The sequence below is a fragment of the Budorcas taxicolor genome, chromosome 1 (assembly GCF_023091745.1).
Source record: "Budorcas taxicolor isolate Tak-1 chromosome 1, Takin1.1, whole genome shotgun sequence".
Taxonomy (NCBI): domain Eukaryota; kingdom Metazoa; phylum Chordata; class Mammalia; order Artiodactyla; family Bovidae; genus Budorcas; species Budorcas taxicolor.
The window spans coordinates 172297484-172441662 of record NC_068910.1 but is presented as its reverse complement, the minus strand read 5'-3'; the positions used below and the strand labels follow the sequence as shown (position 1 = coordinate 172441662).

The following is a 144179-nucleotide window of genomic DNA, read 5'->3' as shown; positions in this document are numbered from 1 at the left end:
TTCATTTATAAAATTTCTAATTGCTCTTTTAAAAAATACTTTCAGTTCTAGTTTTATATTCTTTTGTGTTTATATTCATAAGCTTCTGGTCTTATTTTATGATTATTATCTTCTCTTTAAAGATTTTTAACAACAAAGTAATTTTCTGATTGTTCAAATATTTATCTTTTCTTGAATACAAAGTCATATTTGATTATAGTTTTTAATTATGCTTTGTGGTTAAAGTAGCTCTAACAATTCTTTACTTAAAAAAGGAAATATTTCCAATGTACATATAAGCACAGAGATGAGAACAAACACCTATTATTTCTACTCCAGAAAAAATACAAAAAATTGTTATAAATACTTGAGATCATTTTAGAGTAATAATCATTATGTTGTTGTTTTTCAGTTGCTCAGTCGTGTCCAACTCTTTGTGACCCCATGGACTGCAGCCAACCAGGATTCCCTGTCCTTCACGATCTCCCGGAGCTTGCTCAAACTCATGACCATTAAGTCAATGATGACATCCAACCATCTCATCCTCTGGTGTCCCCTTCTCTTGCCTTCAATCTTTCCCAGCATCAGGGTCTTTTCCAGTGAGTTAGCTTTTCACATCAAGTGGCCAAAGTATTGGAGCTTCAAGTTCAGCATCAGTCCTTCCAATGAATATTCAGGACTGATTTCCTTTAGAACTGGCTGGTATGCAGTCAGTTGCTCTCTTAGGGACTCAAGAGTCTTCTCCAATATCACAGTTCAAAAGCATCAATTTTTCAGTGCTCAGCCTTCTTTATGGTCCAACTCTCACATCCATATGTGATTAATGGAAAAACATAGCTTTGCCTATATGAATTTTGTTGGCAAAGTAGTCTCTGCTGTTTAATATGCCTTCTAGGTTTGTCATTGCTTTTCTTCCAAGGAGCAAGTGTCTTTTAATTTCATGGCTGTAGTCACAATCTGAAGTGATTTTGGAGACCCCCAAAATAAAGTCTCTCACTGTTTCCATTGTTTCTCTGTCTATTTGCCAGGTAGTGATGGGAATGGATGCCACAATCTTCATTTTTTGACTGCTGAGTTTTAAGCCAATTTTTTCACTCTTTTCTTTGACCTTCATCAAGAGACTCTTTAGTTTCTCTTCAATTTTTGCCATAAGGATGGTGTCATCTGCATATCTAAGTTTGTTGATATTTCTCCTAGCAATCTTGATTCCAGCTTGAGCTTCATCCAGTCCAGCATTTCTCATGATGTACTCTATGTATAAGTTAAATAAGCAGGGTGACAATATGCAGCCTTGATATACTCCTTTCCCAATTTTGAACCAGTCCACTGTTCCATGTCTGGTTGTAACTAGTGCTTCTTGACCTGCATACAGGTTTCTCTGGAGGCAGGTAAGATGGTCTGATATTCTCTTGAAGAATTTTCCAGTTTGTTGTGATCCACACAGTCAAAGGCTTTGGCATAGTCAATGAAGCAGAAGTAGATGTTTTTCTGGAATTCTCTTGCTTTTTCTGTGATCCAGTGGATGTTGGCAATTTGATCTCTGGTTCCTCTCCCTTTTCTAAATCCAGCTTGAACATCTGAAAGTTCATGGTTCAAGTACTGTTGAAGCCTGGCTTGGAGAATTTTGAGCATTACTTTACTAGCATGTGCTGCTGCTGCTGCAAGTCACTTCAGTCGTGTCCAACTCTGTGTGACCCCATACACAGCAGCCCACCAGGCTCCCCAGTCCCTGGGATTCTCCAGGCAGGAATACTGGAGTGGGTTACCATTTCCTTCTCCCATGCATGAAAGTGAAAATTGATAGTGAAGTCACTCAGTCATGTCCGACTCTTAGCGACCCCATGGACTGCAGCCCACCAGGCTCCTCCGTCCATGGGATTTTCCAGGCAAGAGTACTGGAGTGGGTTGTCACTGCCTTCTCCACTAGCATGTGAGATGAGTGCAATTGTGTGGTAGTTTGAGCATTCTTTGGCATTGCCTTTCTTAGGGATTGGAATTACAGCTGACCTTTTCCAGTCTTGTAGCCACTGCTGGGTTTTCCAAAAGTGCTGGCATATTGAGTGCAGCACTTTAGCAGCAGCATCTATTAGGATTTGAAATAGCTCAGCTGGAATTCCATCACCTCCACCAACTTTGTTTATAGTGATGCTTCCTAAGGCCCACTTGACTTCACATTCCAGGATGTCTGGCTCTAGGTGAGTGATCACACCGTCATGGTTATCTGGGTCATGAAGATCTTTTTTGTATAGTTCTTCTGTGTATTCTTGCCACCTCTTCTTAATATCTTCTGGTTCTATTAGGTCCATACCATTTCTGTCCTTTATTGTGCCCATCTTTGCATGAAATGTTCCCTTAGTAATTTTCTGGAGAAGATATCTATTTTTTACCATTCTACTGTTTTCCTCTATTTCTTTGCATTGTTCACTTAGGAAAGCTTTTTCATCTCTGCTTGCTATTCTTTGGAACTCTGAATTCAGATGGGTATATCTTTCCTTTTCTTCTTTGCCTTTCACTTCTCTTTTCTCAGCTATTTGTAAGGCCTCCTTAGACAACAATTCTGCTTTTTTGCATTTCTTTTTCTTGGGGATCATATTGATCACTGCCTCCTGTACAATGTTATGAAACTCTTTCCATAGTTCTTCAGGCACTCTGTCTAGCAGATCTAATCCCTTGAATTGATTTGACACTTCTACTGTATAATCGTAAGGGATTTGATTTAGGTCATACCTGAATGGCCTGGTGATTTTCCCTAGTTTCTTCAATTTAAGTCTCAATTTGCAACAAGGAGTTCATGATCTGAGCCACAGTCAGCTCCCAGCCTTGTTTTTGCTGACTGTATATAGAGCTTCTCCGTCTTCTGGTGTAAACAATATAATCAATCTGATGTTGGTATTGACCATCAATCTACAATAATTATTATAGATGCTTAAAATATATATTTAATATATTATGAAAATATGTGTTTTAGTTATCCTTTCTTTCTCTTGCCTTATAAAAGCAGGACACCTCTACCCTAAAGTTGTTGGTTGTATTACTTATCCACACTAATCCGTATTTGTGCCCATATGAAAGTGAAGTTGCTCAGTCGTGTCTGACTCTTTGTGACCCCATGGACTGTAGCCCACCAGGCTCCTCAGTCCATGGAATTTTCCAGGCAAGATTACTGGAGTGGGTTGCCATTTCCATATGTGCCCATATACTATGCAATTATATATTTATGGTAATATTTATTTATGTCTCAAAATCACAGTAAAGTATATTGTGTTATTTTTAAAATGTCCATTTTTAAATATTAGCCATTAAAAAATTATGTATTTATTTATTTTGGTCACACTGAGCAGTATGTGGGATCTTTATTTCCTGACCAAAGATTGAACCTTGCCTCCTGCATTGGAAGTTCTGCATCTTAATCACTGGACCACCAGGGAATTCCCCTGCTTAGCCATGTTTTTAAAATCTGTGTTGATGCGCATAGAGCACTCATTTTTGTACATATCTCACCATGTACATGTTTGGAAATCTTTCACAAGAAGATTCTCATAGTAAAATAGCTGGATTATGGACTGGGTTCATCACCAACTTTGCTCAATAGTGCCACGTCACTATCAAGTTGTTGTACCAATTCATACTCGCATCCACTAGCCATGTATGAAAAATTCCATTTCTTCATATTGTTATTGATAATTCTATTGCTGATTTTACTTTTTAAATCAACTTTATTGAGAAACAATTTATATATAATCAGTTCAGTTCAGTCACTCAGTCATGTCCGACTCTTTGCGACCTCAGGAATCGCAGCACGCCAGGTCTCCCTGTCCATCACCAACTCCGGGAGTTCACTCAGACTCACGTCCATCACGTCAGTGATGCCATCCAGCCATCTCATCCTCTGTCATCCCCTTCTCCTCCTGCCCTCAATCCCTCCCGGCATCAGAATCTTTTCCAATGAGTCAACTCTTTGCACGTACTTTGGCTATTAGTTTCATAATGGCTTTCGTATTGAATTTTCTTGGGTAGAAAATGTAGCCCATTTCTTCCCATTCCATAGGTTACACCTTGACCTAACGTTTTTATGTGTTATGATTGAGCTTACTTTTGTTCCTTTTTAGGGTTTGCTGAAGATGGCGGTATACAGACTGTATTAGCAAGGATTGGTGAGGTTTATCGGGGTTTATCGATTATAGAACAGGCTCCTCTAGAAGGGTATAAAGCACCGCCAAGTCCTTTGAGTTTTGGGCCGTTGCCGGTAGTACTCTGGCGAATAATTTTGTTTTTGTAATTATTTGTGTTTAGGGCTAAGCATAGTGGGGTATCTAATCCCAGTTTGGGTCTTAGCTATAGTGTGTCAGCTGCTGTAGAGTTACTTTCGTCATTTATTTTTGTTATAATTATGGCTTTTTACAGTTTAATTAGAATTTAACTCTATTTGATGTAGTGCTTTAACACGTTTTACGCCGTGTTCCTGTTAGCTCGGGTTAATCGTATGACCGCGGTGGCTGGCACGAGATTTACCAACCCTAGTCAATATAGCTTAGTCAAACTTTCGTTCATGGCTTAAATTTTGTCACTGCTGTTTCCCGTGGGGGTGTGGTTGAGCAAGGCGTTATGAGCTACAGGGTGTGTGCTTGATACCTGCTCCTCTTAGTCCTGCTGATTTGGAGGGCGCTACTCACCGGGGCGTGGATACTTGCATGTGTAAGTCTATTGAAAGTTAACGGGAAGGCTAGGACCAAACCTATGTGTTCATGGAGTTGGTACACTCGTCTAGGCATTTTCAGTGCCTTGCTTTAAGTTTAAGCTACATTAACCATGTGCCATGTAAAAGACCCAAGTACCTATACATTTACCTTGCTTGGAGTGTGAATTTGAGTATTGGGGGCGGGATAAATTTATATTGGTATCTAGGGGGAAGTGTGTTAAAAATGGTGGTTAGTATTTAAGGGGGGGGGGGGAATATAGTAGTTATGTCCTGTGACCATTAACTGTGATGCTCGTGCCTACCATTATGGGGATGCTCAAGATGCAGTTAAGTCCAGCTACAATTCATGCTCCGAGTCGGGGCCTTTGACGGCCATAGCTGAGTCCAAGCATCCCCCGAAAATTAAAAAATACCAAATGTATGACAGCACAGTTATGTGTGAGCATGGGCTGATTAGTAATTAATCCATCGAGATGTCTTATTTAAGAGGAAAGAGTGGGCGATTTTAGATGAGATGGCCCTGAAGAAAGAACCAGATGTCTGATAAAGTTCATTAAATAGCTACCCCCACAATTAATGGGCCCGGAGCGAGAAGAGGGATCCTTGCCGAGCGGGTTGCTGGTTTCACGCGGCATGGTCGGTAAGCTCGTGATCTAATGGACAGGATACGCATGGTGGCAAGGACGGATTTGACTTCATGTGCTATGTACGATCCAAGCAGCAAAATGTCTTATGTACTATAAGTAGGCCTTACTGTACTTGCTTATATGCAAGGGGAAAATCATTTAATGTACTATATACATAGTATGTTTTTATTACATTAATTGTAATGTACATGCTTATATGCATGGGACAAATCATTTTATGTACTATATACATAATATGTCTTTATTACATTAATTATAATGTACATGCTTATACGCATGGGGTAAACCATGCAATGTACTATATACATATGTTTTTATTACATTAGCTCTAATGTACATACTCGTACGCATGGGACAAATCATGTAATGTACTACATACATGTTATGTTCGTGTTACATGGATGTTAATGTACATATCCGCACTGTCGGGCAAATGATATAATGTGCTTGTGTACGTGGCCAAAGTACTGGACTTTCAGCTTTAGCATCATTTCTTCCAAAGAACACCCAGGACTGGTCTCCTTCAGAATGGACTGGTTGGATCTCCTTGCAGTCCAAGGGACTCTCAAGAGTCTTCTCCAACACCACAGTTCAAAAGCATCAATTCTTTGGCGCTCAGCTTTCTTTATAGTCCAACTCTCACATCTATACATGACCACAGGAAAAACCATAGCCTTGACTAGATGGACCTTTGTTGGCAAAGTAATGTCTCTGCTTTTGAATATGCCATCTAGGTTGGTTATAACTTTCCTTCCAAGGAGTAAGCATCTTTTAATTTCATGGCTGCACTCACCATCTGCAGTGATTTTGGAGCTCAAAAAAATAAAGTCTGGTGAAGAGGAACTAAACAGTCTCTTTATGAAAGTGAAAGAGGAGAGTAAAAAAGTTAGCTTAAAGCTCAACATTCAGAAAACTAAGATCATGGCATCTGGTCCCATCACTTCATGGGAAATAGTTGGAGAACAGTGGAAACCGGGAGGCCTGGTGTGCTGCAATTCATGGGGTCACAAAGAATCAGACATGACTGAGTGACTGAACTGAACTGAAAATGAGGTAAATTCAGTTCTAATCATGTTTGGTGTTTTAAAGCAAATCCAAGGAAGCTGTTCAGAGGCAATACCAGGCAGTAGCAGCTTTTGGAAAGCATTTCCTCATTTCTATATCCTCATATTGGGGATGTCAGTATCCTGAGAGTAAATTCACAGAGAGATGATGGGTGACATGAAGCAAATGAGCATCTTCCTACTAACAGGAGTAGTCAGAAAAGGATTCATCACAGGCCAGGGCATGCTGAGGTGTATCACATAGCTCTAGGACAGATGGTTCCATCCATACGTCCACTTGACTGACAGCCACTTAATCTTGGGTGAATGACTTGTTACCTAGTAATGAAACCACTCACTCTGATGATTGAAGTCATTGCAACCCTGCAATCAGCCAGAAAAATCATTCCTTGTGGGAATACAACAGGAGTCCTGGCACAAGGAAATATTCAGAGAGAGATAAAAGTGTTATTACCACAGAGTGAAACATTGTCTATGTGGCTGATGGCTCTACCCAGAGGTGCTTTCTACCAATTCTGTTTATCTGCCCCTAGTGCTGCACCCCTGTGATATATGCTGTCTCACCTTTTCATTGTATTCTGCTCTGAAGGAAGGGAGCATGCCTGTAAGACATCCAGGTAGAGAATAATCCCTACATTTGCATAGCACTTAATAGCTACTGAACTCCTTAATCTTCCATACAGCTCTGTACAGTAGTAGAGGACATTATTATCACCTCAGTTGTAGAAGGAAACAAGAATCCAACAGAAAAGGTATGGAATCAATTCCTAAGTGTGAGTTTTGTGACCCCAGCCCAGCATACTTTTCCCTCTATCATGACACATACACATGTCTGCTCAATCATGTTTGACTCTTTGTGACCCCATGGACTGTAGCCAGTCAGGGTTCTCTTCCCATGGGATTTCCCAGGCAAGAATACTGGAGTGGGTTGCCATTTCCTACTCCAGAGGATCTTCCTGACCCAGAAGTTGAACATTGATTCTTCCTGATTTCCATGATCTTTCAAGGAATCTAATAAACTGGTAATTGGTTGGTGGGCTTGTAGCATTCCTGGTCTCACCAATGTAAGTGAGAATTACCATGATGCAGTTATTTAAGGGAAAATGGAAAAGCCCTCACACAGACTCTTACTGTAATCCATGCCTGTTCTTAAAATTATCATATTTTTCTTCTTGGGTTAAAATATCTACTATATGTGTGTGGGAGCTGGAGAGGCAGTTGTGAGATATTTGACCAGTATCAGTTACTAATGAGTTAGTATTAGTGTTAATTATGCAGGTATTTATTGAACACATCAATGAAGAGAGACTGTGATAATAGCTATAAAATAACTACCACCTATTAAGTATTTAATAGAGATCCATCTTTAACACATTGTTTCCTTTCATAACAACCTTCTGAGAAAATTTTGAATGAGGGACAGAGAATTAGAGGTTAAATAATATTTTCAACTAAAAAGTAGAAGAGCCAGGTTTGTGAGCCAGATCTACCTTAGCTGTGACTTTGTGAACAAGACAGAACTTTTGTACTCAAGTAGATTCAAGTGTACGAAGAATCCCGAGAAAGACCAAGACTTTGGAAAAATAGCAACTCCTGGAAGATGTGATGGGAGCTATAAGAGGAGGATATGCAAATGTTCTTTGGTATTTGAAAAGAAGGAAAAGTTTACCTGGCTGTCCGTTGCATTCCTATACACTAATAATGAGAAAGCAGAAAAAGAAATTAAGGAAACAATTCCATTCACCATTGCAATGAAAAGAATAAAATACTTAGGAATATATCTACCTAAAGAAACTAAAGACCTATATATAAAAAACTATAGAACACTGATGAAAGAAATCAAAGAGGACACTAATAGATGGAGAAATATACCATGTTCATAGATCAGAAGAATCAATATAGTAAAAATGAGTATACTACCCAAAGCAATCTACAGATTCAATGCAATCCCTATCAAGCTACCAGCCATATTTTTCACAGAGCTAGAACAAATAATTTCACAATTTGTATGGAAATACAAAAAACCTCGAATAGCCAAAGCAATCTTGAGAAAGAAGAATGGAACTGGAGGAATCAACCTGCCTGACTTCAGGCTCTACTACAAAGCCACAGTCATCAAGACAGTATGGTACTGGCACAAAGACAGAAATATAGATCAATGGAACAAAATAGAAAGCCCAGAGATAAATCCACACACCTATGGACACCTTATATTCAACAAAGGAGCCAAGAATATACAATGGATTAAAGACAATCTCTTTAACAAGTGGTGCTGGGAAAACTGGTCAACCATTTATAAAAGAATGAAAGTAGAACACTTTCTAACACCATTCACAAAAATAAACTCAAAATGGATTAAAGATCTAAGTGTAAGACCAGAAACTATAAAACTCCTAGAGGAGAACATAGGCAAAACACTCTCTGACATAAATCACAGCAGGATCCTCTATGATCCACCTCCCAGAACACTGGAAATAAGAGCAAAAATAAACAAATGGGATCTAATTAAAATTAAAAGCTTCTGCACAACAGAGGAAAATATAAGCAAGGTGAAAAGACAGCCTTCTGAATGGGAGAAAATAATAGCAAATGAAGCAACTGACAAATAACTAATCTCAAAAATATACAAGCAACTTATGCAGCTCAATTCCAGAAAAATAAATGACCCAATCAAAAAATGGGCCAAAGAACTAAATAGACATTTCTCCAAAGAAGACATACAGATGGCTAACAAACACATGAAAAGATGCTCAACATCACTCATTATTAGAGAAATGCAAATCAAGACCACAGTGAGGTACCATTTCACACCAGTCAGAATGGCTGCGATCCAAAAGTCCACAAGCAGTAAATGTTGGAGAGGGTGTGGAGGAAAGGGAACCCTCTTACACTGTTGGTGGGAATGCAAACTAGTACAGCCACTTTGGAGAACAGTGTGGAGATTCCTTAAAAACTACAAATAGAACTGCCTTATGACCCAGCAATCCCACTGCTGGGCATACACACTGAGGAAACCAGAATTGAAAGAGACACATGTACCTCAATGTTCATCACAGCACTGTTTATAATAGTCAGGACATGGAAGCAACCTAGATGTCCATCAGCAGATGAATGGATAAGAAAGCTGTGGTACATATACACAATGGAGTATTACTCAGCTATTAAAAAGAATACATTTGAATCAGTTCTAACGAGGTGGATGAAACTGGAGTCAATTATACAGAGTGAAGTAAGCCAGAAAGAAAAACACCAATACAGTATACTAACACATATATATGGAATTTAGAAAGATGGTAATGATGACCCTATATGCAAGACAACAAAAGAGACACAGATGTAAAGAACAGACTTTTGGACTCTGTGGGAGAGGGAGAGGGTGGGATGATTTGGGAGAATGGCGTTGAAACATGTATACTATCATGTAAGAAATGAATCGCTAGTCTGGGTTTGATACAGGATACAGGATGCTTGCTGCTGGTGCACTGGGATGACCCAGAGAGATGATATGGGGAGGGTGGTGGGAGGGGGGTTCAGGGTTGGGAACTCATGTACACCTGTGGTGGATTCGTGTCAATGTATGCCAAAACCAATACAGTATTGTAAAGTAAAAAAATTAAATTAAAAAAAAAGTTTATCTGGCTGAAGGGGCTTCCTGGAGGAAGTGGCACCCAAGGTGGGTTCAGAAGGAAAAGGAGGAGTATTGTTGTAGACAAGGAGGTTTGTCTGTAGTCTATTAATATGTTTAAATAGAAACACTGATGCTGTATTATCAGCAGGAACAACACAAGCAAATTCTGGCTTGGAGTTTTATTTGAAATTGTTCTTGACCCATGGGTCAAAACTCAGAGCTCTTCCTCTCTCCTAGAGTCAGTAACACACATTCTGTCTCTCTCTCACACACACATACAATCCTAGCAATTGTGTGAACACATACACACCTAATTAGTGTGGTTTTAATGATTATCTTTTTCAAAATGTCATTGTTCCCAGGAGAACTTAAAAGCAAAGTGACATCATGTCTGCCATTTAAAAGTAATTCAACAAAAATTCTATATATGTACATACATATATGTTCTTGTTATTTAGTCACCCAGTCATGCCCGACTCTTTGCGACCCCATGGACTGAAGTACACTAGGCCTCCCTGTACATGTGTTTATGTACATATATACATATGTAATATTATACATTACATATAGACCACTATTAAAGAAGAGTAGAGTAGATGGATGAATGGGTGGATGGAGAGAGGGAAGGAGAAAGAGAGAGACAAGAAAATGTGGAACAGGTTAACAGTTAGTAAATGTTAGGTTCTGAATGAAGACTATGTAGGTATACACTATGTTATCACTTAACTTTTCTATAAAATTTTCAATAAAAAAGAGAAAACATAAAAGATAAGGAAATGGCAAAGAAGTAAATAAAAACCGCCCATAACCTACTCCACCCCCTCCATCAGACATAGCCACATCAACACATCGTAACATTTGGGTGCATTTTTTTCCCAGTCTTTTTTTTTTTCCTATGGCTATGGTTTTCATTTACATGATTTTGTCATCAAGTTGTTTGGACTGCTCTGTGACCTGCTGCTTTTCACTTAGCACTGTGGCCCAAGCATTTTCTCACATCAGTGAAATCCCTCAATGGAAAAATCATTCTCCTGGATCAAGACTTACTAATCTATCAATATTGTCCTCTCCTCTTCCTGTCATAGCTAAGCTTCTTCAAGGGTGCTCTCTCATTCCTCAACCTCCATTCACACTTCCACCCACTTAAATCCAGCATCTTCATGGCAACTTCTTGGGGAATGTAAGACACCACTAAACCTGGCTGACACATTTCAGTTCTTGTCTTACTGTCTTCTCATCTTTCTTTCTTGAGGTTTCCTGTCTCCTTTCTTGAGGTTTCACCACTCTGCCCTGTTGCCTTTCCTGTGTTAGTTGGATCCTTCTCAGAAATGTCACATGCCTCTCCTCCTTCCCATTTCGTAAACACTGGTATTCCTCTGTGCCCTGTCCTTGATCTGAGATTCTCTTCCCTCTGACATTCTCCTTGGGCAAGAGGTCTTACTGACTCACGTGGTTTTAACTTCCACCTAGGGACCTCCCTGGTGGTCCAGTGGTTAAGAATCTGCCTTCCAATGCAAGGAACTTGGGTTTGATCCATGGTTCAGTGAAGGAAGATCCCACATGCCCCAGGGCAACTAAGCCCGCAGGGTGCAACTAGAGAAGCCAGTGCATTGCAACTACTGATCCTGCATTCTCTAGAGCCTGTGCTCCACAAGAGAAGCTCATGTGCCACAACTAGAGAAAGTCTGCACACCGCAACAAAGACCCAGCAACAACCAAAAGTACAAATTAATTAATTAATAAAAATTAAACTATTCTTGTTAAACAAAAACTTCCACCTACATTCTGACAACTTTTAAATCTTCCTCTTTATCTCTGAACTCTCACTTGTACTTCAGTCTCTGAATCTTATGGCTAACTGAGAAATCTGCAATTTCCATAGTCATCTTAAATGCAACATTCATTTGATTCTGATTGGTGGACACTAAATCTCATTTGAAACCCTAGCTGCAAGGACGTTTCAGAAGGAAGGTTTTCAACTTTACAATGTCTGCAGTAGAGGAGAGCACTCTAGAAGAAGGTTGGAAAAGATCTTAAATGCCATGCTACTATATTCATAAAACCTGTAGTTTCTGGAAAGTCATTGTATTAGTTATCTATTGCCTGCATAGCAAATAATCCCCAAACTAGCAGCTCAAAGCAACAGACATTATTTTCATAGTTTCTCAGGGTCAGGAATTCAGAAATGGCTTGGCCAAATGGTTCTGGTTAAGCATCTCTGACAAGATAGCTGTCAAGATGTTAGTTGGTGTTGCAGTCATCCAAAGTCTTTACCAGGTCTGGAAGATATACTTCCAGAATGGTTCATTCCCATGGTGGTTTGCAGTAGCCTCAGTTCCATGCTAATTTTAGCAGAAGGCCTCTATTCTTTACTATGTGGGCCTCTCCCTAGAGCTGCTTGATTGTCCTTACAACATGGTAGCTTGCTTCCCTCCCCACCCCACAGAGCAAGTGTTCCAAGAGAGAGAACCAGGAGGAGGCCACAGACATTTTATGAGCTAGTCTTGGAATCCACACTGTGAATTCTGTCAAACTCTATTTGACAGACTGGCATGCTGCAGTCCATCGGGTCACAAAGAGTCGGACACACTGACCGACTGAACAACAGCAACTATTTGTTAGAAGCAAGTCACAACAACAGATCCATTCTCAAGGTGAGGGAACTTTGTTTCCATCTTTTGAAGAGAAGAATATCACAGAATTTGTGGATGTATTTTAAAACTACCATGGTTATTATTATTATTATTATTTTTTACCATGGTTATCTTATCCATCAAGAGTTGACAGAGCAGGAGGGTAGTCAAGATGGAAATAATGCCGGAATAAAGCTGATTCAGTAAGGGCTGAACTTTTGGGGTATGAGATAAATATGACGGATCTAGGTCAGCCTCACTATTATGTATCTCCAGCACCTAGTATGACATAAATACGTCTGATCCACCAGGGAAGCTCAAACCATAATATAAAAACAGCCATTCAGTAACCAATCAACTTGCATTGGATTCTAACTTGCTTCTTTAACGAGACAACTCATTTCAAAACAGTTCACCAAACCCAAACATCATGGAAAGTCAGTTTGAAACCCTCGTGTATCTGTTGTTCAGGGTTTGTAATCAGCAAATAGAAGCTACAGTGAAGAGCAGGTCAATGGCCCCATGTGTTGTAGATATTATTAAGATAACCGTTGCTTTTAGAGCAGCAGAAAATGTGCTCACCCTCTCAGCTCAGCAAACTCAGATGGGAGAAAAGGTGACTGTTACTGTTCTTTCTTTTTTCACCAGCCTGAATCGCTAGCTATTTTTGAAAAGTTGCTTCCTGTCTAGCAAGATGCAGTTAATGACAGAGCAGCATGTTTCTCACTCATCAATCTGAACTAGCAGGTCTAAACCAGCGCAGCACTTTTGAACGTGTCGTTGGAGGAAGAAAATGGAATGTCAGATTGGCCATCTTTGAAAGGCTTTCTTGAATCACATGGCTGGTTTTCTGAAGAGTGAAAAACAAGCCTCAGGGTGACAACACCCTATTGCTCAGGCAAGGATTTCTGAGAAATCCACTGAACTCCCCTTTAAAATATTGGTTTTGGGCACCTAATCTTGCAACTTGCCTTAAGGTTTTGTTTGGAAGACACTGGATTGGACATACTGTTATAGCAAAATGTTTCTTTCAACCTAGAAAACTAGCTTATAGTTAAATAAAGGCAATTTTCAGCAATTTATTTATTTTTCAGCAGACATGTGTTGAGCTCTTATAAGAAACTTGTTGGTATGCTAAGTTGGGAATTCAGGGTGAATGAGAAAAGTAGTTCCTGCCTCCATGGTGTTGAAGTCCAGCTTTTTATTCCTGACTGAAAACTCAGTGTCAGAATCAAGTAAAGCATGACCGTTTGATCTCTACTTAGTCCTGGAAGGTGACTTGATTTGACAGGCCTTTGGAAAGAAAACAGAAGGACCTATCATCTGACACTGTCTCGGTCTTTTTGCTGCTCTGTTTTCAAAGTCATAAACAAGCTCTATAAAACTGTGACTGCATGTGCCTCTTTAAGTGAGTGGGGCTCTGCCACAAGGCCTGGTGACATCAATAAAGGCAGGAAACATCTCTCTGGGGGCACCCTTCCCTGCTCAGTCAGGTGGGCACCACGGGCAACACTGTGAACTTTCTATGTCCAAAAATTAGTTAGTTTCTCATGCTGCAAGTAAACAGAAACCCAAACACACTGCTATCCTCAAGAGCAGTACATAGTCTGTCCTGTGTGCATGTTCAGTCGTGTCTGACTCTTTGCGACCCCATGGACTGTACCCCACCAGGCTCCTCTGTCTGTGGGATTTTCCAGGCAAGAATACTGGAATGGGTTGCCATTTCCTCCCCCAGAGGATCTTCCCTATCCAGGGATCGAACTTGTGTCTCTTGCATCTCCTACATTGGCAGGCAGATTCTTTACCACTAGTGCTACCTGGGAAACTCAAATAATGGCACCCGGACCTGTTTCTCAGCTTTGCTTCCCCTGGATGTGAGCTGTCTCATAGCATCCCTCGGTCTTACTCTCTTCCTGGTAACAAGACAACTTCTACAAGCTTGGAAGCCTTAGATTTTCACACCCAGATCCAGAGGAAGAATAAAACTTTTCTTGCAACTCCTGGAATCCTACCACTCTGATTGGTTACATGCCTACTTTTGAACAATCACATGGCCCAGGTGAGTGGGATATTCTCATTGAATTAGACCATGAGAGCTCTTCTTTGGAGCTGGAATTGGGATGGATCCTACCCAAGTTGTCTACCAATGTTAAAGGAGAGGTGATTTAAAGGAAATTTGGACCTATTAGAAACGGAGGGGTTGTGGATGCCTCTGCCACTGTTTTTAGTGTTCTCATCCTTCCTTCCTTTTTTTTTACATTTTGAAATAGATTAATATTTTTTAGAGTAAGTTTTGATTTACTGAAAAATTGGCAAGATAGTATAGAGGATTACCATATATATCCCATGTCTAATTTTTCAGATTATTAACACCTTACAGTATATGGTTCATGTATGATCAGTTGTATTCAACTCTTTGAGACCCCATGGACTGTAGCCCACCAGGCTTCCCTGTCCATGGAATTCTCCAGGCCAGAATACTGGAGTGGGTAGCCATTCTCTTCTCCAGGTTATCTTCCTGCCCCAGGGATCAAACCCGTGTCTCCTGCATCTCCCACAGGCAGATTGTTTACCTCTAAGCCATCAGGGAAGCCCCAGTATATGGTACATCTGTCATATTAATGAACTAATATTGATAAATTGTTAAGTTAGATCCATATTTTACTTAGATTCTCTTATTTTACCTAATATGGTATGCCTATTCCTGGATCCCATTAATGCAGTTCCTGGATACTATATTACAATTAGTTTTTATTTCTTCTTAGGCTACTCTTGGTTATGGCAGTTCCTCAGACCTTCCTTGGTCTCCCTTTCCTTTACTAAGTGGCTTAAAATCAAGTATTGCCTTTATTGAATCAATGTGTCCAACTCATAGTAGGAGTTAAAGAAATTACTTTTTGGATGATTGAATTAATAAAAGTTGACTTTTATAGTCTCTGTTCATTTAATGGTTTTAGGAATTTTCCCTTTAGGAGGATTTATATTTTTAAACCGGAATTTGATTTAAACCAGACAGGATGATGCTCTAAGCATGAAATTACAGGTTCACTTGGGGAAGGGGGTGGTAATGAGATTGTGGTAGGAAGAATTTGGCTATTGATGACTTCAAGGCACATCTGAATTCATGTTATAGAAGCAGGCTTATGTCAAGTCCCATGTCATGAAGAGAACTTTGATATAATGGAGGATTGGATTCAGAAGATAGACACTGTGTGGGATGTTTAGGAGGGGAGCATTACTGGTCAAGGAAATAACTACTATAGCTAATCCGCTGCTTTCTGTAAAAGGAAATTTGGAAAAGGAAACTGGGGCTACAGTAGGTGATAGGAGGTGATATTTATTTTATTATTCATTTTGTATTTTAATAGCCTCTGAAGGTGGGATGATAACTCAACCTGCCCATTAATAAATAAATGAAATGTTTTTATTTATAATTTATAATTTTTATAATTTATTAATAAAATATATTAATTAATATATATAAATAAAATAATAATAAATAATAAGTAAAGATATATATATATATTTTAAGCTGAATTTAGGGCTTCCCTCATAGCTCAGTTGGTAAAGAATCCACCTGCAATGCAGGAGACCCCAGTTTGACTCCTGGGACAGGAAGATCCGCTGGAGAAGGGATAGGCTACCCACTCAGGTATTCCTGGGCTTCGCTTGTTGCTCTGCTGGTAAACAATCTGCCTGCAATGTGGGAGACCTGGGTTTGATCCCTGGGTTGGGAAGATCCCCTGAAGGAGGGAAAGGCTACCCACTCCAGTATTCTGGCCTGGAGAATTCCATGGACTATAGTCCACGGAGTACCAAAGAGTTGGACATGACTGAGCAACTTTCACTTTCACAATTAACAAATCAATGTTTAGCCCTTCATAGTTTGCTAATAGTCAGCTGTGAACTTTAGCCCTGGAACATTTAAGACCAGGGTTATTCTAGCAAATTCTGGCTCTTTCATGGTTTTATGCTGCAGATAGCCTTATCCTCTGGTACTGGATGGATATAGTGACAGGCTGTTCCTAAAACTGACAGAGTTATTGAGTGAAGCTCTGGAAACTAATTGTATGCTATTTGCTGCCCTAAGGCAGTTAGTGGTTAGTCTTGGCCAAGGGTAGGATTTTTTGAGTCCTCTTTCAAGGAGACTTAGTTTGGAAAAATAGGAGGCTGTCAATAGCTTCCTCCCTCCACCTAAAGGCATGCCATCCCTTGAGTACATCTGTGCAGCAGGCAAGCCTTATGTTCCACATCCTGGTGGTTCTTTCCCTATCTCTCCCCTTGTTGCCAGTTCTGATTCCTCTCTTTTTTAATGAAAGGGCCATCATGCTAAGATCCTTATACCCTCTTGTTTACCTCTTATAGTACACTCTCTGGAAAGGGCCTGCCAAACCTGTTTGTATCAGGATGAAAATATCTGAAAATATTCAACCTTTGTCAAGCAATGGACCTTTAATTGTAAAATTTCAGGCACTAGATGGCTGTGAGCAGGGCGTGGAGGGTGGATACAGTTTTCAGCAGGATACCTTCCATCCCAGTGCTCCTGAACTGTTGCTGGAACTACCCAGCACCTACCTGATGTATGGCCAGAGCTGGGAACTCGCGTCAGGGTCAGCACCTGCTCAGATGTACTGAATTGGAGAAAGCCTCTCCTTTCCCAAACTAGATTCTTCTAGGTTTGCTACAGAAACCTTGCAATTGTCTTGGCATATTATTGACAAAGACAGCCACTTGTTTCCTGCTCTGTATTTTATGTGCGTGTGTTCAATCCAATAAACATTTCCTGAGCACCTACTTCTTCCAGGTAATGTGTGAAGCTCTGAGCTAGGTAAGTTAGTACTGAATTCCCAGTCTGCGAAGCCTAAAAAAGGATAAGTTGTTCTTCCAGGAGGCCCTTTAGGGAGTGTATTCTTTTCTTGTGACAAAATGACCTGTAAAGGACAGAGTGAGGCTTCGGAACTGAGGGGTGAGTCCTGCTGGGAAGGACTGCTTCAGAAGCAACTGGAAGTTCCACAGTGCCTTGCAGGATTTGACAAAAAAAGATGAAGGAAAGGAAAATCATTCCCAACGGTAAGACTAGTCATGAGGTACATGATCAGGGTAGGCTGTAGCCTGAAGAGCACTGAGGACAAAGGAAGGAAGATAATGGATACAGCATCTTGGGGCCAGGGAGGATCAATACTCAACTCAGCACTGTTTACCAGCAATGTGACCTTGGATAGTTTACATATCTCTTCTGTGCCTCATTTTCTCATCTGTAAAATGGGGATAAAAGCAAGAGCTAACTTGGAGGCTTGATGTCAGAATATGGAATCTAGAAAGATGGTCCTGATGAACCTATATTCGGGGCAGCAATGGAGATGCAGACACAGAGAACAAGAGAACCGACTTGTGGATACAGCGGGGGAAGGAGAAAGTGGGATGAATTCAGAGAGTATCATGGAAACATATACATTACCATATGTAAAATAGGTAGCGAGTGAGAATTTGCTGTGTAGACCAGGGAGCTCAACCCAGTGTTCTGTGACAGCTTAGGATGGGATGGGGACAAGATGGGAGGGGGTTCAGGAGGGAGGGGATTTAAGTATACATGTGGCTGATTGGTCTTGATGGGTGGCAGAGGCCAACACAAGATTATAGAGCCATTGTTCTCCAATAATTGTATTTTGTTCTATACTTCTCCAAAAAAAGAGACATATCCAGGATGCATGCTTGGAAAAATCCATGACACACAGCAACAGCTCAAGATGTTCTTGTACAGTTAAGATAATACTAGATATTATACCAAATAAACCTCCAAATTTCAGTGCTTGACACAATAGAGGTGGATTTTTCATTCATGTAATTTCATTCATTTCATTAGTCCTATAAGGATGGTCCTCTTCTCAGAAGTTCTTCAATTCAGTGACTCACCGTTCATGAGCCCTTGGCATTTAGTCAGCAGATGGGGGTGGGAAAAACACAATTCCTCTTAACCTATGCCCAGGCCTGAAAGTGACATGTATCATGTGGTGAGAACATGTCCCATGGCCCTACCTAGCTGGCAGCTACTTCCCAGAACAGTTTTTATTCATGGGGTGGGGTGGGGGGTGTGTGTAGATTTTGGTGTTGCGTTAGATGCCTCTGCCTCTGTTAGTTAGGAGTATGAAAAGGAGGAAAAAGAAGAGGATGCTGGGGACTGATCGTAAGCATTGTGGCTCTGGACTGAGAATCTTGATTTTGCCCAAAGACGTAATAGTTGTTAGGCGGGGCAGCAGTGATACCCTCCCCACCCCCCCACCCCCCCCCCCCGCCCCATGTAGGCACCCATAGCTCAGTGTCCCTTGTTTTCCTTTCTGGGAGTCTGACACTTCAGCTGGCCCACAGAGCTAGCTAGTGGTCATCTCGTTTTCCCTGTCATCGCTGAAATGAAGTGGGCGATGGGATTTATAGCCTATATAAGGCTTTTGAGTTGGTTTATTAGAGTGAGTTCATGCAGAGGGTTAGCCAAACAGCCCTCCAAGTTGAAAAATAATAACACTATAGCTTTATCTCTGCTTTTATCTGAAGAGCCACAAAGCACTTTGCAAAGCCTGACAGCATCCCCCTGAGGTGACTAATATTATAGCTATTTTAACAGGGAGATTTTATCTCTGTTACAAGACAGTATAAAGCCATTCTGAAAACACCCTGGCCAAGGTTGAAAATTCTATTCAGGAAACAGAGGCGATTGGATACCAGCTCTGTTTTCCCTTCTCCCCATTAGGTTCTATGGAGAGGTCTATATTTCATAATTATGATGATTTTCTTGTCAGTATCTCTGGTACATTTCTCTGTACAGGAGACTACTGGGGCCTTTGAAGCCTTTCCAGACATTTTAGCAGAAAATCATTTCCCTTAGGAAGCTGACATTTCCTCCCCAGAGTAGTGATGCTGTTAAATTCAGAAGAGTGAGAAGAGACTCTTCCCTCTTAATTAGGCTCACACATGAATTTATGCTAAAGTTATTAGGGAGAGTTTGCTTTCCAAAGTATCTTGGTAGATGATCATTTGGAAAAATCAGAATTTTGGCTCCTTTAAGCGTGCTCTCCCTAGCATCTCTCTCATTTTTACTTTTATTAATAAGAGTTACATGCTCTGGAGACAAATTTCCTTTAGAATCCATGAATTGCCACTCTCATCAAGAGCAAATTTAGAGTGGAGGAAATTGTTTCTTTTATCCATTAAGTGGGTGTTCAGTCACTAAGTCATGTCTGACTCTTTGTGACCTCATGGACTGCAGCATACCAGGCTTCTCTGTCCTTCACTATCTCCAGGAGTTTGCTCAGATTCATGTCCATTGAGTTGATGGTGTTATCTAACCTCATCCTCTGCCTCCCCCTTCTTCTTTTGCCTTCAATCTTTCCCACCATCAGGGTATTTTCCAGTGAGTCGGCTCTTCACATCAGGTGGCCAAAGTGTTGGAGCTTCAGCTTCAGCATCAGTCCTTCCAAGGAATATTCAGGGTTGATTTCCTTTAGGATTGACTGAGTTGATCTCCTTGCCATTCAAGGGACTCTCAAGAGTCTTCTCAGCACCACAGTACAAAACCTTTATTCTGTTGTTATAGTTTTATTCCCTTAGACTCTGAGATGGGTATTTGTGTCAAGATATTTACAGGAGAGTACTGTCATTAATCACCTATATGAGGGGGCAAAGGAAGTAGGATTGGGAAGAGGGAGGAGTTGACCTGTGAAGCAGTTGTAACAAGGCCTCAGCTGGGAACTCTGGAACTAGAAAGATCTATCAAAGCTGTCCGGAATTGAGATAAGAGGGCCTCGCTTTCCATCTCTCTGCATTATCGGCCATTGAATATGAACCACCTGTGGGAGGTCATATAACTTTGAGGAAAGGAAGCTTCTTCAGCGAAGAGCAATTCCTGGGAGGGATGCTGCTGTGTGCCACCAGTGGCCAACACTCCTGGCACCTGAGGAAATGGGTGTCTTGGTCCTGAAAGTCATCCCAAGCCAGGCACCTCAGCCATGACTATAGTTCACCACTTGATTGCTCAGATCTACTGTTTTCAAATATTAAGTTCCCTCTGTTTGGAAACAGGTCATCTAGAATTCTGTTAGCCTCTTTCCAAGGGAAGCTTATAAAAAGAAGGTTAGAAGATGAACCTCAGCCCCTTCACAGTTGCTGGTATCAGGGTCACATTGATACTCATCATTTCTTTCCTTTACTACCCACCGTTCACCCTAAGTTAGCACTTTGCAGGTCCAAGTGGCTTATTTGATGAGGCAACCCAGATTCTCATCCCTTAGGGGCCTGAACCCCTGATTCCTATGTCCTTCATGGTCTGTGACTGCTATGTTTAATCTTAAAAACTGGGTAGGAAAGTACCAAGAGACACCCTAGTAGACACCTGGTCAGAAGGAATTACTCCCTCTCTGCTGGCCAGGACCTGTGGAGCTGATGAGTCTAGAGTTATGAAGATGGAAAACACAATTTTCCCAAGTAGGTCACTGGGAGTGATCACAGTGGGGCCACTCCTACTTCTATCTCTTGGTTCCTGATCTGGGTAGCAGATAGTATTTGAAAGGTGTCATCCTAAACTGATACCTCAATAAGCCTTCCCAAGGTCAGCTGAGTCCAGCAGCTTATGGCTTGTGCAGTAAGCGATAGGAGCACTAGCTCCCATGTTCATATACCCACTGCTGTACCTTCTTTGTTCTCAAGTGGGTTCCTTGGTTCAATGTGATACTATGTGTGATTCCATATTGGTGGGACAGACACTCTATAACCCTTGGATAGTAGGATAGGACGAGATCCTATGGGTAGAGAAAGCAAATCTAAACCTAGAATATGTGTCAGTTCCAGTCAAGATCTGTCACTATCACTTTCAAATAGAAGGGGTTCAGTGTAATCAACTTGTCTGTAAGTAGATGTTTGGTCTTCTCAGGGGATGGTGCCATACGGAGAATCACTGGTCTTTTGTGCTAACAGATGCAATGTTTGATAGCAGTGGAAGCTAGATAAGGCTTGGTGCAAGGAATCCCATGCTGTTAGGCCCCTTGGTACCCTCCCTTCCTGTCGTCATGGCTACCTTGTTCATATGGCCATTGGCCAAAACTGATAGGGTCCAATGACAGAGGCTGTCACCATGTGCTCTAGTAATTCTGTCTGCTTAGTTGTCAGAAGGTATCAGTGTCCACGGTCCTCAAAATATCTCAGCATTTCCCTTTCTTCAGTGTATTACCTAAGTAAATGGTCATAGATCCCTTTTGGGAAGACCTGAGTTAATATTAATTGCTATAAATATTTGCTATGGCATTCAGTCATTATTATTTAATGATTACTTTTCCAGGATCTATCAAACATCTGATGTATTTGCACCTGCCAGTACACTCCCCTCCTCTGGTATCTCTTTCTAGTTCACCATTGGTTAAAGGTTTAACAATTGCCCTGTTAAAATATGCCAGGGTTAGTCCATTCTTCCCCTCTGAGTAGTGATAGAATCATCTTTGCAGCTAGCTAGCAGATGGCCTTTCCCCAAAATTCCATCTTATAGTCTCCTTTGTTGGGTCACTCTGGCACCAATAAATACAAAGTAATGACAATAAGAATAATAATAGAGTAAGCACTTTCAGTTCAGTTCAGTCACTCAGTCGTGTCTGACTCTTTGCAACCCTATGAATCGCAGCACGCCAGGCCTCCCTGTCCATCACCAACTCCCGGAGTTAACTCAAGCTCACGTCCATCGAGTCGGTGATGCCATCCAGCCATCTCATCCTCTATCGTCCCCTTCTCCTCCTGCCCCCAATCCCTCCCAGCATTAGAGTCTTTTCCAATCAGTCAACTCTTCTCATGAGGTGGCCAAAGTATTGGAGTTTCAGCTTCAGCATTAGTACTTCCAATGAACACCCAGGACTGATCTCCTTTAGAATGGTCTGGTTGGATCTCCTTGCAGTCCAAGGGATTCTCAAGAGTCTTCTCCAACACTACAATTCAAAAGCATCAATTTTTCGGTGCTCAGCTTTCTTCACAGTCCAACTTTCACATCCATACACGACCACTGGAAAAATAATAGCCTTGACTAGACAGACCTTTGTTGGCAAAATAATGCCTCTGCTTTTGAATATGCTGTCTAGGTTGGTCATAACTTCCCTTCCAAGGAGTAAGCGTCTTTGAATTTCATGTTGGCAATCACCATCTGCAGTGATTTTGGAGCCCCCCAAAATAAAGCCTGCCACTGTTTCCCATCTATTGCCCATGAAGTGATGGGACCAGATGCCATGATCTTAATTTTCTGAATGTTGAGCTTTACAAAGTGCTTATTCTGTGCCAGGGACTCTTCTAATTTCTTCTCACATATTAATGCATTTACCTAACAAATAATTCTCTGCAATTATCAGTGATATAATCGTAAAGGGTAGAAAGATAAGTAACTCTCTCAAATTAGCACAGGTGAATAAGTGATTTGAACCCACGCCTAATTTCAGAGCCCATGCTCATAATCGGTACATTATTCTACTCTAATTGCTCGTAAATGGTGGCTATTATTTTTCCTATATCTTCTAACAAGTCTTTGACATACAGTAACGTTATAAGAAAGGGCTTTGTTGGAATTTACATTTAGAGCTACTTTTTGATGGATGGGGCCCATTTTAAAATGAGATGTTCTTTCCTTGGGCTTCCCTGGTGGCTCAGTGGTAAAGAATCCACCTGTAATGCAGGAAACCCACGTTCAGTCCTTGGAGAAGGAACTGACTACCCACTCCAGTTTTCTTGCCTGGGAACCTGGTAGTCTACAGTTCATGGGGTCTCAAAGAGTTGGACATGACTGAGCAACTAACACTCATATTCATCCTTTCTTTAGGAATGTGATTCTCAAAATTGTCTATGTATTGAAATCACCTGGGTAACTTTTAAAACTCATAACCCTCAGGCCACATGCCAAAACAGTTCAATCAGCATCTCTGGGGGCTAGACCAGACATGAGTATTTTTGGAAGTTCTCCAGGTGATTATAATATGCAGTTGTATTTGCAAACTGCTGCCCTAGGGCCCCATGCCTCTCTGTCTCCCAGCAGGGCTCTGCACTTGAGTTTCTTCCCTTTGCAGTGTCTTTTCCAGGGAGCACATTCATTGTCCATGCTTGTGATGGTTCATGTCTCTTTGTAGGATCCCAGAGTCACTCCTGCACTACACCTATGCAATAGGCACAGTTTTTAATTCCAATTTTTCAGAGGAAATCAAGGCTCTGTGAAACTAAGTAACTTACTTACCCAGAGTCACATAGATAGGAAGTCATGGAGCTAGGATCCAAACCCAGATCTGATTCTAGAGTCCATGTGATTGGCCATTATATTATGCCACTACTTACTGGACATATCCATCCATTTCTTGATTCTTATGTGCTAAGCTAAACCTTTTAACTTCCCCCACCTCCAGCCCCTCCCATACCCCACCTTCTGAAAAAGAAAACACATATCTGTTCTCCTGTATTCTTTGTCTTCAGTAAAGGCAGGTGTAATTTGATTTGTCTTTGATGCCCCCATTTCCTCTGTTACTTGTGTATAAGTGACCTATCAGAATGTTAGGCGGAAATTGAAAACTGAGCTGTAGAGCCTGATTGGAGTGGGGAGTGTGGGTGTGAGAAGTCTGATCAGATCGGGGGAGTTGTGAGGGGTAGGTTAGTATTAAAGACCAGTCCATTGTCAGCTCTGGTCCACTGACCTCCGTAGAATCTCCCACATCCAGCATTTCGCCATGGCTGCCACAATTGCCCTGGTTCAAACCACTGTTCCCTCTGTCTCTTCTAAATGATTTTCCTTGTTCCCTAACTGTTCTCTCTCAGGTCCAGTCCTCCTTAGATCCAGATAAAGCCCGACTGAAACACAGGTCTGATCATGGCATCTGAGTCCACCTTGGATCCGCTGGTGAGAAATACATTCTCAAATGTGAGAATTATTTTCATAGACATCATAGAAAATTTAGAAAATCATGTCACTTGATCCAACAGAGTTTCTCCTGAAGAAATAGAAACTATACCAGTAACTATCTTAATTATATGTTATAGGCTATAGGATCAAGAACACAAGGCACAAACTCAATTGCCTGCAGGGGCCAGGCAGGGAATATAGATAAATATGGAGATAGGGAGACAGGATGCCAAGGCAAACTGAAGTGTTTTCCTTGTGCAGAGAGTAGCTGCTGTCAACTGAGCACATCATTACCTTGGGTGCTCTGGGCCCAGGGAGGCCAGCTCTTCCCAGTTTTCTCCAGAAGCCAGAACTTTCAATTTAATATCACATCTCCTGACTTTTAAATGGTAAGAACTAAGTCAGAATTTTTACTAGCATAGTATATGCTCACAAACAAATCATACCCAGGACTGATATGGTCTGTGGCCTCCAGTTTGCAACCAGTGGACTAGGGAAGGTTGTTTTCTCCTCTGTGTACTCTGACTCTCTGGTTGCATTGTAAATACTCTAGGGCCTTGAATTTTAAAAGTAAGGCCTGTAAATCCTAATGGAAAGTGCTCTCCAGCAATCTCTGAAATGAGCTTTATCCTATTAAACAAAGAATCTGTGGCAGAAATGGAGACATTCCTTCAATGGTTATAGGGTAAGTAGATGGACTGTGAAATTTTAATCAAGCAGAAAAGCATGTGTACCTCACTGAACCAACAATTCCTCACAGAGGCAAGTTTCTCTAATTCTAAACAATTGGAAAAGGGAAAGGAGAAAATAATGGGATGTACCATTTCTGAGCATCTAGTATATACAAAGCATGCTGAGAGGGATAGTAAATATGGTATCAACTCTTCCTATGACCTAGAAATATGGCTGGGTGAGCACTTACTGCCCCTGAACACATTCTCCATAAAATAAGTTGATATGATGATGTTAAAGGAATGATGAGAAGCTATTAGCTTTGCCATTGAGATATTAGTGATTAGACTATGAGATGTATGGAAAAAGGTAATCATGGGTAAAGTTTTCTTTTTTTCTTGAAAAAAATGAGTTCAAAGAAATGAAGTAACACAATGGAGATGAAATAGCTAGTGAAGGAATAAACCCAGGATTCAAACATAATTCTATATTAATGATAAAATCTGTATTCTTTCCATTGTACTCCACCATTTTTCTACTTTTAATGAAAAGAGTTTGAAAGTTGGGTGATGCTGATCTGAAATCAGTGATCTGAATAATATTAAAAGTGGGAAACCATGGAATCTTAGAGGCATAATTCTCAGGTACTTCCTACTAACTTCTAAAATAGAGTAGAACAGAATTACCTACAAAACAGAAGTGGAGTTACAGGTATAGAAAATACACTTATAGTTACCATGGGGCAACAGGGGTGTGAAACATTGGAAGACTGGGATTGACACATATACACTACTATATATAAAATAGTTAACTAATAAGGACCTACTGGATATCACAGGGAACTCTACTCAGTACTCTGTGATGACCTACATGGGAGAAGAATCTTAAAAGGATCAAATATATGTATATGCATAACTGATTCACTTTTCTGTACACCTAAAACTGACACAACATTGTAAATCAACTATACTCCAATAAAAATTTAAATAATAATAAAAAATGAAACAGAGTAAAGCAAATAAGGCAGTCACCCAAGAACTCTCACTTTGGTGAGCAGATAAACCAATCAAAATGTATACTTCTGGAAACTAAAGTAGACCACTCTCTGCAGCCTCCCTTGCAGACTGGACAATGATTGTGAACAATGGAATTTGGACTGAAGAAAAGTGTACCATTTCTGGGCCCCAGAACTGAAAAATGTGTCCGTGGTCCTTGCATGCTCTTTCTCCCTTTATGTGAGCTAGATGTAGGTGATGGCAACCAGGACCTGGAACTGATGGCAGAGCCTCAGGGTACAAAGAACTGAAGGCACTGAACTACCTCATGAAAGGAAGCCACTCACGACCTGGAACACTCACACAGGCCTATATATGTTGAGTAGAGTTCCCTGTGCTATATAGTAGGTCCTTATTAGTTATCTCTTTTATGTATCGTAGTGTATATGTGTCAATCCCAATCTTCGAATTGATCCCTTTCCCTTTGCCCCCTGGTAACTATAAGTTGTGCAGGAGTTCCTTTGAGAACATTTTTTTTTTTTTTACAAGAATTGATACTACTCTAATATACAAATTAGTACTGTGAAGTGAGTATTGCCATATGCAAACCTAAAATATGTGGTTCTAAATTTGCAGTCAGCGAGTTAGGAAAATAGATATTTCAGGCTGAAAAGTTGGAAACTTCAGTGGCAGGACATTTGGTAATGGTTTTCTTGCTTCATTAGACAAGATGTTAAAGCCAAAACTGGCTAGTTTGAGATAAAAAATGGGAGATGATATAGAGAATCCAGAAATTCAGGGCTTCACTGGGCTTGAAAAGCCAGCTGCTTCTGAATTTAAACAATAAAATATAGACTCAAAAAGTGTTGAAAGATAAAAGCTCACATAACTTTTGTAACTAATCAGAGGGAGTCCCAATTTGTGATTTTCCCTTCTCCTGGATGTTTGCCTGCATTTCTCTGGCACAGAAGGAGGATTAGATCCTTTAATAAATATTCATTTAGAATAGCCCAAGAAATATGGAATTCCCATCATTGTTTCTGGATTTAGATGTCTAAACTCCCCTCCATTGTTGTGATAGATTTAACTGTTGTGCATTTAGACAGTGTAGTAGGCAGAATAATGGTCCTTAAGGTTCCCATGTCTTAATCCCTGGAACCTGTGGGTATGTTACCTTACATGCAAAAGGGACCTTACACCTATGATTATGTGAAGGGCCTTGAGATCAGGGGATTATCTAGGTTGGCCTTAACTAATAATAACAAGAGCGCTTAAGAGAGCCATAGACGATGTGATGACCAAAACACAGAGAGTCACAGGATTAGAAAAGGTACTACATTGTTGGCTTTGATGTTGGAGGGAGAGGCCATGGGCCAAGGAATGCAGGCAGCCTCTACAAACTGGAAAAGACAAGGAACCTGACTCTCTGCTAGTATCTGCAGAAGGAACCAGCTCTGCAACACCATGCCTTCAGCCTAGTGAGACCCACTTTATACTTATGATCTCCAGACCTGAAAATAGTAAAAATGTGTGTTGGTTTAAGCCAGTATATTTGTGGCAGTTTGTTATGGCAGCAATAGGGGCAGATGGTTAAGCCGAAGGTCATAGGTGTGGCAAGAAGAGAGATTTTCTCTGTCTTGATTAAACAGACTCTGAAGACATAAGCTGAACATTGATCAGGAGCTGAAGAGAGGGACCAGGGCATTTCAGAGATGGTGAAAGCTTTAAGCAGTCACGAGGGGAGCAGTCCTGGATCCTTCACACTTGGTCACAATGGTCTATAGTTAGAGTACACATCTCTTCCAGACAGAGAGTAAGATCCTCAAAGTAGTTCAGTTACAACTGAGAGAAAAGTTCACAAAGACTCAGAAGGGCAACTGCAGGGGCCAAGAGTACATAGCCTTCAGATTTTTCTGGATTCAAACTACTTCCTAAGTTGTGTGACGACTTCCTAAGAGGATATTTAGCCTCTTCATGCCTCTGTTTTCTAAAAAATGAGTAACAGCTGTAGTAGTTTTGTAGAACTGTTGTGAGAAGTAAATCATGTAAAGCACTTAGAACAGTGGCTCAAGGAGTGTAAGCAGGTACAACTGCTTGCTACCTAGAGGGTAAATGAATAGCCCTGAGACTCAGCTGGTTATTGGAACAGCTGGGCCTGGTATCCAGACGTCCTATCTCCTGGTTTAGGGATTTTTCTACTAGAAGACAGTGACCTCCTGAAATAGCTGGGAGAGGAGATGCAGTTTACCTCCTAGTGGTATGATGAGGCTGTCGCATCAGGGAGGCAGTGGAGTGATCTGGGTTAGTCTGCTCCCTGGGTTTCTTCATGAATCGGTAAGTGTTGTTTGTTTGCAACCAGAGAAACTGCTTGGGCTGATTGAATTGAAAGAGAGCTGACTGGTAGGATTGGCGGTGGGGAGGCTGTCAGAATTGATGGGGAGACTGAAGACCTGGGAAGCAGGTCCTCCAGCTGAAGGGCCAGTTTGTCCTGATCTCTTGCTGAAGACTGAGTGTCCTATTGGAGAACATCTGATTCATTGCACTCTAGCCTCATGCCCTATCTTTGGCTCTACTGGGGGGACAGGAAAAGGATCTGGCCTCTGACCTTCCCATCACAGCAAGACTCTACCACACCTTTACTGACTTCTCAAAAGCCTCATGGACAGATAAAGAAAGAAAGCTAGAGTTGGGGATCCTATCTAGTCTGAGTTGAGTGAAAAAGCAGTGTGCTGGTGAGAGAGGTGGTTAAAGAAAGAAGTGTAAGAAGTTCTGTGTTTTGATGAGGCACTGTCATGGTTTAACGACAATTGCAGAAAGATAAGAAAGAAGTGAAGGGACTTCCCTGGTGGTCAGTGGCTGAGACTCTGTGTTGCCAGTTCAGGGGGATGAAGTTCAATCCCTGGTTGGGGAACTGGATCTCACATGAGGCAACTAAGAGTTTGCATGCCACACAACTAAGTCCAAGCATGGCCAAATAAATAAAAATAAATATTTTTTTAAACAAGAAGTGAAGAAGAAAGTAAATTAAATAAAAGCTAAGAGAAGTTCATCAGTAATCATAAGGAGGCCTTAAAACTTACCTAGCTGGGGTATGAAATGAGAGAAGTAGGGAACATATGTTTTTGTAAAAGAAAAGGCACTAGTATAGAAACTGACATATAATTGGCTGATTACACTTGGGTGAGGGCCTGTGCTTATTATGTATATATGCACAGAGAAGTTAATATTAATTATTACCTGATTTAATAATTTAATAACTTATATTCAATAGACACTGCTCTGTGATTCCTTTGAAAAGCGAAGATCTGAATTTTTTATAGTAGCATGATTTAGAAAAATCCAATCAAAGGTATTTTATGTACAATTGAGCATGTCAGAGGGGAAGATTGAGATTTAGAAAAAAATTATTATTTAAAGATGATTCTCTTATATACTTAATGCTGGTGCATTTATGCAAGAATTTCTAGAAGTTCTTTATGAAGGCATGCATGTGGAAGAGCATTGTTTCAAATTGAATAGAAGACCAAGTCTGCTGAGAGTTAATGGTATACAATGCCATTATTAAAAACAAAACTCTTGACAGTGTTCGTCATCTAATTTTTCACTCTTCTTCATGAGCGAATGAGTTAATTATGGTCTAGGTTGGAAAGCAGAAACTCTCTGATCCTTGTCCTTATGGAGCTTACAGTTCAGTTGAGTCACCTGGCAAGTCTGTTTTTCCAGCATAGAGAACGTGAGACCATGAAAACCATTACACTGGAAGATGGGAGATGTGGGTTCTTTCCCAGTCCCCTGTAATTAGAGTGTGACCTTGGGCAAGTCAGTTCACTTCTGAGATCCTACTCACTTGCAGGTTGCCTAGAAAAGTATGTAAATTTTGCATGCAAGTTCATGTTTATGTTTTCCAGAAGAGAATGTCCATAGCTTCATTAGCCTCTTGATGGTCCACTTGCAACTTGAAAGCTCTTTAAGATCCTAGTGGTTAAAAGTTATCCTCACCTATAATGGAATCAGGAGAAATATCAATAACCTCAGATATGCAGATGACACCACCCTTATGGCAGAAAGTGAAGAACTAAAGAGTCTCTTGATTAAAGTGAAAGAGGAGAGTGAAAAAGTTGGCTTAAAGCTCAACATTCAGAAAACTAACATCATGGCATCTGGTCCCATCACTTCTTGGCAAATAGATGGGGCAACAGTGGAAACAGTGTCAGACTTTATTTTGGGGGGCTCCCAAATTATTGCAGATGGTGACTGCAGCTATGAAATTAAAAGATGCTTACTCCTTGGAAGAAAAGTTATGACCAACCTAGATAACATATTAAAAAATAGAGACATTACTTTGCCAACAAAGGTCCGTCTAGTCAAGGCTATGGTTTTTCCAGTGGTCATGTATGGATGTGAGAGTTGGACTATAAAGAAAACTGAGCACTGAAGAATTGATGCTTTTGAACTGTGGTGTTGGAGAAGACTCTTGAGAGTTCCTTGGCCTGCAAGGAGATCCAACCAGTCCATCCTAAAGGAGATCAGTCCTGGGTGTTCATTGGAAGGTCTGACGTTGAAGCTTAAACTCCAATATTTGGCCACCTGATGCGAAGACCTGACTCATTTGAAAAGACCCTGATACTGGGAAAGATTGAGGGCAAGAGGAGAAGGGGACGACAGAGGATGAGATGATTGGATGGCATCACTGACTCGATGGATATGAGTTTGGGTAGGTTCCGGGAGTTGGTGATGGACAGGGAGGCCTGGTGTGCTGCAGTTCGTGGGGTCACAAAGAATTGGACATAACTGAGCAACTGAACTGATAAACCCTAGTTCTCCTTCTGGAATGTTCCAAGACAAGAAGAGTTGTCAGTCTGAGAGCTGGAAGGAAAGGTGAAATCATTAGATGGATCAACGTCATTTTCTAAACATGAAAACTAAGCCGGGTGGTTTATGAAAACAGAAAGCAAATCAAAATATGAAGACGTGATTGAACAGCAAGTTCCTGGATTTCTGTTCCCTGAGGGACTCTCCATCTCCCTGTTTCCGTTTCCCAAATGCCTTCTAAGGATCTCAGAATTCCCTCAGAGAACTTGGTTCTGTCCTGAAGCAGATAAGCATAAAGTGGTGGCCGTTCCTCTATGATTCCTCTGGATGCTCTTGGTCCTCCCTTATACGCACTCCAACTGCCAGAGCAGAGTGGGATTTATGGCGGGAGCTAAGCAAATTGTAAATGCCAATCACCATGCTTGTTCTGGGCTGCGTAAGCAGCAGTCCTGTATAATGATGCAGATTGCTGCCTGTGCCATTTGGAAAAGGAGGGAGCCGTCTCTGTCAGCTTTCTTTTTAGCTCGATGATTACAGTTGAGCACACAGACAAGTAAGACAGATTCTTTTTGATAAGGTACAATGGGTTTTTAATTGACTCTTACATTCCTAACTGCTTTTTGACCTATACATGCTGGCTGTTAGAGGAGCTAGCATTCTAGGAAATGTGTCGTTAATGAAATTCCTTTCTACTGGCTGTTTTTTTCACCCAGAAATTGACTAACTTCTGATAGCTTATGAAAACTTTTTTTTCTTTGTCCAATCTATAAACTCCCAGTGTCACTGAGTGAGTTAAAGAGGAGACCCTGCTTCCTTTTCACTGGTCATCTGTAGCTGATCCCTCAGTTGTGTCCGATTCTTTGCGACCCCATGGACTGTAGCCTGCTGGGCTCCTCTGATGGGTTTCTCCAGGCAAGAATACTGGAGTGGGTTGCCATTTCTTCCTCCAGGGGATCTTCCGGACTCAGGGATTGAACCCATGTCTCTTGAATCTCCTGCATTGACAAGCAGATTCTTTACCACTAGTGCCACAGGGAAAGCCTCATCTAACATAGGATTGAGTACTGAAGGGGCTAAGGGCACTGGTTTGAGCAGGTCAGCAATAGTTAGGGAGGGTGTGGTCTGTGGAATGACTCTCCCCACTTTAGTGACAAGGAACCTGCAGCTCTGGGAAGCAAGGCCACTTGACAAGTTCACAGTGGTCATGAGGAATGGACATCCTGAGTTTTCTGGTTTAGTGCGCAATGATTTTGTCACAGCATGGCCCCAAATGTCACTCTCAAACCCGCTCATTTGCCTAGCAGTCTGTCCCACCTCCTCCTAAAAGGTTTGAAATGTTGCTTATCAGAAGTGACTTACACCCCAGACCCCAGAGGTTCCATTATGGTCTTTTCAAGGTGGTTGTTAAGTACAAATTGTAGCTGAAGAGAGAAAGACAGTGTATATAAGGGCTCCTGGATTCTTGTGAGTCTGTGCATGAGAGGAGCACCATGCAGAAGGCAGAATCTGAATCCTGTCTAAGAAAGAAGGAGACATCTCTGAGCATGGGAGGACAGGCCATCAAAATACCTCTAGGTGGGCATAAGAGGGTGCTCCTCCAGGAGTGTGAGAGCTCAGTCCCTGGGTGGGAGAGGATTCAGTCCTTTCATGTGTGTTAAGGGCAGTTTTCCATGGAGGTAGGAGGGCCACGCTGGTGTGTGTGAAAGGTCTTTGTCCTCCTGAGGTGGGAGCCCAGGGTCCCCAGGAGGAAGAGGATTAAATTCTTGCATGTGTAGCAGGGTTGGTTTCTGCAACTGCCAGAAGGCTATGCCTCTGTGTGTGAGAGAGAACCAGGCCCCCATGGGCACGGGAAGGCAGAGACCCAGGTATGAAAGACTGGGCCCTGTTTGTGAGGGAGCACTGTAGTTACCTATGGTCGCATACCAAACTTGTTAAACCTTAGTGTCATAGAACTGTGACCCTTTTATGATCTCTCACAGCCCTGTGAGTCAGGAATCTGCACAGGACATGCCTGCACTGCTTCTGTCTGCATGCAGTGGCCTCAGCTGGGGTGGCTCAGGTGACTGTGGATGGCAGGAATGGCTCATCTGGGGCCCTCTCAGCTCTGGATCTCTTTCTCTGTTCCTCTAGGTCACAGTGGCTGAGGCTGGAATGTGCAGAAGGGCTTCTTCACTCTCGGGTTTGGCATCTTGCTCAGGTGGCTGGCAGGCTTCCCTGGTGGCTCAGAGGTTAAAGTGTCTGTCTGGAATGCAGGAGACCCGGGTTTGATCCCTGGGTCGGGGAGATCCCCCTGGAGAAGGAAATGGCAACCCACTCCAGTACTCTTGCCTGGAGAATCCCATGGAGGGAGGAGCCTGGTGGGCTACAGTCCATGGGGTCGCAAAGAGTTGGACACGACTGAGCGACTTCACTTTTACTTTCAGGTGGCTGGCACGGCTGAAGCTGGCCAGTCATCTTTCCTAGTGGCTAAATTGAGCTTCTTATGGGATGGCTGGCTTTCCCACATTGCTAGTACTCCAAAAGATAGGAGATGGAAGCTGTGTTTCTCATACAGAAAATGGCTCAGTGTTGCTTCTGCCACCTTCTATTGGCTGAAGCAGTCATAGAGCCTGCTCAGATTCAAGGGGAGGGAACATACCATCTTCCAATGGGAGGAATGTCAGAAAATTTGTGGCCATCTTCAATCTGCTGTAATGATGGATTAGTCTCTGTGTGCCTAACAGAGCTGCATACTGCTTGCTAAGCTGCTATAGTCATGTCTGACTCTTTGCGCTCCTATGGATTATAGTCCACCAGGATCCTCTCTCCATGGGATTCTTCAGGCAAGAATACTAGAGTGGGTCGCCATGCCCTCCTCCAGGGGATCTTCCCAACTCAAAGATGGGAACCCACATCTCTATGTCTCCTGTATTGCTGTATTGGCAGGCAGGTTCTTTACTACTAGCATCACCTGGGAAGCACTACAGGGCTGGGTCCTTGGGCATTTCAGGAGACAGGGTGTGTGTGTGTGTGTGTGTGTGTGTAGGAAGAAATTCCTGCAGGGTGGACTCCGAAAAGAAGGGACCGGTGTGGCTGTGTACTGGAGGTACGAGAATCTGGCAGAACGGGGGTTTCTGAATGGGATTGAACGTTGTGCTTCTGCGTTCAGAACATCGCTGGCTGCATTGTCACTTCCTGTGTCATTGGGTGATAAGCTGATGTTCTGAAGGGTGCAAAGCCAGGCAAGTCCTGCCGTGGGTCTCAGACTGATAAGTGCCAAGTGGCAGGTCACTCAACCAGCTGCTCTGGCCTCACAAGTTCGTTTCCATGCTGACAAGTAGCAAAAATTTCTACACCATGCAGTGTCTCTGTGAGGAGTTTGGCCAACTGTAAAGTTGGAACAGTCCTTAAGACTGCTCTCACCTCTGATACCAGGGGCCTCTCCAAACTACCCTCAGTTTTGGTAATTTGCCAGAAGGACTCACAGAACTCAGTGAATGCTGTTATGCTCATGGTTGTGGTTTATTACAAGGAAAGCATACAGATTAAAAGCGGTCAAGGGAAGAAGCACACAGAGCAGAGACAGGAAAATGCCAGGCACAGAGCTGCCACGGTTCCCTGCTGTGGAGTCAGGCCATGTCACTTTCCTGGCACCAGTGTGTGACAGTACACACGCCGTATTGCCAACCAGGAAAGCTCATCCAAGCCATTGTGTTCGGTTTTTACTGGGACTCCCTTACACTGGGATAATTGATTAATTTCCCATATGGTTGGTCTCAGTTTCCAAGTCCACTAATACTATATGACTCACATCCGCCACCCTAAATCACATTGATGTTTTTCTCAGAGTGGCCAGCCCCTACCCGTATTCATGCTGTTAATAATCCAGCTAGCTCAAGGACCACAAGTGAACAAAGATTATCTCTCAGGAGCTGAGGGCAGAGGCCAGACTTCTGTTACAGTAAGGTTAAATTATTTGCTACACAATCTCATGTAGAGAAGGCAACCAGCAGTGTGGACAGGTTCCCTCATGTGAACACTCTGAGTGGCATCCAGGAATTAGAATGACATATTTCTTTACAGTATATGAATTCTGGCAACTGTAATATTCCTGCTTCTAGACTATAAAGTATTTCAGAATTTCTTCTTCTTTTCTCCCCGCAGTGTTCTCTGTAGCCCCCTGTCGCCACTCCCAGAACCGTGGGTACCACCTTCCTTTTGCCAGGAGCATTAAAAGAATAAATAGGATGGGCACTGCTTCAGCTTCTCTCTGTCACAGATTTGCCTGTTTCCTTTATCTCCTATGTTCCTTCCTTCTCACCCCCACCCACTCCTCTGGATTCTTGATCTTCAGTCATTCCTGTTTTCAGTTTCAATTTCTGCTACATCAGTGGAACATGCTCGCACCTATCAACTCCTCTTCTAGCCACCATTTTCTGTATTTGGTACCTTCCATTTTTAAACTGAACCATTTCTTACATTTCCTTTTTTTCTAACTCTCTCCACTGATAGAGTCATAATGACTGTAATGGGCATTTATGTGGTACCATGTAGCTAACCCCTGGAGAAGGAAATGCTAACCTACTCCAGGTATCCTTGCCTAGAAAAGCCCCATGGTCAGGGGACCCTGGTGGGCTACAGTCCATGGGGTTGCAAAAAGTTAGATATGACTGAGCGGCTAAGCACACACACACACATGTAGTTAACCATACTCTATTGCATACCATGGTGGGACCCCTTGTTTTCATGTACCTAGTAGCTGTCTCCCTTTCTTTAGGTAATAACACCTCAATTTTGCAGAACAGTATCTTCCCCATTTGGGACTAACAATCTTGCTGGGACTGTCAGTCAAGATGCTCACCCTGTTCTTGCCAAGAGGTTATTGTGTGATCCTGGCCAGTAAGGGGCTCCCTCCCTGGAACAGAAATCTTAGCTGAGTAATACAAGATTCAAGGTGGATAGCATCATTCATCCCTGTGAATGATGGAACAAGTGGACCCTTAGATTCACTACCTACATCCTCTAACTCTGCCTTGGTTCATGCCATTTCCCAAGACCTAGTTCTTCAGCTTTTCTCCTCATTCTATGAGCTACCTGTATCCTGTTGATAAATTCTTCCTTTTCCTCTAAGTTAGCCTGGCAGTCTCTGCTGCTGATAACCAAAGAACCCCAGTGGAACCTTATTATTGACTTTTCATTAGTCTTATAAGTACAGGGATGAGGAAAACTAATATCTACTGAATAAAATTTCTAGTTCAGCTAGTTTGAGTAATTTAAATTCACAAAGGTTATGTACTTTGTCAAAAGCCCCATATGGTTTTTTCACTTGCCAATTTCTTGAGACATCGGTACTTGCCGACTCTACTTTTAGTTCTTGAACCCTAGTAATTTGGTTTCTCTAACTTGCTTTCATCTAAGATCCCAAGATACTAGTCAGTGGTCAACATCATAATAGAATTCTACTAAGCTCTGGAATTACTGTCCAGAGCCCCTGAGCCTGGCAGTCGTTGTTCCACATGCAATAGTAGAAGAAGGACATTCATACATACAGTCTATTTATATTCCCTATTTTGTTACTCCTTTTTGCTTTCATGCCATAGACCTAAACAGTTAATTTCATAATGAATATTCTATGATTTTCTTCATGTTTTAGAACCTTTCTTATAAAACCCAAGTGGTTACTGCATTCAACTGTGTATAGTCATGAAAAAACTGTAGATAAACACTTTATTGTTTTATTTTCCATCAATATTCCTTTCTTATTAATAAAATATGAAAGCTAAAAGTGATGGCATTTCAAAGTGAAGAGCCATGGGGAAATTTAAGTTACCATAAAATGATCAGAGAGTAAAATAAATGTCTGTATATTATTTTGAAAAAAATAGATGACTTTGAAAGTCACTTGACTGTTGCATTGATGGGTTTCACAGTAGTTGCCTCTCTAGTGTCATGAGGGCAAGCAGGCCTAAAGGAGTCCTATTCTCACTCAGGGAAGTTGTAAATAAGATTTCTGATCATTCATCAAAAGCTGATAAGAAGGAAAGTTTAGCATTTGGGGAATATGGCAAACAAGGCTAAAAAGTTGTTTTTGAAAAGATCTCTCTTTTTGGGAAAATTTGTGGCTGTTATTAAAAATCTTGCTCCATCTGGTTGGCATTGTGAGGGGGTAATAACTAACTTCATTCTGAACCTTTGGGGCACTTGGAAATTGCTCTGATTTTTCCAGTATGCATCCCTAGCTGAACAAGCAGAAAAGCGAATGCAGCCAGATCTTTTGACTTCATTTGTACACATGCTAAGAAAGCAAACGTAGAATAGTTCGGAGGCAATTAGGGCTGTGGTGCAGAGCACCATTATTTTAAAACTTACCCTTTAGCACAGTTGTGACAAGATAATGAATGTGCATTTGCTCGTGTGGGAGTGGAGCAACTTAGAAGGGAGGAAAAATGAGTTCATTGAGTCTTCACGCACCATCAGGTCCTGAGACCTTTCAGTGTGAAAGGATTCTTTGTTAGCGCTTCCAGGAACTCCTCACAAATGATAGAAAGACTGTCAGACTATTCCTCCAGGAAAAGCCATCCCCAGAGCAATTGTGCCATGTGCAGCCCTTGTTTCCACCTCACCCACCCAGCTCGTCCTACTGATGCCTTCCACTTCCCGCCAGCAGGAGAGGGACTGGGTCAGCAGTCAGCTGCCCCAGCTGATGAGCCTTCAGGGGCCACAAACTGTCCTGTCCACATTTTGCCACCCCGCCATCAGTATTCTCTACAATGCTCTTGACTCCTACCACTCTCCTCTGTGGAGAGGTCAGGTGCAATCCTAAGCCTCTTTTTCTCTGCTTCTTGTGTTCCTGATATTTCTTAGCTTCCTTCTAAGGAACTTGTCCCCAGTGCAAAATTATTGACCAATGGACTGGTAACTACTCTGTTCCTAATGATCCTCACTTTGCCAAGGGAAATTCTCTTTTCTGCAACTTCTTATTTGTGGAAGGTTCTTGAATTAACCCAAAATTGTCACTGTCTATAGTGGGCTGTGTGCTATGCTTAGTCGCTCAGTCATATCTGAGTCTTTGTAACCCCCGTGAACTGTAGCCCTCCAGGCTCCTCTGTCCATGGGATTCTCTAAACAAGAATACTGGAATGGGTTGCCATGCCCTCCTCCAGGGGATCTTCCCAAATCAGGGATTGAACCCAGGTCTCCCACATTACAGGCAGATTTTTTACCATCTGAGCCAGCAGAGAAGCCCATTGTGGGTGTATTCAGTTCAGTTCAGTCACTCAGTCGTGTCCGACTCTTTGCAACCCCATCAGCTGCAGCACGCCAGGCTTCCCTGTCCAACACCAACTCCCGGAGCCTACCCAAACTCATGTCCATTGAGTCGGTGATGCCATCCAACCATCTCATCCTCTGTCGTCCCCTTATCCTCCTGTCCTCAAACTTTCCCAGCATCAGGGTCTTTTCAAATGAGTCAGCTCTTCACATCAGGTGGCCAAATATTGGAGTTTCAGCTTCAACATCAGTCCTTTCAGAGAATATCCAGGACTGATTTCCTTTAGAATGGACTGGTTGGATCTCCTTGAAGTCCAAGAGACTCTCAAGAGTCTTCTCCAACACCACAGTTCAAAAGCATCAATTCTTCGCTACTCAGCTTTGTTTATAGTCCAACTCTCACATCCATACATGACGACTGGAAAAACCATAGCCTTGACTAGACGGACCTTTTTTGGCAAAGTAATGTCTCTGCTTTTTAATATGCTGTCTAAGTTGGTCATAACTTTCCTTCCAAGGAGTAAGAGTCTTTTAATTTCATGGCTGAAGTCACCATCTGTAGTGATTTTGGAGCCCCCCAAAATAAAGTCAGCTACTGTTTCCACTGTTTCCCCATCTATTCGCCATGAAGTGATGGGACCAGATGCCATGATATTAATTTTCTGAATGTTGAGCTTTAAGCCAACTTTTTCACTCTCCTCTTTCACTTTCATCAAGAAGCTCTTTAGTTCTTCACTTTCTGCCATAAGGGTGGTGTCATCTGCATATCTGAGGTTATTGATATTTCTCCCAGCAATCTTGATTCCAGCTTGTGCTTCCTCCAGCCCAGCATTTCCCATGATGTACTCTGCATATAAGTTAAATAGTGGTACACAAAAAATTCATGTCCTAACCCTAGGAACCTGAGAATGTGAACTTATTTGAAAAAAGAGTCTTTACTGATGTAATTTAGGATCTGGATCTCTTGCCATGAGATCATTCTGAATTAGGGAGGGCACTAAATCCAATGATTGAGGTCCTTATAAGATAGATAGGAGGAAGATGACAGAGAAGGCCATGTGAATGGTCTCAGGGAGCCGAGGGGTGCGGCAGATTGACTGGTAATCAAACCTGGGCTGCAGTGGTGAGAGTGTCAAATCCTAACTGCCAGACCACAAGGGCCAGCTATCTTGGAGAACCTCAGTCCTTGCTTCTTTGAAGAAAGAATTCTACAAAGAGATGGAGGGTAGTGAAGCAAGTAAAGTGTTTATTCAAAGCAGAGTATGTATTAAAAGGACACATGAGTGAACTCAGAGAGAGTTGTGTTTTGGGACGGTTTTCCAGATTCCATCTGGCCAATCATCTTGTTCATTGTCCTTATCTGGTCTTACTCAGGGCCCTCCTCAGTGCATCTGTGCATCTTTTAGCCAAGATGGATTCTGGTGAGAGGGCTTCAGGAGGGTTGGCAGGACATACTATGGGCTGCCACTCTCTCTCTTCCCTGACTCCTGAGGATCTTTTCTGCACATGTGTGGTCTCGGAGGCCTCCTTGATCCCTAGAAAAATATGACCTCCTTATCTTTATTCAAGGAGAGTCTGCTCCTACCCTTATTGTTAAATCAAAGTAACAGGAGACAAGTTCCAGCGGCTCAGACTGGGGCCCAGCTGTCTCCGGCCTCATGAAGACAGAAAGACTGGAGTTGTTACCAAACCAAGCTTGGCTCCACATGCAGTAAAGCCAGTCTATGGACACAGAATTGTGGGGAAGAAAACTGCAGCATTTGTTCTAGGCGCCATAATGCACAGGACAACTAATGCTCAAAAAGCCCAAACTCTCCAGTGGGTTTGAACAAATCACTTTTAAAGGCAAGGTGAGAGAGGGGGGAGTCCCAGGGTATGTGACCTGCTCATGCACAGTTCTCTGATTTGTTGATAGCTGAGATAATAGTGTGGTGTCACAGAGGTTAACATTGTCAGTCCTTAGGCACTAGTAGTTCTGGGGGGCTTTGTGTTCCTAGGCATCAGGTGGTTAATTTCTTCTATTTGGTGTATGATGGGAGTTCAGTTCAGTTCAGTCACTCAGTCATGTCCGATTCTTTGCAACCCCATGAACCTCAGCATGCCAGGCCTCCCTGTCCAACACCAACTCCTGGAGCCTACCCAAACTCATGTCCATTGAGTCGGTGATGTCATCCAGCAATCTCGTCCTCTGTCATCCCCTTCTCCTCCTGCCCTCAATCCCTCCCAGCATCAGAGTCTTTTCCAATGAGTTAACTCTTCGCATGAGAAGGCCAAAGTTTTGGAGTTTCAGCTTTAGAATCAGTCCTTCTAAAGAACACCCAGGACTGATCTCCTTTAGAATGGACTGGCTGGATCTCCTTGCAGTCCAAGGGACTCTCAAGAGTCTTCTCCAACACCACACTTCAAAAGCATCAATTCTTCGATGCTCATCTTTATTCACAGTCCAACTTTCACATCCATACATGACCACTGGAAAAACCATAACCTTGATTAGATGGACCTTTGTTGGCAAAGTAATGTCTCTGCTTTTCAATATGCTGTCTAGCTTGGTCATAACTTTCCTTCCAAGGAGTAAGCATCTTTCAGTTTCATGGCTGCAATCACAATCTACAGTGATTTTGGAGCCCCCCAAAAATAATGTCTGATACTGTTTCCCCATGGTGGGAGTTAGCATCTGTAAAATAACTCAGGAAACGGGCATCAGATATGGTTATCCAGATATTTCAGAGAGGAGCCAAAACAAAGGATATGGGAGAGGAGTCTGTCCTGGAAAGACCCCATAGAGTCCTGCTTGGATACAGTTACACAGATGCAAGCCTAGTACCATCAGAAGTTGGAAGAGGTAAGGGAAAACTCCCCCCTTGAGCCTTCAGGGAGTGTGTTACCCTAACAACACCTTGACTTTGGCCTTTTGGTCTCCAGAATTGTGAAAGAATAAATTTCTGTTGTTTTAAGCCACCAAGTCTGTGATCATTCATTATGGCAGCTCCAGGTAACTAATAAACTATCTTTGCTGTAGTCAGGGATGGACTTGGATGAAACTGTTCCATACTAACCTAGATTTGTACTATGAAAGCTGGAGGGATGGGGCGTATCTTGGCAGTGACCATTAAACAAATCACAGAAGTGAAGACTTGTGAATTCCCACTCTGAGGATGAGAATAAATCTACCTCCCTCCTTGGGAAGTTTATATTCTAGCTGTCAGAGCAATGCCTCAACATTAAAAAAAAGTTATGTTATTATGTTCTGGGTCATCTTACTGGTAAAGACAGATACCAGGCACACCAAAATAAACTGACACAGCTAAGGAGAAGTGAAGCCAGAGCTCAGGAGAAGGAGTGGTTGAGTGAGCTGCAGGGGCCATGGTCGTGAGAAAGCTGTACCTGGCCAGGAGTGGGACCGTGGGTGTGGTCTGCCCAGTGCAGACAGTGAGAGGCTCACAGGCTATGTGATGTGAAGTGAAGTGAAGTTGCTCAGTCATGTCCGACTCTTTGCATCCCCATGGACTGTAGCCTACCAGGTTCCACCATCCATGGGATTTTCCAGGCAAGAATACTGGAGTGGGTTGCCATTTCCTTCTCCAGGAGATCTTCCCGACCCAGGGATTGAACCCGGGTCTCAGGCATTGTAGGCAGACGCTTTACCATCTGAGCCACCAGGGAAGTCTAATAGGCTATAGGGAACAAAATAACAAAAGCTACTAAAAGTCAGTCTGCTCTTTGTTAACACCATGGGCCAACAATTAGAAATGATTTTGTCTGATAAAATGATTTTGTCTGTCTCCTCCTCAAAAGTCTATCATTACTATGTTTTAACTAATTGCTGAAATACTTATGAGTTTTAATATTATATACATGAAGCTTAAAATGAGCATGTTTTTATTACTTAGACTTTAATGAACAATGTATTCTACATAGAAGTCTATGCTGTCTACCTGACAGGGAGAGCCAACTACACATGGTTGTTTTGGGAGTCAGTGTCTAGGGTCAGGTATTGTTTGATGTTTCTTTGGGACTGCTCATGTTTTCAGTACCTGGGACTACATATTCCTGTGTGTAAGGGGCTGATTCGTAAAAATCAGGGATAGTTCATGGATTCTAAAGATGAAGAAATAATTGGAGTTACTTCAATTCTGTCACTTTGAAAATACTTTGAAATTTTATTTGGGACTGAGTTTTGAAACAGTGAAATAGAGTGCACATCACAAGGTGTACTATTTTTCTATGGTAAATGCAAATTTTGTTTCATACATGAAGTATTTTACTGAATTTAAATATCTTTAAAATTGCAATGAATTATTTTAAAATTATTAATTGTTTAAAGAATGAAGAACAGAGCAAGAAAATAGGATTATTGCTGATCAGTGAATTTTTTTTCTGAAATTATATTTTATTATATTGGGTGGGGTATTAAAAAATGATTCACCGTGGGTGTCAAATATGTGAGATATGCCATTAGGGAAAGGAGCACGTCAAGGCTATATTTGTCACCCTGCTTATTTAGCTTATGCACAGAGTACATCATGCAAAATGCCGGGCTGGATGAAGCACAAGCTGGAATCAAGATTGCTGGGAGAAATATCAATAACCTCAGATATGCAGATGACCCCACCCTTATGGCAGAAAGTGAAGAGGAACTAAAAAGCCTCTTGATGAAGGTCAAAGGCTAGAGTGAAAAAACTGGCTTAAAACTCAACATTCAAAAGCTAAGATCATGGTGTTGGGTCCCATCACTTCATGGAAAGTAGATGGGGAACCAATGGAAACAGTGAAAGACTTTATTTTTTGGGCCTCCAAAATCACTGCATATGGTGACTGCAGCCATTAAATTAAAAGATGCTTGCTCCTTGAAAGAAAAGCTGTGACCAACCTAGACAGTGTATTAAAAAGCAGAGACGTTACTTTGCCGACAAAGTTCCATCTAGTCAAAGCTATGGTTTTTCCAATAGTCATGTATGGGTGTGAGAGTGAGACCATACAGAAAGCTGAGTGCTAAAGAACTGATGATTTTTTAACTGTGTTGAAGAAGACTCTTGAGAGCCCTTTGGGCAGAAAGGAGACCAAACCAGTCAATCCTAAAGGAAATAAGTCCTGAACATTCACTGGAAGGACTGATGCTGAAGCTCTAATATTTTGGCCACCTGATGTGAAGAGCTGACTCATTAGAAAAGACCCTGATGCTGGGAGAAATTGAAAGCAGGAGGAGAAAGGGTTGACAGAGGATGAGATGATTGGATGGCATCACCAACTCAATGGACATGAGTTTGAGCAATCTCTGGGAGATGGTAAAGGACGGGGAAGCCTGGCATGCTGAAGTCTGTGGGGTCGGAAAGAGTCAGATACGACTGAGCGAATGAACAAAAATTGTGTAGATGAGGAAAAGCAGATGTAGAATTTGAGGAACGGTGGGTTTTAAGTTCATTCCTCCAAATTTAAATCTTTTGCTTGCAATTACTCTGTTCAATCTGAATACTATTTTATAAAAATTTTAAAGAAAAGAAGGAGGCTATTCAAATAATGAAGATGACCATATGTCCTGGTTTTCCTAGGATACCTCTAGCTTAAGCCTATTGCCCAGCATTGGGCATTAAGCTCTCAGCAATGGAGCTCCTCCCTCCCATCTATCAGCGTGTCCCACTGATTATCCTTTAGATGAGGGGCAAGTTTTGCCCACACAGAACAGAGTTAAAAATCTGAAATATTATTTGTAGTTTGACATAAATGGACATTAAGGTCATTCTATTAGTAAGAATGGCAATTGACAGCTTTATTGTCAGTTGTGAGTTACAAATATTGAATAACCAGTGAAGGAGTTATGCATCTGTTTAAATGGCAATAAATTGCAACTCTTTTCACTGGTTGAGCAGGCCAATGAGAAGTTTAGAAGGAAAGCACTGGTGTGGATCATCAAGTTTCTATTTCTTTGCTTAACGGTTTTAGAAGGAATGTCAGAGTGGTGACATGCAATCTAGACAGAAAAGAGATTGAGATTGAGATGTGAAAATTGTCACAGTTAGAGTTGAATCCTACAGCATGGTAGTGAAGACAGTGGAAAGAGTTGAAGGAGGCAGAGAAGTTCTAGTGTTGAACTGTGTGGGTAAAGTCAGCTGAGATTCAGTAGAAGAGTGTATAACTATAGAGAGAATAAATCAGATTTAAAATAAAAGCACAACCTGAATTAGACAGCAGGTAAGACTAAGATGCCCTGGAGTGCTAAATGGCAATCCACTTCAGTATTCTTGCCTGGAAAATTCCATGGACAGAGGAGCCTGGTGGGCTACAGCCCATGGGGTCACAAGGAATTGGACACAACTGAGCTACTGAGCACAAAACTAAGATGACATACCCCAGTGTAGTCGTGTGTGAAGCCCAGTGTAACTGTGCATGTTCCCTCATGTTTCTTTGTCTTCATGCATACTCTTTCTTAGATTAGGAACAACCACTCCCATCTCATCCACTGAACAAATTCTGAGCTATCTTTTGAAAGGCAATGTGAAAAGTGAAAGTGTTAGTTCCTCAGTGGTGTCCAGCTCTTTGTGACCCCCTGGACAGTAGCCTGCCAGGCTCATCTGAATATTGGAATGGGTATCCATTCCCTTCTCCAGAGGATCTTCCAAACCTGCATTGTGGGTAGATTCTTTACCGTCTGAGCCACCAGGGAAGCCTCCAAAGGCAATGTAGTATAGTGGTTTTAATCACTAACTGTGGAAGCAGAGAACTAGCATTATCACTTTCCAGCTGTGTGATCCTAGGCAAGTTAATATCTGTATTAACTTCCTCATCTTCCTCATCTGTAAAACGTGGGTCATGATAGTGCTTACCCTTTGGGGTTCTTGTGAAGATGAAGTGAATTAAATGTTTAGTATTTAGAATGAAACTTGGCTTCTGAGGAGCACTACGTAAATGTTAGCTGTTAATATTTAAAATTCAGCTCATGAAATTATTTCCTCTTGAGAGTACTTCCTGACTTCACTTCCAGGCAATCATAGGGAATCCTCCCATTAGACACTGTAACAGCTTGTCCTATGCTGTATACATTTATTTTATTTTCCAACTCAGTTTATTTATTTTTTTTTGTATCAGTTCAGTTCAGTTCAGTTCAGTCACTCAGTCGTGTCCAACTGTTTGCAACCCCATGAATCGCAGCATGCCAGGCCTCCCTGTCCATCACCAACTCTCGGAGTTCACTCAGATTCACGTCCATCGAGTCCGTGATGCCATCCAGCCATCTCATCCTCGATCATCCCCTTCTCCTCCTGCCCCCAATCCCTTCCAGCATCAGAGTCTTTTCCAATGAGTCAACTCTTCGCATGAGGAGGCCAAAGTACTGGAGCTTCAGCTTCAGCATCATTCCTTCCAAAGAAATCCCAGGGTTGATCTCCTTCAGAATGGACTGGTTGGATCTCCTTGCAGTCCAAGGGACTCTCGAGAGTCTTCTCCAACACCACAGTTCAAAAGCATCAATTCTTCGGCGCTCAGGTATACAATCATTTATTTATTTATTTATTTTTATTTTGCCCTATATGCAAGACAGCAAAAGAGACACAGATGTATAGAACAGACTTTTGGATTCCAATTCAGTTTAAACTCCTTCCACCAAATATTAGGTCTTATAACTTTTTACATCTCACTGCCTAGCAGAATTCTTCTTGGTACTTGTTGCTCAATAAATATTTGTTGAATGAATCAAAGAATGAATGCTGGCGATTCACCTCTCCAGGTCTTTGAAAGGGATTTCTTAGGGAGTTGAAAATTCATTTTAAAAATTTATTTATTTACTTTGATTGGAGGATAATTGCTTTGCAATTTTTGCCATACATCAACATGAATCGGCCATAGATATACATGTGTCCCTTCCATCCTGACCCCCACATCCCACATCCCTCCCCACTCTATCCCTCCAGGTTGTCGCAGAGCACTGGCTTTGGGTGTCCTGCTTCATACATTAAACTTGAGCTGACATTTGGTAGCGCATGTGTCAATGCTATTCTCTCAAATCATCCCACCCTCTTCTCCCACTGTGTCCAAAAGTCTATTCTTTATGTCTCCTCTGCTGCCCTGAACATAAAATCATTGGTATTATCTTTCTAGATTCCATATATATGTATTAATATATGATATTTGTCTTTCTCTTTCTGATTTACTTCACTCCGTATAATAGGCTCTAGCCTCATCAACCTCATTAGAACTGAGTTCCTTTTTATAGCTGAGTAATATTCTGTTGTGTATGTGTACCACAATTTCCTTATCCACTTATCTACCAATGGACATCTACATTGGTTCCATGTGGGAGATTTCTTAGGGAGTCATAGTGTTTTAGGGAGAAGCTAAGCCTACTTTAGTGGCAGAAGGCTCTGGAAAGAATTTACCCTTCAACTACTGAAATCTGCACTTGCCCACAACATACCATTAGACCAAAGGAATAAACTTGGCTGTTGCCACAGTCTCCCACCTATGAAAGCCAGTTTTCAGTTCTGATCTTCTTGATTACTTTTAACCTTGTTTTTGGCAAACTCCTAACTTGGTTTCTGTGACCTCCATTTCCTCTTCCTATTTTACTAGCTTGGGATGTTCCATCTATTCTGTGGGCTTCTCTTCTTCAACTCATTCTTTAAATGTTTATGTTCCTAAGAGCCACTTTTGTTCTTTGATTCTCACTTGACACGCTTTTCCTGGGGAATCCCTTCCTTGCTATTTGTTGTTGTTGTTCATTCACTCAGTCATATCCAACTCTTTGCAACCCCATGGACTGCAGCACACCAGGCTCCCCTGTCCTTCACTATCTCCTGGAGTTTGCTCAAACTCATGTTCATTGAGTTGGTGATGCCATTTAACCATCTCATCCTCCTGCCCACGTTCTTTCCCAGAATGAGGGTCTTTGCCAGTGAGTTGGTTCTTCGAATCAGGGGACCAAAGTATTGGAGCTTCAGCATCAGTCCTTCCAATGAATATTCAGGATCGATTCCTTTTAGAATCTCCTTGCAGTCCAAGGGACTCTCAAGAGTCTTTTCCAACACCACAGTTTGAAAGCATCAGTTCTTTGGCACTCAGCCTTCTTTATGGGCCAACTCTCACATCCATACAAGACTATTGGAAAAACCATAGCTTTTTCTATATGGACCTTTGTCAGCAAAGTGATGTCCATGCTTTTTAATATGCTGTCTTGGTTTGTCATAGCTTTTATTTTTCTTTCCTATTACTACCTGCTGATTCCTAAATGTCTGTCTGTATCCTCGACTGTTCTTTGAGTTGCTGACCTGCCTTCTGGGCATATCAATCTAGACCTTAAACTCAGAATGACCAGAACACAGCACTGGACTTACGATCACCTCACCCACCTGAGCCTATCATTTTACTCTCTTATTAATGACACTTGTTAATGGAGTAAAAAACTTGGGAATTATTATAGTCAACTCTCTCTCTCCTTGATTTGATCTGGGGCTGGTGCTAGCTGTTCGGCCTCCTGGAGTTCTCTTATCTGTATCCCACATTCTCTGGATCCTCACTGCCATTGACCTAGTTCACTCCTCAACATATTTTTGCTTGAACTATTTCAAGATCTTCCTATTAGGATCTTCACAGGATTCACTGGTTCTGCATGATTCTTAAGCTTAGTTTCTTGGCTTGATGTTTTTGATCAAATGGGTGTTTCAAATTCAAGCCTCTCACTTATGTAGCACAGGTTTTAGGTCCTCATCTGTCAGTGATGTCTCAATTTCACCATGTGGCCAAGGGCAGGCTGCTGGCAATGATCTCCCCTCACTCATTCACATACACCAAACCTTCTTTCTGGCTCCCAGCCCATAGATGAGGCCTTTTTCACCTTATCAGCAGGTCCTGTGCATTCACAAACATAAAAACCCACCTGCGAGGCAGGCACTAGCCCAGTTTCTCTGGGAGCAGCACAATTTCTCCTCTGGCCTGTAGATTTGGCTGTTTTTTCCTTCTTTGTTGCTGATAACCAGAGCTTTTCCTTTCTTGGTTTTGAGCTTGGCTATGAACCTACAATTTTTTAAAAAAAAGTCTGTTCAGCTGATCCATGTGTTTGGAGTCAGAGAAGGTATTGCTATCCCTTTTCAGTGGTGGATTCATGTCAATGTATGGCAAAACCAATACAGTATTGTAAAGTAAAATAAAGTAAAAATAAAAATTAAAAAAAAAATTACTTCAAAAGAAGTTAAAATAGCCCTCATTCCAATCTCCAAATGAACATGTTAATGATTTTATTTAATTCATTAATGAGAAAACTAGCAAAGTTGAAAAACACTCATTATAAAACAGGAATATTGAAATATGGATGTGCAAATGAAATGGAGGTAAACTTGGCTTCTATAGAGCAGAGAGGTCCACTAAACCTCTCCTGGACAGGACAGAGTCTGCAGGTGGGAGTTATTTTGCATTGTTGTCAGTTATCTACAATTTACAGAGTTGTGAAATACCTCAAAGGCAATGAACAGCTAGAGCAGATAAACTAGAGGGTGTGCTGGATTAGACAACGTGTAGTTTTCCGCTGAAGCCCAATTTCCCCCTACAGTTAGCTGTAATTATTTGTCTTGTGTTTCAGATTTCTCTCAGGAATAGGGGTTGGGTTCAAGTCACACATCCAGGTTCTAGAACATCTTACATTTCTTAGAAATAACGCACTAACTACAGATGGAATGAATAAATGTGTTTCATATAGATTCTGAAGGATTTTCTCCCTTCCATTAAAGAGGGAGAGATTTTGAGAGAGAGTGAAACACACACACACACATATATATTCATGTCATATATATGACTCAGAAAAGGAACTGGGAAGCCTCTGTCCTCCGCCCCACTCTTTCTCTCCATGTGCATGCATGTATTAAGAAAGAATACTGGAGTGGGTTGCCATGACCTCCTCTAGGAGATCTTCCTGACCCAGGGATCAAACCTGCATCTCTTATGTCTCCTGCATTGGCAGGCAGGTTCTTTACCACTAGCACCACTGGGGAAGCCCCTGCTTGCTCCGTGAGTTCAGGCATTCATGGGCATCTTCGCTGCACAGGTGTCCTGTGACAGCAATGCATCAAATTGTTATGAGTGAACATCAAATAAAAGATCCCTCTTTTTCAGTTGTCAACCAGGTGTAATTTAAGGCATTTTTGCCAAAGTATCTTCCTATTAATAAATAATGCTAGTTCTCCTCCTTTAATACATGTAAAGAAAATTCCTAATTACTTTCTTTTCAGATGCTTCTGCATCTGAATTGCTTAATGGCTGCTGCCCTTTAGGTCCTGCCTTATCACGGGGATTTTAGGGGCCTTGCCAGCAATACCATCAGTCAGGTAATTTGCATGAATAGTTCTTTAATAAACATCCAGCCCCCTTATCGCTGTTCCCTGCAGGATCCTCATTAGTCAGTAACCTAATTCAAGCTTGAAAGATTTCCATTATGGTGCCCTTTGTTTCCTGCCCATTGCCTAATTTTCTGTTCAGCAGGACATTTTTTCTGCAGTCCATGACTTGTTTCTTGACTGACATATATGATTTTTTTTCCTGAAAATAAATGAGTGCTTACATGCACTCAGTCCATTTCCCATCAATGGTGCATTCATTTAAGCAATACAATAAAATGTCAGAGGGGTGTTATCCAAACAGCCCCTAAAGTTATCTTTAAAACCAAAATAAAATGACTTGGAAAAAATAGCAGTCAGTAACTTGACTGTGAGTATATGTGAAGGTAAATAGATAATCCAAATAGCAATATCAATTTAATCATTGAATTAATAGTTACCATTTTACCAGTTTAAGAACTCGATTATCTCTCCCTTTTTTGCCTAACAAATTTGGGTTGAAATAGTTATCTGAATTGGAATAGATCACTTATTAGAAAAGTTTGGAATATTTCAAAACTCTAGAATCTTACAGAGAGTGCTAAGCCAGTAATTTTCATCCCTGACTGCATTTAACCATCACCTAGAAGGTTTGAAAACGTATCAGTGAACTGTTTCCATCCATAGACACTCAGTTTTAATTGGTTTGAGATGAGGCTTGGAAATAGGTAATTTTCAAAAACTCGCTAGGCAATTCTTTACATGTATATATAATTTTATTCATTTACTTTTGGCTGTGCTGGGTCTCTGTTGCTGTGTGGGCTTCTCTAGTTGTGGGGACAGGGTGTTACTCTTTAGTTGCCTAGTTGCCATGCACAGGCTCTTCATTGCAGTGGCTTCCCTTGTTTTGGAGCACAGGCTCCGTACACAAACTTCAGTAGTCGAGGCTCACTGACTCTAGAGCACAGACTCAATAGCTGTGGCCTGCGGGCTTAGTTGTCCCAGGCATATGGGATCTTCCCAGATAAGGAATCAAACCTGTGTTTCTTGCATTGGCAGGCAGATTATTTACCTCTGAGCCACCAGGGAAATGCCCTTCTCCAGGTAATTCTAGTATCCAACCAGGGTTGAAAACCTCTAGAAATTTTGCTCAGTGGAACTCTCATAAATAACACTAAATTGTGCTTTCTTTATTGTCGGATGATTGAGTTGTCATCTAGATTTCAAGGTGGTCCTCCAAGACACTTTTCTTTAGAAAAATAAAATATCTTTTGTGTTTGCTGAGCATTTATGACATGCTTGGCTGAATTGCATCATGGTGGCTTAAAAGTTTATGAGATGTATAATTTCTGTCATGTAAGAATCCAGAGCATGAATTCTCTCTCAATCTCTGTTACTTAGGAACAATGATCTTGAATTTGCGTATTGTACTAAAAGCAGGTTCAACTTTCTGGGTTCCAGTGAATTGAAAGAGAGTAACTTTTAACCCAAGATACTGTCCTTTCTGGACACAGTCTGTCCTTGCTGCAGGAATGCTTAATTCCCACTGCCCTCTTGTCTTCTCTTTTGTCCGCCTGTCCCAAATCACAGCCTCTTCCCTTAATTCCTCCATTTACTTGTCCACCTCCTTTCCAGACCCTAGCTGAGGGATTTCCTTCCTCAAGTAGCCTTTCTTAACTGCCCCTTCACCCTAGGTTCTGCATCCCCCTAAATACTTCCAGAGCCTGTGTGTTGAAGCATGAACCCTCAGTCACACTGGCCTCTTTTCTTACTTGAATCTCCTGCTAGAAAACTCTGATGACAAGGGCTGTGCCCTCTTTCCTAGTGCAGCTTTGGTGGCAGTCACTGTTCCAAGTACTTTATATAATCAATACATGTAAGTCTTAAAAACAACCCTATATGGTAGTTTTTGCTATTATTACCATTTTAAACACGACAAAGCAAAAAGGTTAATTAACTTGAATATTTCAGTTCATATAGCTAGCAAGAAGAGTTACTGGGATTTGAACCCAGGTAATCTGGCTCTGGATTCTGAGTTCTTAATGAATAGCTGAATAAACAGGTATAGTTGAACTAGTACAGAGTTACAGATGCCGAGAGGCACCATAAGTGTGGCTTTCACTTAGGTGTGCTCTAAGTGAGTATGCTGAATTATTGAGATGGTAATAATCACATTTCCCCAAAGAGAAATGGTGTGTATGTATGTGTGTTTCTGTGTGTGTGAGAAAGAGAGTGGGGAGGTGAGATGGAGAGAAAGATAACATATTATCAGAAGTTTAAATACACAAGATGCAAGATGATGACAAGTCAGTCAATGGGATGACTCAGGAGTGGTCAGAAATGTAAATATGTAATACTGTGTCATAAGCTTTTGAATCAGCTTGTCTTTGTCTTTTGTATAAGAAGAGAGGACAAGAAGTAGTGTCAGAATCTACCTGTGGCTTAACTGGACCACTTGAAAATCCCTAGGTGATCTGGCATGGGGAAAAGTGTTTGAGAGTTCAAAGTCTCAGAACTGTTTATATTGTCAGTGGGGTAAATAAAAAAAGTAGGCAAAATTTTCTATTTCAAACTTTATTTCAGAGTTGTATGGATTGAAACTTTTTATTAGTTTTCCATTGCTGTTGTAATGAATAATTTTAAACTTAGTGGCTTAAACAACACAAATTTATTATCTTGTCTATCAGAAGTCTGAAATAAGTGGGTTTTACTGAGCTACAATCAAGTGTACAGAAGCCTGCATTCCTTCTAGAAGCTCTCAAGGAGAACCTGCCCCCTCCTTCTAGAGACTGTCAGTGTTCCTTGTCTCCTGGCCCCTTCCTCAATCTTCAGTGCCAGCAGCAGAGCATCATCAAATCTCTATTCTCACTCTGACTCTATTTCCTTCCTATAAAGATGCATGTGATTACATTAGCCTATCTGTATAATTGGTCTTCCCAGATGGTTCAGTGGTAAAGAATTCGCCTGCTAATGCAAGAGATGTAGGAGACTCGGGTTTGATCCCTGGGTTGGGAAGATCCCCGAGGGGAGGAAATGGCAATACACTCCAGTATTCTTGCCTGGAAAATTCCATGGACAGAGGAGCTTGGCAGGCTACAGTCCATGGGTCACAAACAGACACTACTGAGTAACTGAGCACATACCTGGATAATCTGCAATAACCCCCCCATCTCAAGACTCTTAATCACATCTGTACTGTCCCTTTTGCTACATAAGGGAACACAGATTCCAGGAACATCATTCAGGGTGGGGACCATTATTCTGTCTATGACGACTATGAATGATATCTGAGAAAAGCATGAGTAGCCAAAGGACATCCGGTTGAGAGCATTGTAGAAAATAAATCCAAAGACTTAGATTTTTTTATTCAAACTTACAATGTGAAAATAAACTACTTTTAAAGAGAATTGTGTTGCAGGAAGGATGGAGGAAAAGTCTTCCCAGTTAGAAGCTTGGGACTATCCTATCTCAGTTCAGTACATATCAAAGTTACTGGCCTTCTATACAGGAGACTAGACTAGGACCCCACATCCTCTGACCTGTAGTTAAAAAAGAGGACCATCTCTAGATGTATAAGAGAGACAAGACTATCTGGTGCTTAACAGAGGAGGCAGAGGTAAATTTTGTGTCATCAATGAGCAAACTTCAAAAAGGTTATTTGAGAAAGAGAAAGAGTCAACTCCAGATCTTTCAAAAGGATCACAAGGTTTTTCCAATAAAGCATTAAGGGTCTCTCCTTTGCTAGAGGCTTTAATTTTTTTTTTTTTTCAAACTGTACTGGCTTGTATCCCTGACATAATAGAATGGCTGATCTCATCAGGATATACACATAGGCTTGCTCATATTTCTATATATGAGAAGTGACTTTCGGTCTAAGCTAAAACAACTTCTTTATAACTTCCAGTTCACATACAAGTCTGCAATACTCTCCAGTTGTTGGTCCCATGGGATGAGGCCCTGGATGAGTGAAAGTGGAAGCCTAGTTAAATGGGATGCTTTCCTCTGCACTCAGGAATATCTCTGGAGCAATTTGACGGGTTTCTCTCTGCCCTTTATGGTTTTTGAAATTTTTCTCTGTTGAGGCATGAATAAATCCTAATGGACAAGCAGTGAGTCTACAGCAGGTCTGTTTCATTCTTTGCATGTCTCAGATTTCCATGACATGTGCTCCCCGATATTTCCTTTTTCACTCTCACATTAGACTTTGAGAGGCAGCCTCTGTAGCAGATTAAAAATGGGAGGAGTTTTATAGTTTCTGGTCTTGCATTTAGATCTTTAATCCATTTTGAGTTTATTTTTGTGTATGGTGTTAGAAAGTGTTCTAGTTTCATTCTTTGTACACCTGTGGCGGATTCATGTTGATGTATGGCAAAACCAATACAGTATTGTAAAGTAAAATAAAGTAAAAAATAAATAAATAAATAAAATTTTTTAAAAATGGGAGAAGGTTATGGGATTGAAGTCAATGCATAGTTCTCTATGGTCTCTGTTTTGGTCTGAATTTTGCAACCCTCCTCCCCTGAAAAAATTCTGGTACTGACATCCTAGGTGACTGTGTTTGGAGATAGGGCCTTTAAAGAGGTATGCGGGCATGCTAAATCACTTCAATTGTGTCTAACTCTTTGTAACCCTATGGACTACTATGGACTGTAGCCCACCAGGCTTCTCTGTCCATGGGATTCTCCAGGCAAGAATACTGGAGAATCAGAGAGGTTTTCTTGTATCTGCTTCATCTCCGCTGCTTTCAGCTCAATAATTAAAATGTCAAAGTGGCATATTTGGGGGTAATATTCCCTTCTTCAGGGCATCTTCCTGACCAGGGATTGAAACCACAGCTCTTATGTCTCCTGCATTGGCAGTCAGGTTCTTTACCAATAGCACCACCTGGGAATCCCTTTAACGACATAATTGAGGTTAAGTGAGGTCATTAGGGTGGAGGCCCTAATCCAATAGGACTAGTGTCCTTATAAAAGGAGAAAGAAAGGGAAGTATATACATAGAGAAAAGTACATGTGAGGACATAGCAAGAGGAGATGTCTCAGGAGAAGTCAACCCTGTTGGGACCTTGATCTTGAACTTCCAGCCTCCAGAACTGTGAGGAAATAAATTTTTGTTGGTTGAACCACCCAGTCTACAGTATTTTGCTTTGGGAGTCCCAGAAAACAAATACACTCTCTTATTTCTAGTCATGAAACAGCTGAACTGGAAACACTTCAGGTGGTATCAAAGGGTGGTTGCTCCATTGGCCTGGGTCCCAATCTCAGCACAACAAAGACACAGCAGCTCAACAGTGGATCTGTGTTGAATATGGAACACAGGCAAACACTTTAACTCTGTGGGTTTAGAACACTAAGATTTGGGGCTGCATATCCTGGCTGCTGACTATGGTGGTTGTTATTTTCATCTTCAATATTGGAAAATAAAGTTGATAGTTTAGGTGACTTGCCCAAGTTCTTCTGTGTCCTGAACTAAAGCTTCCATTTCTTTCCTAGACTCCTTCCTTAGCAGTTGTCATTTACATGTTTGGTTTGTAGGGGAGGGAAAAAAATCTTTTTCCTCTGCTTCTTTTAGATTCTCAGACTTGGGTGCCTTTATTAGATTGACAAAAGACAGAGTAACAATGAGAGAATATCAAACAGAAGCTGATTAACATATGCATTACATAGACATGTGGGAGCACTCAGCAATGAGTAACTCAAAGGAGTGCTTAGAACTTGGGTTTCATAGCATCTTAACAAAAGAACAGTATATTTTTTAGAGCACACAAGAGAGGAAAGAAGCTTTGAGTTTCTAGGGCAGCAAACTGTGAAAGTAGTAAATGTATGATGGGACTAATGATAGATAAGTGCTAGTTTCAGCAAGATGTGTTATGTAGATTCCTCTGGTGGTCTCTGCACTGATAAAGGTTCAGAATTGTCTCTGGAGATTAACGCCTGTCCTTCCTGGTGAAGAGGGAAGGGGAGGGACCTTTATAAATTTATGTCTTGCTTTAAGGCAAGTAGGAAAGGTCAGAGAGCTTTTCGTGTATCTGCTTCATCTCAGCTGCTTTCAGCTCAATAATTAAAATGTCAAAGAGGCATATTTAGGATAGCATATTGTGCTACCCTTCAATTTCTTTCAGGATTTGAAAGACCAAATGATATAAAGGAAAAATCTGTTATGGAGAGGATAACAGTCATGTTGCCAACATTTGAAAGGTTATTTAGAATAATCCAGCAGAGAGCAGGTAAATTAGGAAGTCAGAAACAACAACACCTGGGTTTTGTTTTTGTATCTTTCAAATTTCAAACAGAATGTGACATTATTTATAGTCTTGAAGTGAGAACATGTCTGAGTTCAAATGCCCACCCTTCTGTATAATCTTAGACAAGTACTTAACCTTTCAGAGTGTTAGCGTCTTCCTCTTTAAAATGATGATGATTGAAATAGTGTCATAGGCTTGTGGGGGAGAATTTGGTTGTGTCATAAATGTAAGGTTCCTGATATAGGATAGATGCTCCATTAACTTCCAGACACCTTCTCCAGTACCACAGATGCTTAACAAGAGACCTTCAAGAATTACGTAATGCTTTTCTGAAAAGTTGTTCTTAAAATTGTATCTCAGCCCTAGAATTCTGAAGGGAAAAGCCTGAAGGTGATTGAGTCTGAGAGTTTTCCTACAGAAAGTGAAGTGATTATAAATTGCAACAAGTTTTGCTAAGTAGAGACAAACACTGGGGCTTTAAAAGGCACAGACTTCTTCTCACAGACTTCATGGAGATATGAATATAGAATGCATGTCAGCTTTCTATTTGGTCCAGATTCTTCCAAATGACAAAAAACCCTGCTGTCTCAGTCCCTTAAGCCAGACCACAGTGGCTATTAAGAGAAGTTTCTCCTCTATTCATTCTTTCCAATCTGGTGGGCTTATCCTAGATCCAGCCTCTCTGCCAGGGAGATGACAGAGCCCAAGAAAGAATTGAAAATAAAGAGAGAAACAATTTTAGAATTGAACATGAAACTAGAAGACACATGAATGAATACGTACACAGTCCCATAAGAGAAAGAAAAAAGTAAAAAAGAGAAAAATGCTTAAAATCCAAAAGAAAAGGAAGAGGGAAAAAAAGACTTAAGAGAATATGACAAATACTTAGGACATGTAAGAAAGGTCTAACATACTCAGTCCCTAAAGAAGAAAATAAAATCAAGGAAACCAAATAACATAATTATAATTCATCAGGAAATTTTGCTGAAATAATTATTTGTAACTATATATTGAAAGAGAATCCTGTGTACCCAAAGCTATCAATCCATAATGTCAAATATCAAGATATGTTCTAGTGAACTTTTTCAACGAAAAAGAAAAATATCCATTGAATATCTAGGCAGGAAAAACATGTGATTTACAAGGGAAAGAAGTTAGATTACCTTTAGATTTTTCATTAGGTCCAAAGAAAATGGAGTAACATATTTAAGAGATTCAAGTAAAAAAAAAAAAAGTATGCCAAAGAGTTTATGTATTTGAAATAAATTTTCCAAGTGTAAAAGGCTCTGTAGGGGACGAAAAAGCCTTTCCTCTACCTCCAAGTTAGTTAGCTGGGGCTTGGAATAAACTGATAACAGGTAGATTAACAGGAAAAAAAAATGACCATTACTATAAACAACATTTATTATTAATATGACATACACAGGGGTATCACAAGGGAAAGTAAATACTCTAAAAGCAGTGATCTTTGAGAGTTTCTATAGCATCATAATAGGGGAAGGGGAGGGGATTGATTTTTAGGGAGGATGAATGGACCCTTAGAACACTGGCTGGGAGAGGTGGTCGTTTGTGACGAAGTTGTGTGTGGCGTGGGCATTGCATCTGCTCTCTGTGATGATCAATAAACCTCCCAGGGAAGGGATTTGTGACAATCAGCTTCCTTTTGGAGGATCTGTCTTTAAGCAGATAAGAGGAGTTCAGAGAAAGCCTGTCCCTACTTTTGCTATTTTTCAACTTCCTCCAGCTCAAAATAATCAATGTAACAAGCATCACATTTTGGTGTGGCATGAGCTAAACTTCTTCAGTACAAACTCTTACAGACGTATAAGAATGTAGGGAATTTTGTTTCTAAGAGAAATTTACTAGAGAAAAAACTTCTGAAAACCAAATTGATTAGAGAGATGCAAGCTGAGGGCGTGGTGGTCTTTATTAAACATAAACTCACTGAGTAATTAAGATTAAGGTCAGGATAAAAAAAGGGAGAATATAGTATACAATGGCCACAGGCAACAATGTAGATATAATAAAGCTATTTAAAGAAGTGAGGGATCAAAATGAAGATGACATATGTAAAAATATAATTATTTTTGGTAACTGTAGTGAGTGGTAGTGGTATTAGTAATATTACATTTGTAAGTTCTTCTGTGTATAATGTTATTATGTAGTGACTAATTATGCAGGATTCTAATTCTATTATCTCCTATGTCCTTGAGACCAGGACTTCAGTGTGAGAGATGGAAATAGAGATATTTATGAAAGAGGTTAAGCTAAAACTCTGCAGTCCTGAAATTGAATTGGAAATCTCAGTAGGAGCCCGTGAGGTATTTTATTATATATCCTATCTCTGTCTACTGAAAAGTCCTTGAAATAATGACCAGTGCAGTGATAATGAGCATTCCTACTGCCCAGATGATGATATTAAAATACCATTTCCCACTAAAAGAAACCAGGGCTTCTTGAAGAAATGGCTGATTCCTGGTTTGTGGCAGGAAATATATAAGTCTGGATTATTTTGTCAGAGCAAACAGCCAGGAAGCTATCAGAGATTACAAGGCTGTATCAGAAGGACACAGGAGCCAGTTTGAAGGGGATTCTCAATGCTCCAAAATGGAATAATTTGAGTTTTAATAATAAGAAACACAACAAAAATTAAAATATGTAATATTTAATAATAAGGAGAAAACAAATTTAAGTTCATGAATTCCTAGTTAGAAAAATAATTGGCCACGTTTGCAGGATGACAGAGAACCACTTCATCTTGAAAACTGTTAAAATAATCAAAATTTACCTTGTCTCTCCTATATCAATCTACTAGTGGGTAAGCAAATAGTAAGTAAGGGAAAGTTTCTATATAAAATTATTTTATATATTAAATACAATAAAATCATTTAATTAGCACAGAATCATTTTGCAACTCACTCCCCAAAATTAATGGATATAGACTAAGCAGGCACTAGGGTCTTACCAGATGGCTCAGTGATAAGGAATCCACCTGCCAACACTAGAGACGTAGGAGATGTGGGTTCAGTCCCTGGGTGGGGAGATTGAAATGACAACCCACTTCAGTATTCTTGCCTGGAAAGTCTGATGGACAGAGGGGCCTGGTGGGCTACAGTCCATGGAGTCACAAAGAGTCAGACATGACTGAGCAACTGAGCAGACGAAGCACTAAGCTTTAGTGGTTACTATCATCAGAGATACATCAGACCATGATGACCTCCTGATGAGAGGAAACACAGCCACCCAAGTGCATGCCTAGAGGGCCCAACTAAAATCTGATGATGCCTCTGGATCCAACTGTATGCACAAATTCATCATGAACATATAAACCAGTGAAATCCAGACTAGGAAACTCTGTAATTCAACTTGCCTGAGTTTTTCAACAAACATATTTTAGAAAAAGAGAGAGATAAAGGGAGAATCTGTAAATTAAAAAAAAAAATCAAGTACATATCAAAAAAAATTTAATGGGAAAAACAAAGTATTGGCAAGGATGCAGAGAAATAGCCTAACTCCTGTACCTCTGGTGGGAATGTAAAATAGCACAGTCACTCTGGATGACAGTTTCAACAGTTTCTTCTAAAATTAAAAATGCACCAATCATATGACCCAGAAGTTGCATTCTTTGACATTTATCCTAGAGAAGGAAAAAGTTGTGTTTATACAGACATCTATATATGAATGTGCATAGCAGCTTTATTCATGATAGTCAGAAATTGGAAACAATCTAAATGTTCTTCAATGGAAGACTGGTTAAACAAACTGTGATATGTCCATACTGTGGAATACTACTCAACAATAAAATGGAACAACACAGTAAAGAATCTGCCTGCAGTGTGGGAGACCTGGGTTTGATCCCTGGGTTGGGAAGATCCCTGGCAGGAGGGCATGGCAACCCACTCCGGTATTCTTGCCTGGAGAATCACATGGGCAGAGGAGCCTGGTGGGCTGTAGTCTATGGTGTTGCAAAGAGTTGGACATGACTGAGCAACTAAGCACAGCACAGCATTCAACAATAAAATTGAACAGTGCTATTAATACACACCACAACATGAATAGACCTCAAGGATATTATGTTATGTGATAAATACTCTCAAAAATTACATGACTTATGGATGCATTCAGGAATATTCTGGGAAGAAATTATGGAAATGGAAAACAGATTACTAGTTGGCAGGAACAGGATTGGGAAGAGGAAGAGGTGGCTGTGGCTAAAAAGGGGCACATAAGGGAGGCTTGTGGTGATTAACAGGTATCCTGATTGTGGAGGTCACTGCATAAAGCTACATGTGTGATAAATACTGCATAGTGTTATAAACACATACACACATAAATGAGTGAATATAAAATTGATTAAATTTGAATAAGTTCTGTGAATTGTATCAATGTCAATTTCACAGTGCTCCCAGTGCACAATAGTTATTCAAGATGCTAATATTGGTGGGAGGCAGGGAGAGTGAAGGGTGCATGAAACCGCATTGTAAATTTTTTGTAATTCCCTGGGAATCTATAATTATTTCTCAAAAAGTTTTAAAAATAGGCAAAGCTAGACCATAGTGGTTAAGTCTGTGCAACTGGATGAGAAAACTATCGCAAAATGAGAGGAAGTGGCTCCTGTGTAAGTTGTGGTGGAAGTGGTTCTGGAGGGAGTGAGGAGGGAGTTGTAATCAGAATGGACATGTGAAGGGGCTTCTGACATGTTTCGTGAAGTTCTCTTTCTTAGGAGATAGTGCTAGGAATATGCATAATAATAACTGACCAACTTTACCTTTTTTGTGCAAGTGTTGTGTCTGTGGTGTGCATGGTCAGACTTATGTACCCTCTCTAGATGTGCTTTTGTTTGTGGAGCAGAAGAAGAGGTGAACAGGGACCATTTAAGCACACACAGTGGATTGCATTCAGCTAATACTAGACAGCTGCTGAAATCGGAAGGCTTAATGAGCTGGTGTAACAGTCTTAGGTTTATGTCTTTGCATTAACAGGGAAAACCTCCAAATGATCCAGGTTTAAGAAATAAGATGCATTCTGAATGGTTAAAATTAGATTATTTTGGTAGCAATGAACATAGACAATACCATGCTTCACCTTGAGAATGCATGTTTTTAAAGATATCAGGAAATCCATAGTTTTGGCTGTGGTGAATTATAACTTAATGAATTTGCAATTATCATAAATTATTAAGCCACCACAAAATTGCAGCTAATTGGATTCCAAGGCCTATTAAAGCTTATAACCACTTACATTGATATTTTCAAGACCTTCTAACAGAGTGAGAATCTTTATTATTTTCTGTGTAGGATCAGGGTGGGGGTGGAAGCATGACTATTTTCCTTAAAGCAGGTGTCCCAGAATGCATTTGCCTGCCCCACTCACCTTGCATCTGGGTAAATACTGGGGTGTATTATAGTGGCCTTTAAATGTGACATTGTAGATTCATTCATCTAAGGCTGTCTCCCTGCTTTAGCTCTTCAAAGCTGCTTGATGGCAGAGAATGACCAGGTCCAGAGTGGACTCTAAACAGATGCTAGATGGATGGAGCCTATTGTGTGCATCAAGTTTTTCTTGAAGATTGTGACTGAGAGCATTCTTCAGAGAAGATTCTGCCAGATTTTCATATAGCAAAGGAGAAACATTTACCTGAAAACTATGGGGTGTAAATTTTTTGTCAAAGAAGGATTGCATTTTCAGAAGAGCTTTCTGTTATTGGTGGGGACATGGAAGTTACAGAGCAGGTGTGCATGAAATCACTGGAGAATTCAGAATGAAATCCTCAATTTGAAGATTTTACAGATATTGAGAGTGACTATTTCATTTGAATAGGGAGGGCTAAGTGATAGTCAGTCAGGCAATTTAACATGAAGAGAGAGACAAGAGATGAGCAGTCTAGTCACCAGGCTGGGGATGGGAGCTTCAGGGAGCTGCTCAGGAAAGTTAATATCACTCATGGGTTTAGTAATCCAGATGGCATTCCATATTGTGTTCCAATAAGTTATTTTTATTTTCTTCTTATTTATCTCTTTTTTTTTTGTTCCAGTAATTTCTTATTCTCTCTTCTCTTTTCTTCTTCATCTTCCACCTTTAGATAACCACTCATTTTTGCCCCCATGTATTCCCTCTTGGTTTTTAGATAACAATGTCACTATATCTTGAGTACATAGAGATTGCATGCCTAAAAGATGTAATAGTAATTTTAATAAAAGAGAGATCAACTGAAGTTTAATATCCTCTTTGGGATATTGGTGTTCTTTCTGAACATTCTGCTATAGCTGTTGAAGGAAACATCAATTCCAACATACCTCAGTTCAGAATAAATTACTTCTTATCAAGTTGTTCAGCTACTTGTTATGAAGCAATCTGGGCAATCACTAAAATCATGAAATGTAGTGAGGAATTTTCATGTATAAGCAGAATAAAGTCATCTCATTGGGAATTTCTTTTGTTTTTGAAAAGTGATGTCCTGTTTATTTGCCCTTCAGCATGGGTTTCTCTGCTCAAGAAAATTAACACTTAATTTAGAATGGGTAGTCTATAGAAGGAAGCATTATTATTCAGTATGATCTGCCTTTGGTGTTACTAGATGTACGTGATACTCAATTATTAATAGGTTATAATGTGCAAGGATTAACTAGGCATTCTTGTTTGTGATGATGTCATGGCTGATCGTGTGACAAACCAGATTCGGACACACTGCCTTCTGTTCTCTTGCCTGCCTGCCTGCCTCATCTCTGCCTCCCTGAAGACATGTCATGCTTATGGAACGAGCCCCTGATACACGGCCTAGAACTACGGCGCCATTTCCATCACCTTTGCACACTGCACGCAGACACACCATTCTAGTCAGCTGGTAGGAGCAAGTGCTCCACCATGAGCACATGGACCCACTCACCTCCTTTTCTTGGCCCTCTTTGGATATCATCGTTCAGACTCTCTTGTCACACACACAAGGGTCCGCCTTATTTGACTGACCTGCATTGTGTTCTGAGTGTCAAAATATTTAAACCAGTTTTTGAGTAAAAACAATCTTAAGACAACTCCTTGGCTACTTAAAACTCACCTTTCCTCCTCTGGTTGTTTTTGGACCTTTCAAGGGGCAGGTGGATGGCTGTGTCTGCTTGTCTTTTCCCTGGGCTCCATTGTTTCCTCATGCCTAGCACAGTGCCGGACATGAAGGATTATATTTTCATTAAATCATGAGTGAAACCATGAAAAAATGACGAAAGGACAGCTTGCTGACTTGTGGAGCCTCTTCTTCACGTTCTTCCTCAATCTGTTTTCAGTTTCATACTTTCTGTGTTGTGGCCTCCATTCACCACTAAGTGTCTTTGTCTTCATTTAATGACTGTTTATTAAATATCCCTCTTAGCAGTCAACTTATTGCTGAGTCCCAGAATTATGCTGGGCGCTAAATTTATCATATTGATGTACCCTTGAGATCATAATCCAAGCTTAGAAAGCTCTGCATTCACTGGATCTGATGGGCAATCAGTTGTAGGAGTGAGTTTTCCCTTCCATAAGTACAGTGATGTCTACTTCATTTGATCTCATATGGACAGACATACATGGATTCCACTTCCCTCTTCAAAACCAATAAGTGCCACGAGAGAACTAGAAATAGCCTTTCTGTAGAAATATAGTCCTATGGCAATGAAAAGAACAGTGTTATCCTTACAGGTACAAAATGTTTCTTTTTTTAATTCATTGTTGATAGAAATCATACTATTGCACACTGCTCAGCAATCTTAGTTTTAAAAATACATGAGAGTCACTTTCTTTCCTGACTAGGGTCAGTTCAGTTCAGTCATTCAGTCATGTCCAACTCTTTGCAACCCCATGAATCGCAGCACATCAGGCCTCCCTGTCCATCACCAACTCCCAGAGTTCACTTAGACTCACATCCATCGAGTCAGTGATGCCATCCAGCCATCTCATCCTCGGTCGTCCCCTTCTCCTCCCGCCCCCAATCCCTGCCAGCATCAGAGTCTTTTCCAATGAGTCAACTCTTCACATGAGGTGGCCAAAGTACTGGAGTCTCAGCTTTAGCATCATTCCTTCCAAAGAAATCCAGAGCTGATCTCCTTCAGAATGGACTGGTTGGATCTCCTTGCAGTCCAGGGACTCTCAAGAGTCTTCTCCAACACCACAGTTCAAAAGCATCAGTTCTTTGGTGCTCAGCTTTTTTCACAGTCCAACTCTCACATCCATACATGACCACTGGAAAAACCATAGCCCTGACTAGGGTAGTGCTTATCGAATTCTCAGACAGAAATATCAAAAGCATAAGATAGTGAACATGTATATAACCCACTTCAGTATTCTTGCCTGGGAAATCCCATGAACAGAGGAGCCTGATGGGCTACAGTCCATGGGGTCGCAAAGAGTTAGATATGAATTAGCAACTGAGCACATATTATTATTTGGGGTTATGAGAAGAAGTTGCCATAAGGAAACCTAAACCTTATTTTAGGCCTTCTGTTTTTATTTTAAAAATTGATGTAAACCTTAAACTTCATTTTAAAACCTTGCATTTGTTATCCTTGGGATAAACTGATGCCCTGGGAAATTGTGTCCTAATCTCGGGTTCCTAGTTCCCCTGGCCTGTTGCTGGCACACCTTAGTTTGCCAGATTCAGAAGTAGGGTTTGCAAGCTTGAAAGATACTTACACTTAATGAAAAAAATTTTTTACTCTTAAACATTTAGGTAATATTAAGGAAAATAAAATACAAATTATATGAGCCACATAAGGGCTATACCCAGTGTAAACAAATACAAGGTTTCAGGAAATTAAAATTACTTCAAAAGGGGAGAACTTGCAGGAAGTTTTCAAGAAAAGGCAGCATTTCAGGCAGTAAGAATTTTCCATTATGTGTTCAGTGAAAATATAGATCAGGATCCACTTTCTAGTTTTTCTGTTTCTTCCTCCCACATTTAGTCTGAGAACATCTCAGCTCGCAACTTCTGATAATCTCATTTTTTTGAATTTTTTAATTTGCTGGAAGTTAGGAAACACATTAGATTTGCTGAAGAATTGTTTTCTTTTAAAAAATGTCTAACAGGACAGTTGATTTACAAGAATTGTTTTCTAAAGAAAACTCTAAATGAAGACTTCACAGGTAATATGGGTGGGTTTAGGGACTGTGTGAGGAATTCAGAGGACCAGGAGACATGTTCCAGTGTAGTATGGTGTTTTCCAAGAGCCCACACTCCAGATAATTGAGGTGATGTTGTAGTATTTGATGATAAAATATATACTATAATGCATTATTACCCTTTTGCTTCTGCTTTTAAAAATATCTTTATCATTGTTTTATTTCAACTCATGTGTGGACTGACTCTTTTTAAGTTTTTGAGCACTTGATCTTCCATTTGAGTTTTAATGACTTGTTGATGTTCTAAGAGGATTAAGTGGGATAGGGAGGTGAGATGATCAGGGAAAGGAGTTGGAGGGACAGATGGGGCAGGTCACACAGAATCTCGTATGCGGTCCTTCTAGGCCCAGTGGCTTAAGCTCTTCCTATAGGTGAAGGGAGGCAAGAAAGGTTTCAAACAGGGGACTGACCCAAGGATGAGGTTAGCATTTAGGCTGTTCCATCTGGCAGCTGATAAATCCTCAACCAGGGACAGTGGAAACAGAGAAGGTGTGCTCTAGACACAGTTAGCAATTCTGTTTGGCAGAATAGGGTGACTAATGGGCAATGGGTTTAGAGCGGGCCAGGGGAAGGTGTCGGAGAAGGCAATGGCATCCCACTCCAGCACTCTTGCCTGGAAACTCCCATGGATGGAGGAGCCTGGTAGGCTGCAATCCATGGGGTCACTAAGAGTCAGACTCGACTGAGCGACTTCACTTTCACTTTTCACTTTCATGCATTGGAGAAGGAAATGGCAACCCACTCCAGTGTTCTTGCCTGGAGAATCCCAGGGATGGCAGAGCCCAGTGGGCTGCCGTCTGTGGGATCGCACAGAGTCGCACATGACTGAAGCAACTTAGCGGCAGCAGCAGCAGCAGCAGCAGGGGAAGGTGTCAAGGTATAGACCCATGTTTGAAGGGGCTACAGAAGTATACTAATAAAAACGATGTAAATAACAAACATACTGAGCACCCACTCTGTGCCTAGTGCAAGGCTGAATGACTTACATGAATTTTGAATCATCACGCCTCACAGAAATCCTTGGAATTTGGTACAATTAGTGTCCTCATTTTGAAGATGATGAAACTGAGGGGACACCCAGGCCAAGAGCTCACAACTAGAACTGAGAGAGATGGCACCACAGGAATGACAAGAGAGATGTCATTGCTGCCCTTAGGAACACAGGCACTTAAGGAATTTCTTTATGAGTGGCCAGCACTTTATTGTACACAAAACACTTTAAAATATGTCATTTTAGTTGCTCATCACAAAACACTTTGTACTAGAGTTTGTCATCATTTTACAAATGACGGAAGTGAGGTGAGAGGTGTGAGTCAGCTGTCTAAGTTCACACAGTGGGTAGATGACATGTCTGACTCAAGTAAGAAGTCTGAGTACTTTGCAACCTGTATGACTTCTGCTTTACAAGCACCACTGGTGAGAGATCGCTGCTGCTCACACTGTCCATGTCATTCATCAGGAAAGAGTGAAAAGGAAAGAATCTGAAATCAGACTGCTTGGGTTAACACACCATTTCTCCTGTAAGACCTTGGTCGAGTTACTTAATCTCTCAGAGTCTGTTTTCTTATCCAGGTAATGGGAATAATAACCACATCTTTTGCTATTTTTATGGGGCTGAAGTCATAATTTTCAAAAGATAATTTATGCAAAATGCTTGGCACCTGGTAAAATTCAATAAATGTTAGTGGTAATAACAGTAGTTCAAAGAAATGACATGCAATTAGCTGTGGAAGGAAATATTAAAATATACAAAATGGTATTTGCAATGAACTTGAAAGGATTTCAGAAGGAATCGAAGGAGCGATGCTGGGGTTATGAAATTAACAGTTATTTTTAATCCTGAAGATGATTTTTGTTTAGGCTGGCAGTAGGGTTTATGAGCAGGAGTGTTAAATTATTAGAAATGTACTTTAAAAAAAAGCGTTTAGGCAAGCCAGTGCAACCCGTTCCTGGTGAGAGTCAGGAAAGATCCTGTATCCACTGGGAGTGGAGAGAACAGAGGGAGTGGTGAACAGGTCTGAGGTGCTGCAGGCGTATTAGAAGAGCTCTTCCCAGCAGGCACTTGGGCTGCTTTCCTTCAGTATCACTTGATGAGTACCCAAGAAACCCAAACTTATTTTCTGATTGGACTAAGCCAAAAATCTAATCTGGACAGCATTTGCTGCACTACAGTGAAATGCATTCCAGAACCTTTGCTTCAGGAGTCACATGTTGTTCTGATTACCTGCACTTTCTTTTGACCTTTGGCACAGGAAACCTGGACTTGGTGTGGGCAGATTCACTCATCCACCTTTGCTGTTCTGTCTGCATTCTCAGAGGGGTTTATTTGCTGGCTTGTGTGCTTATGTGTATTAGAATTTTCTGCTTGAATCATGGTATCTAGATTTTTTCCCCTCAAAATGCATAAATATATAAAATGCAAAAATATCTATGCTTACTCCTTGGAAGGAAAGTTGTGACCAACCTAGATAGCATATTCAAAAGCAGAGACATTATTTTGCCAACAAAGGTCTATTTAGTCAAGGCTATGGTTTTTCCAGTGGTCATGTATGGATGTGAGAGTTGGACTGTTAAGAAGTCTGAGCACTGAAGAATTGATGCTTTTGAACCGTGGTACTGGAGAAGACTCTTGAGAGTCCCTTGGATTGCAAGGAGATCCAATCAGTCCATCCTAAAGGAGACCAGTCCTGGGTATTCATTGGAAGGACTGATGCTGAGGCTGAAACTCCAATACTTTGGCCACCTCACGCGAAGAGTTGACTCATTGGAAAAGACCCTGATGCTGGGAGGGATTGGTGGCAGGAAGAAAAGGGGACAACAGAGGATGAGATGGCTGGATGGCATCACCGACTCGATGCACCATGACTTTAGGTGAACTCCGGGAGTTGGTGATGAGCGAGGCCTGGCATGCTGCGATTCATGGGGTTGCAAAGAGTCGGACACAACTGAGCAACTGAACTGACTGAGTGATTGTAACTTAGTATTTCAGCCTCAGTTGAGTCTTCATGGTTGTCCTGCTGAAATTAAGCTGAACTAACTTTGAGTAGAGTGAACAGGAATGTGCATGGTCAGTCGTGTCCATCTCTTGCAACCCTATGGGCTGTAGCCCTCTAGGCTCCTCTCTCCATGGGATTTTCCAGGCAAGAATACAAGAGTGTGTTTCCATTTCCTATTCCAGGCGATCTTCCCAAGTTGGAATACAAACCTGCATCTCCTGTGTCTCCTGCATTGCAGGAGCCATCCAGGAAGCCCGGAGTGGTTGAGTAGAGTAACCAATTTAAGATTACTACTAATAGTGTTTTAATTCCTCATATCCTAGATTTAGTCGAAGTGGTTAGACTCTTTGTAATGTGCTGGGGCTTCATTCCTTAACAGTAACTTTAGAATGTCAGTGATTCTAAAAGCTAGCAAATGTCCTTGAGAACATCATGCACAATCTTAGGAAAAGGACACGGGGGACATTTAAGCCTAGAGGATGCTTTTCCACATGACTTTGGGCTGGCTACCCTGTCTGACAATCCTGGATCCACTGGTGCCGAATAGTGAAAGTGGATGGAGTTGTAGATGCTTGTTCAGATTAGGGCATAGGGTTGACTTCGGTGATCTGGTTATAGGTGTACCCTCCCATCCATCACTCCAGGAGAATCTTAGGAGCTGATATCATATCAGATTCAAGGTGACCAATGACTGAAATAGTTATAACTGGATTTTTACTTAAGATGTTTCTCTTTGGCATCTATTCAAATGAGCTCAGGTGTTTGGCATGCTCAGCATTGGCAGTTGAAGGCTTTTATGTCCTAATGCCTATGATGAGAGCCTGATTGGTCAAACTAGATTAAAGAATGAGCTATCACAATGATGCCTAGCATCATACTGTATGTTCTTAAGTCTGTAGGTTTCACTATGTATGAGGTGATGAATAATCATGTTACTGAGACCTTGCATAGTGAAACCAGGATCACCTCACTAAGTGATTGTCACCATAAAACCACAGCCCCCGATGTGTCTCACTGGACATTCAGAATGTTCTTAAAGTGCTAGAAACAGGCAAGTCAAATCTCTTTCGAAGTCTGCTACCTCATATATGCTTCATGTGCCTATAGCTTACCTGAATGAATCTTTTAAATGAGCTGTTGATGTCCTATTAGCCATTTTTTTTTCCTCCCAAAGAAATTCACATTCAGCTGCAAGGTAACTTCCCCGTGTAAAATTTACAGGTCTGTCAGCCATAAAAAACATTAATGCATAATACATAAACAAAATGTATGTGCTTTTTGCAAAAAAAAAAAAAAAAAAAAGCCAAAGAAAAAAAGAAAGGAGTTTAGCCTCTGCTTTCCAAAGGGAGAAAACATGAATCTTGCATTTTTATTTTTGATGCCTTTTTGCCTTTAAATATATGAGATGACTGTTAATGCTCATATTCACAGCAGGGGTAGGAGGGAAGTGCAGTAAATTGTAAAGCACATTTACATTATAACAAGACCCATGGAAGCATTGTAATTCACACAGTTATTTCAACAGAGGTTTGGACTCCCTCCAATTTAATTTTCTGAAGTTGGGCTGTGCAGCTGGGTCATTCCTGGTCTAATCTGGGAAATGTATCTCTTAAGGCTGTGGATCAGAATGCCAGCCTCCCAGCTGTCACCAAGGAGCATCATTTACAGCCACTGAGGTCCGAGGGCAGAGCATCAGACTCACTCTATGTGGACACAGCAGCCTAGCTACTAGCTTCATAAATCCTGTGGCAAAGAGTAATAATCAATATTTCATGTTTAATGATGCAGAGCTAAAATTAGTATAGATTTTATGTCTTCTACTTTTCCAAATTATGCAAACATTAGTAACCCCTTTTTTAGTGCCCTTATTACACTTCCATTAAAAAAAAGGGCAATGGGCGGGTGGTGGAGGGGATTGAGGAAGCCTGGTGGTGTTTAATTGAATGATTGAATAGTCAAAAGTAATTTTGGCATTTAACTTTTGTTAAATAGCTACCCTTAGGTTAATATGAAATTATTCCCAACTCAAAAGTGATGAATGAAAGTGGTATTGGTTTTGTCACCCATAGCTACACAATGAAGTAAATTGTAGATTGTTGCTATGGGTTTTAAGTTACCTTAAATGCTCTGGGATATGCTGAGAATAAAATGGCAAGGGCATAATTCAGAAAAGTTAAAAGGTTGCTGCTTAGACACAAGTGCACTTTAGAGAGAAAGCAATTTTGAGTGAATTTCTGATTTTAAACTTGTCCAAAGAACATCCCCCGCTTGTTTAGACAGTGAAAGTGGCAGAGACAGGAAAAAACAAGTAGAGTGTTTATTATTGGTCAGGTTAAGGGGCTGACCAAGTGGCCACAGAGATGCATTTATCTAACCTCTTTGCTGTATTTTCCTGATTGTGACAGGAGAAAACCTACAGGATTAAGGTGGGAGGGGGAAGCCAGACACAAAAGAACAAAATCCAGAATCCATCATCCAGTCTAGCATTCCACACCAAAGCGACTTCAGAAGGACTCTGATGACAGAGGGAAGCATGGGCTTTGTTTGGCAAGTAGTCAGTCTACTATTCTCCCTTAGGGCAGCCTACATCTCACAGCCCCTTATAACACAGCTTTCATTTGGAGAAATGATATTAAGGAATATGGAATGCTCTATGTCCAGGTTGTACTTGAATAGCTCAACTTGCACTTTGTTGAGGGGCTTAGCCCAAATGTCAAAAAGACAGAAATTAAATTGAGCATGGCAGAAATTGTCCCCTGATCTGGTGAGTCAAACTGAGTCATAAAATTGAGCTGGGCCCTTGAGTTAGGACAACTTCTCTAATAGAGATCAGCCATCAAACAGACATGTTCTTATGTTAATGAATGTGATTAATTAATGTTAATTTAATTTGTTGGATTATATTAATGGGAAAAGAATTGCATAGATAGGACAAACAAAAGTAATCTTAGTATCCTTGAGACATGTGAGCCAGAGTCCAGGGGGACGGCAGATGACTCACTTAGAAGGATGATTTGAAGAGCTGAATTGAGTGACTATAGATTTGGGCAGGATGTAGGGAGAACCACAGAGAATGGTGAAGCATCTGGGGCTATCAACAGCTGGAAGGGCCAGAAGAAGGAAGGAGAAGGAGGGAAGAGAGGGAAAGAAATGTTTTGGAGGGACAAGAAAATGGAGCAGTTATGGGAATGTGACAAGAATGACCGTGTGAGAGAGGCCACGACCCCATAGGCGCTATGGCCTGCAGTGACTCGAGCCTGTATGGAAGGCAGTAAAAGAAGGAAGCACAGAGGAGAAATACTCCAGCTTCTCTCTTCTGTTCTCTTCTGATCTGCTGCCAGTGCCTCCCACTGCTCAAAGCCTATTCAAAGCCACAGAACCAAGGGACCTGCACGATAAAGTCTAATTTTGAGCCTCCGAGAGCATAGAAGAGAATGGAGATGATGAGTAAGTGTGTAAATGGGAAGATGCTGGTCAAGGTCCCATGTGCAGGTATGCAAGACAAGCAGACTCTGAAGATCTAATGCACAGCAGTGTACTGTACTTAACAATACTTCAGTGTAAATCTGAAAGGTGCTAATAAGGCAGATCTTAGGTATGCTCACCACCACCAAAAAAAAAAAAAAAAGAAAAAAGAAAGAAATTGGCAGGGATAGGAGGTGATAGATATGTTAATTAGCTTCATTGTGATCATTATTGTACAATGTATACATATATCAAGTATGTACCTTAAATATATACAATTTGTAACTCTCAGGTATGCCCAAGTAAAGCTGGAAAAGGTATGATGTTAAATAAAAAAGAAAGCTAAAGAACGATTAAAAAACAAACAAACAAAAGAGGTGGAGAGGCAGGGAAAAATCACCGGAGGACATGGAACATCTTGAGATTTGGAGGGAACATTAAGCCACTAAGGTTTCTTTTCATCTCATTCAGCTCAATTCATTTATTCAGCATATATTCAGTAGGCACAACCTAAATGCATCATTTGGGGAGTAGGAACCTCAAGGTGAATAAATCACCACCCCTGATTTTGAAAACCCAGTGGTGGGGGGGGTCAGGTAACGAGGTAAGGCTAAACCACGGATCACCATCACCACAGGATGCTGAGGAGACAGGGTGAGGTACCGGATCCTCTTGTTGAGTTAGGGAATGCTCTATGGAGGAGGGGAAAGTGGGGGGGGGGGGTGCTTTCTGAAGGAAGAATGAGAGTGGGCCAATAGAAGAGTTGGGGCCCAGTGTCCCCCAGTGTAAGAGAGCATGTGAGTTCAGGGTTGGGTGAAGTTTCACAGGACCAGACTTGGTGAGGGAGGGCATGAGGCAGGGCCCTCCCTGGTAAGACAAACAAGCTCTGGCTGAGATCCTGGAATCCATCTGAAAGCACCTGGGAGCCATGCTGGTTTCTAATATGAAATAACATGCTTGGATGTGAGACTGAGGCAACAAAGACTAGTGAGAGAAACCAGGGGTGGGAAAGACCAACACGTATATGTTTTTAATGGTAAATCGATGGAAAACTATCAGAGTGAAACTCCAAGCAAAGATCCATGGAATAAGCCAGTTTCTTTGTCCATCTCCCAGAAAACAAGGATACGGTGTGGAACTTGCAGGCCAATTGAGCTGAAGTGTTTTTGTATAGTTAGCTTAAATGACCAAATGATGAAATCAATCCTCCAAATTGTCAGCAGAGCAGCTGTTCAGAAAGCTCTTGTTAGTCGTTGACCTTATGTTTAATATGATTTCCTAGAATGTGGACAGTCAGATTGAATAAAGGGCTGCACCAAAGCCTTCCTTCTCCCTCCCCAAAACTCCCTGCAATGAAAAAACCAAAGGAAAGAGAGTGGCGGGCCCCAAGTGCAGAAACCTGTTCCTTCCTGCCCCACAGATGCCCAGGGAAAAAGAAAAGAAACCCACAGGCACATGCAGGAGAAGAAAGTGCCAGGACCACCACAACACAGTCTCTTTCCTAATCCTGAAACAGGTGGGAAACAAGGAAAAGTTCAGGGCCTAAAAATCCACCTCTGGTTTTCAAGAACTAAGGATCCTTATCCAACCTATTTCCTCTCTGTATAACAGTGGCTTTAAGCCTGACCTTTTCTATGACCTGGATTTATTGCTCTGGTCGCTGGAGGTGGGGTGGGATTTGCTGAAGGATTAGTTGGGAGGAGTGGAGGGTTGGGAGAAAATAGAGAGTAGAGGGGGCTTCCCAGGTAGTGCTAGGGATAAAGAATCTGCCTGCCAGTGCAGGAGCTGCAGGAGCCATGGCTTCAATCCCTGAGTCAGAAAGATCCCCCAGAGTAGGAAATGGCAACCCGCTCCATTATTTTTGCCTGGACAATTTTGTGGGCAGAGGAGTCTGTCAGGCTACATTCCATGGGGTCACAATGAGTTGGATAAAACTGAGTGACTGACAGTGAGAGAGCAGAGGTGGAGACTTACTCTTAGGAACCAGAGTCTAGAAACCAGAGTCTGTAGGGTTGAAGGGTAAGTTTTACCTTGAAAATAAAATGTGTAAGAGTGAAAAGGATGCTGTGTCTCTCTTTGTCTACCCTTTAGTCATTTCCATCTTCATAGCCATTCACCATATATAGCTGCCTATGTATCAATATGATGCTGAGGGAATTAAGCCAGATACAAAAGAATAGACAAATATATGTGAAATTCTAGTACAGACAAAAGTAACCTATGGTGAGCATCTATGCCCTAATAAAAATTAATTAAAAAATTAATTTATGGTGATAAAAATCAGAACAGGAGTGCCTTTGGGAGAGGGGAATTGATTGAACAGGGACACGAAGAAACCTTCAGGAGTGAAGTAAATGTTCTGTATTTCATTTGGGGTGGTAATTCTACCAACGTATGCATTTGTCAAAACTCGTTGTGCTGTACACTTATGATGTGTGCTTTTTGCTCACTTAAAAAAGCAAATCCAAATGCTCAATGGTCGTGCTGGTTGATATAAGGAGAAGTGAATGAAGAGGGCTAACTTGGGAAGCAGGGAGATAGGAGATTCTCACAGTTGCCTTAGACCAGACTGAGGAGTAGTGGTCAATTTCTGGATATATTTTGAACTTGGGACCCACATAATTAGCTGATTGATTGACCATGGATTGAGAGAGGAAGGAAGGAGTAGAGGCTGACTTCTAGGTTTTAGGAGTCATATTGCTGCATGTCTAGGTGAATATTGATGTCTTTTGTTAAAATGAGGAAGAAGTGGTGAAGCAGGAGGTTTGGGTGGGAGGGTCTAGACAGTGAAAGCAAGACTTTGGTTTCAACTGGAGATGCCTGTCAGCCAGCCACACAGAACTCCCAGGAAGGCAGGTGGATGTGTCAGATGGCATTTAGAGGAGAGGTCAGGTGCAAGCACAGATTTAAAGCTAAGGACTGGATAAGACCTCCTGAGGAGAGAAGATAGATGAGAAGGACCAGAGCCCTTGGACAGGCTGCTGGTGTGTTTCCAGAAGAGTGAGGTTTTATAGGATGAAGAGGATCTGGGAACAGCAGGGAGGAGCAAAAATGGCCCTATCCCTCCTCCAGAGTGTATTGTATATAGCACATGGGGAGGAGATGGCCACCTCTACAGAGGACTGCAGAGGAGACAGGGTGCTCAGGATCAGCCAGGTTTAGATAATTAAGGGAATGTTCAAAGAAACTGAGGAGATAGAGGATTTTAATGATGATGGACTGTGAGTTGCAAAGGGTTCAGTGGAAAGACTGGAGGGACTGGGGAGAGTTAGGTGACTGGGTCAAATGTGGGGTTGTACAGTAGGGTAAGAAGTTAAAGAAAATGGGTAATTCACCACATTAACAAATTGAAAAATAAAAGCCATATGATTATCTCAATAGATGCAGAGAAGGCCTTTGACAAAATTCAACATCCATTTATGATAGAAACTCTCCAGAAAGCAGGAATAGAAGGAACATACCTCAACATAATAACAGCTATATATGACAAACACACAGCAAACATTATCCTCAATGGTGAAAAGTTGAAAGCATTTCCCCTAAAGTCAGGAACAAGACAAGGGTGCCCACTTTCACCACTACTATTCAACATAGTTCTGGAAGTTTTGGCCACAGCAATCAGAGCAGAAAAAGAAATAAAAGGAATCCAAATTGGAAAAGAAGAAGTAAAACTCTCACTGTTTGCAGATGACATGATCCTCTACATAGAAAACCCTGAAGACTCCACCAGAAAATTACTAGAGCTAATCAGTGAATATAGTAAAGTTGCAGGATATAAAATCAACACACAGAAATCCCTTGCATTCCTATACACTAATAAGGAGAAAGTAGAAAAACAAATTAAGGAAACAATTCCATTCACCATTGCAACGAAAAGAATAAAATACTTAGGAATATATCTACCTAAGGAAACTAAAGACCTATATATAGAAAACTATAAAACACTGGTGAAAGAAATCAAAGAGGACACTAATAGATGGAGAAATATACCGTGTTCATGGATTGGAAGAATCAATATAGTGAAAATGAGTATACGAACAAAAGCAATCTACAGATTCAGTGCAATCCCTATCAAGCTACCAGCGGTATTTTTCACAGAACTAGAACAAATAATTTCAAGATCTGTATGGAAATACAAAAAACCTCAAATAGCCAAAGCAATCTTGAGAAAGAAGAATGGAACTGGAGGAATCAACTTGCCTGACTTCAGGCTCTACTACAAAGCCACAGTCATCAAGACAGTATGGTACTGGCACAAAGATAGAAATATAGATCAATGGAACAAAATAGAAAGCCCAGAGATAAATCCACACACATATGGACACCTTATCTTTGACAAAGGAGGTAAGAATATACAATGGAGTAAAGACAATCTCTTTAACAAGTAATGCTGGGAAAACTGGTCAACCACTTGTAAAAAAATGAAATTAGATCACTTTCTAACACCATACACAAAAATAAACTCAAAATGGATTAAAGATCTAAACGTAAGACCAGAAACTATAAAACTCCTAGAGGAGAACATAGGCAAAACACTCTCCAACATAAATCACAGCAGGATCCTCTATGATCCACCCCCCAGAATTCTGGAAATAAAAGCAAAAATAAACAAATGGGATCTAATTAAAATTAAAAGCTTCTGCACAACAAAGGAAAATATAAGCAAGGTGAAAAGACAGCCTTCTGAATGGGAGAAAATAATAGCAAATGAAGCAACTGACAAACAACTAATCTCAAAAATATACAAGCAACTCCTGCAGCTCAATTCCAGAAAAATAAATGACCCAATCAAAAAATGGGCCAAAGAACTAAATAGGCATTTCTCCAAAGAAGACATACGGATGGCTAACAAACACATGAAAAGATGCTCAACATCACTCATTATTAGAGAAATGCAAATCAAAACCACAATGAGGTACCACTTCACACCAGTCAGAATGGCTGAAATCCAAAAGTCTGCAAGCAATAAATGCTGGAGAGGGTGTGGAGAAAAGGGAACCCTCTTACACTGTTGGGGGGAATGCAAACTAGTACAGCCACTATGGAGAACAGTGTGGAGATTCCTTAAAAAGTTGCAAATAGAACTGCCTTATGACCCAGCAATCCCACTGCTGGGCATACACACTGAGGAAACCAGAATAGAAAGAGACACATGTACCCCAATGTTCATTGCAGCACTGTTTATAATAGCCAGGACTTGGAAACAACCTAGATGTCCATCAGCAGATGAATGGATAAGAAAGCTGTGGTACATATACACAATGGAGTATTACTCAGCCATTAAAAAGAATACATTTGAATCAGTTCTAATGAGATGGATGAAACTGGAGCCAATTATACAGAATGAAGTAAGCCAGAAAGAAAAACACCAATACAGTATACTGACACATACATATGGAATTTAGAAAGATGGTAATGATGACCCTGTATGCAAGACAGCAAAAGAGACACAGATGTGTAGAGCAGACTTTTGGACTCTGAGGGAGAGGGAGAGGGTGAGATGATCCGGGAGAATGGCATTGAAACGTGTATACTATCATGTAGGAAATGAATTGCCAATTTATGTCCGATGCAGGATACAGGATGCTTGGGGCTGGTGCATGGGGATGACCCAGAGAGATGTTATGGGGAGGGAGGTGGGAGGGGGGTTCATATTTGGGAACACATGTACATCCATGGTGGATTCATGTCAATGTATGGCAAAACCAATACAGCATTGTAGAGTAAAATAAAGTAAAAAGAAAAAAAAAATGAAGCTAGAGAAACAACAACCAAAAAAAAATTAAAAATAAAGAAAGAAAATGGGTAACTGAGGAGACTCAGATGGCTGATGGGTTGGAAACATGTTGGGACTAGTCTTGATGGTCTTTCAGAGGTGAATGAGTGGTTAGTGCATACTGGGGCTTCCTCTTGGCATTTCAGCCATTTGTGGTGATGAGACAAGCAGGTTGATCTCAAGGAACTGTGGTCTTCCCAGGTCCAGACTTCTGTGCATGCCTACGTGCTAAGTCTCCTCAGTCATGTCCGGCTCTTTGTGACCCTATGAACTGTAGCTCTCTGTGGGCCTTCCTTAAATCCTGCTGTGACTGAAAACAAGTCTGGAGACAGGCAGTCTCACCAGGAACCTGGGCTGACTTCTGTCTCATCCCTGAAGCAATCGCTGCGGCTGAGGGAATGGGATTACTGAGACTGGATGCCTGAAATTCAGGGAAGGAGTGTGTGCATGTGTTTGCATGTGTGTGTGTGTGTGTGTGTGTGTGTGTGTGTGTGTGTGTGTGTCTGAGCACTGGGGCTGAGGTAACCAAGAGTTACCAAGAGACAAGAGATGGTGTTTGCTAAATGGTCAAACCCATTCCACCTTCCTTAGAGCCCCTCGCCCAGCAACCAGCAAACATAATACTGTTGATAAGAGTAAATTTGGGAGGTATGTGGGTGGATCTGTATGAACATATTGCCACTCTGGAAAAATAACAGGAGGCATTATCTTTAGCGGTTAAAAAAAATATCATACGATGTAAGTGGAAGAACTGTATTTTAATCTGATCAAGGATAAAATTGTATGTGAAACACTCACCCATTGCAAAGTCCAGAACTTCATAACAGTGATTATATCAATTTTGGTAGCAATGTTCCTGAAATATTACCCAAAAGTACATGGAGTCAACTTATAAGACTTTTTTTTTCTTTTTTATAGGAAGAATTGAAAAGATTGCAGAACCCCTTGAAACAAGTTAATGATGGAAAGTATTTACTTGAAAAGTAAGTAAAAATACTAAAGTTGAAATGCTGGCATTAAAAAGAAAAACTATTCACAAGGCAAAAATTAGGTTATTATTTGATCAGGACCCAGAAATGTGGCTCATTTGAGATATAGTCAAACAGACTTATGGCTACTTGAGCTACAGTACACAGACTGTACTGATTAACAGAGTGACATGATTCCTGGAGATGTATCTGATGGTATGTCTGAGGGCTTGAAACTTAACCCTCCTCTATCTTTGGCTTTTAATCAGGGATGTGTAGAGAAGGAAGTCATAAAATTTGTAAAAACACAAGGGTAACACCAAGACTGATAGAATGACCATTCAAAATAATACTGCAGAGTGGCACAAAATTGAGCTGGAATTAAAAGCAGAATGAAAGAGATGAAATTGAACAGAGATTAAAAGTACAGTCTTTTATTTAGATTTTAAAGAAAATTGTACAATTAGAGCTTATAAAAGACATATTCTGACTTCTGTGTCAGTGAATGCTTAGAGGTTTTATCTGACATTAACACGAGATCATGATTTTATATGGCTTCCAAAAGTATCACCATAATAGTCTGAGTAGTAGGTATATACTATCAAGATAAAAGAAGAAAAAAGTGAGCTATCATTAATTGAGCATTTACAGTGTACTTGGTACGAGTGGAAGCTTATGGATGTTTCCTCAGCAAACTCTGATGCTGACCTTTCAATATTATTATTTCCATTTTACCCATAAGAAAAGAGACCCAGGGAACTTTCAGCACTTGTCTAAGGACACTCAGCTGAGAGTGGTGAGGATGAGAATGAAAGTCGGGTTCAGTGCCACCAGAGCCCATGCTGGTAACCAGTAAGTCCCATGTCATTGTTGTTATTCAGTCACTAAATCCTGTCTGACTCTGCAACCTCACGGACTCATGGACTATAGCACACCAGGCTCCTCTGTCCTCCACTATATCCTGGATTTTGCTCAAATTCATGTCCATTGGGTCAGTGATGCTATTGATACCTAACTGTCTCATCCTCTTCTGCTCCATTCTCCTTTTGTCTTCAAAGGGAGTCCCATGGCCAGGTCCATGTGGGGGTCACCACATTTTTCTCTGGGTACCACATTTAAAAAACATATTGACATCCCCAAGAGCATCAAAGAGTTAAAACTGTGAGGGTTCTGGAACCACATAAAACTACTGCAAAGAGTTGAGGATGTGTAGCTTGGAGAAAAGAGATCTTGGAGGGGACATATGCTGCTGCTAAGTCGCTTCAGTCATGTCTGACTCTGTGCGACCCCAGAGAAGGCAGCCCACTAGGCTCCCCCGTCCCTGGGATTCTCCAGGCAAGAACACTGGAGTAGGTTGCCATTTCCTTCTCCAGTGCATGAAAGTGAAAAGTGAAAGTGAAGTCGCTCAGTTGTGTCCGACTCTTAGTGACCCCATAGACTGCAGCCTACCAGGCTCCTCCGTCTACGGAATTTGCCAGGCATGAGTACTGGAGTGGATTGCCATTGCCTTCTCCTAGGGGACATATACCTATACTTAAACATTTGAAGAAATTTTCCTATAAAAGAGGGACTACATTGTTTTTCTTGTTTTAGAAAGCAGAACAAGGATTAATGAGCAGGATATATGGAGCAATAGGTGGTGACACAGAAAAAAGAATGAATTTAGTAAAAATTCAGCCTGCTCAACAGAGAGCACTTTTTTTGTTAAGCAGTGAGGTAATAGACACTGGAAGTGCCTAAGAAGAGTGCACATGGCCATCTGAGATGCTGTTGAAAACATTTCTGCACATTGGAAAACCTTGATTTGATTCCTCTTTCTGCTTTTTCCTGGCTTTATGAGTCTGCACAAATTACTTAATCATCCTGAGCCCATTTCCCCATCTTTGAAAATGAAGCTAAGAATGCTGGCTTGACAGTCTTATTGAGCACATGAAATGTGGCACCCATGATAGCATGGTGCCTTCAGTATCAGCTCCTTTCCCAGCCATCTGGGGGCTGTTTGAATTAGCCAGCCTCTCAGGTTCATAGCCATCCCATGGCAATTCTAAGAATTCTCCATGATACCACTTGAAGAACAGTTTATTTGATCAAATAAAGATGCTGACTTATCTATGGATTTGATTTATCTTTGTTATGCAGGTTCTCATTAATTTGGGTAAATAAGAATAAAATAGTTTGATTTTCCTCTTCTCCCTCATCACCATCATCACTACTTATTTGTAAACAATAATAACTGAAGACTTTTTGGCTGAAACTAGAAAGAAGATTTTTCTTCTATGGAGATTAATTAGTATAATAATGACATTAAATCAGTGGTTCTTCATCCTGGCTACACTTCGAATCACCAGGGAGTTTAATAGAAATACCAGCCCAGACAAGTCAAATATGAATCCCTGGGGCTGAGGTCCAAGAATCAGTATATTTTGAAAGCTTCCTTGGTGTGATACTAATGAGGATCTGGGGTTGAGAACCAGTGGTCTACATATATTTTAGAATTTTTTTTTTAATTATTCAATAATCTCATTTAGCTTAATTCTCTGAGGATACACTTTCTCTGTGATGTTCAGCTCAGCTCGTTTACTTTTTAAATCTGACTATACTGTTTTGTCATTATTGATTTTAATGTGGGAAGTGAACTCTAGCAGTTTTTTTCTGCTAATTGACCACAACTCTGTATCAAACCCCTGGCTAACACCAGCATGTATCTTTCCCAGCATATCTCTCAGGAAGATATGCGAAGACTAGTGGTCAATATGTGGACTTCTGCCTCCTTGCCCTCCCTCTGTTTTTCTCTCGAATTATCTAGAAATCCAAGAAAGCTAAAAGCTTCTGAAAATGGCCAATCTGTTTTGTACGCTTGTATTCCCCAGTCATGATTGAGGAATTCGAGGGATGGGATTCAGAGTCTTCTCTCAAAACACATAGGCCTGCGGGGCAAGCTTCTCTTTCATGCTTGCCCTAACCGCTCTGTCCACTTGCCTGGAATTCTGGTCCATTTCAGGGCCACACTGTGTCCTTGAAAGCTGTCAAATTTGATTGAGAAATTGGGGTACTTTGAGCGAGCAGATTAGGCATTTCATTATGGCTGTAGCTGACTTGGGTGCTGATGTAGATCATCTCAGCTACTTGAAATGACCATAAGTTAAGCGATAGTGGTGTCATGGCAGTTGATCTGTTATTCCCCCTTGGAACATTACATTTATTCTAAATGCTCAACAGGATTTTGTGGTAGACAGTTGGTAGGAAGGGAGGGGAGGCTGCAACTCTATTCTGCTGTTGCTGCTGCTGCTGCTGCTGCTAAGTCACTTCAGTCATGTCTGACTCTGTGTGACCCCATAGACAGCAGCCCACCAGGCTCCCCTGTCCCTGGGATTCTCCAGGCAAGAACGCTGGAGTAGGTTGCCATTTCCTTCTCCAAGGCAACTCTATTCTACTTGAGACCATATGCAGGAGCTTTGGGTGCATTTTTCTGTCTGTCTGTCTGTCTGTCTTTCTCTCAGTGAAGTTTGGCATATTCCCTTAAACAGAGAAGAGCAACTACTAAGGCCATTAATCAGGAAGAAGGCTGCTTGTGACTCTGTTGTTTTTGAAAATCATTTATTAACTTAAGACCTTAGTTTGAGTGCTATTTTTTGTAAATATTGAACCAGGCTGGGTGCGAGAGTAGGAAATTCATGATTGCAAGTCACACAGTCTTCTGACATACTAATATAATCATTTTATTGTGCTGTGCTTAGTCAGTCAGTCGTGTCTGACTCTTTGTGACTCCATCCATAGACTGTAGCCCACCAGGCTGCTCTGTCCATGAGATTCTCCAGGCAAGAGTACTGGAGTGGATTGCCATGCCCTCCTCCAGGGGATCTTCCCAACCCAAAGATCGAACCCAGGTCTTCCACATTGCAGGCGGATTCTTTACTGTCTGAGCCAGCAGTAAAGTCCAAGAATACTGGAGCAGCTAGCATATCTCATCTCCAGGGGAACTTCCTGACCCAAAAATCGAACCAGGGTATTCTGCATTGCGGGAGGATTCTTTATCAGCTGAGCTACCTGGGAATCCCCAATCACTTTATTACCCACTGGCAATTATTGATAGAATGAACTAAAGTTATTTAGTTTAAACCTATTGGTGTTTGTAGTGTATCACTTCCTGAGGATGTATAAATTAACAAACATTAACAAATTTGCTAATATTATAAAAAATGTTCTCATTATGGACTTGAGCCTTGTCTTTGGTTGCTGTGTATAGCAACAGGTCCCACAATACATCATGTATATCTTTATTGCCCAAATTGTTAATCTCTTATTGTAATAATACAATATTTTAAAGTATCCTTTTTACAAGGCCGTTGTTCCCACAAGACCATAGAATTATAAAAATAAGGCTTCTCATGCCTACCACCACTGGCTTAGGTCTCTGTGGTGTCCTTTAATAACATCTGTCACATTTTTAGTTACTTTTTCAATATATATCTCCTAAACTGTAAGAACAGTAACCATGTCTAATCTTTTCATCATTGTGTCCCCACGTTTTGCATCGTTCATGGCACAGAGGAGACATTTATTATATCTTTAAATGAGCAAATAAAGTTAATAATGGACCCCGAATACCAGTGGCACAGACCAGACAAGGGTGTTTTTTCCCTTGCCCCTGGGCATTCCACTTGAGCAACCACAGCACTATGTTGGGCTGTTGGCAGCATGCAGTGGCCATATCTAATCTACCATGTTTTCCCCATCACTTGGGTATTCCTCTCTCAAGAGGAGAAAATACATTCGTTATTCTAATGATGTCTCTGCACAAATTTTTTTTCTTATCCTTTTCTCTTCTTTACTGTAACTATAATCCTGGTCTTTATTATCTGGCCAATTTGAATACCCAACTAAATGATTGCCTTCATTCTCCTTGCTCACTCCCACCACAAGCCATTCTAAAACATCCCATTCATCTCATTTTCCTGCTTCAAGTTCTTTGTTTCCCTGTAGCAACATTTTTCAAACTGTAGATCACAATCCGCTGATGATTTGTTAAACTGATTTGTTGATCACCGTTGACCTTTCAAAAAATCTGAAATATAATTTAAAAATATCAGAGTACATTTTATGTAGTTGGAGAATTCATAATTCCTGAAACTTTCATTTCAGTTTTAAACACACAGACACATACCGATACACCCATTACCACATGATTAGATGTCAACTATTTTATGGTAACCACAGTCAGTAGAAGTTTAGTAAAGTCTGATATTAAAATCTTCAAAATGGTACTTTGTAGTGGCGAGACTTGAGTTTTAATGGGATTTCTGTTGACTTGCACATAACCTCTCTGAGCTTCAGATTTCTCACCTCTATGCTATGGAAAATAGTGCTTGACTAATAGAGGCCACTGGGAGAACTAAATGAGATAATACATGCAAAATGTCACAACAGTGTTTTGTACACATTGTGTGACCAGTGACTATTAGTTTCCTGCTTATAGAAACTTATTTCCTTTTATATTCCAACTTGTATTGTCCCCTTCCACAATATTTTTTTGTTGTTCAAAAATAGCCTGAACATTTCACTTCTACTCTTTTTTTCCAAAGAACATAGGTCACTTTCCCCCCCCCCCCCCATAGGTCACTTTTATAATCATTTAACAATGGCACTTCAAACCATTTCAATGAAAGAATACATTCATTTGTTTAGTTTGATGCTCACAGTCATGGAAATAAATTGCCATCAGAGGTCCCAATAATGTCGGTAGAGTCACTTTCAATGAATCATTTTGCTGTCCCAATAAAGTCACAGGTGAACAAGATCCTTTAGGTGGTGTAGAAAGATACTGGATCTAATTGGGTCCAACCAATAGCTGCATCCCAGATCCCCTTACCTGAGTGGCAAGGCCAGGTAAACAGCTTCCTGCCCTCCTCTCCCTTTTCTCACACTTTCAGAATGGGACCTCAGTGGGATTTAGTCCTGCCTGGGCCTGCCTAGGTTGTGTTTCTGAAATCAATGACCTAATTTTTTAATTGATACTTAGTTAATTCACAATATTATATTAATTTCAGGTGTGCAACATAATGATTTACAATTCTATAGATTATAGCATCCGGTCCCATCACTTCATGGGAAATAGATGGGGAATCAGTGGAAACAGTGTCAGACTTTATTTTTTGGGGCTCCAAAATCACTGCAGATGGTGACTGCAGCCATGAATTTAAAAGATGCTTACTCCTTGGAAGAAAAGTTAGGACCAACCTAGATAGCATATTCAAAAGCAGAGACATTACTTTGCTGACTAAGGTCCGTCTAGTCAAGGCTATGGTTTTTCTAGTAGTCATGTATGGATGTGAGAGTTGGACTGTGAAGAAGTATGAGCACCAAAGAATTGATGCTTTTGAACTGTGGTGTTGGAGAAGACTCTTGAGGATCCCTTGGACTGCAAGGAGATCCAACCAATCCATTCTGAAGGAGATCAGTTGTGGGATTTTTTTGGAAGGAATGATGCTAAAGCTGAAAGTCCAGTACTTTGGCCACCTCATGCAAAGAGCTGACTCATTGGAAAAGACTTTGATGCTGGGAGGGATTGGGGGCAGGAGGAGAAGGGGACGACAGAGGATGAGATGGCTGGATGGCATCACTGACTCAATGAACGTGAATCTGAGTGAACTCCGGAAGTTAGTGTTGGACAGGGAGGCCTGGCGTGCTGCGATTCATGGGTTGCAAAGAGTGGGACATGACTGAGCGACTGAACTGAACTGAAAGTCATTATAAAATATTGTCTATATTCCTTGTGCTGTACAATATATTCTTGTAGCTTATTTACTTCATACATATTAAGAGTATTACCTTGTAATACTCTGCTTCTGCTTTGTTATATCCACTCATGTGTTTTATGTTTTAGATTCAGCATCTAAGTGATAACATACAGTATATCTTTGTCTGACTTATTCATTAAGCATAATACCCTCCAGGTCCATCCATGTTGCTGCAAAGGACAAAATGTCATTCTTTTTATAGCAGAATAGTATTTCATGGTATGTCTATACCACATCTTCTTTATCCATTCATCTTTTGGTGGATACTTCAGTTACTTCCCTATCTTGGCTATTGTAAATAATGCTGTCATGAACATTGGGGCATGTGCAGCAGTATCTTTTTAAATTAGTGTTTTTGTTTCCTTTGGATTTTACTCCTTTATTTTAATATCTTCCTCATCAGCTGAGTTCAGTTGCTCAGTCGTGTCTATTTGTGACCCCATGGGCTGCAGCATGCCAGAGTTCCCTGTTCTTCGCCAATTCCCAGCGCTTGCTCAAACTCATGTCCATTGAGTTGGTGATGCCACCCAACCATCTCATCCTCTGTCGTCCCCTTCTCCTCCTGCCTTCAGTCTTTCCAAGCATCAGAGTCTTTTCCAATGAGTCAGTTCTTCGCATCAGGTGGCCAAAGTATTGGAGCTTCAACTTTAGCATCAGTCCTTCCAATGAATATTCAGGATTGATTTCCTTTAGGATTTCCTGGTTGGATCTCTTTGCAGTTCAAGGGACTCTCAAGAGTCTTCTCCAACATCACAGTTCAAAAGCATCGATTCTTTGACATTCAGCTTTCTTTATAGTCTAACTCTCACATCCATACATGACTACGGGAAAAACCATAGCTCTGACTATACAGACTTCATCAGTAAAGTAATGTCTCTGCTTTTAATATGTTGTCTAGGTTTGTCATAGCTCTTATTCCAAGGAGCTAGCATCTTTTAATTTCATGCCTGCAGTCACTATCTGCAGCGATTTTAGAATCTAACAAAATAAAGTCTGTCACTGTTTCCATTGTGCCCCCATCTATCTGCCATGAAGGGATGGGACCAGATGCCATGATCTTAGTTTTTTGAATGTTGAGTTTTAAGCCAGCTTTTTCATTCTCTTTCACTTTCATTGAGAGGTTCTTTAGCTCCTCTTCACTTTCTGCCGTAAGGTTGGTGTAATCTGTGTATCTGAGGTTACTGGTGTTTCTCCCAGCAATCTTGATTCCAGTGTGTGTTTTATCCAGCCCAGCATTTTTCATGATGTACTCTGCATATAAGTTAAATAAGCAGGTTGACAATATACAGCCTTGAGTTGCTCCTTTCCCGATTGGAACCATGTCCACTTGTAACTGTTGATTCTTGACCTGCATACATATTTCTCAGGAGGCAGATAAGGTGGTCTGGTATTCCCATCTCTTGAAGAATTTTCCGCAGTTTGTTATGATCCACATAGCAAAGGCTTTAGTGTGGTCAATGAAGCAAAGTAGATTTTTTTTTTATTTTCTTGCTTTTTCTATGACCCAGTGAATGTTGGCAATTTGATCTCTTATTCCTCTGCTTTTTCTAAATCCAATTTGAACATTTGGATGTTCTCCATTCATGTACTGTTGAAGCCTCACTTGGAGAATTTTGAGCATTACTTTGCTAGCGTGTGAGATGAGTACAATTGTTTGGTAGTTTGAGCATTCTTTGGCATTGCCTTTCTTTGGGATTGGAATGAAAACTGACCTTTTCCAGTCCTGTGACCACTGCTGAGTTTTCCAAATTTGCTGGCCTGTTGAGTGCAACACTTTAACAGCATCATCTTTTAGGATCTTCCTCATAGGTATTACCTTTACATGTTAATTTACTAATCCCTGTCCATTCTTCAAGACCCAGCATAGCTGCTATAGTCTTCCTTGGCCATTGTAGCACCCAGTTGTTGTCTTAGGTTCATAGGAGCAATGGCATATATTCACAGTTCCTCCATCTTTATCCAGGGCTGACTGATGCTTTGTTCATAGTGGGAGCCCTGAAAAAGCTTACAGAATGAAAGGAGAAAAGGTTCAGTGGTGGTGACACCATTGGGAACGAATGAGACTCTCTCTGTAACTTACTAGTTAGACAATACCATGGGATTTGTAATATTCTACTCATGGCTTTTATTCTTCTGAAACAGTTTAATATTCTGCCTTTGTCTTTGTGTAAAGTAAATGATTTACATGCCTTAGATATGAATGTTGAGTTAAGTCGTAGAAATAAAAAGAAAAGCAATGTTAAAAGGCAAAACCACGTTTTCTTTCTATGGTATGATTATTTATCTATTATCCATCAATAAGAATTTTTAGGACTGTATTAATAAAATGAACAAAAGTGTATATGTACTTGCTTTGTCAATTACATATGTCAATTACAGTGTCAATTTGGCACTTTTATTGATGTAAATGACAGCTTTATGGATTCATTTATATTGAGGATTATTTCTGTTTGTAGTCACCAACTGGCCATGGATGTGGAGAATAACATCCAAAAGTGTCACCTCAATCTACAGCCCTTGGACTCAAAGGTGAAAATGTAAGTTATTTTAAAGTTCACATTAAAATTTTTGTGTTTTTACAGTTCTTACTCTATTAATCTCTGAACTATTCTGGAGTTCATGGGTATAAGAATCACACATTTATTCACATTTATATTTATATATTACACAGTATTTCTTCCCAGTTGTAAGTAGCAACAAAGCTGTTTTGAGCACACAGTACCATCGATGGATAACGTAGGGAAGTATTTGATGATCATCACTTTGTTTCTTGGTTTTTCCCTTTCAGGCAAAGTAACATTCTTCAAATCTCACTAGTATTTTTCACTGCCTTTCTTCTTAGTAACTTGATTTATTCCACCTTAGACCATGTCTTTTACACACACACATGCACACTCTTTCCACCCTCTTCCTTCTGTTTCCAGTCCAGCTCTTGTCCAGTTATTTTGAGAAAAAAATCCTTTCCTTTCTTTGTCACTTCTTGTCCTTTCCTTTCTTACTCTCTCTTAATATGGCTTAATGAGATTCTCCTTCTCCCACTGCAAATGACTAAAGCATAAACATACTGCTATATACACCTCAGTATTAACAAAAATAAAACTAATGAGATCCAAAGACAGACAGGCTGTATTCTAGAACAAAATAACAACCTTCTAAATGAGTGTCGAAGGACTGATGCTTTTGAACTATGGTGTTGGAGAAGACTCTTGAGAGTTCCTTGGACTGCAAAGAGATTCAACCAGTCCACTCTGATGCTGGGAGGGATTGGGGGCAGGAGGAAAAGGGGACGACAGAGGATGAGATGGCTGGATGGCATTACGGACTTGATGGATGTGAGTCTGAGTGAACTCCGGGAGTTAATGATGGACAGGGAGGCCTGGCGTGCTGCGGTTCATGGGGTCGCAAAGAGTCGGACACGACTGAGCGACTGAACTGAACTGAAAACTTTATTAAGAAAGGACCCATCAGAGTCACTTTGGTTGGCTGGTTGGTTTAGTCACTAAGTCGTGTCCGACTCTTGTGACCCCATGGACTGTAGCCTGCCAGGCTGCTCTGTCCATGGGACTCTGTAAGCGAGAATACTGGGTTGCCATTTCCTTCTCCAAATAGTCACTTTAGAAGCAATTTTAAACTGCTTATGTTTGTACTCTGTGATCCTTTCCCATTCAGATTTTTTCTTTGGGGATAAGTTATGAGCCTTACCGTGAGTGTATATAATCTTTCTCTCTCTCTCCCCCTCTCCCTCACCTTCCCTCCCTCCTTCCCTCTCTCTCTCTCCTTCTCTCCCTCTCTCTCTCTCTCTCTCTCTCTCTCTCTCTCTCTCACACACACCCACACACCCACACACAGCTTACCACTCTGAAAAGCATGTATCTGGAGAATCTGAACATGTCTGTTCTTGGTCAGGAACACTGATCATTTGCAAAAAGCCCAAAGAGGAATCTTTTAGGAAAGAAGTCACCTTGAAGAGGGGAGCATTGAGGTGTACAACTTTGAAAAAGTAAGCCATTGCTGAATGTAGGAATTGAAACAGAAATGATGCAGATATATAATATCCTGCTGGATAAAAGCAAATATGAATATACACCCCTATAAATCTACATTAACCTTGCTTATCAGTAAAAAGCTTGCCTCTGGGTGAGCACACAGGGCTGCCTCTCAAGGTAAAGTTCAGATGTGGCTTCTCAACCAGTCAGGCCCTCTGCTAAGGAGCTGTGTGTCACACTTACTAAGGAAATAATGAATCAGGCTACCAAATCGTTTTATGTAAGCTGTATGTCAGCCTCATTCCACAAGATGTTAGTTTCCAAACATAGGTTGCTTTATTGCTAGGAATTTTCTCATTAAGATAACGTCCTGTTAACTGAAAAAGCACTGGAAAGGAAGTTTGGCTGTGTGAAAAATTAAAGTGATTAATTTGTATGCTGAAATGAAGTTAAGAAACCTCCCTGGTCTTTTTTAGTTTTCATCTTCTCCAATCTGTAGAGACAGAGGGGCAGGTGCCAGAGAGAGGAGCAGGCAAAGAAAAAAAAGAATCTCTGTGCCTAAGAGCCTAGTAGCTCCGAGAATCTGGGATTTTATGTGTAGCTGGCATGATGGAGGAGTCTCAGCTCAGTGAGGTGCAAACAGAATGGTTTTATCTCTTCTAATAACTCTGAACCCCATTTCCACTCAGTGGAGGGGGATGAGGGAGAGAAAACTTAATCTTACCCAATAATGGAATTTGAGTCCCATCGGAGAATTGACTCCAGTTCAGTGACTCTTGTCTAATCTGGTTATTAAATTCTTAACTCTCATGACAGTTTGAACACCTCCCCTCTACATGCATTATATCTTCCCTACAGCTGTGCAGCCAGCTCCCTTCCCTTCCCTCTCCTCTTTCACTTTCTCTGTCTCCCCTCCTTCCTCCTCCCCTCCTGGTGTCACCTCTCCTACCTTCTGAGTGCTAAGCACCAAGGCTGCTCCAGGTTTCCTGTTAATGGTGAGCTTTCACACCCTAGGCAGTTCCTTCGTTAAAAGAGTTGGGACTCTGTGGGAAGGGTTGCTGGCTCTCCCCTGAGCCCCCACCAGCGGTGTGGGTTGCACCCCTCATTGTGTCTCTTGCTTTGCTGATGGTCTTCCCCAGGCTGACCTTGGCATTCTCAACAAGGAATATCTTGGCATACACCCATTCCTGCTTCTCAAGGGACCTTTAGACCTACAGAGCCTTGGATATGAAAGGTGGGGTTTTATTCCATGTTCCAGAGTTACTGTCAAACTTCACAGGCTTTCTGTTATGGTCTTCTGTCTTCTCTTGGTGGGAACCAGCTGGAAACCTATCTTTCCCAGGTAGAAGGGGTATGGGGAGAAGGAGAAGCTGGGGTTACTACATCATAACATTTGCTTTCCTGTAGACTCTTCAATCCCCTCCCTGATGAGGCGAGAGAAGTAGGTTCCAGTGAAGGATTTCTGGACAGTCCAGCTCCTGCAAGCCCCGAGATGGGATGTACTCTGGCAGGCCAGTCTCTGGTGGGGGTCAGCAGGAGCAGGAAAGGATCTCAGTCATTCCCTCACACTCAGGACAACATTAAAAGGAGGCAGTTTGATAAGAGCACCTCCCTGGTGATTCAGTTGGTAAAGAATCTGCCAGCAACGCAGGAGACCCAGGTTCAATCCCTGAATGGGGAAGATCCCCTGGAGAAGGAAATGGCAACACACTCCAGTGTTCTTGCCTGGAGAATCCCATGGACAGAGGAACCTGGCAAGCTACAGTCCATGGGGTAACAAAGGATTAGACATGACTTAGAGACTTAGTCCTTAGTCAGGAAAGTACACCACAGATCTCGTCAGGGGCCTTGAAGAAAAAGAGAAAAGTCTAGACTCTTGTTCATTTAATTAATAGTACTTTGGGGGAACCTTGCTTTGCTAGGAGGTTTAGTGAAATGATTCCCTGGTGGCTCAGATGGTAAAGCATCTGCCTGCAATGTGGGAGACCTGGGTTCGCTCCCCAGGTCGGGAAGATCCCCTGGAGAAGGAAATGGCAACCCACTCCAGTACCCTTGCCTAGAAAATGGATGGAGGACCTCCATGGATGGAGGACCCTGGTGGGCTACAGTCCATGGGGTCGCAAAGAGTCGGACACGACTGAGCGACTTCACTTCACTTAGAGACTAAACCACCACAACCAGAAGGTGGCAATGCAAAGTATTTGCCACCTGGAAGGAATTAGAGGCCTGTGGGGGAAAGAACAAGTGTGTTAAGAGTGGAATTTAGAGGAAATATCAGGAAGAGCAAATCCCCTGGCTCAAGAATGCTGCCGCTAAGAGGTTATTTTGTGTTTTAGACTCGGAGGATCAAAGAACTGCATCAAAAGGGCGAAAGCAATCAGGATTGCACAGCTATTAATAAAAAGTCACTTTGGGGAGGTGAAAGGCAGGAAGATCAAGCAAAGGAAAGCCTCTTAAGTCTGAAAACTTAGTAAAAGCAAAAGTAATAGTGAAAGCACCATGACAAATGCTCCCATGCAGCCCTAAGACAGAAAGTATTCTTTAAACAATTTTGTTTAAATTGAAGTATATTTGCTTTACAATATTATGTTGGTTTCTGCCATACATCAACATGAATCAGCCATAGGTAGACATATGTCCCCTCCCACCTCCCACCCTATCCCATCCCTCTAGGTTGTCACAGAGCACAAGGTTTGAGCTAGGGCCAAGGCTGCCCAAGGGTCTGGGAATGAGTGCACACAGCAGAGAAGTGCAGGTTTTAGCAGGGAGGCCTGGCTGCAGAGGAAGGGAATGGACCCTCCAAACCCCTTCAAATCCCTGCCCTTCACATCAGGGTCACTCCTTGCATGTTGCAACGAGACCTAAAGTGCATCTTCTGAACACAGGCCATCATTTAAAAATTGTTTATTAACTCTGTGTGGTCTGTCTCTTTATGTTTTTAACAATATGTTTATTTTGTGATGGAATAACATAACGATCTATCAAATACAAATCATCTTGTAAAAGTCTTCTCATTAAATATGTTCAATTCCTCTCCTTACTTGTTATTAGTATATTTTATTTAGTGATGAAATAACATTTCGACTCTAAAAGGGAGAGAGACAGAGACAGACAGACATAGTCTTGAGAAGGAAGACAGTTCCCCAAATAAAGTCAAACTCGAATCTCAGTAAAACCTGAAGTGCCTTTGTTTGAAAGTACTACCTATCAATTTTTGTCAAAAGATTCATTAAAAGAAGCCATGAGGGATGAGAGGTTGAGAGAGCAGACTTTGAAGCTAGAGCACCCTAGGTTCAAATACAGCCCTGCTCCTTGTCTGCTGAGTGACCTTGGGAGCATTGCTTATCTCTCTGGGCCTTCATTGCATTCTTCTATAAAATGAGAATACAAACCATATCTTAAAGAATCATAGTAAGCTTTCAATGAGAAAATCTAAGAAAAACATTTACTCTAGTGTGTCTTCCCCATGCAACTGTACCTTTTCTAAACATATTTTTATATCAAATTGGGCTAATAAAATATTTCCTGTAAAGATCCTCAGAAATCCAGTATATCATATGCTGCAGCCCACTAGACTCCTCTGTCCATAGGATTCTCCCAGCAAGAATACTGGAGCAGGTTGTCATTTCCTCTTCTAGGGGATTTCCTGTCCCAGTGATAGAATTTGAACCTCTTGAATTGGCAGGCAGTTTCTTTACCATTAAGCCACCAGGGAAGCCCTTATGATTTGCACCTATTACTTAAAAATATTTGAAAGTGTCTGGTTTTCTTAAGTAATTATCGTGATTTATCTGGAACCTCTATTTGTCAAATTTGGGGCTAAGTGACTTAAATATAAATACCATATCTTTGACTCCTTGCAAGAATTATGAAGACATTGTTGTTGTTCCCATTTTGTGCATCAGCAAAGTGCAGGCCTGAAAGTTTAGTACTTTTCCCAAGGCCACAGCTAATAAGAAGTAAAACTGAGCAAGAACCTACATCACTCTAATCTGCTTGCAATGCAGGAGATCCAAGATCAATCCTTGAGTTGAGAAGATCCCCTGGAGCAGGGCATGGCAACCCACTCCAGTGTTCTTGCCTAGAGAATCCCATGGACAGAGGAGCCTGGAGGGCTACAGTCCCTAAGGCTCGCAAAGAGTCAGACATGACTGAGTGACTAAGCATGTGCAAACACGTTTAGTTTCTGGGAGGTTCTGCTTCAAAACATCAACACGCAGAGATCGTGAACTATGTCCTCCCACAGACACACTGAATCTACAACTACGAATGGAACAATTCCCTCTGGGCGGGGGGTGGGGGGGTGGGGAATTAAAAACTGGTGGAGTGACCCCTTCACATTGGGCAGACAAGAGGAAAACCACATCAAAGTGGATAGGAAAGGCTGAGACACAATCTCTCCATGAAACGCTGGTGTGATGACTCCTATTTGGGAGTGCACTCAAAACCTTGCGCTTCTCTCTGAGGAGACAAAGAGCTATACTCTGCATTGAACACCCCAACTTTCATGACTGGCCCCTGAGAGATGAGTCCCGAAAGCGTTTGGCTTTGAAGACTGTTTAGCTCATGCTCACGAGATCTTAGAGGTTATGGTGAACTGAGGAACCTCTGTTAAAGAGCCTGCATGCAGATTTACCCACTCTAGGGCTCAGCACAGAAGCATCCTTTAAAAAAGTGCCCAGACTTCACGTCAAAGAAACTCATTTGCTGATTTGAAAGCTGGTCAGCCCCAGCACACGGGCGCCCTTTTATAGCAGAGGAGTAGGATATGGACCACAACCAGTGGAGAAAGTGTTCTTACAAACAGTTACCACTCCCTGGGCACAGCGAGAGGGAGCAGACCCAGGAGCTCAGTCTTGACGTGAAACAGGAGGCTTCTAATTAAGTGCACATCTAAGGGCTGACTGTAAACCTTTCCTGAGACACTGGGGGGTGGACACTATCTTCGAGCTGTCCCTCGGCCATACTCCAGAGCTTCAGCGTCTCTTGCAGAGGAGCTCTTGTGAGTGTCTGGGGCCCCAGTTTTTACATCTGGTGCCCTGGATATTGGGCTTCCTTGGTGACTCAGTGGATAAAGAATCTACCCACAACGCAAAAGACTCAGGAGCCTCGGGTTTGATCCCTGGGTCAGGAAGATCCCCTGGAGGAGGGCATGGCAACCCACTCCAGTATTCTTGCCTGGAGAATTCCATGGACAGAGGAGTCTGGTGTGCTACAGTCTTTGGGGTCCCAAAATAGTTGGACACGGCTGAAGCAATTGAGTATGCACGCCCTCGTTATTGTGACTGCCACCCCGGGAATGTTACCCCTTGATCCCTTCCTGGCTCTGGAGGCCAGCAGGGCTTGTGCTTATGGTCCCACAAGACTGTGTATATTTATACTTTTTTTTGAAAGCTGCTTCCTGAAGGTATAGCTTCCAATGAGTCCAAATCTAGGTGCTGACTGAGATCCTCCCCTTTGTGGCACTCACTGGTCTGTGTGTGCGTACTCAATTGTTCAGGCATGTCTGATTCTCCGCAACCCCATGGACTGTAGTCCTCCAGGCTCCTCTGTCCATAGGAGTTTCCAGGCAAGAATCCTGGAGTGGGTTGCCATTTCCTCCTCAAGGGGATCTTCCTGACCCAGGGACTGAACCCACGTCTCTTGTGTGGGCACACCCTTAGCTACTGGGAGTTATTAAAAATGAAATGGGTTGTTTGGATAAGCAGAAGCTTGAGAGACAGTCAAGAGCGGGGGCAAGGTTGAATGATAAGTTTTATTTCCTACACAAGGCCAACCCTTCAAGACTGGGAGAGGGGGCTGTTTCATCTAATACATAGAAACTGGTAGTTGCAAGTAACAGAAACTCAACTCAAACTAAGTTGTATATTAAAAAAGAGATTTTTATTATATTACCTAATATAAACACCCAAGGGGCACAGTCACCAGGCATCTCTGTCTTCTGTAAGCTCTTTTCTCTTCATTTTCTCCCAGCATTGTAGCAAACTGGTCATGGATAGCTCCAGGTTACCAATCGCAAACCTCCAGGTGCAAGAGGGGGCTTCTCTTTCTGTAGCCTCTTGTTGCCTGGCTTGAGCCATGTGAGCTTCAATGAACCAATCTCTGTCCTCTGGGTGTTCAGTCTGGCACACAAGCTGCCCTCTACAGTGGAGGGGTGGGGTCTGCCTCATCCATAGCTCATTGGTTGAAGGTTGGTGGGTCCCCGTGGAGAAATGGGTGCTGGAACCAAGAGAAGGAGAACGTTGGGCAGGCAAAACCTACCACTACGGTAATAATAATATTAGTGGAGCCTTCCCCACAGCCCACATGTGGTAGGACTGAGTGGGAGAATGCATGCAAAAGGAGCTGTAGAAAATCAATTGTTTCAGAAGATACTTAGACTTGTGTTTTCTTTGATGGTGCCCTCTTTTCTTATCCTCAAATTCCACTTACTTTGGGTAATAAAGTATTTTTAAAATTATTTAGTAAGTTTCACACAAGAATCCAGATTTCTGGCTGCCTTGGAAAAGTTGAAGGTCTGGTAACTACAGACTGTGCCTTGATGGAGGATTCCCCCTCACAACGGGCAGGTATTGCCCAGTCTTGCCCCCACCCGACCCTGTCGACATTGGGATCCTCTTCCTGTATTCATAACCTCATGCTCTGCCGTCTTTTCTGGGATCCTCCTGCATCCTGCCTGGTACCTTCACTTCCATGCCTTTGTCCAAGGTCTTTTCCTCTTCCTCCCTAGCAGTCTAAATCCCATCCATCCTTGAAAACTAATTGAAAACAAGGACACCGTCAAACCTCCTCTAAGCATCCCAACTCTCAGAGTGTTCTCTTCTGCTCTTCTCTGTAAGGACATCCAGAGATGACCAGAGCTGCCCAGGCTGTGAGTCCCCAAGTAGCTGTGAGTGTGGGAGAGAAGCACCCGCCCTGTGAAACTGACAAAGAAAGGGTAGAGGCAGATGATTATGCCATCCCTGAGACAAGGGAAGATAAATTGGAATTGAGCTGGCAAAGAAATTGAAACATGTATTTATCATCTCTTTTGAAGTAAATTTCTGTACTTTATTTATAATTCAACATATGGGAACACACAGAGAGTACTCCCTCTCTGCAACCAGCTTTTAAAGCATTGTATTGATGGTATTGCTTAGTTTCAGAAGTAAAAATGTCAAGGTGGTTGGTGTTCAGGGTTTCTACTGCAGCTGTAAAGGAGACTTGTGAGTAGGAATTGTCATAAAGCTGGAATAAGAGAGTGAAAGTCATTCCCTTTGACCGAGGGACAAATGCCTCTGCATTTTGTTTTAATTCTCTCCTACAGTAAAATAACATTTAGAGATGGTATTCTGAGGCCTAATATTAGACTAATTTAATCTATGAACATCATATCAGTGCAAAGAGGGTTAAGTGTATGATGCAAATACTTTTCTATGATTCAGAGAGTAATAATAGCAAAGCTCTACCATTCAAAAGAAATAGTGTAGAAATAGTGTAGCAATTTAGAATAGTAGCCTAGAGTGATGTGACTGGCCTTTCATTTTTAACCCCTAAATTTAAAGAAAAAAGAACAAAATCTAATATGCTTTTGACTAAGTAAAACTGTTTTTGTATATGTAGACAAGGATAATAAGGTAAATATTCAAAAATTGAAATAGCTTTTTAATTGAGGAAGTGAGTGGACTTATATCAATAGATATTTTAATGCCTATTTTAAAGGTATTTGTATATATGTGATTCTGATGCTGGGAAAGATTGAGGGCAGGAATAGAAAGGGGCTACAGAGTTCCAAAGAGGAGCAAGGAGAGATAGGAAAGTCTTCCACAGTGATCAATGCAAGGAAATAGAGGAAAGCAACAGAATGGGAAAGACTAGAGATTTCTTCAAGAAAATTAGAGATACCGAGAGAACATTTCATGCAAAGATGGGCTTGATAAAGGACAGAAATGGTATGGACCTAACAGAGGCAGAAGATACTAAGAAGAGGTGGCAAGAATACACAGAAGAACTATACAAAAAAGATATTCATGACCCAGATAACCTCGATGGTGTGATCACTCACCTAGAGCCAGACATCCTGGAATGTGAAGTCAAGCGGGCCTTAGAAAGCATCACTATGAACAAAGCTAGTGGAGGTGATGGAATTCCAGTTGAGCTATTTCAAATCCTGAAAGATGATGCTGTGAAAGTGTTGCACTCAATATGCCAGCAAATTTGGAAAACTCAGCAGTGGCCACAGGACTGGAAAAGGTCAGTTTTCATTCCAATCCCAAAGAAAGGCAATGCCAAAGAATGCTCACTACCACACAATTGCACTCATCTCACATGCTAGTAAAGTAATGCTCATAATTCTCCAAGCCAGGCCTCGGCAGTACTTGAACCGTGAACTTCCAGATGTTCAAGCTGGTTTTAGAAATGGCAGAGGGACCAAAGATCAAATTGCCAACATCCGCTAGATCATGGAAAAAGCAAGAGAGTTCCAGAGAAACATCAATTTCTGCTTTATTGACTATGCCAAAGCCTTTGACTGTGTAGATCACAATAAACTGTGGAAAATTATGAGAGATGGGAATACCAGACCATCTGACCTACCTCTTGATAAACCTGTATGCAGGTCAGGAAGCAACAGTTAGAAGTGGACATGGAACAACAGACTGGTTCCAAATAGGAAAAGGAGTACGTCAAGGCTGTACATTGTCACCCTGCTTATTTAACTTATATGCAGGGTACATCATGGGAAATGCTGGGCTGGAAGAAACACAAGCTGGAATCAAGATTGCCGGGAGAAATATCAATAACCTCAGATATGCAAATGATACAACCTTTATGGCAGAAAGTGAAGAGGAACTAAAGAGCCTCTTGATGAAAGTGAAAGAGGAGAGTAAAAAAGTTGGCTTAAAGCTCAACATTCAGAAAATTAAGATCATGGCATCTGGTCCCATCATTTCATGGCAAATAGATGGGGAAACAGTGGAAACAGTAGCTGACTTTATTTTGGGGGCTCCAGAATCACTGCAGATGATGATTGCATCCGTGAAATTAAAAGATGCTTACTCCTTGGAAGGAAAGTTATGACCTAACTAGATAGCATATTAAAAAGCAGAGACATTACTTTGCCAACAAAGGTCCATCTAGTCAAGGCTATGGTTTTTCCTGTGGTCATGTATGGATGTGAGAGTTGGACTGTGAAGAAGGCTGAGCGCTGAAGAATTGATGCTTTTGAACTGTGGTGTTGGAGAAGACTCTGAGAGTCCCTTGGACTGCAAGGAGATCCAACCAGTCCATCCTAAAGGAGATCAGTCCTGGGTGTTCATTGGAAGGACTGATGTTGAAGCTGAAACTCCAATACTTTGGCCACCTCATGTGAAGAGTTGACTCATTGGAAAAGACTCTGATGCTGGGAGGGATTGGGGGCAGGAGGAGAAGGGGACAACAGAGGATTAGATGGTTGGATCGCTTCACAGACTTGATGGACATGAGTCTGGGTAAACTCTGGGAGTTGGTGATGGACAGGGAGGCCTGGTGTGCTGCCATTCATGGGGTCGCAAAGAGTGGGATTCGACTGAGCAACAGAACTGAACTGAACTGAACAGAGGATGAAATGGTTGGATGGCATCCCCGATTCATTGGACGTTAGTTTGAGCAAACTCTGGGAAATATTGAAGGACAGGGAAACCTGGTGCTCTGCAGTCCATGGGGTCACAAAGAGTTGGATACTAACTAGAGAATAAACAACAAACAACAAATGTCACATTTTATCAATTAAGAAAAGAAGATTATATTCTTCCACTTGGAAGGGAAAAATACTCTCTTCTTAATCTTTGACTTAAGGAAAACTGGTATGTCATTTTTCAGATCCCATAACTACAAGGGAGAAGAGAATGCTTTAAATTCTTTGCAGATCTCACCTGGATTTTTGTCCAGCGTTGTTTTGTTTTTTTTTTGAAGGTGTCATGCTGCCCCCTGCTGTTCATCAAGCTAAAATGTAACTTCTCAAAGTGAAAGTCGCTCAGTCTTGTCGGACTCTTTGCGACTCCGGAGACTATACAGTCCATGGAATTCTCCAGGCCTGAATACTGGAGTGGGTAGCCTTTGCCTTCTCCAGGGGATCTTCCCAACCCAGGGACTGAACCCAGGTCTCCCGCATTGCAGGTGGATTCTTTACCAGCTGAGCCACAAGGGAAGCCCAACTTCTCAAAAGGCTACAATATTTTCTTTCTATATTTTCTGAATAACCAAGGCAATTAAAAAATGGGGCTTGGAGAGAGGAATACTTCATAGTCCTATAAACGTATGGGTATCCTATGGGTTGTCAGTATTCTCTATTTTTTAAGTTACTTTTTAAAAATCACATACTTTTAAGTCCTTGATGGGCAGGTTTACAAGCTGTAGGTGTCCTAAGGCGGCAGAACTTCTCAGCAGCGCTCTGGCATTTGCCCAACGCTTCAAGCACTTTGGAAGACATGGAAATTAGCTGCCAAAAGTTTGATACTCCCTTAGTAAAATGAAATCCAGAAGAAACAATGGGATTACCACACTCAGCCACCCTTACAGGACCCTCTTAATCTTACAGGAGTCTCTCTGAGATCCTGTTTAAAATTTTAAACCAAAGGAAAATAAATAAATAAGGGTACATTTTGAGAAAACATTAAATAAGAAAACAGTGACTATCTATGACCCAAGTCAAGAAGCTCCTGGCCTCCAAGTAAGGGCCCCAGAAGCTGAAGTTTCATAGTTTCAGGGAAAATTGGCCTCTGATCCCAAGGTTGTTTCACTGTAGCTTCTGGACTTTTCTTTGAACATTATAACTCACAAAGCCTTAATAAATTAGGGAACACATACCAGTGTTTATGTGTTCTGTATGTCCCCTGATTGTTGAGAATGGACAGTCTCTGAACCATTCTAGCCAAATGAAAACAAATGTTGTTTATACAAAAACACCTTCAGTGACTTGGGTTGTATGTGGAAGAATTGAAAAAGATTGAATGCTTCCAGGAGTTGAGAAGAGATCATGAGTGAATCAGCGCAGCCATTTAAAACTATTTTCAAAAGCTGAATCCTGACAATTGGTGTTCATGTCTAGCAGCTCCCAGGAGAAAATAGATTCAGTTCCCTGGTCACATGTGAAAATCTAGATATTAACCTCTTCAAAGATTAGAAGCTAGTCCAAATGGAGAAATTCGCTTAGCTCTCATGAAGAAGTGAAGTGAAGTGAAGTCACTCAGTCGTGTCCTAGTCTTTGCGACACCATGGACTGTAGCCTACCAGGCTCCTCCCTCCAGGGGATTTTCCAGGCAAAAATGAAGAAGAGGTTTCTGTTATTCGGATCAGAAGATGACTCTTTTGAGAGTTACTAAACATAGGACATAAAAAACTTCCTTGGGTAAAATCTCAAGAAGCCACCTAACCATGAGTTAATTTTCTGAATAGTATATAACAGTTCAAATATTTCTGTCTTCTCTGTCCACGTCTTTGTTTATTCATCATACATTACTGGTTTCCTTCCACAGTATGTAAAATCCATGACCGCAGGGCACTTGCCTTCCTTGTCCCAGAGAAGAGCCAATGCATTTGGTCACATAGACTATACCATCTAACATCATGGAACACCCCTCACCTTGAAGTCTGTGTGAATGGCCCCCTAGGGCTGTGCTGTCTCCTCTATCCAGAGCCAAGTGCTGACCCTGGCACAGAACAGTTCTTCAACAATAATTTATTATTCTCACTTGAAAACGTGGTGAGAAACTGAAAGGTTTTTTGTCCCATAAGTCAAAGCATGTACATTCACATGTGCAAACTGATTGCACTTTGACAGATGACTTTTTCTGACTAAGTTGTTTCTTGTAGACTGGTTTAGTTCAGGTAAGCTTGTGAAGGTCAAACCAGTAACACAGACAGCCTGGGCCTTCCGACTTTCCATGTCACGTTCTCTGTGCTTCAGGTTCCTGGTCAAAGTCAGTTCCTTCGGACTCCTCGTGCTTGTCAGAGGCTGAGTCTGTGACTGGAGTGACGGGGCCTGTGCTTTCTGTTTGTTTTTGGCAGCATTCAGCGAGCGTGGCGTGAATACCTGCAGCGGCAGGAGCCCCTGGAGAAGCGGAGCCCATCCCCGCCCTCTGTGTCCTCGGACAAGCTGAGCAGCTCTGTCAGCATGAACACCTTCTCAGACGGCAGCACACCCGTGAGTGCACATTCCCTTCTCCTGACCTGGCTGGCCTCCAGCGCTTTGGTCTCCAGGGCTTTGGCTCCAAGAGAGGAATCTGGGGATGTGAGCAGGTGGCTTGTGATCTACAAGCTGCTTGTTTGCTGTGGTGAGGGTTTTGCCATCTCAAAGATGTGGGTCATGAAGGCAAAGCAAACTTTATCAAGGCTTAGGGAATTGACTGCATTTGAAATCAGTCTAAACTATTCATTTGTGTGTTGGCATTCCTCTGTTACTGAGAATATCTTTTTACTTTTCTTGATGATAGTGTGTTCCTTTTAATCTGCGCGGTTGGTAGCCTTTTGTGGCACAAATAGGATAGATTAGCTTGGTTACTAGGATTTTAAAGAGAGCTTTCATGAGAAGAATTGAAAGGGGTCTTGGAATCAGAGATTGCATCTTAAAGGCTTTCAGGGCCAGGTAAGTAACCCCTGTGACTGATGGGGACTGAGTTGTGACTGGCTCACCTAAAGGGACACCTCCCCCACCCCCTACACACACACACACACACACACACACACACACTTCCCCTGGCTCCTGGAAGTATGTTGCCAAGTGTTGCCAAAGATCATTTTCCTTCTTCAGAAGATTTTTAAATGTTGGCAACCAGTAAGAAAATTTTAAATGTAAATAGACCATGCCTATACACCACAATTTTCCGAAGTCCACTAGTTTAAGAACTCTGGAGTATAGGGTTGAGGAATGGAGGAATTTGAGGGAAGCCTCTGTTTAAAAAAAAACAAACACTAAATGTATAAGGAAATAAATGATCAGGCAATTGTAACACAGAGTTGTGTGGATTTAGCCATTGTGATCAGTTTCCATAGTCACTGGAGTACTGAAATAAGTTAGGAAGAGAAATGAACTATACAAGTGTATTGTTATTTTTTTAAAATCATCCTTGACTACTTTGTAATCAAGTTTATTTGGTTGTAAAAATGCTTCCCAACAGCCAAAATAATGCATTCACATTGGGATCAAGCAAAGGTAATTTGAAATGTTTTCAGATGATTGCATTGCATATTCTTTAATAAATGGCTTTATCTAGTTATGGATTCTAAAGAGAGAAGTAAGCTAAGTTTATGGCTGTGCAAATAACGGTGGCAGAAGATCTATTTTTAGCTGACATTAGAAATGGAATACGGTGAATCTGCACTTTTTAAAGACAGTTTTGGTAAGGGGCATGTGTTGTCTTAACTGGCCTCAGTGTCACTAGAGGGTGCTCATGAACCACTTTGGAAAATGTCTGCGTTTAGCAAAGTTTGTATTTAATTCTTGATTTGTCAGTGAAAAAGAATGTGAAAATTGAGTGTTTAGGATACCTTCACTGTGAATGTTAATAGAAGGTACAAAGTAAATGACTTTGAAGCCTTGATTTGAGTGATAGAAACTGAGTATGAGAAATCACTCTGCGCCTGAGTTAAAGGCTTGAGTTTACTACCACCTTTGTGCTTTCTCAGCCCTAATTCCAGACAATATCAACTGTCTAGAAATCCCTGATGGTTTTGGTATTGCTTTAGGATAGTTAGCCTTTTGGCTTATTGAAATTCTGGAAGAATCTATCTTTGCTTTATATTTATGCTGCTGCACTGCTTTGATTCTAGCACCTCAAGTGTTTTTGTGCCTAAAATGCATGTTCTTCCCCCTCGTTGGTCTATGTTTATGTCTATCTTTGCACAGCTTTGCTAATGGTTTTGCCTTATTTAATGTAGCCTAGACTCCAGGTGCCCTGAGTTTTCTTAGTGGCAGAGATTTTCCCTTTCTGGTGTGCCCAGCGATTTGGTTTCCCATAAGGTATGTCACACTGAATTGAGAGTGGCACCCTGCTCCACCACCATGTCATCATGCCTTAGCTCTGTGCCCGTGGACAAAGATGACTCTATTTCCTGTGTGGGAGTCTGGCTCACTCCTGACTGCCTACAAACACTGAAAATCAAAACAGACTTTCAAAAATCATTACTGGAATTAGCTTCAGAAAGCAAGCAGATACTGCCCAGAATTCTAATGTTGACTATGAGAACAACTTTGGTATTGATGATGGCAATGGTGTGACACTAAATACAGAATAAAACATGAAAATATAAGATGTTGGCACATTCCCAAGTCTCTCATTTGTCAGGCAGGTAAAATACCAAGGCCACAATTGTTTAAAACTTTATGCTTCATTATTTGGAACTGGTATAACTAAGGTTGTTTTATCTTCCATGATTACCCCTTTGCTGAGGCTTCATTCAAAAAGATTCATTCATTCGCACATCTTTTGTTGGTGACAGTCCCATGAAAAGAAAGTGACTTTGCTCTACCTTGACTGACCTGCCATACCCCCTGGGTTCATATATATTCTCAGGGGAGCCCCAGATAGGAAGACTTGGTTTTACCACCCTCTGATGAGTAGACCTCAAGTTTATGGATGGGATAAGGATGACCCCCAGCTCACCTTGGCTAAGCCTGTCATAAAGAGAAGAACTTTTTCAAATAATCAGTAAGTCCTTTGGAACTTCAGGGTTAGAAGCCTTTCGTCCAAGTCAAATTCTGTCAATGAGGTGTCTCCCTAGGGGCTTTCCCAGGCCCCTGTCTCCTGCGGGATCCTCTCAGCTTGCTGAACTGCAGTCCTCTTCATCTGTCACTGTTGCTGCCGAGACCATTGTCTGTCTTCCCCAGGCTGATCAGCTGCCTGTTCCCTTCTAAGCCTCTACTAACCTCTAACACAGCCTCAGTTGGAGGCCAGTCTGCCCTTGCCTAACCTGTGGGCCTTGCCAGCTGCTCACCCGCCCCATGCCTATAATGACTGCAATTACTGTTCATCCTAGCTGTCTGCTCTGGGCACGTGCTACATGGGAAGCCAGAAACCTGATCCAGGGGGGGTCCTTGTGCTGAGCTGAGAATGATGCTTTTGCATGCTCCTGTTCTCTTTAGGCCAAGCATGTAGTTAATACAGTTCTTAGAACGTTTCGGCTGTAAATTAAACAGCGACAGTAATGTTTCTGTATGAGCTCTCAAATTCATCATCTTAGTAAGAACTGAGCACTTGCTGTGTGCCAGGCACTTCACTAATGCTTTCTGTGGATTATGTCCTTTAATCGTCTCTATGACCACATAAAGGAGGTACTGTTATTATCTCCATTTTACAGATGATGAAAATGAGACTTTGAGAGATAACCAGCTTGCCTTGGGTTACTCACTGGGCTGGAGCCTCCGTGCTTTACTGTTCTACTATATTGCAGCACTTGAAAAATAAACCTTCATTTAGACATGGTCAAGCAGTGAAAGACACAATCATTGCATTAATGCACTTCTAGGACTGTTTTACAATTTAGTAGGTATAAACAGTGAATGAAATAATTGAAAAAAGAATGCTCATTTGATTTTATAAATTGCCTCATTCAATGCTCTTTGATTAAAACCTCAAACCTCAGCTGCTCAATGCCAAATTAAAGAGCAACAGGAGGGAAGATAATATTGTTATGTTAGCAATTTGCATATTAAGTGCCCTTTACCACAGTGTATCATGTGGTAATAGAAAAATTTGTTTTAGAAATAACAATTTTGAATAACAGCTGTTATTAAGAAAAGGAACTTGTGGGTATCAAAGTGAGAAGCAAAGAATAACATTTTTAACCATAAAAATATTAGTTATTGCATAGAGGACAACACTAGAAAATGCTTTGTGCTTTGTTTTTTTTTTTTTTTTTCTTAAGCAAATTCATGTGACCAAATACTTATTCTTTTAGTTCCCCGTTTTAAGAAATCTGTGATTTGTGCAATAGGATATCATGGAAAGAAACTATAGAATGGTACCTTGTAAAGCATTAGGTTTATACCTTTTTTACAAATCAATAGCATATCCCTGCATAAATACAAAAAAAAAGTTTCATTGTTTGAAGACATTCTGAGTCCTTTTTGTTTTGACAGGATTCCCTTTGCCTGGGCCGTCCTTCCTGGCCACACCCGCTTTCCCCTATTGGTTTCCATACTGTTACCGTCTGGCCTGTAGGGGGCAGTATGGATCAGGGAATAGAGCCCTGGTTTGGTAAGAGGACCTGAGGACCTGAGTTAAAATAGCAGTTCTGCCACTTCTTGTGAGTCTAAGGTTATCACTCGAGAGGTCCTTCTTCAAGGAGTTCCCTGGTGGTTCAGACAGTAAAGCATCTGCCTACAGTGCGGGAGACCTGGGTTCGATCCCTGAGTCAGGAAGATCCTCTGAAGAAGGAAATGGTAACCCAGTCCAGTACTCTTGCCTGGAAAATCCCATGGACGGAGGAGCGTAGTATGCTACAGTCCATGGGGATCGCAAAAAGTCAGACATGACTGAGCGACTTCACTTCACTTTGCTTCACTTCTTCAACTGCCAACTGGAAAGAAGAAATTTAGAGACAGAGATAGATTGTTATTGCTGTGAAGATTAAATGGCACTGCATATGCAAAACAGCACAGAGCCTGGGCCCTGAGGTCTCTCAGTAAATGTTAGTCAGTTCTGAGCCTACTCTTGAAAACAGTCCATGCCTTCACAACACCGTGGAGAACTTGTGAGGAGCACAGGTGACTTTTTAACCTTGATTCCCATTGAGGGAGCCGGGGCTGCGCGCAGCCTGCTTTCAATTCACCAGATGAATCCATGAGAATCAAATTGTGCCCAAGAGCATGTGTGTGTGTGTGTGTGTGTGTGTGTGTGTGTGTGTGTGTGTAGATATATATTTCATATGTTCAGGGTATATATGTGTACGTGTATAGGTTTTGAGATTGGAGCTGTACTTTAAAAAGTAATATATTATGCATTTATTTTAGTATTGATCCTTTAAAAACGAGTTTTCAATGCTCAAATTTGAAGTCAGGTGCAAGCACTTTTGCCTCTAAATGAGTTTCTTTTGATAAATCACACCCACATACTTAGTAAAAGAAAAATTTTGTTGTTCAGTCGCTCAGTTTTGTCCGACTCTTTGCGACCTCTGGACTGCAGCATGCCAGGCTTCCCTGTCCTGCACTATCTCCCAGAATTTGCTCAACTTCATGTGCAGTAAGTCGATGATGCCATCCAACCATCTCATCCTCTGTCTCCCCTTATCCCCCTGCCCGATTCTTTCCCAGCACCAGGGTCTTTTGCAGTGAGTCGGCTCTTTGCATCAGGGGGCCAAAGTATAAGAGCTTCAGCTTCAGCATCAGTCCTTCCAATGAATATTTAGGGTTGATTTTCTTTAGGATTGACTGGTTTGAAAAGAAAATCTAGATTATTCTACTCACTTCAGACCTGAGGAAAAACAAATGGGGGGCTCTGCAGCATGTTGGGGAGAACAGGGTTTCCTGGCCTCACCTCTCAGGCAGGCCAGTGCAGAAAGTGCCCTTCCAGCAGCTGCCCACAACCCCACAACCACCACCACCACGAGGCCCTACTTCATTCCTGGTCAGAAATTACAGTTCTTGTGATTCTTGAGCAGTTTCTGTAGTTCTTATAATTCTTGACCAGGTTCAGGAGCAGTGGTCTGGACCAGCTCAAGACCCTGATACCCCTAATTGTCCTGGTGAAAAGCTGTGGAGCCCTCATATTCATGGGGCTATTGGAATGGTCCTAGCTTTCGGCATAAGTGCTGGGTAGTCAATAACAGGCAGCCAGGTGACCCACCATACCTATATTAGTGTGCCTATATTAAATATGCTTAATTATCCTCAAGTTTTATTATCCTTTTTGACATTTACAACCTCTAGGCTTTAAATGTGACTTCCCTGGTGGCTCAGATGGTAAAGCATCTGCCTACAATGCAGGAGACCCAGGTTCAATCCCTGGGTCGGGAAGATCCATACATCAGGAAAAATCTAGTAACTAAAGGGAGAAAGTCTTCTTACAAAGTTGCACTTGTTTTAGGAGGAAACTCAGGCCCTGAAAGACTGGACTTCCAGTACAGTCTTGAGAGCTGTGACGTTATAGAGAATATAAGCCTTGTGCTACTTAATAATTTAATAACCTAGATTTTCCAGGTCAGGGACAACTTACAGTATTATGCTCAGCTGTTATAAATTTAGGTTCCATGAGTTCTAATGCTTCCGCACCCAAGTTCTATCTATATAGTCTTTCAGATCATGAAATAGCACAAATTTTTTGTCGATCTCTTTGTTTCAAATTTTGGTTCAGAGAATTTAGTCAGTTCAGTCACTCAGTCGTATCCGACTCTTTGTGACCCCATGAATCGCAGCACGCCAGGCCTCCCTGTCCATCACCAACTCCCAGAGTTCACCCAAACTCATGTGCATCAAGTCGGTGATGTTTTGTCCGACTCTTTGCAGCCTCTTGGACTGCAGCATGCCAGGCTTCCCTATCCCGCACTATCTCCCAGAATTTGCTCAACCTCATGTGCAGTAAGTTGATGATGCCATCTATCCATCTCATCCTCTGTCATCCCCTTCTCCTCCTGCCCCCAATCCCTCCCAGCATCAGGGTGTTTTCCAGTGAGTCAACTCTTTGCATGAGGTGGCCAAAGTATTGGAGTTTCAGCTTTAACATCAGTCCTTCCAATGAACACCCAGGACTGATCTCCTTTAGGATGGACTGGTTGGATCTCCTTGTACTCCAAGAGACTCTCAAGAGTCTTTTCCAACACCACAGTTCAAAAGCATCAATTCTTCAGTGCTCAGCTTTCTTCACAGTCCAACTCTCACATCCATACATGACCACTGGAAAAACCATAGCCTTGACTAGATGGAACTTTGTTGGCAAAGTAATGTCTCTGCTTTTGAATGTGCTATCTAGGTTGGTCATAACTTTCCTTCCAAGGAGTAAGCATCTTTTATCTGCAGTGATTTTGGAGCCCCCAAAAATAAAGTCAGCCACTGTTTCCCCATCTATTTCCCATGAAGTGATGGGACCAGAGGCCATGATCTTCGTTTTCTGAATGTTGAGCTTGAAGCCAACTTTTCCACTCTCCTCTTTCACTTTCATCAAGAGGCTTTTTAGCTCCTCTTCACTTTCTGCCATAAGAGTGGTGTCATCTGCATATCTGAGGTTATTGATATTTCTCCTGGCAATCTTGATTCCAGCTTGTGCTTCCTCCAGCCCAACGTTTCTCATGATGTACTCTGCATAGAAGTTAAACAAGCAGGGTGACAATATGCAGCCTTGACGTACTCCTCTTCCCACTTGGAACCAGTCTGTTGTTCCATGTCCAGTTCTAACTGTTTCTTCCTGACCTGCATATAGGTTTCTCAAGAGTAATCATATGTAAAAAGAGAAGACTTCTTGATATAGAAGTAAATACATTTTTCTCTTCTTCAAACTAGGGTCTTAGAGAACAAGTGTTTTCTTTTTCAAACTTTTAGAAATTATGTAATTTGTAACCATATATGACAGTGTGAATGAATAAAATAGAATTGTACAAAAATAATATGTTTCTATAAATTATTGAAGTATAGTTGGTTTACAATGTTGTATTAATTTCTACTGTGTAGCAAAGTGATTCAGTTATAAATATATAATTCATTTTCATATTCTTTTCCATTATGATTTGTATTGAATATAGTTCCCTGTGCTATACAATAGGACCTTGTTGTTTTTCCATCCTACATATAATAGTTTGCATCTGCTAACCCCAAACCCCCAATCCTTCACTTCACCACTCCCCCTCCCTTGGCAACCACAAGTCTCCATGTTTGTGCAGCTGTTCATATTTCATACATAAGTTCATTCATGTCATATTTTAGATTTCACGTAGAAGTGATACCATACTGCATTGGTCTTTCTCTTTCTGATTTAGTTAGTATGATAATCTCCAGGTTCATCCAAATGGCATTATTTCATTCTTTTCTATGGCTGAGTAATATTCCATTGTATATATGTACCACATGTTTTTTCCATTCATCTGTCAACAGACATTTAGGTGGTTTCCATATTTGGCTATTGTAAATAGTGCTGCTGTGAACATTGGTGTACAGGTATCTTTTTGAATTATGGTTTTCTCCTATATATTCCCAGAAATGGGATTTCAGGATCATGTGGCAACTCTACTTTTAGTTTTTTGAGGAACCTCCATACTGTTTTCCCTAGTGGCTGCACAAATTTACATTCCCACCAACAGTGTAGGAAGCTTCCCTTTTCTCCATGTCCTCTCCAGCACATAATAGTATCTGTATACCACAAACACTCTCTTCTTTATGTATTTGAATATTGGTTGGTAATACTGATTCCTTTTCCCAAATCACCCTTTTGACTTAATGATTTGTGGACATTTTTCTTGTTTGGTTTAAAGGTGAGCATGTTGTTTCAGTTTAAGGATTAAAAAATTATTTTAAGAACTGCTAACGTTGAACATTTCCTGAGTTCAGAATGATATGCAAAATTGACAATTCCTTATTTGATAACTGACTTATTCATCCATAGTAAAATCATAAATCCTTCTAAGCAGTCTAAAAGTTATTGACCTTGGGGTACAGATGCAAAAATCTAGGCATTAAGTACTTCATTTTACACAAAGAGAGTTGAAACAGAATTTGTTCTTTTTGAAGTTTACCTCAAGTCCAGTCTCAGCATTTGTCCTCATAAAGATCCTGTCCTTAATTCTACAGCTTAGGTGAGATAAAATGTTGAATCCCTAGTTTAGAACCAGATGCACCTTCTGTTACAAAACCTGTTTCATCATCGTAAATCAGCATTTTACTCTTTGGATGAGCATCGAGATGCTTTAGAATTCAAGGATAAATTGGATGTGGTGGAACTGGAGTGAGGTCTGTTAATGTATTCTTTTTTCCTGGATAGCTCACTGGACTAAGACTCTTTGAAAGTGAAAGTGAAATTGCTCGGTCATGTCTGACTTTGTGAGTCCATGGACTATAGCCTACCAGGCTCCCCCGTCCATGGGATTTTCCAGGCAAGAATACTGGAGTGGGTTGCCATTTCCTTCTCCAGGAGATCTTCTCGACCTAGGGATTGAACCCAGGTCTCCAGCATTGTAGGCAGACGCTTTGCCATCTGAGCTACCAGGGAAGTCACTCTTTAGGATATAGTTTTTGTAAATAAGACATCTTGAGGGGAAGGGGAGTCATTCACATCCTTAGGTTAAGTCTACAGCATTTGTTCACTCATTCAACAAATATTCGAGTGCCTACTGTGTGCTGGGCCTTTCCTAGCACTGGAGGCAAAAATGACCACCTAAATACACACAACTTCTGCCCTTGCATAATTTACATAATTCCCCAGTAGTGGTTGGCAATTCTTTTAACAGATGTACTGACAAATTAAAAGAGATCCTTAATAACATTTCAGTGATTAATTGTATAGATGGTTTAGGTACAAAAATCTGACTGCTAAAATATCTTCCAGAGCAGAATTTCCCAAAATGTAAAACCTGCAGTACTAGTCTCATAAGATATTGATAGATGCTAATTCTGTGAACGGTGAAATAAGTCAATTTATTTACTTCAGGACTTATTGGGGCCTTACTAATAAGCTAATACACATTTTGAATTTAAAGAAGGTAGTCATGTCTCCATGTTTCCCAAACTTCTTTGACCAGGAAACTCATTAAGAGTAACATTTTATTGGATTACTGATCCATGGAACACTACTAGAATCAAATTGAATCAAATTCTAAGAACTGGAGTTTCTAAGTGGCTCAATAATAATATAAATTGAATAGTGCATTTTGAAAACTTCCAATGAAACTTTTACACATGACATCTCCTATTTTTTTTTAAATAGGTCTCTATCAGAGAGCTATATGATGCAAAATTTACTCAATTGGTTCACATATAAAACTTATTACATTAGCTGGCTACAAAGACCAAGCCTAGTCAACAACATAGCAGTGTCAGGAGATGGGGTTTTAGGGAGTTAATAAATAACTCCTTTTCTGCCTTTAATTTGGAAACATAGTTTGAAAGGCAAGCGATTCAGGCAGAGGGATGTAGAAATCTGAGCTTTATTTCCTGTCAAAACTGGACTTTGAGAGTGTACTTAGGATTTGCAGCCATAGTGCTTTCTGCTACTAAACTTTGGCTTTAGGGAAACTTATCGATCCCAGGAAGCACTCAATACTGCCAACCTCACCCACAGATCTTGTGCAGGGAGGTGGATCCCATTAAAAAGCAGAGGGAGAATGATGCTCGTTGCCAGGACCTTTGCCTAATCCTCCAATTAGAGTAAATCCTTCCACCTTCCTGAAATGGATCAAAGGGTAGAAATCAAAGACTGGTAGTATTTAGGACATTTCTTTCTCATGGAAACCTGAAGAGAAGGGAAGAAGGGAACCTCCAACACTGGATGCTTCATGCAGCAATAATTGGCCTTTTATTATGACAAATATTAATATCATAAATATTTTGTACTTCCCTTGCATTTAGATAATTGTATACTTTGTAATTGATTATTATTGCAGTTTTCTGAATAAGGATTATTTTTGAGAGCTTAAAAAAATACAGCTTCTATAACCACAGTAGATATTTTGAATCAAAATATCTGGGAATTCTGTATTTTTTATTTTAATATTCTAGGTAACTTTCATTATCACTTATGTACAGAAAACACTGTTATAGAAATTGCAAAAAATCTATTTTATTTAAGAAACATGATCATCCAGGTGATCAATATTTTTTCTAATTTTCATCTCAATATTTTTGTATTGTAATGATGTGCCTTGAGGAGGTGCTTAGGCAAATTTCCATAGTTCCGATAACAAAACACCCACTATTGTTTTAATAGAATTTTCCCAGTGGCACTCATTGTGTTGAAAATTCTATTTTCTCTTTCTAAGATTTGTGGTTCTTTTCTTTCTCAAAAATATAAATACAGTGCTCACCAAGGAAGGCTTCTGTTGTTTGATTCATTTTGGTTTATATTAAAAGAGGATACATTCAATAAACACTGATTAGATTAGTTTCAATTTATTCTTCACTTTGACTTTGAGAGCTCTTAGTTGGCATGAAAAGATATCTGATAATTTAATTATTAGTTGACAAGAATGTCAACTATAACTGAAAACCCTAAATTACGATGTGTGACTACATAGTTGAGAAAGAGAAAATATATTACACTACACAGAATAGAAATAGATATTTGTCATTATTACACATGCTTTAAGCTAATATCTGTGTATACAACTTATTGCCAGTTACATGTAAAATTTATAGTATAGCTAAAGTCTTGTTACTTTATTCAAAGCTGAAAAACTTCTAGAAATAGTGAATAAAAAAGTTTCCTACCAACATTTGAAAACATATTCAAATCCTTTGTGAGATAGTGTTACTAAAAATTTTGTCTATGGAAAATTTTAAATTCCATCAAGTAAAATGTCTGCAGTTGAGGACAGTTGCCTTAATTTTTATTTTGCAATTTTCATGGATTGATGTTACAACATAATTTTTAAAAACTTGCTAAAAATTCTGAGAGATGTTTTAGAAGTAGATTCTCTATCTCTGCAAGTCCTCTCATTCCCGTCATATCTCTGTGAGGGGAAATCCCTTCTTTGCTATCTTCACCATGGGTTAATTACAACCTAAATGAGCAGCAGAAGCTGATCTTAATTTAAAGAGAAATTCTGCTTCACATGTGGGGAATAAATTGATTTTCTCTTTATGGTATTGATAGGGTTAAGTATATTGATAGAAGACCACACTGTTTAATGCAAGTAGATTTTCAAGAAAATCACCATGCCAAATACTTCACTAGAAGGACTTCATCTACATACAGCAGCAACTGTGACCTGCTTTAGAGATGACATCATTGGGTGTCATGTGGCTCTTTATACGTTTCAGCCTCAGAAAGAGATAATCTGTGAAAGCCTTACGAGCCTGATTTCTGCTGTCATAATCTTCAGCAGACAGAGGCTGGGGCTAGAGTGAGGCATACCTGTTTACACAGTGTGTGCAGTGCCTTGTGGAATTCTGAGCTTTATTTCATTTTATTATATTTTTATCAAAAAAATAGAGGCAATGATAGAATGAAGCGAATTGGCTTCTTTGGACTAATGGGAGCTTGTTTTCTGCATTAAGATCAAGAACTTTTCTGGAATCCTCTCTTCTCTAAATAGCCTTGTAGTCTCTCTCTCTCTCTCTCCTTTTTCCCCCAAATTGGAAGAACATTGACAAAAATCAGCAAACTTCATCTCCCAAAGAGCTTTCCCTCTTTCTTGTCAATACTTGAAGATTTGTGCTCCAAAATCTTCTTTGAGCTGCCTGCGTATCGTGGTTGATAACTGAAGAGCAAAGCATCTCGTTTGTAGTATGTGTTACAGAAATTCTTCAGATAACTTCACTTGCTAATGCAGACAGTCATTTATGGATTTCTTGCAAAGCCAGTTTGAATAAACAACTCTTTCCTCTCAAATGGGCAAGAGTAGCTCTTCAGCACCATGGAGAGTTCTGGCCAGCGCACAACGCCGCCGTGGGACTGTGACCAGGGCAAGCAATCTGACAGTGTAAGTTTTCCAAATGTCTATCATCTATTTTAGGTTTATCATATTTTTACAAGTAGAAAGAGGAAACTCCAAACTCTAACCAAGTCGGTCTAAGCTATAAAAAGTGATGGTGTTCATCACATTTCAAATTCAGGGTTAACCATTTAACAATACAATATTAGAAAGTGTTAGTATGTTAATTTGAAGAATTGCTTTCTTATTGCAGCAGTTGATACGTGAATGTCAACTATGACTAGATTTTGATAATCTGAGTTTTTGTTTTAATTTTTCATAAATTAATTGCAGTTGTACAAAACAATTGCTTTGAATAGCATTTTTATATACTTATTTAAATAGCCCTAAAAGTACAGTTTGTTGCCTTCTGTAAATACGAGGCTGTCTTTGGAAAGTTTTTCTGATTCACACTTGTTTGAAAGGACAGTTTTAAACTTTTAAATTGCAGATTTTATTTTACTTGCCAAAAGAGAAAGTGTCTGGGTATTCTAATGTTGGCATTCATAGAGTATATCTGATGACTTACAAAGCTTTAAACTTACTGGTATAAAATATATACAGTAAAAGCCGATAGTAAGTGGAAAGGGCAGATCCTTTTATAAAATGATTAGATATGGACCACTGGAGAGATACTTTTAGCATCTCTGAAGTATTTAATTTGTTTCAAAGTAGTCCAATTTAACTGTTCAAACCAGAAATTTAAAAAATAGTTTATTCAAAATATCTTATAACAACCTCATTAAAACTGTCAAAGGTGTAGTTCTATGATGCTGTGATATCACACAGGCAATGAAGAAATGATACTTTGAATTGCTATGAAGAATGATCTCCATAGATATTTTGATTAACTATTCAAATTTGTCTAAGGGAACAGAGTGTCATAAAAAAGCAATTTAACAAATAATTATCTTTTCTCACGACAATTAAGTGAGGTTTGGAACAATATGGTGAAGCATTTATTTTAAAGTCTAATAAAGCTCCTTTTTATATTATTGTAATATGGAATTTATTTCCCTCAGTAGTTCTCCTCATATGTAAAAACCATTATAAATGTAACTTACTTAACTAAACAGCTAATTCAAATATAATTAATTTCTCTATTATAACTTCCAAGTAAATTTACTGTTACTTCTTAACTCCAGTAATTTGGCATTTGATTTTTGGATAAGTGGCACTTAAACATTTTGACAGTGTGTTTGGTGCAAAATTTTGGAGACTTATGACTTAGTTTTATATTAAGGAGCTCTTGTTATATATTTTTGTCAGCTTTGCTTAATAGATCCACTGATGATTTCTTTAATTGATGTCAATGTTTAAAAGAACTCCATTTTTTTTGAAAATAATTAAAGATAGATTTATGATTCTAGTTCTTTGAGTTTTATTTCCCTGTATAATTATCCTTTGATTTTTGAGATGAATAAGTAGAGCCTTTTGCACACTGTTGAGCACACTTTTGTTATTTTAAAACTTTAATTGTGGCTTTATGAATAAACTGTATCCATTTCTTGCAGTGGTAGACTTTGGACAAACTGCTCTGGTTAATTAGACTGTAATATTCTAATTTAGAAGATTTGAGACTCATATTGTAAGATGTACCTTCTTTATTCTCTGAAATGGGAGGAAATGTACCTGATTCAGAAACATATTTTCTAGCTGTCTTTTCTCTGTCTCTATCTCTCAGGGATGTGATTTACTTATGATATTGTCTGACGTGTAACATTTTATATTTCTTGCTTTTTTGCACACATTTTAGTGATGTATTTATAAAAATAGCTATCTAACATATACATTTTCTAGTTGAGATATGGTTGTCTGTATATTTATTTAACCAGAAATTGTTGCTACATGACAGACCACAAACATGTTTTGGCTTCTGCTTTGATAGCCTTTCAATCATTGTTGAAATAGCATAAGTCATTTGAACAATAGAAAAATGTCCAGAGCTATTTAGAGTGTGAACTATTCTCATTTCTTTTTCTCTTTTTCTGTTTTGATATTTTATAACATTCTGGTGGTAGCAGATGTGTGTGAACAATCTTAAATTTAGTTGAGTGACATTTTGTTTTTCTTGCCAATGTAAAAATATGCTCATGAATCTCTTTTTTTGTGGTTCACCCACCCTTGCAAAGGCTTTGTAACCTTTGGCTACAAAGGACTTTAGGGCGTATTTACTTAATGAAGGTTTCCTTGGTGGCTCAGATGGTATAGAATCTGCCTGCAATGCAGGAGACCTGGGTTCAATCCCTGGGTCAGGAAGATCCCCTGGAGAAGGGAATGGCAACCCACTCCAATAGACTTGCCTGGAGACTCCCATGGACAGAGGAGCCAGGAGGGCTACAGTCCATGGGGTCACAAAGAGTCGGTTGCGACTGAGCAACTAACACTTTCACTTACATAATGAAAATAACTCTAGTTAGGATGCTTTGCAGGGCAGCTGAACATAAGGGGAGCTAACTGACAAGGGTGGTTCTTTCTATTGATCTCCACCTGTTTTGACACTAAGAGAGAGAAGTTAGTTCTGCGAAATAGTTCTTCCATCCCAGGTACTCACAGATGCATTTCTGCTGCATGTCTCCATCCCAGCTTCCAGCCAGAAGCAACTCTCCCAGCTACAGTTCCAACAGGAGCAGTCTCACTAAAGGAGAGCCTGCAAGTGAAATATGCTATACGAAGCTCCCAAAGGGTAGCTTTTTAGAGGAAAATGGGTATTCTTAGGGATTATTTCAATAAAGCAGGACCCTGACTGGTTCCAAATGGATTCTAGGCTTGTTGTAATAAGTAAGGGTAGGGCTCAGATTACATCAGGTGCCCTGGGTCAGTGCTTCTGCATAGAGGTTACCACCACGTGATTTTTGTCCTCAGTTACCATGTTTTCTTGTTAATATACCGTCTTTCTTTCTTTTGTAACCCACAAGGGCCATTCCTACTTTACAGGACACATTGGACCTAAGTAGATATGACCTAACTGGTTTGAGATTTATATTAAATACTGCTAGAAACTGCAGAGTAACGTGAACTGTTTCCGGAAACTAAACAGAGCTTAGAGACTTTCTAAGGGAAGCTAAAATACCAGAAATATTCTCCAAAGAGACAGAAGTCTGTATCATGCTTTTCTCATTGTAACTCGTCTTTCAAATCCCATCCCCTCCATATGAAGCTCCATAAGTCAACTCAAGCCACAGCATGTAAAACATATCCAGGCAGCCAGTCACTGGGATGGATTCAGGCCATTTCCATCTTGTCTACCTTCTCCCGTGCTCCTAATTTTCATCGTACATGTATCTTCTTAAACTTTTTTACTGGAGTATAGTGGATTTACAGTTTTGTGTTAATTTCAGTGAACAGAGTGAGTCAGTGAGTCATATATATATACATGTGTTTTTAGATTTCACTCTCTTTTAGATTTCACTTGTTTCTTTGACACCATCTAATCTGTACTTCTACACTTGACACAGTACATTACACAGCTCCTGACTCCATTAAGAAGACCTGTCTTGATGGAAAACCCATTTTGAATGCAACGCTCTGCAGTTAACTCAGTAACACGCCTCTCCAGCACACTCTTCTGGTGCTTGATGTCTGACCCCTGTGCACCACAGGAGACATCTCTGTTCCTGGAGTTTCATTTTGGGTGCAGCAGAACTGATAGAACTATACTGGGCAGATCATGGTGCTGGCACAGAGAACATGTCCTTTGACCATTCACAACTTACTAAATATGTTTATATTTTAAGATATGGTCTAAGAGAGACTCAGACTAGTGATTTGAGAATAGCTAGAAAAAGAACGTCAAGTTTCAATACCTTACAGCAAGTCATACAAACTAACCTTATTTAACTTTTGGGGGGACTATGAGGAATATAAACGTAGGCATTGTATCTGGACTTCAGTACAACTATGAAGATTTTTTCTGATATCTCTGTGGAGAAGGTAATCATTGTGGATGGAATAATAATACAAATTGGTAAACTTGTGTCTGGTTATATAGCTTTACCAAAATCGTGTTAACTGATGAGCCAGAGCTAGCCCAGAGATGTGTCTAGTGGTCTGTCATAGATTTCTGTTATAAGCATTATTTTAATCAATGATCTTAAATATAATACTTTCCTTATCTCTTATTTCATAATTGAGGACATGCCATGCAGGAGAGGAGAGACAGTTTTCCTAAGGTCAGCTAGCAGGTCAGCTGCAAAAGTGGAGCTGTTAAGAGAAACCAGATTTTTCTGACTCCTGAGCAATTTGTTTTCAGATATGTGATCACCAGGGAACCCTAGTGCTGAGCAGTTAGTGAAAGTTTTATTGAGAATTTTTTTTCTTTACTTAAAATAAGAACAACTTTTTAAACTTTGAAACTGTCATTCAATGACATCGACTTTCCCTTAAAACAGTAAGCTTGTCACCAGAAATATACATGCACAGAATGGATGGGCCGCATAGAATGAATGCTATAGAAGGGGACTCGATGTTGTGGCGAGGGGCGTGGGTTTGGGTGTGTAGTGACTGGACTAGATGATCTCTAAGGTCTCTTTCAACTTGAACATGGAGAGGAGACAGTGCAGTTTCCTCATTAAAAAGAGAAAAGAATAATTTCTTTGTTCAACAGACATTAGGTACACATTTAAGGTACTGTTTGAGTCTAAAAACTGATCACCCATGTCTAACTGAGCCACCAAGAAACCACTCTCTTGAGAAGGAGTGAGAAAATGGGGAGATTGAGAAATGGATTAAAAATACAAGGGTGGGAAAAAAGACTCAGGAGACAGAGTAGGTTGCGTTACTTGGATCTATTAGAGAAGAAAACTGGGCTAAAGGGGTAAAAGCTGAACCTAAGTTCTAATTTATCTTTTCATTATCTCTAGCATGAAGATACTTCAATGCAAGAAAAAGAAACAAAAATTTAGGATTTATTGACCTCTAATAAATTCCATAATTCTATTCACGATTGTCAAATCTCTAATGAACATTGTTGCCTGCATCCTTTCAACCTGTGTAGCTATAGCTGCATAATTGACCCTTAGAGATTTTATCCCAGTTGTTATGTGTATTTTTCCTAATTGAGAGAAATTTCAAAGCTGTGGACTATTGACTCAGGGGCTCAACATTGAGTCAGCCTTGCTGCTGGTGCTGCCCTGAATTTGACTCTGTCCCTGATTAACTGAGTTTGTACTATATATTGTATATTTATGCTACGTTGTAATAAGCATGTGCATGCTAAGTCACTTCAGTTGTGTCCGACTCTTGGCAACCCCATGGAGCTCCTCCATCCATGGGATTTTCCAGGCAAGAATACTGGAGTGGATTGCCATTTCCTTCTCCAAGAGATCTTCCTAATCCAGGGATCAAACCCAGGTCTCCCACACTGCAGACAGATTCTTTACCATCTAAGCCACCATGGAAGCCCTTTCTACAGCATTAGTCATTGCCTATTTCAATCTTCCAGGTTGCAAGCTACAGAATCTGAGCCTAGTTAATTTCAGCTAAAAATGAATTCATTAGATATCAACTCTCTCCGTGAATTAGCAGGAAGACTGGAGACTCAGGCTCAGGAGACAAAGAGGCACTAAGGGAAACTGTTCAGCCAGAACTCCAGGCAAAGGCACATCTGAGGGAAAGCATGGCAACAGCATGGTTGGAGCGCTGCAGTGGTCATAGTGAAGTGAAGTGAAGTCGCTCAGTCATGTCCGACTCTTTGCGACCCCTGTGGACTGTAGCCCACCAGACTCCTCCGTCCATGGGATTCTCCAGGCAAGAATACTGGAGTGGGTTGCCATTTCCTTCTCCAGGGGATCTTCCCGACCCAGGGATTGAACCAAGGTCTCCCACATTGCAGGCAGATGCTTTAACCGTTGAGCCAGCAGGGAAGCCCTATGGAGCTCTAAAATGTGCCCTCTTCTCTGACACACTCCCTCCAGATGCAGAGTCCTTACTAGGGCCATCCCATGGACTGGTTTAGATCCTCTGTTTGAATCCAGATTGCTAGGCTGCAGGAAAAGGGAGTTACTTTTGTAATGAAGGGTAAAGTCCTGTTCCTTGCTGTAATTCCTATAATAGTGGAATTTATAATTATGGGATGCGGGCTCAGAAGCACTGAAAAAAAGAAAAGAAGAGGTCTACTCTGCCTGCTGTTGTAAGATGCCCCTGATGCCACATTTGATCTTCTCATGGCCCATGCCAAGCTCACTGATTCCAACTGGGCACATGCCTACACTATGCCTTATTGCTATGCCTAGACTATGCCTTGTTGTTCCCCCTGGAGTGTTTTGATCACTTTTGCCAGCATATTACCCCAACCCACCTAGCATCCTGTGTGAAACTTGCTTTGGCCCTTTTAAATGCTAGCTTTTCAGGTCCTTTCCTACAACACTTGGCATTGTTTTGAGAAGTAAATTCAAACCTGGGTCCTATGTGATAAGTCTTGTGACCATTGCCCCAATTTGACCCATCTCCTGTGGGGTTTCTCATCTGTAAAATGAGTAAGTCGGTTCAATTCCTGTTAGTCTCAAAGGGACGCTGATGGTGCTTAACAAGATGGTGCTTCAAGATATTTGGAACACAGGGTGGCATTATCACATTATTATTTTCACAAGCTGTTCACCTGAAGGGAGAAAATAAAGAGTGGAAATTTAATGCCAGAGAGGGTTTTTGGCACTTTGTCAATTCGACATTAGCTTTGAGGGATTTTGGAATTTTGCCTGAAATTTTCAGTATCAAGCAGCTAAAAGCTGTGTTTTTCTGGGCTTATGATATTCCTGTCCCCAGGGATGGCATTCAGCATTTGTGAGGGATGAGCTGTGCCAGACCCATTTTCCAATGTGCCACCAACAGACACAAAAAAAGCAGTGCACACTCTGTGAATTGCTGCTTGTACCCACATTTCACACTTGGAACAGCGCCTCTGACTTGTGCCAGCAGGAAATGGATGAGAGAGGAGTGATCCACGTAGGCTGTGTGTAGGAAGCTCCCTGTCTGACACGTGGGTGGTTTGTGGCTGGGCAGCTCCTGTTTGAGTGGTCAGATGGACCCTACTGAAGGTCGCAGAACCTTTTTTAGACCTTTCAAATTTACCCACATCACAGTCCTCTTTGAAAGAGAGCTACTGGTTATGTAAATGTCACATTTGCCAACTAAACTGAAGAGTGGGCTAATTAGAAGTAGAGAGGAGAAGTACATACTTTTGGAACTTCATTTTAATGATTTTTGGAAGAAAGATAGGCAGGAAAATGTGTTGGGATCTGGGGAAGCGTTTGTTCATGTGATTGAAGTTTAAGCCTTGTGATGGTAATTACATGGAGAGGTTATAAATGATTTCCTTTGTTTGGACCAGAATCATTTTCAAATACATAGGCTTCCACATATGAGCCTTAAATACATATTTATGTGTATTTTTAAAGTGATAATATGCCATCCATATATTAAACTAATAGTTGTTAATAGAAATTGTTCAGTGGCAACCGCTCAAAAGTACAGCTTTGAACACGCTTACTCCTACAAAATAGGTCTTGCTTCTTCGTAAAGAATGACTTACCCGAATTTTGTCAGTGAAAGAAGGAAGCTACTTGCATTTCAAAACAAAATACAGTGACCACCAGTTCATCTAACACTGTTGAAAAATGAAGCTTCTACATAAATGAAACCTACCAATAATGGCAGGTTACTTTGTTTTTCAATCAACATATTTCAAATGACAGTATTCTAAATTACATTATAAAACTCTCTACTCATTTTATAGCAAGGCTTATTTGCTTCTTAATACATATTTATGCTCATTTTAGAAAATATACGCAGAAGTTTAAAAATATCCCTCCCCCTTAACCCAATAGAAAGTGGCTACCATTATTAACAGGATTAGATGATTGGATGGCATCACTAACTTGACGCATATGAGTTTGAGCAAGCTCCGGTACTTGGTGATGGACAGGGAAGCCTGGCGTGCTACAGTCCATGGAGTCACAAGGAGTCAGACATGACTGAGTGACTAAACTGAACTGACCAAAATTAATATTTTGATGAACTGTTGTTTAACATGCAGTCCCACTCCTGAGTATCAGTTCAGTCACTGAAGTCATGTCCAACTCCTTGTAACCCCATGGACTGCAGCACACCAGGCTTCCCTGTCCATCACCAACTCCTGGAGCTTGCTCAAACTCATGTCCATTGAGTCAGTGATGCCATCCAACCATCTCATCCTCTGTCTTCCCCTTCTCCTCCCACCTTCAAACTTTCCCAGCATCAGGGTCTTTTCCAATGAGTCGGTTCTTTGCATCAGGTAGCCAAAGTATTGTAGTTTCAGCTTTAGCATCAGCCCTTCCAATGAATATTCAGGAATGATTTCCTTTAGGACAGATTGGTTTGATTTCCTTCCATTCCAAGGGACTCTCAAAAGTCTTCTCTAGCACCACAGTTCTAAAGCATCCATTCTCTGACACTCAGCTTTCTTTATAGTCCAACTCTCACATCCATACATGACTACCAGAAAAACCATAGCTTTGACTAGATGGACCTTTGTTGGCGAAGTAATATCTCTGCTTTGTACTATGCTGTCTAGGTTGGTTATAGCTTTTCTTCCAAGGAGCAAGTGTGTTTTAATTTCACGGCTGCAGTCACCATCTACAGTGATTTGGAGCCCCCCAAATTAAAGTCTTTCACTGTTTCCATTGTTTCCCTATCTATTTGCCATGAAGTGATGGGACTGGATGCCATGATCTTAGTTTTCTGAATGTTGAGTTTTAAGCCAACATTTTTACTCTCCTCTTTCACTTTAATCAAGAGACTCTTTAGTTCTTCTTTGTTTTCTGCCATAAGGGTAGTGTCATCTGTGTATCTGAGGTTATTGATATTTCTCCCAGCAATCTTGATTCCAGCTTGTGCTTCACCCAGCCTGGTATTTCGCATAATGTACTCTGCATAAGCAGGGTAACAATTACAGCCTTGACGAAGTCCTTTCCCAGTTTGGAACTGATCCATTGTTCTGTGTCCTGTTCTAACTGTTGCTTCCTGACCTGCATACGGATTTCTCAGGAGGCAGGTAAGGTGGTCTGGTATTCCTGTCTCTTGAAGAATTTTCCACAATTTGTTGTGATCCACACAGTCAAAGGCTTTGGCGGTCAATAAAGCAGAAGTAGATGTTTTTCTGAAGCTCTCTTGCTTTTTCAGTGATCCAATGGATATTGGCAATTTGATCTCTGGTTCCTCTGCTGTTTCTAAATCCAGCTTGCACATCTGGAAGTTCACAGTTCATGTATTGTTGAAGCCTGGCTTGGAGAATTTTGATCATTACTTTGCTAGCGTGTGAGATGAGCGCAATTGTGTGGTAGTTTGAACATTCTTTGGCATTGCCTATTCTTTGGGATTGGAATGAAAACTGACCTTTTCTAGTACTATAACTACTGCTGAGTTTTTCAAATTTGCTGGCATATTGAGTGTAGCACTTTCACAGCATCATCTTTTAGAATTTGAAATAGCTCAACTGGAATTCCATCACATTCACTAGCTTTGTTCATAGTGATGCTTTCTAAGGCCCACTTGACTTCACCTTCCAGGATGTCTGGCTCTAAGTGAGTGATCACACCATCATGATTATCTGGGTCGTGAAGATCTTTTTTGTACAGTTCTTCTGTGTATTCTTGCCACCTCTTCTTAATATCTTCTGCTTCTGTTAGGTTCATAACATTTCTGTCCTTTATTGTGTCCATCTTTCAATGAAATGTTCCCTTGGTATCTCTAAAATTGAAGAGATCTCTAGTCTTTCCCATCCTGTTATTTTCCTCAATTTCTTTGGATTGGTCACTGAGTAAGACTTTCTTATCTCTCCTTGCTATTTGCACTATACTCCTGAATATACGTATGGAAAAAACAAAAACTCAATTCGAAAAGATACATTCACCCCAATGTTTACAGCAACACTTTTTATGATATCCAAAACAGGAAAACAACCCAGTGCCCATCAACAGATGATTAGCTTAAGAAGATGTTCTATGTACATAATGGAATATTATTTAGCCATAAAAATAATAAAATATTGCTGCTTGCAGCAACGTGGATGGAGCTAGGGAATCCTATTCTTAGTGAAATAAATCAGATAAATTTCTTTGTAAAATTATTGTGAGTTAAGATTTTCACACATTTTATGGCTGTTTTTGCCTAGTGTTTTACTGAGATTTCATTATTTTTCCCAATTATTTGTATAAACTCCTTAAATATGATGTATGTTCATCTTTTGCCTTTATATTTGTGAAAATATTTTCTCAAGTGGTATGTTTATTTATGTTTATACAATCTTAATCTATGGAATTTTAAATAATGACTTTTATATATAAAACATTTCAGTATCTCTTTTTTACCGATGTATTTTCTCAGTTTTTAAAATGGTTTCATCTTTAACACTTGTCTTAAGTTCATTTGAAATTTTGGTATGTAGTGGGAAGAGAAGCAATAGTCTTGTCTTATGCCAAGTAGTTAACCCACTACCTGAGCACCATTCACTGACCGATTCCTTGTTTGTCACTGATCTGTGACATGATCTTTATCACGTGTTAAAAATCTATCTGTTTGAATCTCTTTCTGTACTATTTTCCTGGTTACATTTATCAGTTCTAGTACCTGGTTCAGACGGTCTTAAATATTATGTTTTGACTGTAGATATAAAATCTAGCAGAGAAATTCCTCATCTCTTCTTATGTTCTTGATTAGGCATACTTGTTCCATATCAACTTTAAAATTGTGTAAACATCCAAAAGAAATCTTTGATGACTTTAGCTGGAATTGTATCAAATTATATACTGATGTAATAAGACTTATTATCCTTACAAATTTGTATTTTTTATCTAGGAAAATAGTATAACAGATAGATATGAATATGGAAACTCCAGGAGATAGTGGAGGACAGAGGAGCCTGGCATGCTGCAGACCATAGCGTTGCAGAGTCAGACAACAACAATAGATATAGATATCAGGAAAGATTTAAACTTTCATTATATATATTTCCTGATTTTCTTATTATTCTTCTTATTATAAATCAATTCCTTCCTTCCTTTTTCCACCTCTAAATGCATATCACTAGAATGTAAGAAGCAATGACTTTTTGCATGTTGATATGTATTTTTTCATGGGGTTCTCAAGGGAAGAATACTGAAGTGGTTTGCCATTCCCTTCTCCAGAGGACCACATTGTGTCAGACTTCTTCACCATGCCCACCCATCTTGGGTGGCCCCACCTAAGATAAAGGACAGAAATGGTATGGACCTAACAGAAGCAGAAGATATTAAGAAAAGATGGCAAGAATACACAGAAGAACTATACAAAAAAGATCTTCACGACCAAGATAATCATGATGGTGTGATCATTCACCTAGAACCAGACATCCTGGAAGATGAAGTCAAGTGGGCCTTAGAAAGCATCACTACGAACAAAGCGAGTGGAGGTGATGGAATTCCAGTTGAGCTATTTCAAATCCTGAAAGATGATGCTGTGAAAGTGCTGCACTCAATATGCCAGCAAATTTGGAAAACTCAGCAGTGGCCACAGGACTGGAAAAGGTCAGTTTTCATTCCAATCCCAAAGAAAGGCAATGCCAAAGAATGCTCAAACTACCGCACAATTTCACTCATCTCACATGCTAGTAAAGTAATGCTCAAAATTCTCCAAGCCAGGCTTCAGGTATATGTGAACCGGGAACTTCCAGATGTTCAAGCTGGTTTTAGAAAAGGCAGAGGAACCAGAGATCAAATTGCCAACATCCTCTGGATCATAGAAAAAGCAAGAGAGTTCCAGAAAAACATCTACTTCTGCTTTATTGACTATGCCAAAGCCTTTGACTGTGTAGATCACAATAAACTGTGGAAAATTCTGAAAGAGATGGGAATACCAGACCACCTGAGCTGCCTTCTGAGAAACCTATATGCAGGTCAGGAAGCAACAGTTAGAACTGGACATGAAACAACAGACTGGTTCCAAATAGGAAAAGGAGTACATCAAGGCTATATATTGTCACCCTGCTTATTTAACTTATATGCAGAGTACATCATGAGAAATGCTGGGCTGGAAGAAGCACAAGCTGGAATCAAGATTGCCAGGAGAAACATCAATAACCTCAGATATGCAGATGACACCACCCTTATGGCAGAAAGTGAAGAGGAGCTAAAAAGCCTCTTGATGAAAGTGAAAGAGGAGAGTGAAAAAGTTGGCTTAAAGCTCAACATTCAGAAAATGAAGATCATGGCATCTGGTCCCACACTTCATGGGAAATAGATGGAGAAACAGTGGAAACAGTGTCAGACTTTATATTTTTGGGCTCCAACGTCATTGCAGATGGTGACTGCAGCCATGAAATTAAAAGACCCTTACTCCTTGGAAGAAAAGTTATGACCAACCTAGATAGCATATTCAAAAGCAGAGACATTACTTTGCCAACAAAGGTCCATCTAGTCAAGGCTATGGTTTTTCCAGTAGTCATGTATGGATGTGAGAGTTGGACTGTGAAGAAAGCTGAGCACCGAAGAGTTGATGCTTTTGAACTGTGGTGTTGGAGAAGACTCTTGAGAGTCCCCTGGACTGCAAGGAGATCCAACCAGTCCATTCTGAAGGAGATCAGCCCTGGGATTTCTTTGGAAGGAACGATGCTGAAGCTGAAACTCCAGTACTTTGGCCACCTCATGCGAAGAGTTGACTTATTGGAAAAGACTCTGATGTTGGGAGGGATCGGGGGCAGGAGGAGAAGGGAACGACAGAGGATGAGGTGGCTGGATGGCATCACCGACCCGATGGATGTGAGTCTGAGCGAACTCTGGGAGTTGGTGATGGACAGGGAGGCCTGGCATACTGCAATTCATGGGGTCGCAAAGAGTCGGACATGACTGAGCAACTGAACTGAACTGAAGTGAACTGATGTATTTGTTCATCTTATTGAAATCTCTTATTACTATTTGTGTTTTTTTAAGTTGATTCTTTAAGAGTTTCCAAATGTGTAATTTTCTGAATGTGAATAATAATGTGTGCTTCTTCTTTTCCAATAGTTTTATATTGACTAGAAAATCCAGCCCAAACCATGTAGGTTGCTTATTATCCTTACTCAATGAAATGAGTTATATTATATAAATTAAAAATTCTGCATTATGATATAATCACTGTTTAGTTTTAAAGGGTAGTTTCTTTTTAAGTTTTTAAATTTCCATTTTTTACATCTCTCCTTATAAAATAAAACTCATCTATAGTGTGTGATTTTTTTCTCAAGTTTTGAATCAAGGCTATCCCAGCTTCATAAAATGAATTGAGAAGCTTCTTAGATTTTCCTTTAGCCTCTAATACTTATAAGCATAATAATTATATGTTACTTGAAAGCTTGAAAACACTTAATAAAACTGTTCCTACATGAAGTCTTTTCTTACAGGTCTTCTTTTTTAAATAAAATATTCATTTCTTCATTGGTTATTGAATATTCAGTCTTTCTACATTATCATAAACCAAATATTTTTCAGATATATCACTGAATACTTTAAGATTAATTAGCACATTATTATTTTTATTTTTAAAATTTATCTGCATATATCCTTTTATTGATTTTCATACTTCTAATTTAATTTTAACTTTCCTTTTTTATAAGAATCAGCTCATATATTACTTCTGCTATATTTTCTAATTAATGCATTTAAATGTTTATATTTAATGTTTATTTGCCTGTTAATTTTAGGTGTACATTGTTCTACTTATTATTTCTTCAGTTTAATGAAATGTTTATTTATTTATTTTAGTGAATTAATATTTTCACAATTAAATTAAGGTTTTAAATTTGCTTCTAATTTAGTTTTGTCCTCAATCTAATAAGCAGTATCCTTATTCTATCTTTCAATGATTTTCTAATTGCATATTTTTCTTTTGAATCAGCTGTTATTTATAAAAGCACTTAAAGTACTTCCTTGTTTTGTTAAACTGAAGGTATAAAATATAGTCTATTATTTTTATCTTGGGGTATTTTTATGGGTTATGTTTAATTTCATGTACATATATGACTTATTTGTGTTAACATTTGATGGATACTTGTAAAGAAGTGGTGATCTTTATTTTTAGGGTACAAAGAGTTCAGTTCAGTTCAGTACAGTTGCTCAGTCGTATTTGATTCTTTGCAATGCCATGGACTACAGCACACCATTCTTCCTGGTCCATCACCAACTCCCAGAGCTTACTCAAACTCATGCCCATGTGTGGGTGATGCTATCCAACCATCTCATCCACTGTCGCCCCCTTCTCCTCCCACCTTGAATCTTTCCCAGCATCAGGGTCCTTTTAAATGAGTCAGTTCTTCACATCAGGTGGCCAAAGTATTGGAGTTTCAGCTTCAGCATCAGTCCTCCCAATGAATATTCAGGACTGATTTCCTTTAGGATTGACAGGTTGGATCTCCTTGCAGTCCAAGAGACTCTCAAGAGTCTTCTCCAACACCACAGTTCAAAAGAATCAATTCTTCAGTGCTCAGCTTTCTTTATGGTCCAACTCTCACATCCATACATGACCACTGGAAAAACCATAGCTTTGAGTATATGGACCCTTGGTGGTAAAGTAATGTCTCTGCTTTTTAATATGCTGTCTAGGTTGATCAGAGCTTTTCTTCCAAGGAATAAGCTTCTATAATTTCATGGCTGCAGTCACCATCTACAGTGATTTTGGAGCCCCCTAAAATTAAGTCTCTCATTTTTTCTGTTGTTTCCCCATCTGTTTGCCATGAAGTGATGGGACCAGATGCCATGATCTTAGTTTTCTTAATGTTGAGCTTGAAGCTGACTTTTTCACTCTCCTCTTTCACTTTCATCAAGAGGCTCTTTAGTTCTTCTTTGCTTTCTGTCATAAGGGTGATGTCATCTGTGTATCTGAGGTTATTGCTATTTCTCCCAGAAATCTTGATTCTAGCTTGCGCTTCATCCAGCCCCACATTTCGCATAATGTACTCTGCATATAAGTTAAATAAACAGGGTGACAATTACAGCCTTGACATACTCCTTTCCCAATTTGGAACTAGTCTGTTGTTCCATGTCCAGTTCTAACTATTTCTTCTTAACCTGCATACAGATTTCTCAGAAGGCAGGACAGGTGGTCTGGTATTCCCATCTCTTTCAGAATTTTTCACAGTTTGTTGTGATCCACACAGTCAAAGGCTTTGACATAGCCAATAAAGCAGAAGTATATATTTTTCTGGAACTCTCTTGCTTTTTCAATGATCCGATGGATATTGGCAATTTGATCTCTGGTTCCTCTGCCTTTTCTAAATCCAGCTTGAACATCTGGAATTTCAAGGTTCATGTACTGTTGAAGCTTGGTTTGTAGAATTTTGATCATTTTTTGCTAGCGTGTGTGATGAGTGCAATTGTGAGTTGGTTTGAACATCTTTTGGAATTGCCTCTCTTTGGGATTGGAATGAAAATTGACCTTTTCCAATCCTGTGGCCACTGCCGAGTTTTCTATATTTGCTGGCATATTGAGTGCAGCACTTTCACAGCATCATAAAGAGTTACTGTATTAATTAGATATTCATATTCTTTATTCCTACCTTATTTTTATGTTCCCCTGATAAGTTACAAAATTTATTCTCTGCATTTGAGTCATTTTAAATGATCATTTGATAAGCAGTATGTGGTTGAATTTATTTCAAACAGAATATCTTTTTCTTGAATCCTCCATTACCATCATTTGGGGGCAGAAACCATGCCTAATTTCATTTTTATGTATGTCCAGAGCCTTCCAAATAGTTGATGCTCAGTAAATAATTTCTTTTTTTTTTTTTGCTCTTTATTTATTTATTTTTTACTTTACAATACTGTATTGGTTTTGCAAAACATTTCTATTGAATGAATGAATCAGAGAATTCATCAGATGCTGCAGCTCTCAGAAAACATCAAAGGAAGAAGTGAATGATACTTGTGCTGTTCACTCAGTCATATCCGACTCTTTGTGACCCTGTGGACTGCAGCAAGCCAGGCTTTGCTGTCCTTTACCATCTCCCAGACCTTGTTCAAATTCATGTCCATTGAGTCGGGGATGCCATCCAACCATCCTGTTCTCGGTCTTCCCTTTCTCCTCTTGCCTTCAATCTTTCCCAGCATCAGGGTCTTTTCTGATGAGTTGGCTTTTCACCTCAGGTAGCCAAAGTATTGGGGTTTCAGCTTCAGCATCAGTCCTTCCAATGAATAATCAGGATTGATTTCCTTTAAGATCGATTGGTTTGATCTCCTTATAGTCCAAGGGACTCTCAAGAGTCTTTTCCAACACCACAGTTCAAAAGCGTCAATTGTTTGGCACTCAGCCTTCTTTATGGTCCAGCTCTCACATCCATACAAGACTACTGGAAAGACTGTAGTTTTGACTATATGGACCTTTGTTGGTAAAATAATGTCCCTTCTTTTTAGTAAATGGTGGTGGCACGTTTCAGTTTGGAAACGTTTCTTCAAATAGAGGATAAGAGAGAGTCTTGGTAGCATTCACTGTCAGCACTGTGCTCTTTTTTATACTTCTCTGGAGTAAAGTACCAGAGGGCCAGGCAGTAGGGTGAGAAAAGATTCTGCCGCCATCCAGCGAAACCACACTGGAATAACTGCTACCTGTGGGCATGTAGCTGTACTTATCAAACTAATGTTTTACCTGCAGATCCAAGAAGAAGAAAGTTGGCTCTGGCAATGGGGACTAAGTAATTTGGAATAATCTGCCCACTGAAGACAGCTGAAAAAGGTGGATAACACAGCAGGCACTTGTATAAAAAAAGAGTGCAGAAGATTTTAACTCACTAGTGTGAAGCATCTCCAGTGTGTATTATTGAGAAAACAAAAGAAAGAAGCAGAGGGGCATATGTAGTACTCTACCTTTTATGTAAGAACAGCAGAGGCAGGGTGGTAATAAATAAATATCTGTACAGAATATTTTGCTTTGCCAAAAAGAGATTAAAGGATAAACTTAGCAAACTAACATGACTAATGAAAATGATCACCTGTATGTGGATTTAGAGAACATGGTGGGCAGAGAGTAGTGAAAATGAAACCTCTTTGACGTATCTTGTTTTAAGGTTTTGAACCTGGAAATATGTAAATATATTCAGAGAATAAAATTTAAAAAGGAAATAAAGCAGTGTCTAAAATTTGAAAATTAGTGGAAACAAATGAATCTAATTATATGTGCCATAACCACAGAGAAAAAATTATTTCAAGTGATTTCAGGACATGAATATTTGTACTATCTTTAAGGGAATATTATCTGAGGAGATATAGAACTGCAAAGAAATCTTACACTTCCTTGATTAGTGATGTTGGTATTATTATATCAAAATATTTTTTGCTTGTTTTTAGTGTTATAGTTATTTACAGAATGCAAGTTAGTGATTATTTTAGTGATTTAGGGAATCAAGATTTTCAGATATCAGAAAAGAAATTCAGTATAAAAGTCAAATCTACTAAGCAAAATCCTTCATTATTAAATGCAATTGGTAATGGCAATATAAACTTAAAGTTTTATCTTTCTTTATAATTATGTATTTCTTAGTTTTGTCCAGTGACGAGGCATAAAAGAAATAATAACTCAACAGAAATGAGCTTCATGCTATTCAAATTGTCATCTCCAAAAACCGTTCTACTCTGATATATATGTATGTGTAACCGACTCACTTTGCTGTAAAGCAGAAACGAACACAACGGTAAATCAACTATACTCCAATAAAAATTAATTTAAAAAATTATACCTCAGTAAAAAAGAATACTATACCATTCTGAAGGGAACCAGGATTACCAGAGGAATGACTGATTCCAGGTTTGGGGTAAAAATATGTAGAATTCACAGGGGAGATTCCAAAGACCAAAAGAGTTATCAAAGGATACTGAGCCAAACATGAGACAATTTGGGCATGAAGGCGATATTGAATGCAATTATTGGAAACAGAATAAATACATTAAAACCAAGGGGTTATAATAAAACTACAGAGATAGGAGACATTATTGGACACCACTTCAATAACTAGAGCAACAACTCTACTCTAAAAGTAGAAGACTATGAATCATATGAAAGAATTCATTGTATATTGTTTTTCCAGTATAAACTATATTTTTGGACAACCAGATGCACCTACCTAAAAAGGGAAATTTCTTCTTTACAAAATTCCAAGCAATGAACAGGGAAAGAATGATATAATTAGGAAATCACTGTCTTGCAACCCAAATAAAGCAACAGAGTCAGGTAATGCTCATGAATTGATGAAGCCACAAGATGAAAGGTTGGTGGATAATCATACCAACGAGGCTTCAGGCAGTCCTCACCTGATCCCACTGATCGATCAATCTCAGCAGCAGTAAGATCGTGTCCTCTTGACCTAATTCACCCAAGTTACACAGCACCACCTATGGATGGGCTTCCTTTGTGGCTCAGCTGGTAAAGAATCCACCTGCAATGCGGGAGACCTGGGTTCGATCCCTAGGTTGGAAAGATCCCCTGGAAAAGGGAAAGGCTACCCACTCCATTATTCTGGCCTGGAGAATTCCATGGACTCTATAGTCCATGGGGTCACAAAAGAGTCTGACATGACTGAGTGACTTTCACTTCACTTCACTTTACCTGTGGTATATCCCTGGGAAAATAGTAAAATCTGAGCCTAATCAAGTCTTTGTGGCTACTTTCCATTTACAAGAAAGACGGCAGATGAAGAAATCAGTTAAATGATCTCAGAAGAAAGCTAACAGAAAAGTTGTGAATGTGTGATATTCTGTCAGACAACTGATCCAAGTTCTTTCATAAATTAATGGGATGAAAAAAAAAAATAAAGAGAGATCTACTCTAGATCAGGCTTCCCAGGTGGCCTTCAATTCAGTTCAGTTCAGTTCAGTCGCTCAGTCGTGTCCGACTCTTTGCCACCCCATGAATCGCAGCATGTCAGGCCTCCCTGTCCATCACCATCTCCCGGAGTTCACTCAGACTCACGTCCATCGAGTCAGTGATGCCATCCAGCCATCTCATCCTCAGTCGTCCCCTTCTCCTCCTGCCCTCAATCCCTCCCAGCATCAGAGTCTTTTCCAATGAGTCAACTCTTTGCATGAGGTGGCCAAAGTACTGGAGCTTCAGCTTTAGCATCATTCCCTCCAAAGAAATCCCAGGGCTGATCTCCTTCAGAATGGACTGGTTGGCTCTCCTTGCAGTCCAAGGGACTCTCAAGAGTCTTCTCCAACACCACAGTTCAAAAGCATCAATTGTTCAGCGCTCAGCCTTCTTCACAGTCCAACTCTCACATCCATACATGATCACAGGGAAAACCATAGCCTTGACTAGACGGACCTTTGTTGGCAAAGTAATGTCTCTGCTTTTGAATATACTATCTAGATTGGTCATAACTTTTCTTCCAAGGAGTAAGCGTCTTTTAATTTCATGGCTGCAGTCACCATCTGCAGTGATTTTGGAGCCCCCAAAAAGAAAGTCTGACACTGTTTCTACTGTTTCTCCATCTATTTCCCATGAAGTGATGGGACCAGATGCCATGATCTTAGTTTTCTGAATGTTGAGCTTTAAGCCAACTTTTAGTGGTAAAGAACCTGCCTGCCAATGCAAGAGACATAAGAGATGCTGGTTCAATCCCTGGCTCGGGAAGACCCCCTGGAGGAGGGCATGGCAACCCACTCCAGTAGTATTCTTGCCTGGAGAATCCCATGGATAGAGGAGCCTGGTGAGCTGTAGTCCATGGGGTCTCAAAGAGACAGAACTGAAGCGACTTAGCATGCACTCATGTACACTACCTTAGATTAAATGAAACCAAACAAGCAAGTGCAGTATGTGGGTTTTGTTTGAATCCTGACTCAAACATACCAACTGAGAATCAGGAAATTTTGAGTATGGATAGGTATCGATGATTAGAGAAAAGAAAAGTATTTTTTTATTTTATCAAGTGCAATAATGACATAATAGACCAAAATTATTTGAGAAAAACATCCATGTTATTTTAGAGATGCATATTGAAGTTCTAGGGGTGAAATGAACTGATATTTGGGATTCTCCATAACATAACTGAGAGAAGGAAGGAGAGAGAGAGGGAGAAGGAAATGGCAAAGGAGAGAAGGAAGGTAAAGTGAGAGAGGAGGGTGGGGATAGAAACATGACGTATAGGAAATCTTGATATTTGATATTTGTTAAATCTGAGGATGAATAATGGGGGGTATTGCTATATTCTTTATTTTCATATTTTCATATTTTTCATAGATATAGGTATGAACAGTGAATTTATAACCTGATAGCTCAGTCGGTAAAGAATATACCTGCTATTCAGGAGACTGCAGTTTGATCCCTGGGTTGTAAAGATCCCCCAGAGCAGGAAATGGCAACCCACTCCAGTATTCTTGCCTGGGAAATCCCATGGACAGAGGAGTCTGGTGGGCTATAGTCCATGGTATTGCAAGAATCAGCCATGACTCAGTGACTAAACCACCACGACAAATTAAACAGAGTCTTGGTTAGTTGGCTGATCAACTGAGACAAATATTTAAATTTTTTTTTTACTTGCCTTTATTGTGCTGATCAAAAAAAAAAAAAATCTTTCTGCCTGCACCATATGGCATGTGTGATCTTAGCTCCCTGACAAAGGATCAAACCCTCTCCCCCTGCATTGGCAATGTAGCATGTTAACCACTGACTGCCAGGGAAGCCTCGAGACAAATACTTGTTCCTTATTATAAGTAATATGTCTCTTTTGTGTTTGCCAGTCATTTAATATAAAGACATTAGGACCACAAGGTTTCCCAGGTGGCTCAGTGGTAAAGAATATGCCTGCCAATGCAGGAGTTACAGGAGATGTGAGTTCGATCCCTAGGTTGGAAATAGCCCCTGGAGTAGGAAATGGCAACCCACTCCAGATTCTTGCTGGGGAAATCAGAGGAGCCTGGCAGACTGCAGTCCATGGGGTTGAGAAGAAACAGACATGGCTGAGTGACTGAAAATGCACACACTTTTAAAGGGGCATCAAATAACTATCAAGTGATAGCGATAGTGAAGTCGCTCAGTCGTGTCCGACTCTTTGCGACCCAACGGACAGTAGCCAACCAGGCTCCTCCATCCATGGGATTTTCCAGGCAAGAATACTGGAGTGGATTGCCATTTCCTTCTCCAAACTGGGAGGGAGGAATTAATTTGCTAAAACCTTAGAGATGAATTCAGCATTGGATATAGTATGTACTTGGTTGAAGTATTATGAGGACTGATGGGTTAGTGTTTGTCAAATTGCTTTCAGCAACACATGGGAAATATATTAATATAAGTACTAGTTAAATAACTGAAGTGTGAAAAAGTGTTAGTTGCTCAGTTATGCCCAACTCATTGTAACCTCATGAACTGTAGCCTGCCAGTCTCCTTTGTTCATGGGACTCTCCAGACAAGAATACTGGAGTAGGTAGCCATTCCCTTCTCCAGGGGACCTTCCCAACCAAGGACTGAACCTGGGTCTCATTCATTGCTGGCAGATTCTTTACTATCTGAGCCACCAGGGAAGCCCAAACTATCTTTTAACATGTTCCTGGTTACTCTCCAACATTGTACCCATTTTCTGTTTTGTTTTTTTCAATGTATTTGCTTTTTGGTATATTATACAATATACATGGATTTCTCGATATTGGCCTCATAGTTCCATTTAGGTTTGTTTTAGGGAATCATGGGGTATGATAGGGCCTCTGTTCTATGAACACCAGCTTTTATTGTGCTGTACAGACTTTGTCATCCCATCTATGGCTTCCCCCTTTTATCCTTTCTGCAAATAAAGGAGCATCTTCTCAATAACTATCTCATCTGATATTAATCTCAGCACCATAGGATGATGTTCATAATCAATATCCATTTGTATGAATTAAAAATAATAGTTCTTACGCAATCTTTCATAAGCATCACATGATAGCTAATAAATAGATTTTTTTTCCTATGTGGTTGGTTGTTTTGGTATTTTGTAGAGGTAGCCTGTGTTAAGTGGCTGCATTTCTAGACAAGCTACAACAAATTCTAGTATTACCTTTGAAGTTCCTTCCTTGTTTGACCATTTGCACTGGCCTCTTTAATAGAAAGAATGATTCCGGATCCATTTCCCAGCCATGCTCCCCATGTGCAGATGGCTACCAACTCAGAAGGGAAAATATCTATTCTGAAAAAAGACTGTGAGACCATGCATGAACATCCTGAAGTCTTTGTTACCTTATCCAGAAACCAGATATGCTCCATTTCTTCACCTTGATGGATGCTGATGTTTGTATGGAGGCAAGAAGGCCTTTAGCAATGGAAAAGTGGTACTGAAGACACTGTTCTGTTTCTTGCTCTGGCCTTTGCTTATTCCCATCTGTGTTCTGAAACTACACTGCAATTCTGATAGGTCATTGTTGACAATGCCAAGTAGCAGTCTGCCTGGAAGAATTATAAATGAGGCAAAGAGCAGGTGGTTAATGCAACAGGGATCTCAAATAGGAAGCATGTGTCTCTCTCCCTCCAGACCTCCTTTACTCTGTTGTCCTGCATATCAAATTAGCTGCTGAGCTTTCTTGAAAGCCTATCATTCTCAGGATGTCATTCGGACAATTTGACTCAATAGTTATTAGATGGAAAGTAATTCTCTCTCTCTCTCTCTCTCGTGTGTGTGTGTGTGTGTGTGTGTATGTGGGAGGAAGGGAGGTGAAGGGAAAATAGAAACTTCTTACAGATAATTATTTTCTTTACAGGAAAATTAAAGTAATACTGGGGACTTACAAGAGCCAAGAGCACAAAGATTGGAGTTAGATACATACTTAGAAATCAAGGTCCGAATCTGCAGGGCAAGATGTCCTCGGGTTCACTCTAATGGCAGACTGCTGTTGCTACTGCTAAGTTGCTTCAGTCGTGTCTGACCCTGTGCGGCCCCAGAGATGGCAGCCCACCAGGCTCCGCCATCCCTGGGAATCTCCAGGCAAGAACACTGGAGTGGGTTGCCATTTCCTTCTCCAGTGCAGGAAAGTGAAAAGTGAAAGAAGTTGTTCAGTCATGTCCGACTCTTTGCAACCCCATGGACTGCAGCCTACCAGGCTCCTCCATCCATGGGATTCTCCAGGCAGGAGTACTGGGGTGGGGTGCCATTGCCTTCTCCACTAATGGCAGACAGTACCCTGCAAATGCCATGTCTTTGGGGGTGCTCTGTGATCATCCATCTTGGATGAGTCATCTGGTGCTCAACATTGGGGACAACTGTTTAATCTCTCTAGGACTCAGTTTTCACTTTTATAGCATAAGGAGGTTGGATTAGTTGCTCATTAGGATCTTAGCAGGTGCTCTTCTGATAGCTTCAAGTACTAGGGCAAATAGTGTGCTTCCAAAGCCCACAAGTATACAATACATGTGGATTACTTTTACCTTACTAGTAGCAGAATGTCTGGAGAAGGCAATGGCACCCCACTCCAGTACTCCTGCCTGGAAAGCCACATGGATGGAGGAGCCTAGGAGGCTGCAGTCCATGGGGTCGCTGAGGGTCAGACACAACTGAGCGACTTCACTTTCACTTTTCACTTTCATGCATTGGAGAAGGAAATGGCAACCCACTCCAGTGTTCTTGCCTGGAGAATCCCAGAGATGGCGGAGCCTGGTGGGCTGCCATCTATGGGGTCACACAGAGTCAAACATGACTGAAATGACTTAGCAGCAGCAGCAAAATGTCTGTGTAGTTCCATCTCGATATCAGCAGTACATAAAAAATATTGATATCGCCAATTTGATTTGGGGTTTTCAATGAGCTCTCATGAACTAGAACTGCTAATGATATGCTTTTAAAATATTCCCCTTTGTATGGTGAAACAACTTGGAAATTGTAACTTGAGAATGCTGCTGCTAAGTCACTTCAGTCGTGTCTGACTCTGTGTGACCCTATAGACGGCAGCCCACCAGGCTCCCCCATCCCTGGGATTCTCCAGGCAAGAACACTGGAGTGGGTTGCCATTTCCTTCTCCAATGCATGAAAGTAAAAAGTGAAAGTGAAGTCACTCAGTCGTGTCCGACTCTTAGCGACCCCATGGACTGCAGTTCACCAGGCTCCTCCGTCCATGGATTTTCCAGGCAAAAGTACTGGAGTAGGGTGCCATTGCCTTCTCCAACTTGAGAATATATAGGTATTTATTTACAGCCTACTTTTGGGAATATATAGGTATTTATTTACAGCCTACTTTTGGACTGAGACTTGAAATGACATATTTCTTTCAACAAAACTCTCAAGTGGCATTATATAATTTATAATTTTACTCAGTTATCTGCATATGCTACAGAAAGTTGAAAAATTATTCAGTTCTTTTTCTGCTACTAAGATTTCCACCTGCAAAACATTTGAAAGTCTTCATTTAGAATCAAGATTGGACTTTCAGAGGGGAACAAAAAGCAGAGAAGCCTGAAGTAGATTTGAGGGTCTTAAACTATAATTGAAAATCTAGGGTGGAAACAGATCTCCATTCAGAAACTTGAATTGCCCAGTCTCCATAGGTATTTCATCCTATGTCCTGCTGGGGCATAAGAGTTAGTAATGCTCTTACTAAGGATCTTGGAAGAGACCAGAACCAAACCATTCCTTGGCGACAGGTGCGGGGGAGCTGGGGTGGTGAGTGTCGTGGTTTTCACCTCCTTATCTTATCTTTTCGGAGTGTCCTTTTGCCAGGTCATCTGAATTCAGGTTTTAGAGCTGGAAATGGCATGTATCCTCAGCATGGTTCTCTTACCCTAATAATTCAAGGTTGAAGTCATACCTCACGTTAAAGAAGTGTCCAGTAAGAAAGTTACAGTTGGCCCCAATTTGTCTCCTTCAGTTTCATTCCCTGATTTCAAAAGAAGAAAATCTGCCCATTTCAAACTAACATTTTAAGCACCCTGCACTCCCTTGGCCCCTTTCTGTTTTTCCTCTGGCTCCTTCTGTCTCCATCAGGGATCCTCCCCCATCCCTGCTGGCGAATCCACCTGGAGAATCCTTCCTCTCATCAGGCAGGGACCACTTTAACGTCCACCTCTCAGACGCTAAGAAATAACACTTTGATCCCCTTCCCTACCCTTGTGGCATTTGCTTTGTAAGCATCTGTTGCTATGTTGCCGCTTCCCTGTGCTATAACTATACAGTCAGTCCTCTGTATCTGTGGGTTCCGCATCTATGGATTCAATCAACTGCTGATCAAAAATATTAGGAAAAAAAATTCTAGAAAGTTCCAAAAGGCACAAGCAACTATTTACACAGATTGTATTAGGTATATAATCTTGAGATGATTTAAAGTACACTAGAAGACACACATCAATTATTTGCAAGTACTTTGTCATTTTATATAAGGAGCTGGAATATCCATGGATTTCAGTAATGTTAGGGGTTCTCCCACCTGTCTCCCTTGGATAATGAGGGACGACTTACATGCTTATGTTTTTCTTTCTAGAGACAGATGCAGTTACTTTTGACCTTTGTATTTCTCTCAAGTTATTTATACATGAAGATATCACATAAAAGTTTTTGAATTGAATTCACTGGTATTTAATCTTTCTTAATATATAAATTGTTCCTGTGTATGTCTGTGACAGGGGGAAAACACTGTAAGGTTTAAATGTGAAGAGGGCATAGAAACTTCCGGCATTATCCATGTTTGCTTTTTGTAACAGTTTGCGCAGTTATGCTTAATTGTTCCAAACCTCAGTTTCCAGTAATAAATAATGTCTTTTCTGAAACAGGACAGAGGAAGGTGAGGACCAAGCTTGGTGCTCTAAGATACGCATTTCCTTTCTCATTTTTAAGGGAGGTTAAGTCACCTGTTCAGCTCCTCACAGTCAGAAAGGGCTGGAACCAGAATCTGAACTCGGGGCTGGAAGAAGCCAAAGGCCTGACACCCCCATCACACTACACTCACACTCACTTCTTAAACAGTGGCCTTTTCGACTTCTCTTTGTGAGTTGGCAGGCACACCGCCAGAGTCTGGGAGGTGGAAGTTAGACTCTATGCTGTACAGAGCTTTCCTCAGGGCATTCCTTCTAATCTGGAACACTATGATTCATTTGTTTCCTTGTTTAATGCCTGCCTTCTGCTCCCTTTAGTGTAAGCTGCATGAGGGCAGGAACTTATTTCTGGCTGTTCACTGCTGTATCTCCAGCATGCAGAAGAGTACCTGACACGTGAACATGGCCAGCTCCCCGTCCGTATGTCTTGACTGGATGAACAGACACGGAGGAGATGGTCCTGCAGCTTACTCAGCTGATTCAAAATTAGCACCACTGACAGCTGCTCAATGACCGGGAAATTTCTTTTCCCAAAGTATGTTCCTACAAGCCCAGAAAGTTCTTGCCTCTGCTCACCCTGCTACTTCCCAAACTGCTTCCCACAACTCCTCTTCTCTTGTTTTTGCCGTGGGCATCTTTTATTACAAGTCACCCATGTGGACCTAAAGCTGTTAACATTTGTTGCAGAATTTCTTGCAGCAAATCATATGTGTCACCCTAGGCTCCCAGGGTCTCCAGTGTGTTAGCGATATCTCTGCATGTAATTCAGCACACAATTTAGAGATTCAAAAATATTTCTTTATTGCCAATATTTCTATTCATTACATAACTTTACCATAATAGCTTATGCTGGGAGCATTTATTAGGGTACCTTTACGTTAGATACAGACAGAATAATAAAAGAAATAGGCACCTTCCCGCTTCTTACAGAGCCCCAGTTTTGTTCCTATGGGGTTCTGTACCTGAAGCCACTCGAACACTTGACACTCAAAGCCAAGAGTATAGAGAAGCCTCCATGGAGAACAACATACATGTGTTTATAAAGGACCCAAAATATTGAAAGACAAATGTCAGAAATCATTAAGGAGACTAAAAACATAGGAAATAAAATCTAAAAAAAAACAACTTCAGTCTTTTAAAATAAACCTGGTTGGCCCATATCATGTATTTATTGGAATTAAGCTCTGTGGGCATTTTGTTAAAGTTGATTTTGAAGACATTTTTGTATCTACCCCAGTCCTCACTGCATCTCAGTAAATGCTGCCAGCATCTACCAGATGCTTTAGCAGGAAACCCAGAGGTTTCTGCCTCTCTGCATTGTACCTAATCACCAAATTTTTTCATTAAAAAAAATCTATTTGACCACTACTCTAAGGGAAACCTAGACTACTGCAGTAACCTCTAATTTGGTCTTCTCCCATTATTATAGGTTACATTGTATATTCTTCAAAACATGTCAAGTCTAACCCCCCAGTACCTGTGAGTGTCATATTCTTTGGAAATAGTCTTTGCAGATGATTACATTACAATGAGTTCATTAGGGTGGGCACTAATTCAGTATGACATCCTTAGATAAAGAGGAAACTTGGATTCAAAGATACGCACACACACACAGAGACACCCAACACACACAGAACTCCATGAGAAGATGAAGTCAGAGATCAGGGTGATACAACTACTAGGCCATGGGTGGCCTGCAAAGCACAAGGAGCTAGGAGAGGCATGAAGCAGATTATCCCTAATCACTCTCAGAAGCAGCCGACCCTGATGACACCTTGATCTCAGACTCCCAGCTTCCATATACAAGTAATGCATTTTGCTTATAAAAACTTCAGCAGTTAATACCTAGCATGTATTGAAAGCTTTTTCTTTAAGGTACAGACACTAAGTGATTTAGATGTTATTTCATGCGGTATGTATTTTGTTGCTGTTTAATTGCTACGTCATGTCCAACTCTGTGACTTTATGGACTTTACCCTGCCAGGTTCCTCTGTCCATGGAATTCTCTGGGCAAGAATATTAGAGTGGGTTGCCATTTCCTTCTCCAGGGGATCTTCCAGATGCAGGGATCAAACCCTTGTCTCCTGCATTGGCAGGCAGATTCTTAACCACTGAGCCAGTAGGGGTAGTCCGTATAACAGCCCTATAATCACCTTCATTTTAAAAATGAGGAAACTGAGGCACAGCAAGCTGAGTGACTTGCCTATGGCCATATAGCTGTTATCCGAACTGGATTCAAAACCACACAAGGAGCTCCAAAGCCCGGGTGCTCAACACCATTGCTTAGCCCCTCTGATTACACCCCCAAATGCAGTCCCTTCCCAGGTCCTCTGAAGTGACTTCCGTTAGCTTTAGTGTGCAGTGTGCTGCATTGACATGTATGTGTGTGTTTCTGTAAAAAGCATGCAGTCTTAAGTGTCCCCTAAAGAGTTTAGTTCAACTCTTTGGGACCCTGTGGACTGTAGCCCGCCAGGCTCCTCTGTCCATGGGATTTCCCAGGCAAGAATACTGGAGTGGGTAGCTGTTCCCTTCTCCAGGGGATCTTCCCGACCCAGGGATCAAACCCTTGTCTCCTGAATTACAGGCAGATTCTTTACCAACTGAGCCACCAGGGAAACCACTTACATACCCTGTAAAGGACCACATATATCTTCCTATAATTTGCTTTTTTAAAAACTTAATTTATCTTAAATATTTATCCACTTAAACAAGCATATACCTTCTGCTTAGTAGCCTTGGTATGAAGTGTTTAAAAAATACATTTTTTAATATCATGAGTGTTTAAATTTGTGCATAATGCAGGGGTCAACCACTCTGCATGTCCTTGAAATGCCTTCCAGAAAATGGTAGGAGCATGAAGACGCTCATCCATGTCTGTGAGTTGTGGATTTGGGGGATGGAGGTTGAAGCCGGTGGGAGGTAGCTCCAGACCCAGCTTGTATGGTTGCTGGTTCCTTCTATGTCAGTTTCTGTTGAGATTTTAGAAAGGAGAAGAATATGGGCCAGGAAATTTCAGTATTTAGGATTCACATATAACTGGGTTTCACTGGCTGAGTCAGTTAACTTCTCTGAGCTTTATTTATTACTCTAGTTTAGCAAAACAGATAATAGTTCCTGACCTTCCTTGTCATAGGATTTCTTTGAGGAAAAAATTAAATGAAAAATAAAAATGGTTTGCAGACACAGTTGTTATTATAGTTATTACTTTGCACTGTTTCCAGGTACTAGGTATCAGAAATGTTGGTTTGCAGAGTCTTTGGAATGCAAACCACTGTATGTGATGCTTTTTATTGACTTGATGGCATTGTTGTAAGGAGGAGATCTAAACTTCTTTTGTTTTCTCCCCTACCCCACCCCCATTTTTCCCCCCTACATTCAGGGCATGAGTGTCCTTACCATCTAACTCTTTGTTGAAAATTCTAGGATTTACCTTCTTATGGTATGAATTGAAAGAGATTTATAATTAATGAAACTTTTCAAGGCTTCAAACAAAGAGGGCATTAAATCATTATTTAATTTTAAAATGCATGGTTTAGTGAATTCTTCATTGATTTCACAAGCAAGATGATTTGGCTGCTTGCATTTGTATATGTGTACTTTGCTTTCTCAAAACCATCAAATTAATTTCCACAGGAAGGCATACCCCTAATGTTTCAGTCATTCAAATCTCCTTTACCTCTGATAGTCTGAACTTCAGCTAAGACTGTTTTTATTTTCCTTTCACCCACATGAACGTGAATTGGGAGTTCTCTACAGGTGTTGCTTTGAGTGATGGGATTTACAACAAAGCTAGACTTTGTCCTATCAAATTATGGAAAGGATACAGATGACTGAATATAACAAAAAGTGAAGGCAAAAGACTAGAATCTGAAGAGACATCTATCAAACCATGACGATGACCTCATATAAACATTTACTATACCAAGAAGAGAGATTCTCTAGATTGATTATCAGAGCCTAGAAAGAGAGAAATGTGTATTTCTCATTTTCCTGGCTCTGTGGCTTATATCCTTAGCATCTTGGTTTGTGTTCCTGTTGCCATTGCATTATTTTTCATAAAACACGTGTGGCCTGTCCCATGTCATTCACTTTGGCTTTCTGAGTGGGTCTGTCCCAAAGTGGGGTGAGGGTTCCTTGCAATGATTCCTATTTTCTGCAGGTCACTCCTCACATACCACATGTCCATGCCAACAGATGAACAGAGGGGGATTCCTTCGCTGGTGTGGCCTTGACTACCCTTTAAGGGAGAGAGCTTTATATGGCCCAGTCCATACGCTGGACCTCAAAGAATGTTTAAGAGTACATTCAGGAGTTCATGTGATAATTGCACACTCACAGAAGAAGGCAGGAGATTTATTAATTTCCCAGTCTAGCTGCCTCCTCCCTCTGCATCTCATAATAAAGGCAGATCTTGGGGAGGGGGAGTTAGAAGCAAGAACTTCAGAAGATGACTCTAGGGCTGTCCTCTCCTCTCCTGGAGCATCTTCCTGCCTCCTTTTACTGCAGCCCTCTCACTTGATCTCAATATCCCCCCTTCCTCCTAAGAAATCTGCGTTTTTATCCAACACCATAATAGAGTCTAAGGGAAATACTCCAAGGAGACCACTCACTTTGAGAAACCCTGGCCGACACAATGGAGCGAGTGCCTTAGCGTGGTGGCGGTGTGCTTCCTGGCCTTTCCTGGCCTCCCACTGCCCCTTCTTCAGCTTCCTTTTCTGCTCTTCTCCTGTACTCCTTCACCCTGCCCCCAACACCATGTTATTATTATTTGGCCGCAACTGAACCCTTAACTTTTTCCAGACACATGGAGTTACATCAAAATTCAGAGCTGTTGCACTGATCACGGTGGCCTGTTCCCACCTTCAGTTCGCACAGAGTTGTGCTACCCTCAGAGAGCCAGTGAGGATCATCTTATTGGGTGAGGCCCCC

At 40.8% G+C, this 144179-nt stretch overlaps 1 protein-coding gene and 1 non-coding gene across 2 annotated transcripts; both read left to right on the top strand.

The window, feature by feature from the left end:
* The first annotated feature begins 41642 nt into the window (after positions 1 to 41642).
* IQCJ (IQ motif containing J) lies at positions 41643 to 103521 on the top strand. Its single transcript, XM_052645443.1, is given in 6 exon segments — positions 41643 to 41708; positions 78120 to 78184; positions 87423 to 87503; positions 100977 to 101112; positions 103407 to 103481; positions 103483 to 103521. Coding segments are annotated over 6 exon segments (462 nt in total).
* Positions 103522 to 106848: 3327 nt separating this feature from the next.
* TRNAC-ACA (transfer RNA cysteine (anticodon ACA)) lies at positions 106849 to 106920 on the top strand. The gene has a single exon. It is a non-coding gene; the product is annotated as a tRNA-Cys (tRNA).
* The last annotated feature ends 37259 nt before the right edge of the window (positions 106921 to 144179 follow it).